Source organism: Coptis chinensis, chromosome 4 (genome assembly GCF_015680905.1).
Source record: "Coptis chinensis isolate HL-2020 chromosome 4, ASM1568090v1, whole genome shotgun sequence".
NCBI classification, from domain to species: Eukaryota; Viridiplantae; Streptophyta; class Magnoliopsida; order Ranunculales; family Ranunculaceae; genus Coptis; species Coptis chinensis.
The window spans coordinates 85,848,638-85,992,816 of record NC_141459.1 but is presented as its reverse complement, the minus strand read 5'-3'; the positions used below and the strand labels follow the sequence as shown (position 1 = coordinate 85,992,816).

At 36.3% G+C, this 144,179-nt stretch overlaps 4 protein-coding genes, 3 long non-coding RNA genes and 1 pseudogene across 16 annotated transcripts; 7 read left to right on the top strand and 1 right to left on the bottom strand.

The window, feature by feature from the left end:
- The first annotated feature begins 41,670 nt into the window (after positions 1-41,670).
- LOC147505318 (uncharacterized) lies at positions 41,671-50,954 on the top strand. The gene is made up of 17 exons (XM_086557897.1): positions 41,671-41,832; positions 41,927-42,016; positions 42,086-42,197; positions 42,852-42,879; positions 43,670-43,804; positions 43,927-43,993; positions 44,102-44,136; positions 44,266-44,340; positions 44,420-44,515; positions 46,475-46,538; positions 46,668-46,721; positions 48,483-48,568; positions 48,679-48,739; positions 48,835-48,899; positions 49,074-49,179; positions 50,034-50,122; positions 50,584-50,954. The coding sequence occupies exons 1-17, from the start codon at positions 41,767-41,769 to the stop codon at positions 50,765-50,767; spliced, it is 1,413 nt and encodes a 470-aa protein (XP_086414023.1). The 5' UTR covers positions 41,671-41,766; the 3' UTR covers positions 50,768-50,954.
- Positions 50,955-51,785: 831 nt separating this feature from the next.
- On the top strand, positions 51,786-72,551 carry LOC147505317 (uncharacterized). Of its 4 annotated transcripts, none has more exons than XR_015220577.1 (4): positions 51,786-52,038; positions 52,134-52,242; positions 52,323-52,541; positions 72,028-72,551. It is a non-coding gene; the product is annotated as an uncharacterized LOC147505317 (long non-coding RNA). The 4 variants fall into 4 exon arrangements; XR_015220576.1 differs by lacking the exon at positions 72,028-72,551 and adding an exon at positions 69,270-69,806; XR_015220575.1 differs by lacking the exon at positions 72,028-72,551 and adding an exon at positions 52,641-52,776.
- Positions 72,552-73,286: 735 nt separating this feature from the next.
- Positions 73,287-73,661, top strand: LOC147505316 (uncharacterized). The gene has a single exon (XM_086605513.1). It carries the CDS (start codon positions 73,287-73,289, stop codon positions 73,659-73,661), a length of 375 nt encoding a protein of 124 aa, XP_086461639.1.
- A 4,404-nt stretch (positions 73,662-78,065) lies between these two features.
- LOC147505315 (uncharacterized) lies at positions 78,066-85,078 on the bottom strand. The gene is made up of 7 exons (XM_086605512.1): positions 84,968-85,078; positions 84,774-84,887; positions 84,578-84,690; positions 83,327-83,373; positions 83,150-83,250; positions 81,346-81,445; positions 78,066-78,169 (listed from the first exon to the last, which is right to left on the bottom strand). The coding sequence occupies exons 1-7, from the start codon at positions 85,076-85,078 to the stop codon at positions 78,066-78,068; spliced, it is 690 nt and encodes a 229-aa protein (XP_086461638.1).
- Positions 85,079-88,695: 3,617 nt separating this feature from the next.
- LOC147505313 (protein NUCLEAR FUSION DEFECTIVE 6, mitochondrial-like) lies at positions 88,696-94,245 on the top strand. 6 transcript variants are annotated; one of them, XR_015193269.1, is made up of 4 exons: positions 88,696-88,934; positions 89,001-89,119; positions 93,112-93,220; positions 93,824-94,245. XR_015193269.1 is itself a non-coding variant. In XM_086557894.1 (3 exons), exons 1-3 carry the CDS (start codon positions 88,789-88,791, stop codon positions 93,838-93,840), a joined length of 282 nt encoding a protein of 93 aa, XP_086414020.1. In that variant the 5' UTR covers positions 88,696-88,788; the 3' UTR covers positions 93,841-94,245. The 6 variants fall into 6 exon arrangements, 3 of the variants coding, with proteins under 3 accessions (XP_086414020.1, XP_086414022.1, XP_086414021.1); XR_015193268.1 differs by having other exon boundaries at positions 93,112-93,233; XR_015193267.1 differs by having other exon boundaries at positions 93,112-93,237.
- Positions 89,316-91,132, top strand: LOC147505314 (uncharacterized). The gene is made up of 3 exons (XR_015193270.1): positions 89,316-89,374; positions 89,785-90,399; positions 90,808-91,132. It is a non-coding gene; the product is annotated as an uncharacterized LOC147505314 (long non-coding RNA).
- A 697-nt stretch (positions 94,246-94,942) lies between the features above and the next one.
- Positions 94,943-97,650, top strand: LOC147505312 (uncharacterized). The gene is made up of 3 exons (XR_015220573.1): positions 94,943-96,577; positions 96,716-96,850; positions 96,932-97,650. It is a non-coding gene; the product is annotated as an uncharacterized LOC147505312 (long non-coding RNA).
- A 22,969-nt stretch (positions 97,651-120,619) lies between these two features.
- On the top strand, positions 120,620-133,194 carry LOC147505311 (ABC transporter C family member 4-like; annotated as a pseudogene). Its single transcript, XR_015193266.1, has 13 exons — positions 120,620-122,270; positions 123,494-126,307; positions 127,671-127,766; positions 127,927-128,151; positions 128,260-128,346; positions 128,832-129,455; positions 129,613-129,776; positions 130,166-130,460; positions 130,634-130,848; positions 131,103-131,405; positions 131,613-131,676; positions 131,752-131,985; positions 132,803-133,194. The product of XR_015193266.1 is annotated as an ABC transporter C family member 4-like (transcript).
- Positions 133,195-144,179: the final 10,985 nt, after the last annotated feature.

Sequence of the window (144,179 nt, the reverse complement as noted above, 5' to 3'; positions counted from 1 at the left end):
GTGGGAAAGAGTTAAAAAATAAAAATGAAAATTCTAGCCGCCACGTACTCCCAATTTTGTTTTTCTTGCCCTCCCTGTTTTGCCCTTTCTCACATATGTACAAATATAAAAGAGTATGATAATAAGGTAATTTGACAAACTAAATTCTCAAAATCAATCTAGTCAACTTTTGGGTAGGGACACCTATTTTAGCCACAGTTGTGAGTGGTGTGTGGAAATGTTGAACCAAATTTTTGGCCGCCATTGTGTGAAACGTGCAGTAGATTTCTTCTACCCGCCATTCATGTTGGCGTGCACACTAGACACTATCTCGCTAAAACTAGTGGCATAGATAGGTAAAATAATAGCGATAGCGTTGGCGGAATATAATATTGTTTTAACGCACCAATGGATCTCAATTTTCCTCATATTTGGTAGGAAGGCGCACCATTGGACTTAGTCTTAAACCTTATTTAAAATAAGACACATAAATTCCAAAGTGCTCTGCCTTTCCCATGTTCGATTTCACCGTTAAACAACTTTGGTATGGTATATGGAGAACGTTGTCCCATGATTCTCCATGCATGCTTGTCATTGCTGTAATAAGTTGAAAGAAGCTCACTAGTTAGTGCAATGGGTGCAATAATACTATATTACTACTAGTCTTAGTCTTTGTGCATGTACTCCTTGCAAATTTTGCAGTCATTGTGCGTTGCTCGTATTTTTCTAGTCCCCCTATTGTGTGAGATGTGAGAAATAGTTAATTTCAACATCCTTCATTGATCCTTGATTTGTTGGTTACCAACTTACCATGCATGTTTTAAGCAAACTAGCATGATACACGTGCTACGCACCTGTGGGTTAAACACTCCCTTCTAAAATTTAATGATCTATAGAGGGGAAAAATAGTCATAAATTAAAATAAATAAAGGCAAAACCATCGCAAAAAATGGACCAAGAGTCGCACATAAAAAAATTATTTAAGTACTATTGCAGTAATCTATATGGAACTGGATTTTTTTGAAGTAGTTAAGATATGCAGGACATTACGTTGCACGTTGTACTAAAAGTCTAAAACACATTTAATAGGCTAGCGGTCTACCTGAGTAGTACGTGGTGCCGATTAAAAAAATATAAAACGTAGTGCACATAAATTGAGTTAGTTAGATTGGTGGGTCCCTTAGAAAACAAAAAACAAAAATAAAATGTTTCAGTTTCCAAAGATACCCTTACATATATGAAGAAATTATTTTTTGATTTAAAGACAAAAATGTCATACATTACATATGTCAAACATATTGACAACTAATATAAGCCTAAAAACGTGACGCACTCTTAGCCATTTCTAAGAGCATTCCCAATGCAAGCAACAACTTGTTACCTCCACATAGGTGCCACATAGGACTATTTCTCGGGCCCCTCATAGTTACATTCTTGGTGAGAAGCTACTAGGGGTTGCCCACTGCAAATGTGATTTTAAAATTCGTACGGAATGTTTTATTCCGTCTAAATGTATAAGGAAAAAAATACATAGAAGGGTAACGAACTATACACGAAATCAAACATTGGTGTATAAACTTTTTTTTGAGCAAATTTGGGTAACCAAGTGTACCCCATTTTGCAACGATTGCTTCTGTTTCACTTTTGTCCATTTATTTCATACGTGTAACATTTTTATTATTTTCCACTAATTACGTGTCCCTTATTTTCCAATGTGGCTCTTTCTTATGTGGCAAAGGGGTAGTATAGAATAGTTATGATGCAAGATTGATTAGGCACCCCCACATGCACGAATCACGTGCTATTTCAAATTGTAATATTTTCTGATTCTTTCTTCCCCAATTTCGTATATAAATCAAATAAACTACAACTAAGAACCCTAACTCCTTCTTAGTTCGTCTCCCACCCCCAATTACCTTTCACAATGTCATCTTCTTCGAAGAACTCAATCAATTCGCGCAAATCTTGCTACTGTGGTGTCCCTTCTCTAGTAAGAGTGTCTAGTCCAGATTCCCAACATCCAGGAAAGAAATTTGGGGTTGTGGAAACTATGATTGGGAGACCAAGACTAAAGCGTGTATGTTCTTCGACCGGGTTGATAAAGAACTAAGAAATCAAGAAGTATTGATCACTGAGAACAAACAATTAAAATTGAGAATTATAGATTTGGAGAAGATGAATGCACTTCTGTGTGCTATCTTTGTTTGTTTACTGATTGTATTTTGGTTATTTTTCCTTTGAATTTGTAATGAAATTATGGTAATGAGAAGTAATGAGAATGAATGTAGTAGTAGTTTGTTTACATGATGATTTAGTAGTAGATAATAATTAACTTTTATTCTCCATAACAATTGCATAATTGAAAATTACTACATAGCATTTGTTCTTGATAACAATCTTTAAATAGTAGTTGATGCAGAAGAGCTCCCATCATCATCCATTTCATGAATTAAAGTGATTGAATATGCTTGCCCAAACTCATCTTCACTCTCACTGTCAAAGCAGTAGCAATTAACTGTCATGAATCAGAGGAGGTTGATTATGATGAAACATAAACAAGAGAAACTTAAGCAATCACCTTAGTTCCTTCCAGTTGTTGTCACACTTTTTTTCCCTCCTTGTGAACTACCTTGGTCTTCACCACATTGCTGCTACCTTCAGCTTTAGGTTTTGGATTTGCAACTCTCTCTATTCTTGACCCAGTTCTAACCCATGATGCCATGCACCTTTTCCCCTTAGTAGTATTCTCCTTGTTCTTCCCCTTACCAGTATTCACCTTCTTGCAGCCCTTGCCAATATCCATTGTTTGTTTTTCTTGTTTTTTCTTTGTAATGTTCTTCTTAATGTGCTTGCAGTAGTGGTTGGTTTTATAGATAAAATAGCATTGAAGTAGTCCACTAGTTTAGTTTTGGGAAGGGAAAGATGTAGATGTATGCTCTTGAATGTTATAGGCTATATAGGGAGTAGTTGTTTAGGTAATTATGAGAATTTGAATGGGAATTTGAATGGGAATTGACCCTATACATGGTTATCTGATAAACTAGAAACCCCAAACCCCTAAACCCCAATCCCCTAACAAACATTTAAAAACAACATGCAATCAAAATAACTCAAAACAAACATCAACAAACTATTTAGAAAACTATTTAAATGTTTTCTTTCTATCCAAAAGAAACATCTAGAACAGACTCCAAAGACTCCAAAATAAACATGAATAAACATCAACAACAATGTAGCTTGCAAAAACTTTGACCAACATAACCAAGCTACAACATCAAAATTTCCAATGTTGTTTCATTGGGCTTGCAGCAGATCTTGTCTTCACACCTGGAGCTGTTGCTCTTGTCTCCACATTTCTTTTGAGACCCAATGTCTTAGGTTTTTTCTTGTTAGGGGTTTTTACAGGTACTACATTTGCAGTTGTGGAACCTTGTGTTCCAAGATGACCAGATGCTTGAGTTGATAATGTATCCTTGTGAAACTTTCCCAAGATGAGCTCCCCGATCCAATCCCCGAGTTTAGAAATTTGAACAGGTGCCCCTGCTTGTCTTGAAATCTGCATGACATAAGCATAAAACAATGAAATTCTACACGACATTGCTCTCTTCCCATCAAACAATATATATTACCTTCAACATTTGAGGCCCAGTGTATTCAGAATAATACATTACTGTATTAACATCATTGTGTGATGCTTTCTTTGTCCCAGTGTATGTTGTTGCCTTCCCCTTGTCCTTTTGAGTAGTGGTTGGTGCTGCATCTCTCTTGCCCTTCCCCTTACCAGTGGTTGGTGTTGCCTTCCCCTTACCAGTGGTTGGTGTTGCTTCCTTTTCTTTTCCCTTGGTAGTACTTGCTTCCTTTTCTTTCTCCATACAACAATTGCTTGGTGATGCCTTGTTCTTACCCTTAGCTCTATTTCTTCCCTTAGACTTAGTTTTTGGCCTTGAACTTAGATCTTCAGTTGGAGTAGTTGTTGGTTCTTCTCTTGGTTCTTTTTTTTTTCTTGCCTTCTTGGTTGGCCTTGAAATTTCACTTTCACGACTTACATCCTTCTTACATGTTGTCCTATTGTGGTCAGGTTCCTTGCACTTAGAACACCTAATCAATGTCCCCATTTTACTCAACTTAGTGCTACCACTGTTACCTAATAGTTCATGATACTCCCTCCTTCTTACTTTCTTAGGCCTACCTAACATTCTCCTTGAAATAGGAGGCAAGATAATTTCTCTATTCGTAACAGGCCATAACTTATCACCATTCAAGGGTTTCATGAAGTGACTATATGCCTTTTGGTAAACTTCAACTATGTAGCACCTGACTACATATATGTCAAGGTTCTCCTTCATTGCATAAACTACATCTACTGCATGACTGCAAGGTATGCCAACCAACTCCCACATCCTGCATGCACAACTCCTAGTTTATAAGTCCACCACATACTTGTCCTCTCCATGACTCACTTCAAATGCACGTTGACCACGATATTGAGGGACCCAATACCTAGAGTGCATTTTGTTTTCCTCTAATTTCACCCTTGCAGTGGGAGTAAGCTTGTCATGCCAACTTTCCATTATGTCCCTTTTCTTCTGCATCCTAACCATTGCACCCACCCTTATATCCTCTAACATTGCAATAATATCCTTTGACCTTGCCCCAACAATCACACCATTATAGAAATAAAAGAGAAATAAGCTCTACTCCACTATTGAGGATTTTGCTTCTTCACAAAGTACTTTTTTGCATTTGGATCATAAGCTGCAATTTCAGACATCACCTTCTGAAACTCTTCATGAGTTGTAGCCTTACTTGCTCGCCAAAACAAAAGTTTGAAGTGAGCACCTACAATAAAGCAAAAGTCATATTAATTTAATTTCTTAAATATATAAACCCAAAACCAACAAAACAATAAAGACTGAGAGTAAATGAAGAATGCCAAGTTACCTGAGAAAGTCTTCCTGAAATTTGCACATATATGCCTTGCACAACATCTATGTTATGCAAAAGGCAATCTCTCTTTTATAACTTTGTCCAACCCTTTTTGTTGGTATGTTATCAAAGTCAAACCAAGATCTTCAACTAAATGTAGATCAACTATCAACAAGTCAAGAAACCATCCCCAACTTGCAATGTTCTCTCCCTCCACAACAACCCAAGCAATTGGATACATCTGGTTATTATCATCCCTACCAACAGTTGTTAGTAGTTCTCCTTTACAATAACCCTTAAGAAAGCAACCATCTAATCCTATAACAAACCTACAACCTTCAATAAAACCTTTCCTGAGAGCATCAAAGCATATATACATTCTCTCAAATATTGTTGGCTTATGTCGCATAAGGTTCTCTTGGTTAGTGTTCTGTTGATCATGTCTCTTCACTAAAAGCTTAATAGTTGAACCAGGATTTTGCTTTGATATTTCAGCACCATGCATAGTCCCAAAGCTTAGCATACACCTTCTTTATAACCCCATCAATTTGTCTAAAAACATGTTGCTTAGCTCTATAACACTTGAATTTTGACACATTGAATGAGAATGTTTGTTTGACTTCTTATACCATATATATCCTTCACTTTCCAACTTGGGTTTAGCAAAATCCTATCATACAAAGCCATGCCCAACCACTTGGCATCAACAAGTTAGATAGTCAAATCCCTATAACAAGTGTGCACACTGTTATAACTATTTATCTGGAAGCAATCTTGTAATTGCATTTAACTTGCCCACAACCTCCACTTACAACCTTCAGCACATTTAGAAAGTATTTGCTTATTTTTATTGACATCCAACCAAACAGGGCAACCTTTTGCAACATCATAGTCTTTCAAAGCCTTATTAAGTTCTTCATTAGTCCCAAATACCTCATCCCTAACTGAAACTCAACAAGTTTGTAATCAATGCATGGATTAAATATGGGAAACCTAGACTTCTGTCTAAGCTTGAGTTCACCTTGATCATCTTCTTCAGGGCTGTCATAATCAGAACTATCTAGACATTCAATGTCTTCAATTATTGTATCACCCACACTAACACAACTTGGTCCACTACCACCTTCACTTCTATCTCCAATAATTGGGTTACATTCCACATCTCCATCAGTTGGTTCAGTACCTTCCTTGTCACCATTAGTACCCTCAGTCACTTGCTTTTTCTTCTTATTCTTCACTGCTAGTAGTTTTTTCTGTCTCACTTCAACAAGCTATTCATCTAAATCACTTAGATGATCCAAACTTGCAGCTTCACTCACATCATCATCACTCTCATCATCTACATAATATATCTCATCTTCATAGCTAGAGTCTTCAGATTCAGGGGCTTCTTCAGGTTCAATAAAGACTTCACCAAGTTCACTATGTCCACCATCTTCACCATGTTCAATATACAATTCAACCTTACCAGTTACCCTTGCAATTTTCATCATTTTATTTGTACTATTGTCATCAATGACTAATCTAATAGAAGATGCGAAAGTCTTTCCATGATGTGCATAATACATCTTAATCATGTTAGTAATCCCTGCAAACTTCACCATATCCACTAGCTCAAAGAAAGAGAACTTATCATAATCCACTCCGTAAAAGTATTCTATTTTATATCCCTTATAATAAGGTATTGGCTCAGACACAAACTTCCCCCCGTGGTAAAGTTCTATGCAAAAATTTGGTTCCTTTGGAAATAAACTTTCCAATATATGATCCACTGAAAAAAACAAACAAGACAAAAGAACATTTTAATATTATTTGACTGATCAAAAACCTACAAATATAATTGATTAACTATTCTATACCCCACATTAACAAAAAACAAACCAAAATGCACACTTTGATATTATTTTACTAATAACCTACATAACTAATTGATTAGAAAATTGATCTCAAAATTGATTAACTTGAATAATAAACTCCACGTTATTATTCAAAATAGCAATGAGAACAAAGAAGCAAATTTTCTATTAATTTAGAGTCGGAATCGAGAAACTTTACAATAAAAAACACAAAATTAACTAGACAATCAACTATTATTCTACTGAAACCCTACAAAATTGCACAAACCACGAAAAACAAAAGAAAAATACTCGATAGAAGTAACATACTTGATTCTCCAATGAAATCAAGCTCCAATTGAGTATTAATTGTCTTTCTCTTCGATTTCGTCCTCCAACGTGCACAATTTGATTTTTATTTGGAAATCTCTCAAACTAGGGTTTTTTTTCACGCTCAAACAAAAATTGGGGATTTTGACTTGGAGAGTTTTGTATTGGCGGGTTCTGTTTTGTTTCGTATTGGTGTACCACATGTCAAGTTTACATAGCCACATTTTAAAATAAGGGACACGTAATTAGAGAAAAATAATAAAAACGTTACACGTATGAAATAAATGGACGGAAGTGAAACAGAAGCAAACGTTGCAAAACGTGGTACACTTGGTTTACCCAAATTTGCTAAAAAAAGTTTATACACTAATGTTTGATTTCGTGCATAGTTCGTTACCCTTCTATTCATTTTTTTTCAATGTTAAAAAAAAAAAAAAAAAACAACAACAACAACAACCCCCACTCACGAGACGGAATGAAACATCCCACGAAAAAATAAAATAAAAATAAACATATGAGACAGAATAAAATGTTCCGTCTAAAGTTCACAACTCAACAGCTATCTCTGTACGTAGCAAGTGCTACCCTCATTGTTACTTAGTGAAAAACTACTCTTATTGTCACCTTTGCATTGGGCTATTATTTTTGGCTCATAAGAGTGACAAATTGTTATTTCCCCCTCAAAGTGATTTGCATTGGGAATACTCTACAAAGTAGCAATTTTGTGAGAGGAATAGGGCAACTAGCTAAGCCACTTGGCATTTGTGGGGGGGGGGGAGTAAGCCTCATTAATATGGTAGAGATAGAGATAATACATTTAAAAAAAATAAAACTTGGGGTTAAAACAAGGACTATCAATGGATTGGTTTGGGTAAGATTTTGAAAAATCTAAAACCGAACTGATAAAATAATTGGGTACCCAAAATCGAACCGAACCGATAATATTACATTTCATCTGAACTGAACTAATAAGATATATTGCAAATCGAAATTGAACCCGAACCGACCCGAACGGGTTTACCTTAAATTTAATCGAAGGATGTTTAGGGTGTGCAGGGTGTACTCGTGCGCAGGCATGAGGGCTCTTGGATAGTACTTTTTGTAGCAATACACCAGTACCTTTTGCTGTTATGAGTGGCCCAGATGCAATACACCTCTCTCTCCTGATACACACTATAGAGGTATAAGTTTCTGCCTATCACCTGATGATGGGATTGGTTGGAAATGGCTGCACTCTTACTTTGGATAAGAGTTGTCTACGTCTCAAGTTTCTCGGGTAAACTTGAATCAAGCCTTACGTAGTTCATCTCTATCTAATTATAGGTGTTTGACCTGACTTTCCTTATTTGCTTCAAGCCGTTGTCAAGTGTAGATCCATATTTTGTGCTCCCTTAATGATTCGCCATTACTTCTGCTGTTACAAAGTAAATGCCTCCTTCATTGGTGCGTTGACTGAGCTTCAGGATCGCGGTAGATCATTTGTTTCTATGTATGGCTGTATTTGATATTTGGGACGACCTGATCTTGGGTCGCGATTACATCCTGGTGGCGTAGTATGACCTTGTGATATACGAGTTGTGCAGATATGACCTGGTGGGTTGGACACGTGTGATGTAGTGAATGCTTGAGAACGGAGGGTACTTACACATCCCCCTTTATTCTTTAGAGACTATTTGTCTCGTGAGGATGATGCGGTTGAAAAAGAATAAAGTTGAAATAGTGAACACGTGTCGCACAGTTGGTAGCATGGGATTTTGAAAATCGAAAATTTTGGAGATTATGTGGGAAAAAAGATTGTGGATACTGATCTGTGGGCCCAAGTCACGCCATTTTTGTGGGCGGGGTAAGTATATGTAATGATTTTGGTTTTTTGGGTACTCAAACGTTTTCTTTTGGGTTTTGTGCAATTATAAGTCGGTTCGTTTGCCAAGACTGTTCATTTGCTATCAGTTGTGAAGAAAGAAACTTTAAACTAGCAATCTTCTTCTCCAAAACAGGTGCATGCTTTTGTCTTTCCTTTCTCATATGTGATTTTGCTTTTGTTAAAACCAAATTTGTGATGTCTATTAGCTCTAATAGTATGAGTGATGAGTTGGGGATGAGTGAATCGAAGGAAGGCAAAAAGAGTGGTGACAGTGGTGGTGTTAGGGCTCGTAGTGAATGATAAGCACCCAAAACTGTAATATTAAACCCCATTGAGACATATAAATTTGGTTAATTATGTGTTTAATAATTATGAAATAAGTATATTTTCGTACTTTTGCAGGTCTTCGCAGTAAACATGAAAATATTGGTTAAACCTGCGTTAAAGCACGGGGAACGATGTATATATGAATTCTTCCAAATCAGCCATGTGAAGCTAAACAAAGACGGATCAAAGATGGGGACTCAAACATGACAAAATCGAGTCAGAACGGAACTATGTAAAGAAAAGCGTAAACTTTCGAGCTCATATCTCGTTAACCTGGACTCCGATTTTAGCAAGTAAGCTGCCTAGATGATTAGCACGACTAGCTCTACCTTAGGCCAGAAATTGCAGAATCGACGTCTGGACCCACCAATAGACATAGCACATGGACCCACCTTTTGGGCCCACAAGAAGAGATGAGTCATCAATCATGGAGCATGTCAAGACAAAAGTGCTAAATGATTGGTGCAAAGTTGACACCTTGTATGTAAATGAATGATATTAGGTGTTAATAGTAAAAAAAAACAAGGTGTCACTTTGTTTTAATGTGGTGGATAAAAGTGAATTAAATGTGTGTGTGTTTTCACGTGGGATGAGGGGGAGAATTCTAAAAGGAAGGAAAAAAAACAAAACAAGGGGGATGCACTCCATTTACTCCCTTGACTTCTTTTCCTTTATCATGCATTATTTGTTTTAGTTCCTTAGTGAGGAGGAGTAGGAGTAGTAGAACTTCTTAGTTTAGTTTAGTTTTGGAGTTTTTTATGAAAAAGCTTGTAATAGTTTTAATGGTAGAACTTTTTGTGCTCTTGTTCTAAATAAAAATCTAAACTTCTTAATGCAAGTGAGTTACTTTATTATTCTTCTTCTTCTTCTTTCTCATTTTACATATCTATTTGCTTATTTCATTTATATCCCTAGGATCATGAGCTAAAACCTTCCCTTTGTGGGGGGTTAATGATGCTCATGTGAGGGATAACCTTTGTGATGTTATTTTAGTAAGTTGTTTAGGAAGAACAACTAGACCTACATTCTATCCCAAAATGGTAGTTGGTGTAGAGTCTAGTTAGGAATCAAGGTGATGATCTTAGAGATAAGTCATTGCTTTGGTTATACATGCTAGCAATATAAGCTTAGAGATGAGTCATAGTGTTAGGGATCAAGTTAATATTATTTAGGACTTGTCTATGAGTTATATGAAGGTTAAGATGCAAGAACCTAAAATCATATAATAGAGGTTATCTTCACATGAGGAGAACTAACTCTCCACACCTATCTAGAAGTCAATTTTTATCTTTGTTTAGTTGCATATTTACGTAACTTAAAGTTTTTAGTTTTTGCATTAAAAGAAACCAAGTAGTTAGTATCAATTAAACCATAGCTTAAAACTTACTCACTAGTTTCCTAAAAGAGCAAAAACAAGTTGTAAGTTGTCTTAGACTTAGGATGGTTTGAAATCTCTACTCAAAGATATACACACGAATATCGTGAGTAAGGAAAAATCTTTGTATTCGCACTTTGTCAAATTAGATAATCAAATCTCTAACATACGCAAAAAGTGAACATCAAAATGGCGTCGCTGCCATCCTAAGGACCAAAAGACATTCCATTACAAGCTGGAATTGTTCCAAGGGGAAACCCCAACTCTCATTCCTATCAATCGTTTTTTTAGTTTTCATCATTTTAAAAAAAAAAAAAAAAAAAAAATCCACGTTTCGCTACTGATCCGAGTTTGAATTTTTGGTTGCACTTACAGGAACAAAAAGTTAGGACCTGGAATAGAATCTATACACTAATATAAGATTGTTGTGAAAATTTGGGCTGACTGCGGAAGACTACTGTGTGTCTTGATAATGGACACGCCATTCCGGCTTGGTTGAACTTCAGCGTCTTGTGTGTTTACTCTCTCTGTTGGTACTCCTATTTCATCTCCAGCATCCACTGTGAAATCTTATTCCATTACCAGGCCTAACTCTCTGGAACTGTAACAAATACTTCAAATATCTTCTGGGATTAAGGACGTCGACGGGTTGAAACGTCTATTTCATTTCTTTGGCGGACTTGCAGGGCACTACAGGTTCCAAATTTTCTACTGTTTTGGCATGAATACTATGTATGTAGTTACTATGTACTAGTTTATGGATTATTATTTATGTATTAGGCTAGAAATATGCATGAATCATGTGTAAATATATATATGCGATTAAGTGGGTATGAATTGCATATTAATATATATATATATACATACAAATGGTATTGTTTTGCATGGTTATCTCTATCTATACATATAAGTGTCTATTGTTGTATGTTTAGTATTTATCTACGTATAAGTATACGGTCTTGTTTAATAAGTCGATTTTGTCAAGAAATAGGAGAATATTCCAACGAGGGTTAAAATCTGAGTTGGGTAAGTTGTTTCTAAACCCTATGGGGTGAAGCTGCTATCTATATGACACTCGCAATCTCAATGAGTATTGACAAAATCGAATTATTATGCAATATAATAGTCATATTTTAGTTTAGGTATAATACATTGCATGTTTAGTTTACATTTTTGTATCGTCGTATTTATCCGCGTCCGTATAGTTACTTCGCATGCTAATATATCTAGATACATATGAGTGATTACAATTTGCCTGTTAGTGTAGATATACGTATACGAAATATATATCTACCTATTTGCCGTTACGTATCGAAGTATTTTGCCTCAGATGATACAATTTTATTGATGATACAATTTTGCCTATTCGTATTGTTATACATATGAGTAGAGTATCTTCACATGCTACTGCATCTAGTATTGTATGAGTAGGTCGTATTTGCATGCTTCTACTTTCTCCCTTGCATAAATCCTTTAAAAAAATAATAAAAAAAAATTAATAAATAAAAAATTAATTAGGACCTTGCATAAACTTTAATTCCATAAATCTTAATCATATTCCAATAGTGTCTAGGAAACTTGAAAGATTGAGGTTACTTAATTAGAACCATGCTTGCACTGCAAGCCTCCCCCATATCTTTCTTGTGACCTGGCTGTTGGTTTATGCACACGTATTCCTAGCTTCACTGCTACGTTAGCAGCAGCTTAGGCCTACGTTGTTCAACTCTAATGCTTGAAGATAATCATAAAATTCAAGAAATAATAAGTTCCTTCTATCAATTAGATCTAATTTTATGCTTGCATGAGATTAAGGTCTGGTTCTACTAAACAATTTGAACATACGATAAGCATTTGCGTAAGTTTTCACCTCCACAAAGTTCTTCATCTATTAATCCAAATCAAAAAGATTCGTCACCATTCCCATCATTCATTATGGCTGACAAAAATCCATAAGCTGAGAAGCCCCTTTTGGACTTCTATACAACATTATAGGAAGGACCTTCTTCCTGCATCAAACTAGAGGACATTGTAGGTGATTTTCGAATTCCGCCAAACGTTTTTAGTTTGTTACCTGTGTATCATGGTTTGGATCATGAAAAACCGTACAACCATCTTCGTGAAGCTTTCCGACAAGTGGCCACAACATTTCACCATCCAGCTGTCTCTAAGGAACAACTCTTGCTGTGGTTGTTTCCGATTCACTTTAGCGGAAAAAGCGTCACTTTGGCTAGCAGGACAACAGCCACAATCCATAGATTGATACATGGAATAAACTTGTTCAAGCTTTTATGCTTCAATTTTATACTCAGAAAAAAACTACTGAAATGCTTCAGAAAATTCAATTCTTTCGTCAAAATCCTCATGAATCCTTTACGGAAGCATGAAGTCGCTTTTCTGACCTTCCTTTAGAATGTCCTCATCACCAACTAGACAAAGCTGTCCTTGTTCATTCATTCTTTAATGGACTTTCTGATCATCAAAAAGAAACTCTTGATATAATGAACGACGGTTGCTTCATGGACAAAGGAGCTACTGAAGCATATACTTTTCTAGAAAAACAAGCAAAAAAAGGTACACATTGGGGTAACACTGATTCTTCTAGGTCATCAAAGGATACTGTTACAAAAGCTATGTCTATTTTTGAGGTAAAACTCGATCCCAAATTAAAAAATTTGATGGAATCCCTCACTAAAAAAGTAGATGCCCTTGTAGTTCAAGTAAACGATCAACTCCCAAAACAGGTCATGAACGTTGACACATCCCCATGTGTGCTTTGTCTCAGTCCTGAACATCCTGATGCTTATTGTCCCTTGTTATATGCCTCCCTTTCTCAACCATCAAAGAGGCATGTGCATTAAACATTCTTAATGCACCTTGGTGACAACATCCGAATTTTGCTTGACGCCCACCTCTACCACAGATGGCTCCTCCAGGTTTCACTAATCCGCCTGTTCGACCACCCAACAACTTTATTCCATACTGCCAAGGAAATAATTAGCAATACCAACAAAGTCAAAATCAATTTCAAAATAATTCCAATGCTAACTATCAAACCAACCGTAGCTTTGTTCCAGCCAATCCAAATCCCAGCTATAATCAACAACTTCTCAGCAATAATCGTGAACTAGTACCTTTGCAATAACCCGCCCACTTTCGTTACGGATAGGACAAGCGAGACGTTCTTAGCTTACATGAACCAACAATCTCAAAGTTTAACGTCTATCCAACAATCACTTCAACAATTGGCGTAAGAAAAGAGTCAGAAAGGCGTATTTCCTGGACAAGCAGTTCCAAATCCCTAAGTCAGCAAACATTGCCTTTGAACTCACCAATGCACCTGGTACAAGTACTCCAAACCAAGGTGAGGTGCACGCAATCACTACTCTTCGATCTAGCAAAACTATTGACAATCAAATACGTATGCTAGATAATCAACCAAAGGTATCCGAAGGTTCCAATGAATCTATTTCCAATAATGAACCTACAGAGGATTCACCAAATCCAACAAAGTCAACATCTCAGAAATTAGGAAACGAGCAAGCAGACACCTATGCCAAATTTTGGCCTAAGGCACCGTTTCCTGCATGCTTGGCAAAGAATAAACCTGATGAGAATTTTGATGAAATTCGAGAAACTTTTCAGAATTTGACAATCAACTTACCTTTTCTCAATTCCTTAAAGCTATTGCCCAAACATGCAAAATTTCTAAAAGATATGTGCACCACAAAAAGGAGAACTAATATTCCTCAACAAGCATTCCTCACCGAACAGTTTCCATCCATCACCGAACACAATGGTATAGTCAAATACAAGGAACCTGGTCGACCAACAGTTCCATGCACTTTAGGTGGCAAATATACGGCTACTGCACTACTAGACCTAGGTGCTAGTATGAACTTACTTCCATATTACTTATTTAAACAGCTAGGTCTTCATGATCTTAAACCTACCACCATGACTCTACAGTTAGCTGATCGTTCCATTAAGTATCCAAAAGGAATTGTGGAAAACGTCCTTGTAAAAGTTCAAGACTTTTACTATCTTGTAGACTTTGTTATTTTAGATATAGAAGTTGTATGTGATTCCATTCCTATCATCTTAGGACGTCCGTTCCTAGCAAATACTAATGCTCTCATTAACTGTAGGGATGGTTCCATGACCATGTCCTTCGGAAATCTTTCAATCGAGGTGAATGTGTTCAAGTTGATGAAACAAATTCCAGAGCCTGACATTGATGGTGAAGTGAACAGGGTTGACAGCATTGCGCAAGGATATTTAACAAAATCTTTTCTTGAAGATGAAGTATACCAATTTCTTTCCTTTAGCGATTCTGAATTTGAGGATGATGATTATACACAAGAAGTAAACGAGTTATTAGAGTCAATACCACTATTTGACGCTACGACCGTGATGTCCAGTGACTTGGATGAACATCAATCTGTTTACTCCATGGAAGATGACTTTCCTTAAGAATCTTTAATACCCACTCCATCCGCCCCTGACTTAAAACCGCTTCCTTCGGAATTAAAATACATACATCTTGATTTAGATGGTAGTCATCCAATTATCATATCATCACAATTGACTGACGATCAAGAATCCCATTTAATAGATATCATTCAACAACACCGTTCTGCTATTGGATGGTCCCTCGATGACATTAAGGGCATTGACCCTAGTGTATGCACCTATCGCATACATCTTAAAGAAAATGCTAAGACGTCGCGTGAACCGTAACGTCGTCTAAACCCAACCATAAAAGCTGTGGTACGGGAGGAAGTTTTAAGATTACTCGATACGGGTATTATTTATCCCTATCTCCAATAGTGTTTGGGTGAGTCCAATACACGTTGTTCCAAAGAAATCTGGCATTATAGTTGTGCGTAATGATAAAGATGAATGCATCTCCGCTCGTATTCCAGTGAAATGGCGAATATGCATTGACTATCGCAAACTTAATGCAGTCACTCGTAAGGATCATTTTCCACTGCCCTTCATCGATCAAATGCTTGAACGGTTAGCCGGTCATACATATTACTGTTTTCTTGATGGTTATTCAGGATATTTTCAGATAGTCATAGATCCTACTAATCAAGAAAAGACTACGTTCACCTGTCCTTTTGGTATATTTGCTTATAAACGAATGTCTTTCGGCCTTTGCAATGCACCTGGTACTTTCCAACGCTGCATGCTTCACATTTTCAGTGATATGGTTGAACGTTTTATGGAAGTATTCATGGACGACTTCTCAATATATGGCATTCTTTAGATAGCTGTCTATCAAATCTGAAAAAGGTTTTCACACGTTGTGAGGAGAAAAACCTCGTTCTTAATTGGGAAAAATGTCATTTTATGGTTACAAAAGGAATAGTTCTAGGACATATTGTTTCAAAGGACGGAATCGAAGTCGATAAAGCTAAGATTGAAAAAATTGCTTCACTTTCTATACCAAAAATAGTTCGCGATATTCGCACGCATTTTTAGGACACGCAGGTTTCTATAGGAGATTTATTCAAGATTTCTCAAAGGTTGCTCGACCTTTAACCAATCTCCTGCTTAAAGATGCCGCTTTTGACTTCACTTTCAATTGCAAACAAGCTTTTGAGACCTTAAAATCCACCCTAACTACCACTCCCATAATACAACCACCTTATTGGTCTAGACCTTTTGAATTAATGTGTGACGCGAGCGACTATGCTATTGGAGCTGTACTAGGGCAACGCCGAGAAGATAAGCCAATTGTCATTTACTACGCACGAGTAAAACCCTTAATGAAGCTCAACATAACTATACCACCTCTGAGAAAGAGTTTCTCGCCGTTGTATATGCCTTGGATAAGTTTCGTCCGTTGTTACCTATTAGCGAAAAAAATGCAAAACAGATGTTGATCTGCTGATTCTCCTCTTGCAAGAGTTTACTCTAGAAATTAGAGATAAAAAAGGTTGCAAAAATGTGGTTGCAGACCATTTATCAAGACTTATCAGTGAGGTCGATAATGATACCGAACCCATCTGTGATTCCTTTCCTGATGAACACTTGTATTCTGTCTTTTCGTCTCCTTGGTACGCTGACATAGTAATTAAATTACTTAGTTACCGAGGAAGCTCCTTCATCTTGGTCTCGTAATGACCGAAAAAAGTTTTTCTCCACTGTGAAATTTTATTTCTGGGATGATCCTTACCTCTTCAAGTATTGTTCCGACCAATTAATCCGCTGTTGCATTCCCGACTTGGAACACAATGACGTTGTTATCCTTCTGCCATGAACAATCTTGTGGTGGTCATTTCAATGGAAAGAAAACAGCGGTCAAGGTTCTATAATGTGGATTTTATTGGCCAACACTGTTTCGAGATGCACATGAGCATTGCAAAGCATGTAACCGCTGCCCACAACTAAAACGCATTACTCAACGCAATATGATGCCCTTAAATCCCATTTTAATTGTGGAAATCTTTGATGTATGGGGCATCGACTTCATGGGTCCCTTTCCAAATTCTCATGGCTTCCTATACATACTAGTAGCCGTTGACTACGTGTCCAAATGGATTGAGGATTTGCCATGTCGTTCTAATGATCATAAAACGGTCGTTCTGTTCGTAAAGGAAAATATTTTCTCACGATTTGGTGTTCCCAAAGCTGTAATTAGTGATGGGGGAAAACATTTCTGTAATAAATTTTTTGAATCATTAGTAAAGAAATATGGAGTCACGCACAAAGTGGCGACTCCGTATCATCCTTAGACCAGTGGCCAAGTAGAAGTCTCTAATAAAGAGATCAAATCCATTTTGGAAAAAACTGTTAATCCATCTAGAAAAGACTGGTCTCTAAGATTATCTGATGCCTTGTGGGCATATAGAACATCTTTTAAGACACCTATAGGGATGTCTCCTTATCGCCTCGTTTTTGAAAAAACTTGTCATCTGCCAGTTGAACTTGAGCATCGTGCTCTATGGGCCATCAAAAGCCTCAATTATAATACCAATGCGGCAGGCAAGAAGCAAAAATTATAGTTAAATGAGCTTGAGGAAATTCAGAGCGATGCCTATGATCTCTCGAAGTCCTATAAAGCCAACATGAAAAGAGTGCATGACAAGCACATATTGAGAAAAAGATTTCAAAGTTGGTCAAAAAGTTTTGTTGTACAACTCGAGATTACACATTTTTCCAAAAAAATTAAAAACTCGATGGTCTGGTCCTTTCACTGTCTCTGTTGTCACCCCTTATGGGGCTATATCTTTGAAAAATTTAAACGATAACAACGAATTTCAAGTAAATGGCCAACGTCTAAAACATTATCATGAGTTGCATTCTCCAGATGTCGAAAAGACTCTTCTCCACGATCCAGTCTACACAGACTAATAGATTCGTTGGTGTACTTCCTTCCATGTGATTTAAACAGGGAAAGTACGCCATTAGGGTAGCCGGGCCCTCTTCTATTTTCTTTTTAAAAATCCCTAGAGTGTGTGGTTGCAAGCGCCGGAACCTTAGTCCATGAAAACTCTAATCAGAACTGAGTATAAATATCTTCTGTTAATCGAGCAAACGTGCCTTCTGGTAAACAATGGGTACCCAAAATTTCCCCTCCTTCTTTCTCTTCCCTTTTCTATTCTCTTCCTCGCGAACTTCAGCTAATCATTTGGTGTAAGTCTCACCCATCTCGAATAGGTAATGGTTGGAGTACTTTTGCTTTCGAAAAGTTTACGATGGATGGGGTGGTGGTGTATGAATTGTCCAAAGACCTTTCTACGTCCGTGTCTTGAATTACTATCCGATATGAGCCAGAGCCGGTATAAGGTATATTATTGTCTGACACCAGCTCAGCAGGACAAACTTCGTCGTTGTCCCGTTGCTCCCATAGGTTGGGATTCGTCTTGAGGATCTGACGTTAAAAGACTCACATTTGTTTGAGGATCGGCGTTAAAAGACTCTCATTTATTTGAGGATCTTTTATTTTACACCTTTTATTTTCACCTTTGCACTAAGTGTTGTGCACAAAGAGAGTTGTGATATGCAACATCGGATGGTCCCTCGTTCACACGGGCAATGGATTTCACCAGGCCAACCCCGAATAGTTTTCTATTTGATGACAGTTAAGGTTTTTGAGGCTATACCATATGTACTAAGGGTAATATTATTATTAGACCATTGCACATTGGTAAGGGATGGTACCGTCTTGAACCCTAGGCCCCCAAAATATAAAGGTTAAGCCACAGTCTGGCTGAATTGGGTTCGCCCCAGTCGACATGAAAGTTATCTGATTTTACAGTAATGGTTTTCTTTTTGAAGTCCGAGGTTGTTGACATGTTCATCTCCCTTTGTAAATTTCAAAAAAAAAAAGGGGGCATTATTCTGTTTTTACAAATTCAACCCCCCAACAATAAAAATAAATATAAAAAAGGATTGGATGTACCTTAGCCATATTCAATTGGATGGTATTTTTAATGCCAATCATTTTGACATCTCACTCGTTCAATTTGGAGTTAAAACGAATCGAAATTCCGCATTTGAAATTTCGGGACATTTGGGACATAAGGGGAATTTATGGAAATCATTTGGGCTTGGGCCAAAAATTAGAACCCGACCCAAACCACGTGTCCAATCACAAAACCCAGCACACGAGGCAATCCACGCGTCAGCCTCTCCCATTTCTTCCCCCCGAAATTTCGGATCTTGCTCCCACTCAAACCACCCTCGCGCACGCGGTATCCCAGGTCTAAAATTGACCAACGCACGTGGCTAATTCATTACCGATTCGACCAATTTTTTAACATCACCATCCCCTCACTTAGCGAAACCAATATAGGCCCTCAGAAATTCATTTTGATCACTCTATGGCTGGAAATCAGAGAATCACAGTTGAGCAAAATTTTACAAATCTCTATAATTCCGGAATGTTCCATCCATTTTTCGATGAGGAAATTGCTAGTAGAGAGTGGGAATACCTTTTGCATCAAATTCCAGCTCATTACTCCGAAGATTTAGTGTTGAAGTTCTATAACAATGGAGGTTTTCGGGGGAATGAGTATTGGATTACGGCAGATGGGTTGGAACATGAACTCATGTTAGAGTTGATATCGACTACGGTGAATATCCCAATCAACTCCGATAGTCCGACACTGCTAATATCGGAGTATCCGAATACAATGGAGTTGATGTTTGACACGCTTCTCGAGGGTGAATATAATGATGGCTCGAGATGTGTGTACCAACATTCCCTCCGACGGAACCAACTGGCAGTCACGCAATGGCTGACCTACACCGTCATCGGTACATCGAAGACTTCTGACGTTAACAAGACATTCTTGCATCTGCTCTGGATATTTCAGGAGAAGAAGGAAACTTTCTGCATGGTCCATTTCCTTGGCCATGTACTTATGACTGCTTCTGACAGGTCAGCTCCTCTTGTTGTACTTGTTACACAGATTATGATAAATTTAGGGTTTCTGTCACACCCCGAATTTCGACAGAATTCGGAAAAACATTATTTGTCCCCGACTCTTCGATCTCCGAGGTGTGACGCACTCTCCACTTCCAAAAACCCATAAAAAGCTTTAAAATATGGATAATTAAAACCAATAAAAATTTCTATTATACAAATGTCCTCTTCATTACAAAACTTCACAAATAAGATTAAGTTACAAATCTCTTTCCAATAACTCTTTATTTAAAATTACAAATGAAAATACAAATAACTTTGTCTCAACTAAAAATCTATATCACCTCAAGGGAAAACAAAACAAATCACGAGATGCAACGCTAACGCAAAACCACAAGCGAAGAACCACTCTTCTTCAACACTAAACCTGTCAAAACTTATCAACTATGTTCATTGAATGAACACACCCGATAAGCAAACATGCAAATCGGGTCAGCATTATAAACAATGCTGGTGTGAGTAGCCATAAAATACAACATATAATATACATATATATACACAATCCACAAGGCGTTAGTTCCTCCACCGGAGGCTTTAACTTTCAACGACTAATACAAAGATCCTTAAGCACAATAATAAAGGCGGTAGTTCCTCCAATCGAGGCCTTTAACTTCCCACTAACCACACAACAAACTATCGCGATAATAAATAAGGCATGTAGTTCCTCCATCGAGGCTTTAGGTTCAACTAAACAAATAATCAACCAAGCATATTACCATAATAAGATTATTTCGACTTTCTTTGCGTGTCCCTAAAATCACGTCAGATCTATGTCTTACCTAGTTTCCCTGGCTACCACAATCGCTACCCAACCGAACATGTACATCCACATGCCTCCCCTTACATAATGAGCCACTCCGTTGCGTAACTACCCCGAAATGATGCGCGACACTAGGTAAATCCTCACACGGAAGCCAAATCTATGTAAAATCGCCACTATTCGGCATAAAATATCGCGGCGTCATCGTTCTATTTTGCTTAACGGAATAATCAAGCCACTATTCGGCTACGCCAGGAGGGCCAATCACATTACTCACGCCCGAAGGCCATTCAGATTAACTGAAACGCCAGAAGGGCCAATCACATTACTTACGCCCGAAGGCCATTCGGATTAACTAAAACGCCGGAAGGGGCCAATCACATTACTTTACGAAGGCCATTCGGATTAACCAAAACGCCCGGAAGGGCCAATCACATGAGTTGTGGTAGTCAGGTTTTAGGATTTTCGTTACGTAATTTATTCAGGTGTCATACATTAATTACTCATAAACATTCCACTATATCACGTGCAGGTCAAATACCTTATTGCACTAAACCACAATATTTAGAAAATATCTCAATTATATCTCATAACCACTTTCATTCTTTCACGTGCCAATATATTATTGCACTACGCCACACTCCCGTGGGCAAATATTCACCAATACTACTACCTCATAGTAGCATCTCACATATATACTAATGGAGTGTTTATACATTTATTTCTCCCAAACATATTGCATTATATATATATCCCAATATATTATATAATATTACAATATCCACGTCAAATCTTAATTAGATAATGACCACCAAATTTATACAATTTACAACATAAAATGCAGCACAATTAAACAGTCCACAGTCCACAATCAAAGCCCAATATATATATGATTTACACACTACTCCCGTCAAATCTTAATTAGATAATGACAAACAATGTTATATAATGTTCGACAATATATTATTACTATATTTATCCATATAATCAAATATGTGAAAACGGGAAAAGTTAACATTCCACGATCAAAGTCAAAGTCAACACGCCATGGTCAAGGTCAAACTATCGTTTCCATCGCTCAACGAGTTCGTGGTCATAGCCCTGGTTCATGGCTAAGGTCAAAGGTGCATGGCTCATGGGCTCATGACCAAAGTCATGATTCGGACCCAACTAGCCAAGCCCAAACCTTATAACCCGAAAGTCCAAACATTTAAAGACCCAATTAGATCTATTTTAAGTCCTATGGACTGCCCCCAAGCAATATTAGAAACAGGCCCAAAAACTTATAATCGAATCGCCCCCAAACACAACCGAAGTTCGCCCGAAAACTTTAAATTAAACAGGTCCACAAAATAAGAGAAAACCGGCCCACAATTACAAAAATTAGAACTGGCCCATAACAAGTTAACAACTAATAGGAAAAGGGCCCAAACAAAATAGAAATGAACTGGCCTAACACTTTAGAACATAATCGGGCCCAACTAATTACCAAGGCCCCAAAAACTGAACTCGGCCCAAGCAAACAAAACAAGGTCGGCCCATATAGCAAGTGAATTCGGCCCAAGGCCCAACCACAGCTACAGTGCATCTTCTTCCCCAAATTTTCTCCTCCACCAGCCACCAAAACGCGCCGGCCACCCACTCCCATTCCATTAAGTCGGTTAGACTCCCCATCCAAACCCAACCAACTTTAATGAAAACAAAAACTCCAATCATTCAATCCCCATTTATACATCAACCTAGATCTAAAATTCGACCTCCATTAAAGCTTGTTTCAAGCTCCAATCGACAGCATTTTCAGCCCTCACACACACTCAAACACCACTAACCAACCTCACAACACATCACCGCAAAACACAACAACCAATTTAAACCAAAAACAGCCCAACCACCGGTTCGTCCACCGCCATTAACGCCTCCAGCCAAGCTTTGGCAGCATCGACCACCACTCCTAAACACTCAATCAAACAACCACCACCAACGATTCCTCAAACCAACAAAACCAAACAAACAAAATTTCAAAAGTTCCAACCACAAGATGACAAGATGTCGCGTTGCCATTATTGGCGCCTATTCAAGGCTCCCAAATGGCTCCCCCCACCATACTCCAACCCCCAACAACCAACTAAGTTCATTATTCCAACACTAACAGTCCACCCATAAAGGTTTATCTTGAAGTTCTCACCATTAAACCATTAAAACCTCTAGAGTTCGAACAGTTTACCCAAATCAACAAAGTTTCGACGGTTTAATACCAATCCTAATTTAACAAAGTTTAATAACTACAAATGGCACGAAGTCCAATACAACAGAAAAATGAGCGAAGATAAAAAAATAGAAACAAGATAATGATATATGTAAACTACAAATCCGTGAAATAGCAAAATAGCTACTCACCAGATGAACAGCTTCCTACTGAATTCTTCCGAGTCCAAGCCGTCGTCTCCATCGCCGAAAGCAAACGAGCTTCAAGCTCTGCCTCCATTTTTAATATTTTATTATTTTATTATTCTCTTAACCCTATTTTCCATAACAATGTGTTTATATACTTGGGTCCGAAACCCAAGCCCAACACAGACTCGGGCCCAAAACTAGGCCCACGTATCCCAAATCCAATCCGATGAATTTTGAAAAAAATTAATTTAATTAATTAATAAATAGATAAAAACGTATTTTAAAAATACGGGCGTTATAGTTTCAGTCCACTAGTCCTTTAATTCAGACAAGGTATTTCGAAAATTTTGCGATTTTCGAGACTTATGTCATGGACCATTGGGAACCTATAGCGAGAGATGATATTGAGCGCGATAACGTACCACCTCCTCCTCCTTCACCACTCAACTGTTTTAATGAGGATACCATGCGCCGTATTAGTACTCCCATGGAAGCTTTGAGACACATACACTCGGGAATGCGTAGCATGTTTGTCCGCCAGGATAAGTTTCAGCAGGAATTACGTGATCATCAGGGCCATTTCCAGCGCATGATGATGGCAAATTAGCAACAGTTTCAAGAACAGATGGTTAGGTCTTTGGCAACCATACAAGAACAATTATCTCAACCAGGAGTTCACAGTACTCGTCGTCGTCGGAACCCTAGTTCATCATCAGCTAACCCTGAGGATTCACAGTAGCAGCTTGTTCTTCTTAGTCTAAAAAATGACTCTGTCATTTAATTCCCTTATGCACTGTATTTTTATTTTTCTAGTGATGAAAAACGATATATCGTTTCATTTCTCATAATTTATTATCTCCATCCGGTTTGAATGAGAAATTATTTATGTTATGCGATTATTGTCTTTTCTAAAATGGTAGCTTGTTCCTTGATGCACTGGGCCTACTCTCTAAGCCCAACGGTCAATACCCAACGGAATGATCCAAACGGTCAGATACCCAACGGTCAAATTTTCCATTATAAATCCAACTTTCCTCTTCAACCTTCACTCATCCCCTTCTCTCACTCTCCTCAAATTTATCTTCACAAATTCTCATTTTCTTCAACATAATGAATCTAATCGAGCGATTGGAAATGGAGCAACACGAATGGGCTATCACATTATTCATAATAATAGTGTTTATCATTGTTCTACTGTCGCTCATGCATAACATGCTCCAAAATATCTAGATCTATATAACCGACATCTCTCTTTCCCTATGCCATTTTGTATATTAGTATGGTGTGTTAAATAATTCTCACACATTTGTATGGTTTATGTATTAAATGGAGAAGTTCCCTATTTTATATTTGTGTGTATTAGTTATATTTTTAAACTTCTAAAAAAACAAATAAGAAAAATTAATAACTCACCAAAATAATTCAATCTCAACTCATGGTGTTCATAGAAGATCGCACACGCTACACGATACTCCTAAAAACCATCGAGCACGCTGCTCGATTATTCTTTTCATCTTTCATTATTGAGGTATGATCAACAATTCAGAAATTACCTGTAGGTCTAACAGCACTGTGAAACCTTCATCCATATTTTCTAACAATGAAACATCTCATTAATTGTTTTTGGAAATTTGACATGAAAATAGTTACTATGGATACCCATATTGGCTGCTCATAAAGGTATGTGCCAAAACAACACATGAGTCACTTGTGTTTTCACATATTAATTCCAGATTTAACTATACTTGGAATCCGGATTGGTACAGACTCATAGATTGGCTATAAATCTCTTATTTTCAGCCATTCTCATTTCAAGCATTCTTAATTATCCTTCCCTCTGTAATACTTCCAAATGGATCACCTAAGAAAAATAATGCCTGAGAAAGACTACTTGAAAATGTTCGATGATGGCTGGTTTTCTCCTTATTTTGACACAGAAATTGTACGTCAAGGATGGATGCCTCTTCTATATCATTCAGCAGCTGGTTATTCACGAGAATTGGTTTTGATATTCTACCAATTTAGCGGTCCTGAAGATGGAAAATTCTACTTCAATGCCTATGGACAACGATTTGAATTGACTAGAGAAATTATCTCCGACATACTTCAAATTCCAATGAATACACAAGAGTTCCTTTTTTCAGAGTCAACATTTGATTCTCGTCAAAACTTTACTACGAGCTACCGTATCTCTTGGCGAAGTCGGAAATAGACTTCACGTTGTTCTTCAACGCTCTTTGAAACAAAATCAACGAGTTGTGTTCCACTGGTTGGAACACAATGTGGTAGGTACATCACACCAATCAGAAGTCACAAAGCCTCAACTTCACCTACTTTGGATTTTGCAGACTCAAAGGGATGATTTTTGTCTAATCCAACATCTCTGGAACGCGATCACTAGGAAAACGAGAAGGTTAGCACCTCTACCTACTTTAGTCATGAAAATTATGATGTGTTGGGGTTATCCAGTAATTTCTCCAGAGACACCCCTTCAAAGAGGAAATATTAGTGCACTCTACACAGACTACTCCGTTGGTTATTGGACTCCTAATACTCTGACAGATGAATAGAACGACCCAAGCTTAAACTCTGAACATTTCTTTGATGAACATGCTATGCTAAACATTTTTAATCCCATGGAAGGCATTCAATTTCTTCATCAAGGCATGAGGGAACTACATGCTTGTCTAGAAATAATCATTAAAACTCTTAAGGATTTCCAATAACGTCAAGCAATGCATGATGTTGAACAGGAGGAAATCTTGGAAAATCACTCTCAGTCTTGCAATATCACGCTCTCCTAATGGAGAATCAAACTACACTCTCTGCCAGCCAAGGGGACATTTAGATGCAGCTCAGCTAACAAATTGAAGAACTAAACAGTGTGGTGCATGATATGCGTCTCCAGAATCATCATAATAATCCATGATTTTCTTATTGAATAAAAATAGAATAATAATATTAAGTAAATAAATAAATAATCGAATATATCATTACATTTTTCCTCATATTATGAATTTTGTTGTTATCTTTGTGTCTTATTTTGTAAGAAATGCCTACTAGACTTGTCATAATTCACGTTGTGACAAGAACAATTTTAACATGTGATTTTCAATGTTATTACAGGAGGGTCTATTTTCTTCCATACTCATTTATCCATCCAGTTTGCCATTATCCTTACCTATTTCTTTACTTCATCCAACATGGCATCTTTATCAAACATGACACCTCCGAAACTTATTCCTGAGCAATCCTTTCAGTCTATGATGGATTCCAATACTTATAGGCATATCTTCCGTGACTACATCACTAACATTAGGTGGTCTTCCTTTGTTCTTCAACCTGACCAAACTTATTCACCAAGTTTTGCTGCATACTTTTATGCTAATATGGAAGACACACCAGCTTTCAACCATGTGCATGACATTTTTTTAGACGGGTTCACAATCATAGTTGGTGGCACACGTCATATTTTTTCTAAACAATAGCTTGCCCTAACTTTGGATCTTCCCTATCACGATCCAACAGAAGCATGGTATTACAACTTCCATAATTCTCACATGTCCTTTCATTGGCCAGCTTTTCGCGCAGCATACGGTGATGGTCTTGAAATTAAACAAGTAGGAACTGGACCGATACAATGGCGAGCCATCACCATTCCATTAGCAAGCATGACCATGAACATGGGGACTGTGATGTTGTTTATACTCCTGAACATCATGGGAGATTGACATTTTTCTACGGCCAATGAGGCTGCCTGCGTAGTATTCAATGCACTTGCTTAGCGTCATTCACTATTTGATATTTCAGGTTGTGTCATCTCCAATCTGAAGCAAGCACGCACTGTTCAGGATCAGTATATACTATTGCCAGTAATTGCTTGCCAAATTATGAGGACATATTTCCCGTAGTTTTCAACTACATTTCATGACTGGGTTAAGGTTGATTCTATGTGCCCAGCAAACAAATCATCCGGTCATTGAGGTTTCGGCAATGGAAACGTCCTGCTAGGTACCTAAGGCATGTTCGTTGTTACACAAACGACGAAAAATTATTGGCACATTTGAACAACGATAGGCAGAAATTATCTTTTGGCGTGATGCTAAGAAAATGCATTTCATTCAAGAAGATGCCAGACCAACATGTCCTACTGGATGGTGACTTTGTAGGACATTGTACATATATATAGCTATAAATAGTTATGTTTCGTGTGCTATTGTTTTTCGTTGTTTCTTTCTGAATAATATATTATGTTCTCTAACCTTTCTGTTTTAGCAATCCAACCCTAATTTTGCTCAAGGTTCTCAGGTACTTTCTTTTTTATCTATTGATACTTCGAGGACTAAGCATCATTCAATTTGGGGGTGCTTTAAACCTGTAGCAAAAATTAGGCAACTTGTAGGTTGTATATAGTTTTTATTTTCTTGTTAATAAATATACTTAGTGACAAAGTCTTGTTCCCTTTTCAATGATGAAAATTGTCTAGAAGTCTCACATTAGTATCCGAATTAGGATTGTTTTTTTTTAGAAACTTAAGATAATATGTATGCAATAGTTTATACACCTTTTCATGAACATTCATGCACTGAGTATCATCGATTGTACATAGCAGTAACTTTATGGAAACCGTGGTTAGTTACTTAAACGATCAATCCTGTAAGAATCTAACCAAAAAGTCTTGATATGTGTGATATGTGAGTAATGACATAGAGGAATAGTTTTTCCAAAAAGAGAAAATCACGTGTCTACTTACTTGATCACCATTCGAACCCTAGGCGAGAATTTAGGCTATCTTTGGATCGATATAGCCAAAAGTTTTACTGCTAGTCAATTTACTGAACCTTTCATCAAACCTTTCATTTTCACCAAAAATCTCTTACCCATCTAGTAACTTTAAATAAATTAAACCTACCCAAATGAGGGTATGAGAAATAGAATGAAATGTAGAAAAATAAAGAGAAAGACTTGTCCCAAATAAAAGTCAGTTACTTGCTTCAACAACAAAAAAAAAACAAAGGCTTAAGAGCAAAGTAGGAAACTCAGGTAGAAGCAGGAAAAGAAGACAAAGATTTCTCTAGTGTAAATATCTTGAAGACCTTATTCTCTCATACTTGTCATTTTTGATTATCCATTTCCATTTTCTTCTACACCATCACCTAAGCCCCATAATACCTAATAAAGACCTCTAGCTCAATTAGGAGTAGGAAGGTGTGATAATAAGTAGTAGACGTGATTGATCGACTTCGGCTCCTCAGACTGTCATTGAGTATGTGAGAAAATGTGTGCCCACTGCATACTGGAGTTAGCAAAACCTAAGTGGAAAAATTATGAGCGAATTTGTGTTTAGACGAACCCATTTTAGTACGCTCTCCAAAGGATCCAGAAACGGCCCTCCTTGTACATTTCAATGAAGAGTTCACTGTATGCATGATCATATGTAGATGCTTTAATTATTGAATGCATATTAACTTGAGTTTCAAAGAAATCAATCCTCGTTCCCTGCTAAGGAGATGTATGGATATTTGAGATTAATTTAGGAAACGAGTTTTTGTCACTGAATCGTTGTAGTATAAATGAAGTTTGTGAGTATCTTCTCTGGAAAACTCTCACGAGGTTATAACTTGTCCACTAGGGAATTCCTAGTGGTTTAAGGCCTTATTGTATATGGTCAATGCAACCGCACTCTACGAAATGAGAATTAGTTAGGACTACACATTTTTGGCCACTTATCTGTTTTAGTGTCTCTTCTTTGCTTGAGGACAAACAAAGTGCTGTTTGGGGGTAGTGTAATAAGCACCCAAAATTGTAATATTAAACCACATTGAGACATATAAATTTGGTTAATTATGTGTTTAATAATCATGAAATAAGTATATTTTCGTACTTTTACAAGTCTTCACAGTAAACATGAAAATATTGGTTAAACCTGCGTTAAAGCATGGGGAACGATGAATATATGAATTCTTCCAAATCAGCCATGTGAAGCTAAACAAAGACGGATAAAAAACGGGGACTCACACATGACAGAATTGAGTCAGAACGGGACTATGTAAAGAAAAGCATAAACTTTCGGAGCTCATATCTCGTTAACCTGGACTCCGATTTTGACAAGTAAGCTGCCCAGATGATCAGCACGACTAGCTCTACCTTAGGCTAGAAATTGCAGAAATCGATGTCTGGACCCACCAATAAACATAGCACATGGACCCACCTTTCGGGCCCACAAGAAGAGATGAGTCATCAATCATGGAGCATATCAAGACAAAAGTGCCAAATTATTGGTGCAAAGTTGACGCCTTGCATGTAAATTAATGATATTAGGTGTTAATAGTAAAAAAAAAACAAGGTGTCACTTTGTTTTAATGTGGTGGATAAAAGTGAATTAAATGTGTGTGTGTGTGTTTTCACGTGGGATGAGGGGGAGAATTCTAAAAGGAAAAAAACAAAATAAGAGGGGATGCACTCCATTTACTCCCTTGACTTCTTTTCCTTTATCATGCATTATTTGTTTTAGTTCTTTAGTGAGGAGGAAGAGTAGGAGTAGGAGTAGTAGAACTTCTTAGTTTAGTTTTGTTTAGTTTTGGAGTTTTTTTTATGAAAAAGCTTGTAATAGTTTTAATGGTAGAACTTTTTGTGCTCTTGTTCTAAATAAAAATCTAAACTTCTTAATACAAGTGAGTTACTTTATTCTTCTTCTTCTTCTTATTCTTCTTTCTCATTTTACATATCTATTTTCTTCTTTCATTTATATCCCTAGGATCATGAGCTAAAACCTTCCCTTTGTGGGGGGTTAATGATGCTCATGTGAGGGATAACCTTTGTGATATGATTTTAGTAAGTTGTTTAGGAAAAACAACTAGACCTACATCCTATCCCAAAATGGTAGTTGGTATAGAGTCTAGTTAGGAATGAATGAAGGTGATGATCTTAGAGATAAGTCATTGCTTTGGTTCTACATGCTAGCAATATGAGCTTAGAGATGAGTCATAGTGTTAGGGATCAAGTTAATCTTATTTAGGACTTGTCTATGAGTTCTATGAAGGTTAAGATGCAAAAACCTAAAATCATACAATAGAGGTTATCTTTACATGAGGAGAACTAACTCTCCACACCTATCTAGAAGTCAATTTTTATCTTTGTTTAGTTGCATGTTTATGTAACTTAAAGTTTTTAGTTTTTGCATTAAAAGAAATCAAGTAGTTAGTATCAATTAAACCATAGCTTAAAACTTACTCACTAGGTTTCCTAAAATAGCAAAAACAAGTTGTAAGTTGTCTTAGACTTAAGATGGTTCGAAATTCCTACTTAAAACTATACACACGAATATCGTGAGTAAGGAAAAATATTTGTATTCGCACTTTGTCAAATTAGAGAATCAAATCTCTAACATACACAAAAGGTGAACATCAGTGAAGATGAGGTGTCATCGTCTTCCTTAATAGAGACGATGACTGAGGATACGGTGCCCAAGTCGGTGCTTGACAATTTTGGTGAGTTGAGGAGGGAGTTTGGGTTGGAGGCACCTGACTTAATGATATACGACCTGAATGGTGAGAAGAATGTTTTTGGTTCAGATTATGTTCCTCGAAATGGTGGGGTTGTGGTTACGTATATCCAAATGAAGGATGGATTGAGGTTGCCGTTCTCACGTTTGACCTTGGATATTCTGAACTTTTGTGGGAAGGCGCCTTTGCAGTTTGTGGGCAATAGTTGGAGGGTGTTTCATGTTTTGGATTTGTTGAGATAGAGGGATTACAACATTTGTTTGTCTAATGTGCTAGAGCATTTCTCTGTGAAAATGTCTTCTACTATGAACTTTGGTTTCCAGGTGATGAGGGGTAAATCATCAGTGATTGTTGGTGTGAGTAAAGAGGAATGGTGGCGTAGGCCTTTGTTGATGGAGGGGAGTTATTGTCCTCCTGGATGTGTTTTGGAGAATCGTTGTGTGAGGACTGATGGTAAGTTGCTATTTGTGTGGGTCGTTTATATGTGTAGGTCGTTTATTTGTGTAGGCCGTTTATTTGTGTAGGTCGTTTGATGTGGTCACGAGTTGATATTATTACGTTCTGATGTTTGTCTGTTTTGCAAAAGTCGTCATTCGTAGTCGTACATGTACGAGAGCTATTGAAGAGTTTGTTAGGCTGAGTTGGGAAGGGAAAGCATCTTTGTTGGAGGAGGTTGCACACTACTTCAAAAGACGAGGTGGTGAGAAGATAAACTTGAAGAAGGCTGAGTAGAATAAGAGGGCACGTCAGTTGATTTGTGTGGATTCTGATTCGGATTCAGCTACTGAAATGGAGAGAGATGAAGGGTCGAATGCTAGGGGAGGAGCTCGACTTGTGGTTCAAAAGGTGGTGGTGATGCTGGCAGTCGTGATGTGTCCAAACAAGCTGGGGAGGGAGGTGACACTGGGAGGGGTGGACGTGTTGGTGAAAATATTGGTGTTGGTGGTGAGGGTATTTCTTCAGTTCGGAGGCCTGTGTTGAAGAGGCGAACTGAAGGTGGTGAACCAGAAGGGGCTAAGAGAATACGACCTGAGGTTAAGAGTGAAGAACGACCTGCTACTAGGGGTGGATGTTCTTCATCATGTCGGGCTCCTCTGAAAAGAATGGATTTGAAGGAGTTGGCGGCTGAGGTTGCTGTGGCGGATGGTAAGGGTAGAAAGAAGGCTAGTGATTATAACACCCCGTGTTTTTATTATTTGTTTTTTTCTATAATAATAATAAAGATAATAAAAATAGATAATAGATAAAATAATATAGGATAACTATCAACTTAGGGATAAAAGTCCCGTAAGTAATAGATAAGGGTGGTCCTTGTTTTTCGGTGAGTTTTCTCACGTAGAGTTTTTGGAGAAAAACACAGAAAAACTTTATACAGAAAAGAAGGGGTTTTACTGAGAGAAGAAAAGGAAGATTTTTTAGAGCTAGCTGATAGTCGGAGCGCGCTACAGGTGAGTAGATTAGTTTTTCTATTTCACGAAATATGTGAATTATTCTGTTATTAATATTCGGATCACATGCCGTTGATAAAAAGCGTCGTTATTTTAAAACTGATTAAAATCTGTTCGAACTCTAGAGGTTTTCTTGGGCGACCGGTGAACTTCGCCAAAAAACCTTTATGTATAGACTGTTATTGTTGTTGTTTTATGGTTTGAAGATTGGTGCTAGTGGAAGTTTGGTCGGTGCTGTCGGCAATAGAAGTTTGGTCGGTGCTGTCGGCACTAATGGTGTCGCCTGTCATTTTGGTTTTCAGATTTGTCCGCTTGAATGTGGTGGTGTTAGGTTAGGTTTGGTAGCTAGTGAGGGTGCGTGAGGGGGATCGAGTGGTTGGTTTACTGGGCTGTTAGGAGCTTGGGATAACCATTAATGGCGGCCAAAGAATCGCCAGAACAGATGAACGAAATCCGATTGAATTGGTTAAGGTATTGTTGTGATTTTGGGTTGTGGATTTGAATGGAGTGTTGATAATGGGTTGAAGTGGGGTAGTGAGGGCTGTCGATTAGAGCTTGAAACAAGCTTTAATGGAGGTCGAAACCTTAGATCTAGTTTGAAGAAGAGTATTGAATCACTGATATTAGAGTTATTGTTTTTATTAAAGTTGTATGGTTTGTGCATATGAGTCAAACCGATATGAGGGAGAAGGGATTAGTGGTGGCGTTTTGGTGGTGGTGGTGGAAGGAGAGTGGTGAGAAGATGATGATGAAAACAAGAAATTTGGGTTTGGGCTTTGGGCCGGTTTAGAGGGTTGGGGCCTAACTTGTTTAGTTGGTTGGGCCGAAATCCAATTTTTGTTTTGGGCCGATATTAATCTTTTAAGCTTTGGACCAGTTTAATTAAGTTTTGTTTGGGCTAGACTAATTTGGCTTAGTCTATGGGCCAGTTCAGTTGATGTTGGGCCCGGTTTTGTTTTAAATTTGTGGACCAGTTTAATTTAAAGTTTTGGGCCGGTTTCAGTTCAATTTTTGGACCGAACCACTTAACTGTTTTGGGCTAGTTTCTAATATTGCTTGGGGCAGTCCATAGGACTTAAAATAGATCTAATTGGGTCTTTAAATGTTTAGACTTTCGGGTTCTAAGGTTTGGGCTTGGCTAGTTGCGTCCGAACCATTATCTTAGTCATGAGCTGAGCCATGCACTTTTGACCTTAGCCATGAACTATGGCTATGACCTTTAGGCTACCCGCGTTGAATATGTAAAACGCAGCAAATTTTGACTTTGACAATGAGGTGTTGACTTTGACCAGAGTTGAATGTTGACTAGGGTTGACTTTGACCAGTTGACCCAATTTGACTTTTTAACTCGGATTATGATTTGGGCTATTAGGATAGGTCTAGGGCTTTTAGCATACTTGACTTTAGGCTAAGACCTATATATATCGTGTGTATGTGTATTAACTACTATGTGATTTTTCAAGATTTTATGATGTGCAACGTTATGACACTTTAAGACATCCATACCTCAATTAATAACGCGTAAATAAAAAATACGAGGAATCAAGATACTCATTAATATTCCTTTCTTCTAAAAAAGTGATATATAAAATAAAGTTCAATAATGCATAAATAAAGTTACCGCGACTCTTTTAGAACTTTAGTCCAGACTTGGCTCAAGTTTTGGAATTGAGTTTTATGATTGTTGATGTCATAGGTTAGGTGGACATTTATTGAATGTGCCATAAATGGCCCATGGTTAAGCGTTATATATGGGTATTCATTTTAATTGATGTTTAATGAATGACCCGGTGTATTCATTAAATGTGCCATGAATAACCTTGGTTAGATTGTTTGACTACCCTAAAGAGGAACTAAGGTATTTAAGCCTTTAAGGGTTAGTTGTATTCCTTGAGTGTTAGGGCCAAATTCGGGAATGTAGGGTTGGGTATTCCTTGAATGTGACGGGAATGACCTAAGTTACATAGGTTGTGAAATATGTGTATAAGAAAAGTAATTGATTAATTAATAAAAGAAATTTCTTTGATTGTGCGAGTGTGCTTGGATTTACTTTTGAATACCTATAGGATATCGACAAATGTTAGAAGTTCTAACTTTCTTTTGCAGGAGGGTAGGACTTAATAACATTTTGTGCAGGGACGCGGTTTTACCCTTATACAGCAGTGGATATTGGTAAGTTTTAAATTAAATGACTTAGTATTAAAACAAGTTATTGGAATGAGTTAATAAGATGGAAGTCTTGCTTGGGAAGAAGCTATGCCGGTTGAAATGACGGAACTACCTATCTTCCAAGTTGTGAATGATTAAGTTATGGAAAAATATAAAGTGATTGTTTGGATAATTAAAGTATGATAATGTTTATATGTGGTTAGTCTACTCATACCATCAAATTCCATTTTGCTGACCATGTTTGCTTTGTTTTAGCAACGTGGGTGTGTTCTTGGGAACATAGGTGGAAGGCAGTGGAACCACGGCGTGTGATTGGGATTCGTGCTTGGAGCAGTTCGTTAGTTTTCTTTTAGGCCTGATCTTATTGGAAAGATGTAATAACGTAGGTTACATTTTTATATGACATGAGAATACGATGTTGGAAATTGTTATTCTTAAAGTTTGTTTAGGTTTGTATTGGGATGGAAGAAAGTTTTTAATAAAGTGATAGTTGAGGATTTGGAGATTTTTGTTGTTAAGTTGATCCTGTTGTGATGTGGGTTTTAGGTTTTGACATGTGTTGTATCCCCGTCATAGCACAGGTTTTAGACAATTGAACCGAAAGTGATGTTTGAGATATTTATATTTCAAATATTCATTTTTTAATTGTTTAGAAATTAATTTTGTGACCCGATGATCTTGAGCCTACTACCGAAAATGTAAAGGGGATGGAAGTGCGTCCCAACGTGAAGAGATAGGTAGGTTTGACGTTCTGGATAGGACGGTTACCTACTACAACCCTGTGAGTGGGTTGTTGCGGTGAGAGACATAAAGACTGTAGTTTCAAGTCTTCTTTGGTTGCTAATGGGTTGTTAGAGAGTATTGCCCTAGATGGAGATAGGAATGCGCTGGATAATGGGAAGGATTTAGAGGCGAACCTGAAAGACATGGATCGCTCGATGTGTTTTGTAAGTATATCTCCGACCTACGATTTGTTTTGTGCTTTGTGATATTGACTTCTGACTTAGTTTGTTGTTTTGTTAGGTTTTGGCGATGTATAGGAAGTTGAGAGAGATGGCAACTGACCTGGTCGATCTGGTAGAGAGTGGTGATGTCTACGTTCTAGTGGATGATTATATGGATCTAGAACGTAAGTACAAAACCTTAAAAAGGTCTGTTGAAAGTGGGGATGCAGCAGTAACTGTAGAAATTACTGCGGCAGATACTAGTAGATGACCTGATCTACCCACCGATGTGAGTGCTGCTCCTGCTGCTAAACAAACTGAGGGTGCTGCTGCTGATGTGACCATTGTAGTTGGTGATCCGGCTGGTGGATCTATTGGTGAAGAGGGCTGCAATCTGGACCCTTTGAATGTGGAGAATTTATCTCGTGTGAATTAAAGGGTTTTTCTTGTCAAAAGCCGATGGTGGGTGAACTATTTAAACTATTTTTGTTGTTGATACTGATAACTTAATTATTTAATGGGGTTGTTGAGGCTGTTTTCCTAGGATGACCTGGGGGCCTCTAGTGTCTAACCGATTTTGTAGTAAGTAAAGTAGTTAATTTACTTACTTGTTTTGACTTTGAGAAAATCTGTGAATTTGGTATGAATGTGATTGCTTCCCTGGTTTCTTGTTTATCGTTTGACGACCTGTCTTGTTAGCGATGTGTAGTGGTGTGTCATATAGTGATAGGTCGCCCGATGCTTGTAGGTCGTAAGTATTTGAGGACGACCTGGTAAATGTGCCTAGTTGACGCTTAGATTACTTCGTCCCCATAGGTGTGTAAGTTGATTGAGTGGTTCCTTTTGGGGGAACCTTTGATTAAATTTGACTGATAATTAGCCCTTGAGTGGTAATTATAGTTGAGTCAAACTTAAACCTTACAGAGGCTTTAAGTTGACTTGTGGTCCTTTTGGAGGTACCTTGGATTGAATTTGACTGATAATTAGCTTTTGAGTGGCAATTACAGTTGAATCATGCTTAATCTTGGCGTTTGTGCTAAGTTGATTTGTGGTCCCTTTGGGGGATGTGGATTGGAGTTAATTAATAAAATAGCCTTTGAGTGGCAATTGTAGTTGATTTGGGATTAACCCTGGCGTTGGTGTTAAGTCGATCACTTTGTTATACCAGATCGAGCAACGAGTGCAAGAGGAATGTTATTCATGTAATGCAGAGGGAACACTTAAATGCGAAATGTTGATGAAATTTTATTCATATTGATTGATACATCTGGAGGAAAAATTATTGGTAAAAGTGCTTGAGTAGAGCTGTATTCCAATGTCGGGGAAGCACATCACCGAGCTGAGTTTTGATCTAGTAAGCTCCATTTCCAATGACTCTATGAACTATGTATGGGCCTTCCCAAGTTGGGTCAAGCTTGGCTGGTGCTAGGGTCCTTTTGAGAACTAGGTCGCCAACTTGGAAAGCTTTTGGGACGACCTTCTTGTTGTAAGCTCGTTGGATGGTTTGGTGACACTGAGCTAGGGATATTGCAGCAGTCTCCCTGCATTCTTCTAGGAGGTCGACTTCTTTGGATAAGATGTTGTTGTTTTCTCCTGATTCGACTATGTCAGAACGTGTGGTTGTGATTGTAAGTTCTGATGGTATTACTGCTTCCGTTCCAAAGCAAAGTGTGAAAGGAGATTTGTTGGTACTGGATCGGGTTGTTGTTCTGTATGCCCATAAAATGTTCTCGAGTTAATCTAGCCATTGGCTTTTCTTGCTCTCCAATTTCATTTGGAGATTTTCTTTGATGGATTTGTTTGTGGCCTTTGCTTGGCCATTGTTTTGTGCATATCTAAGTGTGGAAAATGCTTGAGTAATGCGCCACTTTTGTAGGAATGCCTTTACTTGTGTGTCGGCAAATTGAGTTCCACTGTCCATGATGAGGGTGTGGGGTAGACCAAATCTTGTGATGATATTGGTCCATATGAAGTTAATGATGTGGACTTCCTTGACTTAAACAAGTAGGATTGCCTTAACCCATTTGGTGAAGTAATCTGTTGCGGCAATGACATATTTGAGTCTTGTTTTCTTTTATGGGATAAATGGTCCCATGATGTCTAACCCCCACATATGAAAAGGCCATGGGCTGGTTATGTTGATAAATTCTCGTGCTTGACTTAGGTGGTTGTGACCAAATATTTGACATTGGTGGCATTTGATAACATACTTCTTTGCTTCGATGTGCATGCCTGGCCAATAGTACCCTTGAGCGATTTCTTTGTGAGCAAGAGATCTTGCTCCTGTATGGTTGCCACATTCGCCTTTGTGAATGTCGTCGAAGATGAGTTGGCCTTCGCGTAGAGTGATGCACCTTAGGTGAGGTCCTCTTGCGGATTTACGAAACAACCGTCCATTGATGACAGTGTATCTAGGAGCGCAAAATTGTATGACACAAACGTTCCTTGCCTCCACTGGGAGCACGCCATGTAAGATAAATTTCATAAATGGACCGATCCAAGATTGGGTGATATCTTCCTTGGATGAGGGCTGGAAGTCCATGAGGCTATTAATACTTTCGTGTTGGTAGGTGGGCCTCTCTAGGATGTCAATGTAAACTGTTATGGGATATGCATCTTGGGTCTTTGAGGCTAAGAAAGCCAGGCTGTCTACATATCTGTTATCTTCTCGGGGAATGTATTCCAAGGAGAATGTTGTGAACGAGCTGATTATATCACTGACGACCTAAACATACTTGGATAAGTTTGCTCTATTTGTTACATACTCTTTGGTGATCTGTTTGACGATTAATTACGAGTCACAGTAAGCTTTGAGCTTCCATACTTGTAAGTGATGTGCCATGCGGAGGCCTTTGATTAACACTTCATATTCCGCTTCGCTGTTAGATGTTGTGAAATCGATTTTTATAGACTTTTGTAGCTGTGTTTCTTCTGGTGAAGTTAACACAACCCCCAGTCCACTAACCGCTATTGTTGCAAGCTCCATCTACATTGAGGTGCCATGTGTCTGGGGTGGTTGGTTGATGGAGTGAGGTAATGGGCTCGGGTTCCTAGTTAATATGTTCGACTGGGAATTCATCAAGAAAATTAGCAACGACCCGACCTTTGCGCGACATTCTAGGAAAGAATTTGATGTGATGTTCTCCGAGTTCTTCAACCCATTTTGCCATGCAGGCTGTTTTGTTGGTGGAACTCAAGACTTGCTTGATGGGTACATCTGTTAAGACCTTGATGCCGTGAGCCTGGAAGTATGGTCGAAACTTGCAAGCAGAGTATAACAAAGCTAACATTGTTTTCTCAATTGGAAAGTAATGCTTTTCTGAATCTGCCAATATTTTGCTAGTGAAATAGACTGGTTTTTTTATTCCCTCGCTTTTGCGAAATAAGACCGAGCTGATGGCAAAATCGATAGTCGCAAGGTAAAGCCCCAGTGTTTCTCATTCATTTGGTTTAGACAGGACGGGTGAAGTTGACAGGTAAGCCTTTAGTTCGTTGAAAGCTTTGTGGCATTCGTCTATCCAAGTGAATGTTGCGCCTTTCTTCAGTATTTGAAGGAACGATCTGCATTTGTCACATGCACGTGAGATGAATATGTTGAAGGATGAAACCATGCCATATAGCTTGTGTATTTGTTGTTTAGAAGTTGGTTTTGGCATTTCAAGGAGAGTTCGTATTTGTTATGGATTTGCTTTAATGTGTCACTGTGAGATGAGGTATCCTAAGAATTTCCCTGAGGCTACTCCAAATATGCACTTTGCTGGCCGTGTATGATGACTTGACATCTACCACATTGAAACGTGTTAAGGTCTTAACCATGTCCTCTTTTTCTCCAATGGAGACTGGTAGGATGATGTCTCCAATTGCGTTTGTGTGGTCTCCATTGAATCCGTATAGTGGTGCATTTGAATCTAACATCACCGATCGAGTCTGATAGGTGCATATCCTTGTATGTTTGGTAGAAGAGGATGTCGCAAGAGCTACCTGGATCGATTAGGACCCGACTAACTGTCCATCCATTGATCTTGACGAGCACTACCATAGCATCATTATGGGGTAGGAACACCTTGACAAGATCTTCCTTAGTGAATGATATTTCGGTCATAGATTGAGAGATGGCAGGAGTGATCACTTCAATTTTATGGGATAGGTAGTAGATATCTTGCAGTGCTCCTACGCGCTTGCGCTTTTCATGACCGGAGGTCTTGTTGCTGGAGGTGTCTGTAATCATGTGGATTACCTTTTCCTCGTCATGATAGGAGGAGTGCTGTCGTCTGTTGTGCCTCGATCGACCTAGAGATTTAGATCGTCGGGATGCTCTGCTTCTGCTTTTTCTGCGTGCAGGTCGTTCATGACTACGACTCCTGCTTCTATTGCGGTTGGCATTCAACTTATGCCTGAGGTCGTTTTTTGGTAGGAACTCTTCCAGCTTTCCCTTTCGACTAAGTCTTGGAGGTAGTGCTTGAGGCTCCAACATTCATCTATATCATGGTGGTGGAGTTTGTGGAAGTGGTAGTATGGGCGTCCTGGTATTGCTATCACCTTGTTGATGTTTGGTTTGAAGTAAGGTGTTGTATATATTTTCTTCAGTATATGGCTTGGCGTCCTAGAGAAGTTCGAGAATTCTCTCTTGGTGTACGATGACTTTTGGGAGTTGGTGCCCTTGATATTGCCTGAACTTGCTTTCTTTGGGCTCCCTTTTGTCGCTTACTACTAGGACCTCCTTGCCCTTGCACTGGTTTATCCATTCTTCATACTTCATGTACTTGTCGACTCTGAGGTACAGGTCGTCTAGGCAATCAGCTAGTTTATTCCTCATGAGTGACCCTGCTAGTTCAGAATCGTCTAGAAGGGCGTTGGTGAATGCTGAGGTTGCAAAGCTATCCTTTAGGCCTGGCTCCATTGATAGCAATTCTTTTTTGAAGCGTCCTAAGAAAGCCTGAATAGTTTCGTCGTGTGCTTGCTTTAGCTAGAACAATGAGTCCATGTCGGCTTGCTTCTTCCTATTATGGGCGAACTCTGCTGCGAATGTTTCGGCGAGTTTGTCGAAGCTATGTATTGAATCAGGCGCTAGCGTATAGAACCAGTCTAATGCTCCGTCCTTTAGGATGGCTGGAAAAAGTCTGCATCTCAGGTAGTCAAAGTCTGGAGTGCTGTAGAGTGTCAAAATTTGGCTAAAACGAGCTACGTGTTGGCCCGGACATGAGCTTCCATCGTATATCGGGAACTTTGGCTGGATGAAATCAGTGGGAGGCTACTTGTCTCTGACTTCAACGGTGAATTGTGCCGCTCTGTATGATTTGAGCATCTTCTGGACCATTTGGGCTGCGCTAGCTTTTTCGCCTGATTTCTCCAGTCGTTGGGTGAGGTCATCGAGACGTTGATTAGTGGTTGTAGTGAGGGTTGTGACCACATTGTTGTCAATGGCGTCTGGAGTCATGTTGTTGGTGTTGGAAGTAGTTTGTTCACGAAGAGTTTGGTTCTCTTGCTGGAGCGTGGTAAATGATTCATGGAGAAACTTTACTTGATCTACTAGAGCTTTGAGCTGTTCTTCCATGGTGGTTTTACCAAGTTTTGTAGGCTTGAGAAAATAGTGTGTTGTGCTTTTCTCAAGAAAACGAACTGGCAGATGACGCCAATGTAGAGGTATAGGTTTCTGCCTATCACCTGATGATGGGATTGGTTAGAAATGGTTGCACTCTTACTTTGGATAAGAGTTGCCTACGTATAAAGTTTCTCGGGTAAACTTGAATCAAGCCTTACGTAGTTCATCTCTCTCTACTCATAGGTGTTTGACCTGACTTTCCTTATTTGCTTCGGCAGTCAAGTGTAGATCCATATTTTGTGCTCCCTTGATGATTCACTATTACTTCTGCTGTTACAAAGTAAATGCCTCATTCATTGGTGCGTTGATTAAGCTTTAGGATCGCGGTAGATCATTTGTTTTCATGTATTGTATTTGATATTTAGGATGACCTGATCTTGGTGGCGTAGTACGACCTTGTGATATACGAGCTTTGCAGATACAACCTGGTGGTTTGGATACGTGTGATGTAGTGAATGCTTGAGAACGGAGAGTACTTACACACTAACTTTACTAAATTTAATTTACTTAAAAATTGTATTTTTGGGTAGTGTAATTCAATAAAAAACAAAAGAACGACCAAAATTTGTCTTTAGTGGGAGGGGTATCTAAATTACTTTTTAACCCTTGCATGATATAAGTTATTACATATATTTTTTTGATTGAATATAACAAATCGTAATAACCAAAAAGCAGCAGTGGTAAAATGGGTAAACATTTAATAGACGGTACCAATATTCGCTGGGCTGGACGCCTAGACTATGGTGCAACCTGCTGGGCTCTTGGCCCATAATATAAAATAAAATTCTCTCTCTCTCTCTCTCAAAGTTGTTTACCGGTGCCTCCACAGACAAACACACCAAACTTAAATTTTGTCTTGAAGCTGGGAAAAAATGAGGGTGAAGACTATCTCTCGTTCAAATGACGATTTCACCCGAGAACGTAGTCAAGATCTTCTGGTAAGACAACTCTTGCTCTATATTAATAAAATAATTTAAAAAAAAAAAAAAAAAAAAAAAAGTAGAATCATCTTTTTGTTGTTGCATTGAATAGAAAGTGTTCCGGAACTACGATCCAAATTTGCGTACGCAAGAGAAAGCAGTTGAATATGTTCGCGCTCTTAAAGCTGCAAAACTAGAAAAGGTGAGATTTCTAAATCCTTTTTGGTAATGATATTATGATTTTCTGATTGCTTTTTGTTTTGATCACTAGATATTTGCAAGGCCTTTTGTTGGCGCAATGGAGGGCCACATTGATGGTATTACGTGTATGGCCAAGAACCCAAATCACTTGAAGGGAATATTTTCGGCTTCAATTGACGGAGGTAGCTACGGATGTATAATTACAAAACAGTTTAGCTATATAGAGCTCTGCCAACTGTGTGTTTACTTATATGTCAATGTGGAGACTTTGGTCGTTTCACTTTCCCAGTTTGCAAATGAGTGTGAATTGAACTAACCCAACAGATCGACAATACATATTTAGTCTTAGTCAATAGGTTGAATGAGAAGGCACATTTGTACTTGTTGTGGGAAGTTACATACATTGGTGTCCCATATAAAGCTAGATTGTATAAGCGTCACATTATCTAAATTATGTTGTAGTTATTTGAGTAAACTATTCTTTACAAGGAAGAAGCAACGAGTCTATACTTGTTCAGCACTGGTTACATCTTTTGTTTTCTTTAACCAATAGATTTTAGCGTGTATAAATCTGTATTCCAATTGATCTTCCTACTTAAATTCATAAGTGCATGGGGATTCCCTAGATTTTAAGTGGAAATATTTCCTATAAGCTTACATTGCTTTATGATAGAAAATGTTACTGAAGGATATTGTTTGATGACTAGTGGTACTTGCTTAAGCAATTCACTTGAATTTTCCTCTTATATGATATAAAAGTACGTACAATTGTTAACCATTTGCATTTAAATGTTGGAGATTTTCTTTTGATCCTGTCCTTGTTATCTTGCTGGCAGATATTCGTCTTTGGGATTTAGCTACCAGGTAAATGTTACAAACTTCATAATGGTCTGGTTGGGAACCAAGAGAAGGGTGATTCACTTCTTGACATTCTTTATATATATCCAATACTTTCCAATATATCAGACATCCCAAACACCGATGTATCGCCCATACTGGACAATGGGGATATATTAAGTGTCAAGGAAAATTTTGGAAAAAAAGAAGACATGGCCATACTGGATGGTATCCAGTTTTCCAAAATACTGTTGTATCGCCCATGCTGGACAATGGTATCCGGTTTTCCAAAATACGGATATTGATTTTCGATATTTTTTTTATGGCCCTGCTTCATATTAAAGATGGACATCCAACTTAAAACCAATTGGCGATAAGTGGAGAGGTCCCAAGACTTACATATTTTTATGCATGGCTTAACATATCCCATGTGAGACTAAACATCTCAGCACGCCCCATCACGTGTGGCATTACTTGAGCCTGAGCCTAACACGTGGACAAACATACTTGGGTTACACGGAGTGAACAACAGACCATTTGGGGAAAACACAATAGCCTTGTATACCATATTAAAGATGGACATCCTAATTAAAACCAATTGGTGGTATTTTTGCGTGGCTTATGATATCCCATGTGGGACTAAACATCTCAACACTTCAAATATGCATGTTGATGTCTTCTTTGTTAAGAAGAGCCTAGCCTCCAAGAAATCCGATTGTATAAATCTTGTTTCATAGGGCTTTAGCTTGGTTCTTGCCTGCAGATGAATTTATGTTTGTATCATGATGTTTTTTGTGAATAAAATATATGCAAACAGGCGAACTGTTTGCCAATTTCCTGGTCGTAAAGGGGAAGCGCAGGGTCGCGAGTTTGATGGTCATCAACGTGAAGTAATGGGGTTAACATGCTCTACTGATGGGCGTATTCTTGTTTCCTGTGGTGTTGATTGCACGTAAGCGTATTCCCCCCCCTTTTTTTTTAATTAGACATTTGAAATGGATGTTAACTCGTTAGAAATCTTTGGTGCAAAGGTTTCTATTCTTTGAAATGTGGTGTTCTATTTGTCGTTGTCAGTGTCAGGCTCTGGAGAGTTCCTGTTGCTGGTATTATGGAGTCGGATGACTCATTTGGTTCCTCTCAGGCAAGTACTTGAGCCACACAGCAACTGCATTTCATGTTACATGAAAATGATATGTTCCTTCTTGATGTCTTTGTATAACTGTTGGTCTTTTTGTATGCTTCCATCCAGCCACTGGCAGTTTATGTCTGGAAAAATTCTTTCTGGTAATAACTTCTGTGTACTTTTTGAAAGTATTATCTTCCATGCATTTTTGCTTCATTAACAGTGTAAGAGTTATTGGACAGTTTTTCTAACTTTAGGGCATCCTTTGCAACTTTTTTTGTTTTCTTCAGGGGTGTTGATCACCAATGGGATGGTGATCGTTTTGCCACAGCTGGTGCTCAAGTCGATATTTGGGATCATAATAGGTTTTCACATTAACTTAACAGATATACTGAGGTTACTCAACCTATCTCATTTTCATAACACAATTTATTCTTTTCAAAGGTCGGAGCCAGTCAGCACTTTCCAGTGGGGTAATGACACATTCACATCTGTTCGATTTAATCCTGGAGAGCCAAATTTGTTAGCAACATCAGATAGGTAGGTAAGGTTTTTTATGTGAAAAGAATAGACGTTATCTTTCGTTGCATTTGTGGTTTTACGTAGAATTCAGGCGTCCTTTGATAAGTTATGGTTGTCTACATTTGTTTGCTCCTGTTTGTGTATGGTGTTTATCTCGATGAGGCTTTGCATTGGAGTGACCCAAATACAGACTTATTTGATTTTCTTGTAGGATTTTTCTAACCATATCGCAGCACTCAAATTATTTTCCTTTTCTTTTCAAATAAGATGAGGAATCCGTGACCCAACAGTCCAACACTATTAGAAAATGCACTAAATCTGTAAAATTGTAATATGTTGAAATTTCACCGTCTTCCAATGAAGATCCAAGTTTTTTCGTTTTGAGGTAATTTCTTTTTTTAAGAGTCAATAATCAAAATGTAGAGCGCATCAGTCTTACATGTCTGTTGTGCACCTGGGATTCGGGGAATGTCTTGACATAGATGCAGACCAAAAGGGGGTCCTTGGCTAGGATTTTATCATGTTCACAACTAGCAGTATCTGCTTCAAATTGAGACAATAAACTTAATGATAAATAAATGTATCAAAAACTAGTATCATCGTGGAACATTTAAAAGTATTCTATCGACACTTTCTTGGTATATATCAATAATAGGATGCCTTGATACCAAAGTTGTTGAAAATCCTAATGTTCTAAGCCAAAATCTGAAATGTTGTCTGGAAATCAGAGCAGATAGGAAGAGGATAAAGACCCTTTTTTATTAGGCCGTTTTAAAAGAGTATTGGTAGTTTTGATTGACTTTTCTTATTTGGTTCAACCGTAGTTTTTGAAAAATCGAAGCCTATTCAATTATTTTTTTGATTTTTTACCAGTTAAGTATAATTTTATTAATATATCTAAACAAAAACATAATAGGATGAGATATCCTACATTACATAACATAAAAGGGAGGAAAAAAACATAGAGTATTTTGGCAAGTCCAAATGTCCAATCAGCTCAAAATGAACTCCCATCTAAACACAAACGCCTCAAAGGTATGTCTCCTGTCTCTTGATGCGCCTTCGACCAAAAAAAAAAGTGCTTGAGGGCTAGCACAACTATCTTCATAGGCACAACTCAAAAGTTCAATGTTTAGAGAGGAAAAGTTCTTGTAACAAAAAACCTCGTGCGGAGCTTATGTAACTTGACGACTTTGGAGCATGTTGCCTTTTGCGATTCTGTGGGGCATTTGGTTGGAGAGGAATCAGAAACACTTTGAGGGAACAATAACGCCTATGGAGAAGGTTGTGTTGGCAATCAAAGCTCTTTTATGTTTCTGGTCAAAGGTGCATATTGAGACACGAGACATACCTTTTGAGGCGTTTGTGTTTCGATGGGAGTCCATAATGAGATGATCGAGCTAAGAGACTTGTCACTTTATGGTTTTTCTTTTCTTTTCTTTTTTTTTTTCTATGTGCATGTAATGGAGGATATCTCATCCTTATGTACCTATCTTTAATTATATTAATAAAGTTATACTTTACCGATAAAAAAAAAAGCTTATGTAACTTGACTTACATTTAATATGAGATTACCCATATGCTGTGCTGTGGGGAGGTCATAAAATTTATAAAATGCTGAATCCCTATGTCAAATTTAGTTGAAGTCGCAGTGTCTGGCACCTCGTGCTTGTGCTAATGTTACTTGGACCTATAGTATACTAATATTTATATGATTGTAGATTTGTCAACATCGTCATGTCTCTGCATCATCAGCTTATTAACATCATCATCATGTCTTTGCCTTGTGATTTCCCTTTTCTTTACTTGCCTCATGTATATATCCATGTAATGTGGGTACCCTTTAGTTGCACATCATTCAGATAGATTGTATACGTTTTGTTTGACCTTCAATTTACAGTTTTACAATTCATAGCTGAATATATATTCTATTTGTCATCTTATTTTTTGATGTAAACTCTTTTTCTAATTGTACAGAGAACGCAATATAACACTATATGATCTGCGTCTGTCATCTCCAGTGGCGAGGCTCAAAATGAAGGTAAGTCTCAGTAATAAGTCGTTGTGGTTCTCAACCGTGTATCTCTCCATTAGTATATAATGTTACTGCATGATGGAATATTGTGAAACTGTGAAAGGTACTGATTGACTTATCTTTCTCTTATGACAGACGAAAACAAATTCAATTTCTTGGAACCCAATGGAGCCAATGAATTTCACTGCTGTGAGTAAAACTATCTTATTTTCGTGTCAGTACAGTTATTTTATGTATATAGAAAATTTTCATTGAGGGTCTGGATACTGCTTTGTCTTTAGGCGTTAAGGTGGTAATTGAATGTTTCTCGAAATGTGGGAGGACTGGAGGACTGATGATCACTGTCTGTCTGTCATCTATTCGTGTGTCAGTTTTTTCTTCCCGTTATGTTTGTTTAGTTTGTTGGTTTGTTTGCCGGGGAAAGGAAGTCATCAAACTGAGTGACATAAGCTTATCTTGGTGGAGAAGGAAATTATATAGACCAGTTTAGAATACGCAAAAACAAAGTCATTCATTCCTCTTCAACAAAATTGTTTTTATTTTGGTATAAAGAACACGTCTTTTAATTTTTGAAGAAACAAAACAATTGGAAATTGGGAAAATTAAATAATATTTAATTCAAAGTGCTGAAAATGGGTATGAATTTTCCTATGTTACATGGACACGCCATATTTCAAAAATTATCCGTGTCGGATACGTATACATGTGGACACGTATTTTATGTAATATACCTTGACTTTTTATATTTCTCTGTGTCAGACACTTCGTATAAGTGTGGGATACGGACACACGTATCCGTGTCAATGTGACTTGGGAATTTTCTATTTAATTCCCGTGACAAAGATGAAATCAATGCAGATGGATCAAGATATCTATGAAACTCAAATACAGCATATCTATACAAGAAATAGAAGAGGAGATGGTCACTCCTGTCGCTCACCAATTTTTGCCTTCTCCGAAGAGTCAATTGAAAGTCATCTCACTATCAACCGCTTGAGAAAAATAGAGGTGCTAATGGAGTCTTAGAGAAAAAGAGAAGGAAAGGTCTAAGTGTCTAACTGTCATTGGAGAAGGAGAGAGAGTTCACACATAAAAAGAGTGGGGATTCTTTTCCTTTCCTGGAAATGTCACTTTGGTATGGGACCCAGCTCTCTTTCTTTATTGTGGAAAGTGGAAACTAGAACTTGAGAAATTTTGACACGCGAGGGAGGGAAATCAGTAGACGGACAGTCCGTCTAAGAGAGGGACTATGCGCGTGTGAGTAAGAAAAATAATATGTATTCTAGTTCCAATCCTCCATATATGAGACTAGTGATGACCCATGCAGTTGGGTAGTGCGTACAATTACCTCGGGGGGGACCAATGAAGGCCATTCAGCTCACATCTGGCTCTCCCACAAAGGTTGTCTTCAGCACAATGCCTTAAGAAGCAATTCGGCTATATGCCTTCGACACTGTTTGACTTACATCGTAGGCATTGGAAAACATCTTAGTAAAACAATAGACTGGGTTATTTGGTCTCATTAAAACTCTCTGTCGAGACTCGAGTGTGTTCCATATATTTATATATTGTTGAAAACTAACTTACGGTCAAAACATGACATTCCAAGTTTTGAAAATGAAAAAGTTGGACAACGTCCTCTTCCCACCACATGTAGCACTTATTCCCTTCCACATTTTTTTTATCCCTTATTCTATTTGTACTTCTTTACCTTTCAAATCAATATATTGCAGTTTATTCCCCTCCGTGTGTAAAATTGACTGGGGATAGATTAAGGGTGGGGGTTGAGGGACGGGGCGAAAATCGATGTAGCCTGTTAGATAGTTGTTATGTGGGGATTCACACCAATGTCCCGTAGTAATGAGATAGATTATTACCATAACATGAAAATCTGAAGCATTTTTTATCTGTTCTTTTGGTTAATTTTATTCTGTATTGATAATGATGAAGGCAAACGAGGACTGCAACTGCTATAGCTATGACGCTAGAAAGCTAGATGAGGCCAAGTGTGTGCACAAAGGTCATGTTAATGCAGTGTAAGTGAATGCCTGCAGTTTGAAAATGTGTATTTTTTCACCAATTGTTTCCTTCCTCCTGCATCTTCAATTACAAAATTCTAAGAGCATCAGCACTTACTCTATTGCAGGATGGATATAGACTATTCGCCTACTGGACGAGAGTTTGTAACAGGCTCTTATGATAGGACTGTGAGTTCTTTCTTCTTAATGTTGCATTTTTATTCAATTTTGTATATGTTAAGAAGGCTTTGTATGTTCTGAGTTTTGTATTTTGATAATTCCAGGTAAGAATATTTCAATATAATGGTGGTCATAGCCGTGAAATCTACCACACTAAGAGGATGCAAAGGTTTGACTTGGTTTAAAGTTTTCTTACACTTTTAGCTAAATTCTGAATATATTTTTTCTTTTCTGGGTTGGGACATTTAGGGTCTCATCTATTTGACCGAAACGTCAAACTCGTGCCTTTAAGTCATTTTGTTTTGGACTCAAGTTTCTGAATTGATTTTTCTCATCCATGTAGGGTATTTTCGGTGAAGTTCAGCTGTGATGGCACTTATGTCCTTTCTGGAAGCGATGACACAAACCTGCGACTATGGAAAGCTCAAGCATCAGAACAATTGGGAGTTGTAAGAATATTCTCTTATTCACTACGGCTACCTTTAGATCATGGAATTCTGATTTTTTTATGGAAGAAGATTTATCTTGAAAGCATTTTTTACTAAATTCATTTACCACAATTATGCTTTTAACACACAAAATGTGGTAATGTTAGATAACAATATTTGCTTTAGATCCACTCTTTCATATTCGGTGTAACATAAACCTTTCTTCAAATTCGAAATGTAAATTATTGGCAAGCGAATTGTGCATTGATTGGCACATTTCATCAATAACCAGTACAAAATCGAGAGACTGGAAGTTTGAAAGTTGAGAGATTCGGGACAAAAGAATAGAAACTGATTTAAATTGTTAATCGGGATAGGCTGAACAATATGATTTTTAGCTTTAGGAGACTTCTCAGTTTTGTGATCTCTGTTGTTTTGAGAAGGGAGCAAAAATAGGCATTGACTTTCCTTCTAAAAGGAAGGTGTTTTCCTTTACTTCGACAACTTTATAGAATCTATTTTCCAATTTTCATTTTTCCAGTGTTAGCCAAACAGCTAAGAATCAAAAAGTGATTGCCTTTATAGTTGATTATATGTAACCTCTCGGAGACTTTACTGAAGAGGAAACAAGAAGAAGAAAATTGAATATCCAAAAGATTAAAGCCGTATAAATGTCAATTCTCCTAACTTTTATGACGTTTCATATCAGAATTAATTTCTTAGAGGAAATTACATCAGAATTACACTAGCATTTTGTCTGATTATCTTTTTGAAGGACCTAATAGACAACTGTTTCAATCTTTAGTTGTTCGAAGAAGAGCTGTTGAATTTTATTATTGTCCTAACTATTGATCTACTCATCTTTCATCGTGAAGGTTCTCCCTAGGGAGCGTAAAAAGCATGAATATGATGAGGCTATCAAGAATCGCTACAAGCACCTTCCTGAGGTTAAGCGTATTGTGAGGTATGTGAAGACTCTCAAGTAGGGCCCCATTTGGCATTGCCATAATCTGAAGTGCTTTTTTCTATGATGTCATAGCTCTTAAGCTAGTTGTTCACACCCCATAACTTGAAATATTCTAAAAAGGGAATTTGATATTTCGTTAGATCCAATTTTCTTACAACAGTTTAGACAGTGATGTAATTTAATAAAAAGAGAATCACCAAATAGTGTGAGCTGCAATTGAAGAAAAAGCACGTTAAGAGAATGGGGGTTGATGAGAAGATCTTAAAATGTATCCGAGCATTCTAGTGACACAGGAGTTTATCCTCATGTAGTCGAATGGGGATCTAACTCATGTATTCTTACTAAAAGTAAACTCAGTGAATAGAGCTTTAATTATGGAGGGTTCTTAGGAAATCTTGTAATTGTATATAGCTGTTGTACTTTTACTAATTTGCTTGACTTAATCATGATTTATGCAGGCACAAGCACTTACCTAAACCAATATACAATGCAAGCAAACTCAGTCGTCAGAAGATTGACAAAGAAAGGAGAAAGGATGCAAATAGGAGGGCTCACAGTGCTCCAGGAAGCATGCCTACAGAGACAGTACGCAAAAGGCGAATTATCAAGGAACGCGTGAGCAAAGGAGATGATGATATTTAAAAGGGAAATAACTTTTGATTTTTCCTTTATTTTTGATTTTTTTTTGTTCTTTATTTTTGGATCAATCCTATCAAATATGTATGCCTTTGGTGCTTCACTGAAGCAAAGGCTGAATGTGTTCGGATAGTAGATACTCCCAAGTCCTGATAGTCCGTTTTAGTGCATCTATTTACAAAAAGTTTAGTTATATCTTCAGTGTTATTGAGGTTTCACTCCTTTCAAATTTCGACGCATTGGAGAGTTTCAACTGTTGTGCTTTGTGTGCAGTTTGTTTACACTGGTGATCAACAAACAAAAGTTGTTATCAAGAACATATAACCCTTATATGACTACAGTGAGTTGTATGGCAGAGAGTCAGAGTTGGTTGTACAATGGTTGTTATAAGAAACCAAGATTTGCACGAAACTAAAAATTCTTATGATTTTGAAGGTTAGAGCCTTCCAAAATCTTTTTAAACCGAAAGACCTCGTTGCTTCAAAATTGCTTTCGTCTCTTGCAAATCACCAATGTTTTAAGGGCAAAATTGTTAGAAAGTGTAGATTTTTGGGCAGTTACATGTGCTGTGCTCACCTGAATAAGTGGCTTAAACCAAGGACCAAAATATCAATATTGGTTAATATATCGGTGCACCCAAAAACCAATATATATCGGATATATCTATTTTTTTTTGTGACTAGTCCAAACTATTTAAAATATCGGAAATATAATATCAGAAATATATTAGATATATCGGATTTATATTAAAAAATGGTCAAAAAATCATAATATATATCATATATATCGATTATCTCGGTGATATCAAGTTTTATATTAAAAATTCCGATATATATAAAAAAAAAAATTTATATTCGGTAGATATATATCGAAATATCAATATCAGTGTACCAAAATACCAATATATATCAGTGATATATCAAATATATCGGCGATATTTTGGTCCATAGCTTAAACCAGCGGACCTCAATTTATAAGTTTGTGCACGTGTGCAAACTATTTTAAAAAAGTTGTGTTACGTTAATCAATTTTTTTCCTTTGTTTAAAACCCTGTCAAAACCCTCACAAGTCACATCCAAAAGAAAATCTTGTGATCCAAAACATTGGACTTCCAATTTTGCGATGTGACTCTAATTTCTCTTCCCATCATTTCATTTGAGCTATTTGAGCAAGGAACAAAAGGAGCTCTGGTTTTGAGAAAAGAAGTCAGGAACAAGAGGAGCTCTGGAATTGTGGAAGGTGGAATCTTTGTTCCACTAGGAGCAGGCAGCATAGAGGTAATTCTTCATGTCCATTTTATGATTTTGTTAAGCATTTTTTTGTTTTTGTTATGTTTTTGTTATGATTTTGTTAAGCATTTTATGTTCTGTAGCTGAACAAACAAACCATGACATAGCTGATAAGACACTAGATGATCCTGAATGTTGGTCTTCTAGAGGGGAAAACTGCATGTATAACACTAGAGGTGTAGCACATTCAAGGTATCGATTTCGAATACTGTATCGTATTCATTTCAATTTCGAGTACTGTACCGTTTACGTATTTTCATTCTCAATTTTAGATGGTCTTATGGTCTGAGGATATGAAGAATAAACTCATACGCGTCATGAAAGAAGTAATTACAAAATCTGCAGACGTTAATGCTAACGTTGTGTTAAGCGAAGATGTTTTGTTGGAAATTACTGCGGTGTTCAACAAAAGAAGTGGACAGGTGCCGTTGACAATGAAACAAGTCAGAAATAAGTTATCGGCTATGGAGCGTGACTTCCGCAAGAAGAAGGTATACCATATACCACCACTTCTTGTTCAATATTATTTGCATAATTTTGTTTGTTCTTATTAATTTTAGAATATGTAATACGTGTTAAATTTTGGGTAGAAAAAACAAGTGAAGTTCTCGACGGAATATACCACGATGATGGGATACATTAAAAGACACAGTAGACGTCCAATGAGAAGGGAGTATGTCACACTTCAAATTTTCAGACAATATTTAAAATAATTATATTCAATTATTTGGAATCCGGAGTGAAACAAAACCCAAAATTTTATTATCAAACACAATATATACAAAACTGAAATCAAAATAAAACTAAAAGGAACAATCTTTAAATTACATTATTAAACTACAAAGAACTAACTAACTCTATTACATCTGTCTCAAAACAAAACCGTATTTTTCAGAAAATCTTAAACCAGAAGACTCCAAGAGCAACTCCAAATCACGTGTCCTTATCTACTGCACTCCGCCATCTATGTTTCTAAGAACACACCCACGTTGCAAAACAAAACTAACATGGGTTAGCAAAATTGAATTTGCTGGTATGAGTAGACTAACAACAAAATATATATAATAATCTTTCAAATTAATAACTATAACATTACCAACCATTTCAACTTTGAAGACAATATAGTTTTGTTTTCCAAAACGGTATATAGTTTCTTCCCAAGTAAGATTTCACCTTCAATATACAAATTCTAAGAATCTCATATAACAGTACTCATCATTCCCGCTTTTCCAAAATAACTCACAACATAAATATCACTTACATTCTATTTATTTAATGCATATAGGATAACCTAATTAAATATGAGTTTGATATACCTTACCTTTAAGCTAACACGTCGTCTTAGGGTAGGATATTTATGTTCCTGCATAAAATATTAATAGATCCTACCCTGCTGCAAAACAGAGTTAGACATCACAATAAAATGATTTATCTCAGTCAGTCAAATTTACATTCATAACCAAACCTCATTTATGACATTTAAGTCTAATTGATATAACCTAATTCGTCCCGCATATTCGGGGAATACCACTTATCATAATACCTATATTAAGGGTAGTCATTCATATGACATCATTACGTCATAAAGTTTCTGCGTGCATAATCATAGATCTCAAACTATCACAAGTCATTAATATTTTTGTAATAACATATCAAGTTATATTCATTTTGCAGTCACATAGAAATCATAATTATTTATTAATATTATTCACAATCACACTTCACATCCATAACATCACACAATTCATATACTTTTACTTAAAAACCGCTCGTCTACTTATGAGAACGGAAAATATCACACCCAAAGAGTATATTCATCCCTTGTGAGTATCAACTCATACAAACCATGTATATATTTCTCATAAGAAGTCATATACATCAATTGCAATAACTCTATCACACGTAAAATCAATATTTTAATTTTGCTTATTAATTATCATGTTGACTCATTTATTCAAAGACACAGCCCAACCTTTAGTTCCTACTCCACGATTTGCACTCCACACATTTGCCAAATCACATATATCTGTATGTCTCATTCACACTGAGTACCACTATAAGACATATGTCCCAAGCGGGATATCGCCTCCAGAAAACATACTTTCATCTTGTAAACTCGTAACTTGTGAGTCACAACCATCTCTGGGCTTTCCATACACATAATCACAAAGCCTCCTTTGGGCATAACAAAATATCAGGTCATTCATGGCACATTCAATAAATATCTTGGGTCATTCCCGCCACATTCCAGGAATACTCATCATAACACTAACGGGCCATTCATGGCACATTCAATGAATGCCCTGAGTCATTCCCGCCACATTCAAGGAATACTCAAACCTATATTCCCGTATATTCAAGGAATACGACTAACCCACAAGGCGAATACCTTAGTTCCTCTCTAGGGCAGTCCAAACTATTGGGTTATTCATGGCACATTCAATGAATACCCTTCTATCACATGACATCACAAGTCATAATATCTCATTACCAAATCCTGAGGCGTGGAGAGTTCTAAAGATGTGGGCGACACATTAAAACATTATTATCACTTATAATTATACTAGCATTACTCATGTCAAAACAGACTACACATGCAGAGAGTCATTTTCACGCGTCAAGACAAATCAAGCACTTAAATATCATTGAATGTAAACAGACTTATAATCAAATAAATACAATTTACATAACCACACTCATATACACAATATTGTAAACAAATAGTTCATTAGCCCAAATTCAAGTCCACACATACTAATGTCCAAAACAGATCCACATATACTAAAGTCTATATTCATATACAACTTCTATCTCACACATATATATTTATGTAGTCTCAAAACAACAGTAATTTCTAACACAATCGCATAGTTATCACACAAACTAATATATATATATATATATATATATATATATATATATATATATATATATATATATATATATCGGTTAGGCTAGGTGAATGACCAATTTTCGGACAAACCATCAAAATGACCAATTTTTTGACCGTTAGATCGTTAGATCATCTAAACTAATATCAGAAACCAACTTTAAGCTTTAAGTACGATATTCCGATATTTTGATATTTCAAAAAATCACTATATACGGTCTCCAAAAACAAAACTTACTATACTGATTCAAACAAAACCCCAAATTACACCATTTCAAAATCAAAATCAAACCCCAAATTATTTAAACAAATTGGATTCAAAATCAAAATCAAACCCCAAATTATTTAAACAAATCGGATTAATCAAAATCAAACTCCTAATTATTCAACCGAAAAATTCAAACAAATCAAACCCCCATTCAAATTTTGGACCAATTTCAAACCCTCATTTTCGATTTAAGGTATGTTTTCTTCGTTATTTAAAAATATATTGTGTTATTAACTACTTGTATGGTAATTTTATTAGGTTGTGTTTATTGGCCGGATGTTAATTTTTATATTTTAATTTCCTGCGCACCGATTCATTGCTAATACACAACCGTTAGATCACCCAAAATTGTGCATGTATGGAGTCAATCCGGCGAAAATATAACAATCGGTATCAACGAAGATGTAGTTGTTGGGTCTTCTTCTTGATAAATCCCCGATAGAGAAAAGCATAAACTAGTTGCTCCATTTGTAGGAATGATTTTTAATAGTGTTGACGACGAAAGACTTACTACAAAAAAAGATGGTCTACAAGAGGGATTTGAGACTTCGTGTTCGATTCGACGGATAGGAAAAAATGTGTGGATTTTGCTACGGGTTGTTTAATGGTTTTGCGCGTGAAGGGGTCTATAAAAGAGCAATTAGGAGAAGTGGGTGTTTCTAAGAATACGAAACAACCGCATCAAGTGTAGTTGCCCCGCTAAAATGCGATATGAAAAGAAAACGCGAAGAGATGTACTCTGTAAGCTGCGTTGAAAATGAACATAGCCACGGTTTGGTTAGTCCAAAGAAAGAGAAATTGTATGAGATCGAAGAAAAATATGCCCGCGGCAAAGAGGTTGGACCGAGATTTTTAGTGAAAATGGATTACCCGCTGGAAAGGTCGCAGCAGATTTAATTAATGGGAAGAACTTGGGTTTACAAAGAAGGATTGGCTGAACCATCATTATGGTTTGACTAGAAAGATGCCTAAAGAAGGTGATGCAACTGCCGTGCTTAGATATTTTATGCGAGGAAGAGTGCCGAGGATCCCCGGTTCTATTATGCTATTGATCTAGATGAAAATGGGACCGCGATAAACTTTTCCGGGTTGATGGGAGGTCTCGAAAGTGCAAGATGAGTATTTTGGGGATGTTGTCTCTTTTGATACCACATATCGCATGCGAATGCATACTCTATGCCTTTTGCCCTTTTATCGAGTCAACCATCATATCGCGATCGATTCGGTTTGGTTGTGCGTTGTTACTTGATGGGACGTAAGATACATTCATATGGTTGTTTAAGGCCCGGCTTGCGACCATGGTGGTCGTCGTCTAACCGCAATCATCAATCGACCAGATAGAGCGATGATGACGCAGCCATTGCCAAAGTGTTCCCTAATATTCGGCCATCGTTCGCCTTTGGCATATTATGCAAAAATTTCAAGAGAAGTTGTCATTTACTAAAATTGAAACACCGTAACCGATTTGAAGAACACTATTTCTTTCTCGTGATAGGATTAGTGATTTTGAAAGAAGATGGCATAATAATAGAGAATAATGAGTTGCCCGAAAATCCTTGGTTGATTGAAATGTATAATATACTGGGAGAGATGGGTTCCTTGTTATCTCAAGAACACATTTTTTTGGTATGCATACAACCGGGAGAAGTGAATCGATGAATTCTCATTATGACCAATTAAATAGAAATTCGACAACTAGGCTAATGGAGTTTGTACATGGTAATGAGAGGTCTTTGGCTTTGATTGCTAGGAATGAAAGAGATTATGATTACCGCGACCGAGCATAGTTCACTTAATTGTGGCTAAAGATGCTTTTCTCCTTATGCATCTTTGCGTCGGTCTATACAATTAATGCATTCAATAAATTTAAGGAGCAATTAGATAAGGCAAAGATGGAGTACAAAATTGATGGGGGCCGAGATTGTCGACAATGGAATCGGAAGCTACATGGTAAAATTCGAGACCCTTGAGGAAAGAAGTCCGTTTGGAAAGTGAGTTTCAATAGAAGAACCTTAGGGAGACCGTGAATGTAAGTATTTTCGGTTTATGGGGTTACTTTGTGGTCACATGTTAAAGATTTTTCAAATTATGAAATCGAAGAGATTCCAAGGCATTTTCTTTTAAATCGGTGGATGCAAAAGGCAAACACGATAGAGCGGAGTTTGATAATCGATTAGTGGTCGGCCATGAAAACCATGAACCTTTGAGAGTGGCGCATTGTATCAAAGTTGCTTCTCAAGTGGCTTACGATGCAGGGAATAGTGTTGAGGCTTATTCATATTTTATAGAAAAGATGGGTGAAATGTCTATTGGAGTTTCAAAGTTGAATGAAACTTCCAGCGAAGGAGTCGCAGATAATGAAGAGCCTTTAGTTGAAGAGCATTCGATTGATACCTCACAGGTTAATTGATTTTAATGTTTAATTTGATATAGGTTTAGTGTTTAATGTTTAATTTGATATAGGTTTAGTGTTTAATGTTTAATTTGATATAAAAATTTATTTGATTTTGACTTCGAAATCTTTATTTCAGATATTGATTTTGAATCCCAACATTTCTCAAACAAAAGGGAGGAAGAAGAATGTGGAGAGATGGAAATCCCCTAGGGAGATAGCCCTAAACAATCCAGGAAGAATGTGTAGAAACTGTGGAAAGATAGCTAACCATGACTCGAGAAATTGTCCCGAGAAAAATAAGACGTAATTTGTGAGATGTAAGTATTACTTGCATACCCCAGCTTTGATAAGGAGTCCGATTGAATCTTGCGGTGTTTTTATCACATATATAGCTTGCGGTGTGACCATTTCTTCATATATTTTATCACATATATAGCTTCTCAATCAACTATATAGTTGTTCTTCATCAACCTGCTTATTAAAACAGATATGAACAATAACCGCTCATACTCAATTATGAACATTAGCTATGAACAATAGGTATGAACAAAACATATATGAACAATAAATGTTCACACCCAAAATAGATATGAACATTGATTGTTCATACCTTCTTTAGGGTATGAACAATCCGTGTTCATACAAAAAAAAAAAAAAAAAACATGAACCCAAAACAAATATGAACATTGATTGTTCATACCCAAAACATATATGAACAATAAATGTTCATACCCAAAACGCATACATGAACATTGATTGTTCATACCCAAAACAGACATGAACATTGATTGTTCATACCCAAAACATATATGAACAATAAATGTTCATACCCAAAACATATATGAATAACACTTATAAATGTTCATACCCAATAACACTTGGGTTATATATTATTATTATTACTAAAACCGTTACTAAAATTACGTTTTAATTACGTAATGATATAAAAGTTAGTTTTAGTCACGACAATAACACTTATAATGGTCATAAATTCAATAATCTTTGAATTTTTAGAAAAACTTTAAGTACAACTCATAAATTGTGCGTACACATGTATTAATTTCCATTTTAAATCAAACAAGAGTACATTATACTATACATACATACATACGATCTATATAAATATATATTACACACTAAATTTTAACATATACGATTGTATTAATTAATTCGGTTCGGTTTTAATTCCGCTATTAACATTTTAAACCCATAACCGCTTATAAACGGTTCTAATTCGATTCGGTTTCGGGTAATTAGATACCCATACACACTCTAGCTCCCAAACATATATAAGATACTCACAAAGTAATATTTTCTTTGCTTGGGATTAAGAAGAGATAATCAAAAGCTCCCCGCACATAACCGCAAAAAGTTTAGTGGACGCGTTTCGTTTTGTAGCGGTGGACACATTTTAAAACAATGGAATTGAAAATTAAGAAATGAGATATGACAAAGTTCGATAAACACACCTGGGCAACCAATGGATAGACAAAGATTGATGTGTACCACATACTTAATGGTTATGAACAATAGGTATGAACAATAAATGTTCACACCCAAAACAGATATGAACATTGATTGTTTATAATTAAAAACATATATGAACAATAAATGTTCATACCCAAAAACGCATATGAACATTGATTGTTCATACCCAAAACATATATGAACAATAAATGTTCATACCCAAAACGAACATGAACATTGATTGTTCATACCTAAAACATATATGAACAATAAATGTTCATACCCAAAACATATATGAATATTAATTGTTCATTTTTTGGGATAAGCGCCCCAGAAGCGTCCAATGATTCTGCTCGACCAAATACCGATAAAGCATTTTGATGTGCGCCCACTTGCAATTTTGTTCCGTAAGTTAATATGATGCATTGATGCAGATACTATACCACCAGTATAATGCCAACATTTGTCAACAACAAATTTACCTCAACTCATATGATCATCAATCAACATCAACAAAATTTAGCTCAACTGATAAATTGCCAAAACACGAAACATCTGTTTTTTTGCCTCTTGACCGGTCTGGCCACACCGTTTGGGACTAACTCCAAACGGTGTGGCCATGTCGTCTGGATTTGAACTTGGATAAAAAAAATGAATTGTCTATTTTTTTGCCCCTTGACTGGTGGGGTGTGACCATTTCTTCATATATTTTATCACATATATAGCTTCTCAATCAACTATATAGTTGTTCTTCATCAACTGCTTATTAAAACAGATATGAACAATAACTGTTCATACTCCAAATTATGAACATTAGCTATGAACTATGTTGCACGAACACGGACGCGGACACTGACGCAGACGCAGACACTGACGCGGTGACTCGGTTATATCTCAAAAAAGTAGGACGCGGACGCGGCAAAGGACGCGGAAATTAATTGATATTTATAATTTTATTTTATATAAATTAAACATTAAAAACTTAATTAAATGTATCAACATTCATAAATTCAAAACTATTAAAGATAAATAGCCACAAAATTAAGTTTAATATTTCCTAATCAAACTTTAAAAACATGTTATAAGTCTTAACAAAACAAAACAAAATAAAAAAATTGAGTTTTTTAATATTATTTTGATTTATTTTTTTTTTTTAGGTCAAAATCCATCCTCGACCATGTTGACCACGCCCCGACCATGTTGACCACGCCCCGACCACGCTCGACGTCCATGTTATGTCCGTGTCCGGTCGTCAGCGTCAGGCCGTGACGGACACAACCTATTAGGAGGTGCGTCCCGTGCTTTAGAGGCTATGAACAATAGGTATGAACAATAAATGTTCACACCAAAAAAAAAACATGAACCCAAAACAGACATGAACATTGATTGTTCATACCCAAAACATATATGAACAATAAATGTTTATACCCAAAACATATATGAACATTGATTGTTCATTTTTCGCAGCGCCCTTGAGCGCGCCGAGGTCTCTCGTGGGCGTGGCGGGCATAACTTCAAAGATTGGTGGATATTTTTCTTTGATAACACGAGGTCACATTTTCAAATAAAAAATATAATAAAATGAGATAGGACAAATTTGCGGTAGACACACCTGGGCACCCTAAGGCTAAACAAAGATCAGTTGATCATGGTACCAAATAGGAGTGTTCATGGGTCGGTTTTGATACAGGGTACGGATATGGGTAACGGGTACATTATTTGGGGTGGGATGCCATACGTTGGAGTAGGCTTAAATGGTATACTATTTCGAGTAATAATTCACTTTGGTATGTTAATGCGAGACGTTAATATATATTAAACAAATTATCTATATCAATCTTTAATTTTTAAACTGAACATCAATTTGTTCATGCATTGCTAGTCTAACTAAAATAAAAGCCAATATGAGAGAGACATGAGAACGCGTGTAGCAGATAAAGTTAGTACTACATGACTATTTTCTTATATTCTATGATGCTGTAATTTTCTTTATCTTTACTCTTCTTCTATGACAATGGGGACGTTAGAAGTAGTGTTTTGATTCGCGAACGTTCCCTAAAAGGGTACACACGATCCGATCGAGAAACGTAGGGAGGGTGAGCAAATCTGGCATTATTGGTTTCATTCACGAAAAGTAAAACATGTGTAGCTAACTTGAGAACATGATCTATGAAGATAGGAAAATCTTTGGCTAATACTAGATCAAAGAGATCAATCTATAAATAAAATATAAAGTTCCACATTACCATCATAATCGTTTTTATCATTCTCAGAATTTAAGAAATCATCAGTAGGCGTCTTGCGGATGGGAGCAATGCCGTGTTCATACAAAAAAAAAACATGAACCCAAAACAAATATGAACATTGATTGTTCATACCCAAAACATATATGAACAATAAATGTTCATACCCAAAACAGACATGAACATTGATTGTTCGTACCCAAAACATATATGAACAATAAATGCTCATACCCAAAACATATATGAACATGATTGTTCATTTTTCGGGTAGTGCCGCAGGTGCGACGAGGTCTCGTGGGCCGTAGGCACGGGTATACCCTAGTATAGTAATAAATGAAGACCAACAGAAGCCAACTTTATTACATACGGAATATGTACATAGAAAGACCAATAGAAACCAACTTGAAAACACAAGGCAACCATGCCCAACTACCATAGCCCAAAAATGTAGTTTATCTGAAACCAACTACCAACTTGAAAACACAAGGCAACCATGCCCAACTACCAAAAGAGCCCCCGGCAATTGGTATGCCTAGAAGATTTGCGTCGTCAACACTATTAAAAATCATTCCTACAAACGGAGCAACTAGTTTATGCGTTTCTCTATCCGGGGATTTATTCGAAGAAGACCCAACAACTACATCTTCGTCGATACTGATTGTTACATTTTCTGCCGTTGACTCCATACATGCACAATTTTGGGTGATCTAACGGTTGTGTATTAGCAGTAAATCGGCTATAGGAAATTAAAATATAAAAATTAACATCCGGCCAATAAACACAACCTAATAAAATTACCATACAAGTAGTTAATAACACAATATATTTTTAAATAACGAAGAAAACATACCTTAAATCGAAAATGAGGGTTTGAAATTGGTCCAAAATTTGAATGGGGGTTGGATTTGTTTGAATTTTTCGGTTGAATAATTAGGGGTTTGATTTTGATTAATCCGATTTGTTTAAATAATTTGGGGTTTGATTTTGATTTTGAATCCAATTTGTTTAAATAATTTGGGGTTTTGTTTGAATCAGTATAGTAAGTTTTGTTTTTGGAGACCGTATATAGTGATTTTTTGAAATATCAAAATATTGGAATATCGTGCTTAAGGCTTAAAGTTGGTTTCTGATATTAGTTTAGATGATCTAACGATCTAACGGTCAAAAATTGGCTGTTCGATGGCTGTCCGAAAATTGGCTGTTCACCTAGCCTAACCGTATATATATATATATATATAGTGTAGTGGCTGCACTTTTGTTCAAAGCTGCCTACGTATCCAAATCTTTCAAGATTGGAATCAAGCCTTCGTAGTTCTTACTAACCACATAGTCAATGCTATAGTTTTTCTTACATTCATCCAAATGACATGTAACTTAATTATCTAGAAACTAGGGTAGGTAGACATACTTTTTCATGTAGAACTCGAAGTCCCAACCTCAGCCCATCGAGAAGAAAACTTAAGTCGAAAATGGTAAAAATCCTAATATTCAGCAAACTAGATTTCTGACAGACTATCTTCCGAATGACACAACTCTTTCCATAGGTATCCAAACGCATAGAGGCTTTTTGGGTTGAAAAGCTGACACACAGAACTTACTTTATTATGTTTTATAAAAATACCCAATCTCATTCTAAATGTGCCAAAACTAGGCTCGAACACAGTGCGAAGAAACTGATTTCTGACGCACTGTTTTCTGCCAGTCAAACTTCCAAACGCCATAATTAATTCCACGGATCTCGGAATGCGATGAGGCCAATTGGAATAGAAAGAAGACTTCCAAATTTTATTTTTTTATGTTTTATAAAAATTCTAACTCTCACCCTAACTATTTTAAAACTGGACTTGAACACAGTGCGAAGAAACTGATTTCTAACGCACTGTTTTCTGTCAACCAAACTTCCAGACCTTATATCTATCACCACAAACCTCGGAATGCAACGATACCAATTGGGTTGGAAAGAAGACTCAGAAAACTCACTTTTTAAGTTTTCATAAAACTCTAATTCAAACTCTAACTAAATCAAAATTTAGCTCGAAAACAGACCAGCGCTTAGACATCTAAGGCACGCCAAGACTATATCCGGGCAAGGAATAGGTGAAAGGAAATAAGTAGAAGGGATATTTCTAAGCTGAGATTCATGCCAAACATCTATGTCCAATCCCCAGAGGACGATAAACCCAAAATGGAACTAGGTGCTTCAGAAAAATGTTGGGAGAGGCATTAAAAGAGAAACTACTTATATCTTACTTGTCTACGCCTTGCACCCTTTCACTAACTTGTTTATTACAATCCAAGATGGAAACTCATGTAACAAGTTAATACTGTTATCTAACAACCAAGTTACTAAGCATAATATATAATCATATCATGAGGCTAATAAAGTTCACTATTAAGTCAATGACTTACTATCAGCTAATAAGTTGTCTCTGTTTAATATAAAAGTGTGGAGATAACTAGATACAAATATCTTTACACCGACCCACACACACAGAAACCCGGATATGACTAACTGCTTCGTAAGAACTCATTTCAAACCGACCAACTAAAATCAGCTCATAACCCATCTACAACTTAAAGCCCGGTCCATATAAACTAGGGGTGTCAAAATGGCCCTCAAACCCTTAGCTCGCCCGTCTCGACCCGGCCCATGGGCCGAAAAAACCCTCAAAATGAGGCCCTCATACATTCGTGGGCTGGGCCGACCCGGCCCTAAAGCCTTTGAGGGGAGGGTAAGGGCCTAGACTTCGAAACTTAAGCCTTCCCTTAAGCCCGTCCCTCATTAGGCCCTCAACATTTATTACATATATTTTAATAAAAAATTTTACAATATATTTCATTTTAACATTAATATGCTAAAAATCACTTAAAAAAACGTTTATCTATTAAGTTTGCCAACCTTATAATTTCATTATAATATTTTATGAAATGAATTTAATTGATCTTAATTGACTAATACAACTTTAACAAGTTTTTTTTAGTAGTTTGAAGATTTAATTGTGAAGTGCATTCGATTTTATCATTTTTAACTAATGTTTCTAAATTTATTTTGTAAATCAAATGTATAACATAGTATCCGGCCCTCAAGCTCGGCCCTTCAAGCCCTCTCGAGAGGGTTGAGGGGCGGGTAAAGGCTTCGAGATTTAAGCATTGGCCCGATCCGACCCGGCCCTCAAAGCATGAGAGCTTCATTGTTTGAGGGCCAGGCCAGCCCGGCCCAGCCCATTTGACACCACTAATGTAAACTGACCAGCCCAACTAAAAGATCCAGACACAAATTAACTAAACCACAAGCGGGAGTATTGGCTAACACTCCCGGTCATCTTCTCCATCATACCTTCTTTTCCACCAAACAACCAATACAAGCACCTATCCAACCACCACCATCAACCCATCGAAATTCACTAGCATGAAAAACCCTATAGCCTATTAGCAATCAAAATAACAAATCATCAATTTCTCCAAAAACCAAATCTAGATTTGAACCACCTACAACAAAAACGAATTGAAACCAGTAACCAATCCATATACAACAACAAACAAAAACAAAATTAATCAAATCATTAGTTCAAAGTTTTAAACGCCCAACTCAAATTTCTTAACAAAAGGAAACCGATGACCATTAGTTCAAATCCCAAATCAATCTCCAATCTCTCCCAAAAACTCAACCATTTACAATAACCACACAACTCATTATATATAGCAAAGGAAACAATAGTATAATTACAGAATCATAATCTATTAACGATCATCAAACAATTTGATCTACAATTGAGTTCTTGCCTGCCGAACCAAATCTATTTATTTTATAAATTTGTTGTTTTTGCAATTATTAACACTAAACTTGATTACTCAACATCACCGAAAATTTCAATCCAAGTATATAAAAATATATATACAATCGACAATTTACATATTATTTTTAAAACATGCGAAAATCATAAGGTGTATAAAAATATCTACTCATCCGTGATACGCTCCGGCAGCTATCTATCAGTAGATTTCCAACAAGAATCCTCTCTTCTCTTTTATGTGAAAAACTCCATTTTTATTTTATTCTCTGTGTGTCAAATCAACTCTATGTGTGAACTCCTTTTTGTTTTTTAAAACCACCCCGAAAAATAGAGAATGGGGTTTATCCACTTTACCCTATCTCTTTATAATTTTTTTTTTTTTTTTTTTAAGTGGAAATTTTATTAATAATGATAACGAGTTTTACAAATAATTAGGACAAGCGTACAACAAGCTGCGCCGCAAGTTCTTTTTGAATGACAAATCTTATCCTCCTAAAAACAAACTCGTTAGAACCAACTGTCATTACGTTGCAGTCCATAACTTTCTACAATCTCGTAAGGAGCTCAACAGACTGTTGTGTCAAGAAACCAAAAGTGTCAAAACTGAAAGGAATGAAACAATGTTGGTTAGCTCTACAAGCCTCCTCATGTTTCTCAATTTTCCCTGTCGCTGCTCTATTAGCTGTTTCTCCCACCTCAAAGACTCCATTCCCAAGCCCTACCAATGGAGAGGCTCCAGTTATATCAACACACGTATGCCTCCCTCAGACCAACTGTAGATCAATACATCCGTAGGCCGAAGTGTCGATCTCCCCTCATTCGGATCAGTGAGAAAATTCACAGGAGCCTCCTTCTTCACATGTACCCCAGCCCTCCAAAATGCATCACATAAAATATCTTTGACATGATCATGTCGATATTTGAAACCTGGGAAATATCTACAATGTGCTGCATGGTCCCCAAAAGCATCTAGTCTGCTCTTTTTGCAAACAGGGCATAAACCACCATCAGAGTACAAAAGAATCATGAGACGGTACCGGAGAATAGAACGATACTCTATTGGCGATATACGCTGTCCAAGTCCCTCCATCGGAATAGCAAGTAGGAATTCCTTTGCATGTTCTCGTAAAGATCCATGACGCTTCGACGAAAGCAGATAACACAAACTCCCTCTCAAGACCGGCAAACAATCTTACCATAGAATGCTTCCGCCAAAACTTTTGTGGTTTTGAGGGGACGGTAGCACTCACAACCATAGAACCGAGGTCAAAATCGGGTGAAGAGAGACTCAATGCAATCGCTAGCAACATCAAGAATCTCATCCAAAGGTACTGTGCCACAACTCCTAAGAATGTGGTTCTGAAGCTCAGAAGTCTGATAGCGGGAAGCCACAGAAGCAAATGTAGAGATATCAGTGGCACAATAAATACCTAAACCGCCTAGACGTAATGGGAGTGTTGATAAACGCCACTGTAAATCACTGGAGCCAGGACCATCAGAAACCACAATACCTTGGAGAACACTGCGGAGATGCCGATCAAAAGTCTAAGCTGCCTCTCTGAAAAAGGATGGTGGATAAGTACGAATCGCGAAGACCAACTTAGAGAGCCCAACACAAGCTCGTAAGAGCACTAACTCACATTGTGGATCTTCTAATACAGCCAAACGGTCTATCAGAGTCATAGCCTTGTCAACACGCCATGAAAACAAGACCCATGACAAAAGATGCATCGATCTAACGCACTCCAAGCAACCCCGACGACCCCTGGCGAGGATGGGACAAATCTGAAGGAAAGAGACTAGGAGTAGAGCGACGTGGATTTAGTGTTGGCCAAAATATCTCAGTTTTGGCCACATTAAGAACCAACCCATAAGAAGGTCCTTCTTCCTGAATCATACCCAAAGCCGCCGCCACATTACAGATCCCCACCGAGTCCCATCATCTAGGTACCATGCCTGTAGCAATAATTGACAACTGGACTGGATCCGTAGAATAAGAGGATGCAACACCAGTGCAAATAGAAGGGGACCTAGAGGGTCGCTTTGCTTTGGACCCCAAGATGCGACCATATGTAGCCATCCCCCACATATAACCTTGCAGGCTGACCATACAAGTACTTTCGACCCAAGGCGGGCAATAGGCGGGCATCGGATCGAACCTCTTTCAACATGATAGTCCGATCAACCATGTTAAAAGCATTCGAAAATCTACCAAAGAAAGATAGAAAGAGAGCTATTGTCATTGTTAGCATACACTATACGGTTGACAGCGTGCAAAATCGCCTCTGCTCCACCAGAAACACCCACCCCATACTGGAAATCCTGTAAGTATGCAACCACATCTCTAGAAACTCCTCTCATTGCAATCTTAGAGACCAGACGACGCCAAACCATGCCCACAGCTATAGGGGCGAATCATCGTTATCCGGCTTAAGAAGTGGAGTAAAGCGGAGCACTCGCTATGAATTCCGCTTTAACGGCTGTGGACATCGTCCCTCAGAACCAAAGATTCACCACCAGGGTCAATGCATCTAGCAAATCGGACGATATAGTTCTTTGCTGCGGCCACCATTCATGGCATCCAACAAATGCTGAGCTCGGAGACCATCACGGCCACAAGAAGTGCCTTTTGGAAATGACCTAATGCATGACAAAAGGTTATCTCTCTCTACAAATAAAGGAGGCTCAGCAAAAGGAACAGTTGGTCTCACAGGTGGTTGTCGCATTGGGTGTTTCTCCTCTAATACTTGGATAGTCTCCGCCGAGTTAGGGGCGACCCTGATGATGACAACACTTTTACCGCTGCCGTAAAATGTCCATCAGCAACCTTTTGTAAGCATCGACGCACATTCTGAGTAGAAACAGTCGGCTTGGGTGGATGGATTGAAGGAGGCTCTACTACGCGGACTCTAAAGAGGCTAAATAGTCCACCGGGCTCGTTCCATATCGTCCAACGATGGAGTATCTGTTTCTGGCGAAGGTTTTCCTAGTACCGGATCGGCGTTCCGATGGTTACGTGGTTGAAAAACACGTAAAGTCGCGGCAGACGGAGAAGGAGAAGACGAACCCATGACAAAAAACTGAACTAGGATCAGCCGTAATATCCCGAAAGCGGACTTCAATGCACCGCGCCAACCGACATGCACGTGGTATACTTTTCCGCAAAGTCGAAAAGGGGTATCTGGAATGCCCTATCAAGTAACGTCTCATCAAGAGAGGGAACAACACCCAGAGGCCTCAGGGTAGCACTAGCGTCTCCTTGTGATGAGAGTGCAGGTTGCACAGTTATAGGAATAGGCGGTGGTTCTGGTATACCGACAATAAGGCATTCCAACTCTCCATTATCAGTCATTTCCGGTGGTTTTGTGATGCCTCCTGAATGACGACATGGTATGGTTACTGCATGCATGCTGAGACAGTGGCCACTTATCCATTTGTTCACCGTTTTCAAAAAATTAAGAAGGGATAAATATAAACTTATGTCCTTCTTAATCTTATCCCGCAGGCTATCTATATCTCCCTGACCACCCAAGTCTTTGTTTCTTAATCGAAGTTTCGATATACAAAACCGCAAAAGCCACCACCACCATTGGCCCCATCTTTGCACTTGTCAAACTCACGAAAAGGACAATGCACATGCTTCTTCTGAGAGAGCATGATGATGACACCCTATGCTCGAACAAACCCAAAAACAGACGACACCAATACGAAACCACAACAAACAAGAGCACTCCCATAATCAAACCCAACCAACAAATATAGTATCAAAGCAAACCCAACTCCAACAAAACCAACCAACAAACCTAGTATCGAAGCAAACCCAACGCCATCAAAACCAACAACCAACCAAACCTAGCTAATCAATTAAACAAACAACAATTTATTTTTATTTTTATTTTTCTTTTTTCCTGCTATGTTGTTAAGGTGGGAGGAAATTGAAGACTGTTGTGGGGGTTCGGTTGTGGTGGAAGTGCTGGTGGGTGGTGGGAATGTGAACAATTCTGTTGGTGGTGGATGGGGGATGATAAGGGCTGAGGAGGTGTTGACGATGTTGCCGGATGGTGGTGAGGGCGATGCTGGTGGGTGGTGCGGGGGTGGAGAAGAAGTGCGCTGGAGAAGAAGAAGGGCGCTGGTTTTTTTTTTTTTTTAATTTTTTCCACAGGCATCACAGAAACCACTGTCAACCAAGATAGCGAACAAGCTCGTGTTATGGATATCTTATACCTAATACGGGATGGCGGAGTGCTCACTAAAATTTGGTTCCTACATACAGCGATTCAATTGGCGATCAAGCCAAGTTGGTGTGCGACTTTCCTGCGTGTTAGGCCGGAGGATCGTTTTGATTTAATTATTAGAAGTTGTTTGATTTGAAGCCCTTCAACCACCCCCAATGCATTTAGTGGAAAGTAACGCGCACACACTAACACACAAAAAGAAAAAAAAAATAGGGAAAAAGGAACATAATCAATGATCATTGATCAATCCTTAGAGGACCACAAACATAAGAACGGGAGACAAACTTAACAATCCCGTTATAATTGCACTGGTAACATTGTTGCTATATGTATGAAATGAAAGGCACCATTATCTTCAATTCCAGTTAAACCTCAGTAAATGTGTAGTGATAAAACTTTGAAATGATAATAATGATGAGTGATGGTATGGACATGCATCTAACATAAGGAGTTAAACATAAAAAACCCACATTTTACTTGATCCAATGAAAACCATATTTGAGAAGGAGTAAAATAGTGTACAGAGCCTAAGTTTCTACAACAATCCAATCTCTATTGCGTTAGAGACTGCATCCAACTCACGGACAAGCAGTAACAATCGATTAAGACGCGAGGATTCTTGTCATGCATCCAACTCACCTATGCTTTTGAATATTTTAGTGGAAATTACATCAATGCACTCTTACAGTCTTACGTGGAACATCCAAAAGCGATTTGTAGCGAAATAAAAAAGGATTCTAGCCACTGTTCTTCATTTTCGTCGTACATTCCAATCGTTTTCTCGACAATACATTTGAACAGGATACATGTAAAATATTATCGGTTCAAGTGCAAAGCACGCAAGGAAAAGAACACGGTTCAACATCACTTCTGCTACACTAATGTAGAGCGGATAGGAAGAATGTTGCTATAGGCAAAGCGAGGAGGCCTTAGGCAAAAACAAAATTTGTGGCCTTAAATGGAGAAATAAACCACTACTACCATATTAGAAAAGTACAAATAATTAAAATCAACTATGTAATCTTTATACATAATTGGAAAATAAAACACCAAATTTATTATGGTGTAGATCCAAACAGAAAAATTAGATAAAAATATACTTTTTTATTATTTGAAAATGATGTTGAACTCAAAAAATGAAGTATAAACAGTGGAAGTATTATAGAAAGAGAGGGGAGAAGTGAAGGGAAGGGAAGGTATGGGGAATATGGAGAAGAACAGAGAACTGAGCTCTTTGGTTATAAAATCTTTTTTTTCTTCTTTTTTTTTTTTTTTTTTTTGAGAAATTGATTAACTAAGGACGCATTCACAAAATACAAAGCTTATGACTTATTTCTGATCATTGGATCCTTGATAAACTTCGAGATTAGCATCTGATAGAAGAGCACTAGAATGTGTACCGTGGTTAATTAATTCTCTTCCGAAAATTAGTGCGTGGAGTGAAAGGATTTAGTTACCTCAAAATGACATTTACCATTTATATCTACCATTTATTACCATAATACCACATTGAAAATAGAAATAAGGGGATTGCTATAAGGCTAATTTAGAAATTTGGAGGCCTTCCCAAATATGTGGCCTTAGGTGACCGCCTAACTCGCCTAACGGACGAGCCGACACTGGGGGTGTGAACTACTACTCCCTGTGCAAGAGAGGACTTGAAATTCACAGAAAGGAAGAGACAAACAAGAGACTCTCTTGTTGAAACTCTCTTGTTGAATCTTCACTTGTTTAATATTTGCTCACAAAAATAAACAAAACACAAAACACTTACAAAAAAAGACACTCAATTTTCATTCAATCAAAAACCACCCTTCCTCTTTACATCACAACATTTTAAATAGTTTGTAGAAAACACAAACTCTAATGGACCACAATAATTCAAGGCACAATAAACTAGAACTGTAATTACTCCTAATAAAGACTCAAATGCATGAACCTAATAAAGACTCAAATACATTAATCTTATGGCTAAATCTACAATAAGCAAGATGTACCGATACGCTTGATTCTTGTCCACTCATTCTGCCGAACAAAACAAACTTATCGACTCTTATGAGAGCTTTTAATTTTTTTTGTTACATAACTCCGTGTAGCTTTCAGCCACACGATCTACATCACACACCCTTGTATTTCTATTGTCCATGGTGACTACACACTTATTCAAAAGCTAATGAATTGAAACATAAACTATAATTTGGCAAAGTTCCAAATTGATATAATTCTAAATTTGTGGCCTTTCATAAAAATCTGGATTGCTTAGCAGCTCTTCAAATTGCATCACATACCTCAATACTGATATTTGTTTTTTCTAAATATAATAAGTGAAATCCCTAATATTTAAAAAATAAACAAAACAAATGAAATGTGACTTACTGTATTAAGCCTGAATGCACAAACAATTTGCTATTGGAATGTTAAGAGCGTACAAAGAATATGTTGTAAGGAAATTATATTTTCTTTCCTTCCCCTAAATATGGTAATTATAGGAAATCCAATATTTTAGGATATATGCTAAATATCGGTTTCTATCTTGCACAATATTGTGCAATATCCTCTGCCTTGATGGACGGCTGAGATTAAGGAAACCCTAATTAGTAGAATCGGTCCTCTCTCCACCTATAAGTAAAAGCTTTTGTTCATCACAAAACTACTCTACAAAATTCAACACATTAAGATTTGTAGGCAAGGAGAGAGAAACAGATCTATTCTCTGGCTATTAAAGCATTCAATCCATAACAACATCAGACAGCAGGATCGGCAAACTCTCTGCATCAGGATGTCTGGAGGTAACATTTACATTGTTTTTTTTTTTATTAATTCTACATGTGATTATTATGTAGTTCACGACCTTAGGATTCATGTTAAGAAATATCTAACATATGGTATCGAGCTTTGTTTTAGAGCACATGATAGTCCATTAGTTAGGATTACTTTGGATCGCCATAATCGGCATATGTAGATCCGTTTCTAACTCTGTTTTGCAGCAATTTATCGATCCAACTATTATGGTCTGCATAAATAGTTTATGTTTAATTTATTCTGCAATTTTAATTAATGCACGATTGTTTGATCGTGAGAAATCAATGTAATAGTTAAATATATTTGTAACTGGCACATTGTGATTGGAGAGGAGGCTGTTTTGAGACTAAAGATGGCGCATTGAAGCAGTCGAAGATAAAGACAGGTGGTCGAAAAGAAGGACAGAAAAATAGGCCATAATAGTTGGACCATATTTTCATAATCCCTTATTATTTTGATCAACTATGGCCTGAATAGTTTAATGATAATATCGTGATAACAATAGTGTGAATACGATAAAATTTATCGTTTTTTTTTTTTGGAGTATGGTTAGGTTTCACCACAGTGACCCTAACTATTAAACACTGAATTTTGGCCCTAGTAGTACCATCATGATGTTTACACTATATATTGTTCAAACGCATGAAGCTTTTAATCGCCCACAGGCGGATTATATTCATACGTCCAAAAAATAATTAAGGAGTGTTTTGTTTGCACGTAGACCAAGGATATCCACATATCTTGATTAGGAGAAACATCACTCTTTTTTTTATCACCTTGAATATGACGACCTTAGATGGTATAATGTGTAGAAATTATGGTGACTACCCACATGAGCACCTAAATTTTATGTCGTATATATTCATACATGTGTTGTTTTAATTAAAAGTTTTATTGTATCTCTATTTGCAGTTATCATACCTACCAATCTAAATTCGCATGCTACCTCTGTCACTAAGCTCAATGAAACCAACTTCTTAGAATGGAAAGAGCAAGTTGAGTTCACATTGGGGGTACTTGAACTGGATATGGCTCTTCTTAATGATAAGCCACCTCCACTTACTGCCGAAAGTACCACTGAGGAAAAGAATATCCTTAATACTTGGGAAAGGTCTGACAGACTAAGCATTATGTTTTTGTGAATGACTATTGCTACCAACATCAAAACATCCCTTCCTAAATCTGAGAATGCTAAGGACTACATGCAGTCCATTCAAGATATGTTTAAGACTGCAGACAAATCCATTGATGGGAAACCAATGGCAGATCTTACAACCATGAAGTTTGATGACACTCCCTCAATGCATGAGCATGTCATTAAGATGACCAACCTTGTAGCAAAACTAAAGAATTTGGGACTATCAGTGGATGAGGCTTTTCTCGTCCAATTTATCCTGAATAGTTTACCTCCTCAGTACGGGCCTTTCCAAATTTATTACAACACTATTACGGACAAGTGGACAATGAATGAATTGGCTAACAAACTAATTCAAGAGGAGGCCAGGCTGAATCAATAAGGTATTAAAGTAGCTCATCTCGTTCAAGGAGCTGGACACAAAGCTGAGAGAAAACATAATTCAGGCCATAAAAGGGAACCACCCAGATCTAATGAGGCTAGTCAAAACCCCAAGAAGACAAAGAAGGAAGACGTATGCAAATTTTGCAAGAAACCTGGACACTTTCAGGCAGACTGCACTAAACGCAAAGAATGGTTCGAAAAGAAAGGTAACCCCATGGGTTTCATAAGTTATTTCGAATCAAATCTTACTTATGCTTCTTCTAATATTGACACCGGTGCTAATGTTCATGTTTCCAACTCAATACAAGGATTCCTTACGATCCAAACCACAAACCCAAGTGAGAACTTTCTCTTCATGGGAAACAAAGACAAAGCTCCATTTAAAGCTATTAGAACCTTTCATCTTGTTTTAGATAGCGGTTATCAGTTAAACTTATGTCAAACTCTTTATGTTCCGTCTATTTCCCGTAATTTGGTTTCAGTAAGTGCACTTGATAAAGTTGGTTATTCGTTTGAAGTAAGAAATGGTATTTTCAGCTTATTCAAAAATTCTAGTCGAATTGGTTCTGGAATTTTGATTGAAGGTCTATACAAGTTTCATCTTGATAATCAAATTGCTGAAACCTATCTTACCCTGCATTCTAAGGAAACAAAACGAGAGTCATCTTGAAATGACTCTTATTTCTTGTGGCATAAAAGATAGGGTCACATATCCAGTGAAAGAATCAAACGATTAGTAAAAGATGGTGTCCTTTCGGAGCTAAATTTTACTAATATTAAAGTATGTGTGGATTGTATTAAAGGAAAAACAACAACACACACAAAGAAAGGAGCCACAAGAAGTACCCAGCTTCTTGAAATAATTCATACAGATATTTGCGGACCTTTTGACGTTCCAACTTTTGGGAGAGAAAAGTATTTCATTGCCTTTATATTGATGATTACTCACGTTAATATTATCTATACTTGTTGCATGACAAATCTCAGTCTGTAGATGTTGTACAAGTGTTCATTACTGAAGTCGAATGACAACTAGACAGAAAAGTGAAAATCATAAGATCTGATAGAGGTGGTGAGTTTTATGGAAGGCATGACGAAACAGGACAACATCCTGGACCTTTTGCAAAACTACTCCAAAAGCTTGGAATTGTTGCCCAATACACAACGCCTAGTTCCCCATGGCAGAATGGTGTAGCTGAAAGGCAAAATCGTACATATATGGAAATGGTTAGATCCATGATGAGTCATGCTAGCTTATCTATATGACTATATCCTTGTGGATGGATGCCTTACGCACAGCTGTTTATATCTTGAATAGGGTTCCCAGTAAGGTAGTTCTAAAAACACTTTTTGAACTATGGAAAGGATGGAAACCTAGTTTAAGACATCTCCAAGTATGGGGTTGTCCAGCTGAGGCTAGAATCTACAATCCACATGAAAAGAAATTGGACTTTAAAATGATTAGTGGTTACTTTATAGGTTACCTAGAAAAGTTCAAAGGATTTAGGTTCTACTGTCCTAATCATAGTACGAGAATTGTTGAAACCAATAATGTCAAATTCTTTGAGAATGGCAAAATTAGTGGGAGTAATAAAACTCAAGATGTGATCATTCAGGAAATAAGGGTACCTATTATTTTTCCCTCTATTCCGAAAGATGTTGGAAACCCTCTCGTTGTTGAACCTTTTCACAATAAGGAAAACCCAATAAATGATCAACAACTCCATAATGATATTATCGCCAACCAACACATGGATGAAGCACCAGAGGAACCAGCATTAAGAAGGTCTCAAAGAGAAAAGAGATCCGCTATTTCCAATGATTACATGCTTTACCAAGTTGAATCTGAAGAATAGAGAGATCCGTTTTCTTATTCACAAACCATTAAGGATGTTAATTCTAGTAAATGGATTGATGCCATGAAGGATGAACTGAAATCTATGGATGAAAATAAAGTATGGAAAGTTGTTCAATTGCCTCCAGGACACAAACCAGTTGGTAGTAAATGGGTCTTCAAGACCAAACACAACTGTAAAGGCAATATTGAACGATATAAAGCTAGACTTGTTGCCAAAGGTTTCAATCAGAAAGAAGACATTGATTATACTAAGACATTTTCCCCTGTGTCCAGGAAGGATTCTCTTAGAATCATCATGGCATTAGTAGCTCACTATGACCTTGAGTTACATTAAATGGATGTGAAAACCACCTTTCTTAAGGGAAACTTAGACGAAGAAGTCTACATGAGTCAACCTGAAGGCTTCAAATTGAAGGTCAGGAAGACATGGTCTGCAAACTTAAGAAATCAATATATGGACTGAAACAAGCTTCGAGGCAGTGGTATCTAAAGTTTCATGAAATCATTACTCAATTCGATTCCAAAGAAAACATAGTTAACCTTGCATATATCTCAAGATCAGTGGGAGTAAGTTTATATTTTTGGGTGTTGATGACATATTACTGGCTAGTAGCAACCTTGGTTTATTACATGCTACAAAGGATTATCTCTTTGAGAATTTTGAAATGAAAGATATGGGTGAGGCTTCTTATGTGATAGGAATAGAAATATTATGTGACAGGTCACTTGGCATTTTGAGATTGTCTCAGAAAGCATATATTGACAAAGTTCTAGAGCGATTTGGCATGATGACTTGTTCCTCTAGCCCTGTTCCACTACATAAAGGAGACAAGCTTGATCTTGAGCAGTGTCCACAGAACCCTTTGGAACGTAAAGAAATGGGAAAATATCCGTATGCTTCTCTTGTAGGGAGTTTGATGTATGCACAGGTCTGTACTAGACCTGACATTAGTCATGTTGTTGGCATGCTGGGCAGATTTTAGAGTAACCTAGGAATTGCTCATTGGAAAGCTGCAAAGAAAGTGCTGAGATACCTCAAAGGAACAAGAAATTATATGCTCACATACAAAAAATCAAATCACTACAGGTGATTGGTTATTCAGATCAGATTTTGCTGGATGTCCTGACACTAGACTTTGCACTCTTGGCTATGTGTATCTCTTATGTGGAGGTGCAATATCATGGAAAAGCCAGAAATCTAAGTTGCTTTACACATCCACCATGATGGCTGAATACGTGGCATGTTATGAGGCTACAATTCAGGGAACATGGTTGCACAATTTTGTCTCTCAATTCGACGCTTTGAGTTTCATCTCTAAGCCATTAACACTCTATTGTGACAATGAAGCTGCAACCTTCTTCTCTAAGCATGACAGGATATCTAAGGGAGCCAAACACATGGACCTTAAATTTCTATCACTGAAGCAAGATGTTAAATTAAAGAAAATTGTCATTGAGTTTATACGTACAGATTACATGGTTGCAGACATATTCACGAAATGACTACCTCCAAAGACATTTCAGGGACATACTGAAAGCATGGGTCTTGAAGATAGTTCTTAATTATCATTTTCTGCTTTTATTTCTGTACTTGTATTTGACATTTATTGAGCTCTTAAAGCAATTCTACATCTGCTATTTATGTTTTCCATTGTGCACACATTTACGTTTGGATGAATGATAACATAAATAGTCTTTAAACAAAGACATTATGAGACCATTACGTAAATCTCCTATTACGGTCTAACTATGAAAGTTGTAAATGACGTAGTACATGGAAGTAAGCATGTTAAAAAATAATGTGTGAGCACCATGACTCCCATTGACAACCAAATTAGCCACGACACTTATGAAAACCGACTAAAGAAATGTTTAGCATATAATGTGCGCCTTATGATTCCTAAAATGAAATCACTGATGGATCTTCCTATTGACCAAGTGGGAGACTGTAAGGATTATATTTTCTTTCCTTCCCCTAAATATGGTAATTATAGGAAATCCAATATTTTAGGATATATGCTAAATATCGGTTTCTATCTTGCACAATATTGTGCAATATCCTCTGCCTTGATGGACGGTTGAGATTAAGGAAACCCTAATTGGTAGAATCGGTCCTCTCTCCACCTATAAGTAAAAGCTTTTGTTCATCACAAAACTACTTCACAAAATTCAACACATTAAGATTTGTAGGCAAGAGAGAGAGAAACAGATCTATTCTCTGGCGATTAAAGCATTCAATCAATAACAACATCAGACAGCAGGATTGGCAAGCTCTCTGCATCAGGATGTCTGGAGGTAACACTTACATTGTTTTTTTTATTAATCGTACATGTGATTATTATGTAGTTCACGATCTTAGGATTCATGTTAAGAAATATCTAACATATGCTACTCTTGAAGATATTGCTCTATTCCACCTGCTCATCAGTCATCACGAATCATGGCTTAACTTTGTTACTAAAGGAATGTGCAATGTTTTAGAGTTTGATGGCTCGATTAGCAAGTTATTTCAACCTTGACTCACAACGCAATTTGCTCCTTCGGCTATTCAATTCCCTGCAAAAAAGCTTGTTGTTGCCTAAAATCCTCTGCATAGAGCTCCCAACACTTGCCCAGTTGCCCTTGCTCATCTGATCCATATATGTACTCTATAACAAAATCAACTATAAGTGTTCAATTCAATAAAGTTCTTAGAATATATAGAGAGTGTTCACCATCATTATTGAACTTATACTGCCCTTAGATCTATAGTTCAACATAGTTGAGCCATAAAAGGATTTTCTACTTACATTTATTTGAGTTATTATAGCTCTTACTATATCGAAACAAATTATGTTTCTAGCCTTCCAAGTCTCGATTCAAGTTTCACGTACCCCTGAGGCATAAAGATCCAATGTGGAGGACCTGGACGCCTTACGACCCTTGCCAATTGTGTGCTTTACGTTATTAAATTCAAACTTGAAGTTGAATAGGTAACCTGCTGGCTATCTCCATAGTCCACACAAACCTTGAAACCCCAATGAGTGGTGGTAAGTAGTATCAATTGTCTCTGTGCACACGTGGTATCTTGATGCCAGTCCGACGCCCTTTTTTTGTATCACTAAGTCTATAAGGACTCTGACATGACAACTTTTCCATCCTAACCATGAAATTAAGCTTGGAATGAACTACTCTTGCAGTGTTAGTCCACATTAGATTATGAGTTCTCTTTCTTATCGACTCATGCGTGAAGACCTATAGGCCGTAGGCATAGATTGTTTCTGATTTAAGCTAAACCTGCCCATTATATGAACTTCAAAAAAACTCCACCATGAAAAACAATGAATTAGAAGCTGATTTTTGGTGGAGATGTTCTCCCCATAATATAGATCATCCTTAGAAAAAATCAATACATTTGAAGATATCTATACGTATCAAAATTAGCTTATAATGTTACAAAATTATCAAACGGTCTAGATTTTTCAAATTTCAAAACAACTTTTGATAAGGTTAAACATTTTCGTTTGGGTTGATTTTTTGTAGGGAGATTCTCTATTATGAGAAGACTATCTTCATAAAAAAAAAATCAGCCCTAAATTTATCTTATAAATCCACTTTTGGTGGTGGAGTTCATATAACGGGCTCGTTATATGGCCGAAATAAGTGACACACTAAACACATGTATAAATAATAGCCTAATACTACACTTAACGGTACAAAAATAATAATTTATTCAAGTGCATAGACGGAAAGAATTGCAAATATAGGACCATTCGAAACATAACAAAAAACCACTTATATCACCATACCAAAATAGGACATACCTAACGGTCAAAAACCGTTACTAAAAATATTTGTAACGGTTTTTTTGCGTCCCAATTTGGGCGTTGCTAATTCGTTATTAATATTCGTAATGGTTCAGAACCGTTACATAATTATTTATTGTAACGGTTTTTTCCATAACTAAAAATATTTGCTAACGGTTTTCTTTGCTCAATTGTGTTACTCTTTTGTAACGGTTTTATAAAGTTAGTAACGCTTTTTTGTGTTACTGATTTATAAAATTTGTAACGGTTAATTTTCTTTTGGTAACGGTTTTGCTACTTCGTAAGTGTTACTCATTGCAAAGATTCGTTACGGTTTTCTACCGTTACAAAACTATTCCATATGTAAAAAAAAAAAAAATTCCCCCAAAACCACCATTTTTGGGAGACTACTGAACCTGTATAAAGATGCCCCCACTTATTGGGTATTCTGCAATCGTCCATAACATAAACAAGAAATCTCACAAGTACATTCAATCACATAATCTTTTATTAAAATAACATCACCAAAACCTTTTTCATAAATAGGACTTGCCATGAATGAAATACACATTGTTTTCCAATAAATGGGACTTGTTTTAAACTCAAGCTCTCAAACGTCATTTGTACAGATGTCCCACCTTCAGTAGTTGCAAGCATCAGGGGATAACTTTGGGATGGTATCATAAAAAAGGTCCCTTTCATCATATACACCAATAAAAATAAATAAAAGATAGTCAGGCAATAGAAAACAAATATGTATAGATATATACTTATATCATATTCTTAAGTAGTAGCTCCTTATACTCAAACTACGGAATTCATAAAAGAGAGTATGGTAGCAGACTAGTAGCAATAGAAGCATAGTATATACATGAAAGTTTATGTAACGCCCCAAAACCCTATAACCTTGTCAGACACCTTGACGAAAGACATAAAAATTTCGGCAGAGTCTCCTTTGTATTTTCAACATTTCATAGATATAAATCCTGTCATAACCTGAAAATCAAATAATATACTTCCATAACATATATTAAAACCTCAGACCTCAGTTGTAAACCTAACTACTCAAATATATATTGATTCATAGAACCAGCTACTTAACCATCTCGACCAATGCCAGTTAAGTCAAATAACCAATCCTTGAATAAAAAAGACACCATAAATTATATACCAAAATTAAAATTAAAACAATATATACATCACTTCCACTTATATCAGTGTTATACACCTCTATTAGTTCCAATCAGAGATACCACACTTCGAATATATATACATCATACTTTCACACTACTCACATACCCATCTTCCAAAACAAAACTCGTGAATATTCCAACATCCGCATACAATTGTCACATATGAAACGAAAGAAAACCACACAAGGACCTTACCTTTCATTAACTGCTAGGTCTCCTATTGTTGCTCTACATCTACGTTCCGGAACGCTAAAGCTAGTTCCTCACTCAGAGGCATTTTAGTTCCTTATTCCTATAACAAAATAACTGAAGTAACATATACGCGATTATACACAATAACTACATTTAACATTATTTTTACCTTTAACCAAGTTAGTTTCATAGGGTAGACATAACACAAAAAACCAGTCCAATCAACACAAAAAGTCAGAACCAGCACATTCACTTGATCAAAGACAAAGTTCAAACCATGCTTGCTCAGTCAAAACCCACAAAATAATTACACCAAAAGAAATGACATTATCATGCTAGCCTATTCATGATTATGCAAGTACAAGGTCAATCTAAATCAAATTCTCTACACGAATAATATACTCACCATGCCATGCTTGGATTTCTTTTCCCGAAAACTTTCATCGCAAAATCACCGCCACCGATAATACATAATTTCTATGTATGCATCATTATTGGTTTTAAATAGTTCCCTTAAGAAAAGCTAAAATCAGCTCAATGATCCAAGAAAAAAACTACACCAACTATCACCATTAAAATTTTAAATCTACTATTAAGATTTTAAATCTACTATAAGAAATGTATAGTAACAATCTCCAAACATAACAACTGTACCTTGAAAGATCTTTCCATTTATTTCAACCTCATATGACTCCATGACCTCCTGGATTATTGCAGCGTCGACATCACACAAACCTACATCTATTCCAGCTTCCTTCAGGATATAAGAGAAACACCACATAACAGATATGATGTATGGACATTAATGTAGAGCAGAATAAATTACGACACATGAGCATATTGTTGTCATTAACCTTAATAATTACCATCCATAATACTAGAATATGCAATGCAGTTTACTTTCAGAGCTAGAAACTGGAAGAAGAAAAGGCACTACATACTAATTCCAAGTTCATATATGCATTCATTGTCGCGATGATACATCTAAAACATATAAAAAAGCAGAAATGGGTTGAGTGGCTAAGGTTTTATATCTTGAAATGTTAGTTGCTTTTTTTTAACATTAATTAAGTAAGTAAATATGCAAGGATGAGATGATTCTTTAAGTGTTCAAGAAGAATTCATTGCAAGATCAAACATTATCAACCAATGTAGAATTGTATGCAAAGACTGTAAAGAAATGGGATACCTTAATTCCAGTATTGGTTGCCTCTCGCGATGCCTTAAGTAACGGATCAAACATCGGATTAAAGGCTACTGTAAATGCCCAATCAACTATATGTCTTGGAAACATTAGGAATAGAAACAATGATATTTAATTTAAAAATAAAATATCTAATTTCCCAAAAAAAAGTAAAACCCCTAAATACATGTTTAGCCTTCCTTTGATTAGGTCCGATTAGCAACAGAAGAAAACTTTTGCCACATAATACTGGTAGACTGCTACAAGAATATAGCCTCACCTCAATTAGATGAACTATGATAATTAATAATGGATGTCGACACATAAAAAGTATAACATCTCATATAGAAAATAGAATGTCTCATGAGTTCTTTGTACTACGAAATTTTTTGTACTTTGAAATTTTTCTTTTTAATACAATTACCCTTAGCAAAAAAAAAAAATGTCTCATGAGTTGTTTCCTTGGATTAGTTTGGGATGGTGTCAAATGGATTTCAATATGATAAGTTAACGAGTAGTTAACAAAGAGAAACAACCAGCAACGTGTAATTTCAATATGATAAGTTAGCTTGGTACATGTCTGAGTCTCCACGACTCATCAGGCGCGACTTTTTAGTCACACGACTTTAGTTCCTTTTGGAGGAAACTTACTAATAAGCCTTTCAAATAAGGATCCAAGGGGGCTCCACGTCCTAGCCACCACTCCAAAGGAATGGCCCGCCGATGTTGCCAAACCGAAAAAATAGGAGTTAAGAAAGTAAAAGCCAAAGACAAGTCCGGATCTAGTGAGGAGCCGAGTTAAAGGCTGCAGAAGTTGAAGATCGATTCTTGCAAGGGGTTTAATAAAACTATATATGGTCACCACATAACGCGTATGGCCTTAAACTGCTTTTAAATCCACACGTTCTTAAAAGAAGGACAACTTACTTGGACTGAATATCAAAACAAGGATAGTTACCAATCAAAAGAATATAAATCTTGTATATATATATATATATATATATATATATATATATATATATATATATATGTGTGTGTGTGTGGGTATATGAAGAACGTGACACGTATTAGTCTCTAGTCTACAGTATATACACTTTACTGAATTAAAACCCAAGAAAGCAACAAACATTTACTTAATCAAAATCAAATCTATGAGTCTATAGTAAACAAAAGATCTATATGCAAATAATGAAGAATAGCTGGCAGGTGAAAAAAATAACAATAAAATTTTTAATGGCTCTCATGTTTGAACTACTAAACTAAGGAATCCCGTACCCAATGAAGTAACAACGCAATAGGTGAATGTAGTGGGAGAGACCTCCATTTATAGTAGTCCTTCCAACATCTCAACTGCATTGAGATTGGAATTACTGGTTCTGCATATTTATTTCAAAAATAAATTAACATGTTATTTGTGACAGAACCATAGAAAAAGTAAGAGATAAAATATACCACAGCAGGGGCATGAGTCACTGTGAAGGCTCCACTCATCATCAACCCTACCAATATAATAACACTTGTGAATACAAGGGAAGAAATAAAATTAGATGTATATGACAAATCTTCTAACACTCTAGATATAGTCCCCATGAGGAAATGTGTACACATTTGTATTTTCATATCCTCCAACAATGCGTACCCCATTTATTTGATCAATACATTTGCTTATGAAAGTTTCTTTAAAACTGCTTGGCGTGACTAACTTGAAAAAGAGACCATGAGTGCATCAAATATTAGTGGTACTGTGTTATAGACATCAAACATAAAAGTACGTGTGGGCATGTGGCCATGTGGGAGCACTAGACGAGGCAGTAGTCGAGCCATAGTTTCTCTCATGGGTGGGTATGATCAGAACCACGGTAAAAAGCTTTTCTTAATTTCTTAATCTAATACATGGTCAATAAAATATTGATTTTTTGAACTAAATGAAAACCTGATGTTCTTTTGATTTTACAAAATGCTACCAATCATTTCTCCTCTTGTTCTAAAGCAAAGACATTATGGATATTTGTCCAGATTGCCAGTCCCTAAGTCCCTTCATCACGGTCACCCACTGTAGTGATTTTGTCTCCCTCCATCTCACCAAAATGGTGGTCCAAATACAAAAGGAAAAATATTGTTCAAAACTGCGGTGCTTATAGCTTCAAAAAGGTGCTTTGAATCAATTCTCATAAAACAGTCCACCAAATCCTACTTTAAAAACTAAACAAAAAATACACAGTTGATCTCCTTGCCTAAAGCTAGTACAGTGGACATTCTTCACGGTGTGTATGGATTCCATGAAACTATATGAATAGTTGACATTTGGATTGGTGAAATTCTCAACTTCGATGATAAAAACCGAGAGCAAGTCTATTAAAATAACCTAGAGAAAATGCCTAAGTGATAAGATATGATTAACTCTTGTTGTTTCAAGCTATCATGAAGTCAACTTTCCTTGTTATTTATATGATTTGAGCTCCGTCTACATTTTCACTAGTGTTTACCTATACTAGAATATTGCTCCAACTTTGGCATTCGTTTAGACTACAGTTCCCACTTTCCCATTCCATCCTAAAGTAATCACCATACGGCAATGACAGATGGTACATGCAACTGCGCCATTAAGGATGCCCATTCATGTTCAATGTTCATAAACTTGTTGTAAACATTAAATGTACAAATCCATGTGAATAAACAGAACGATAAGAATTGTTAACCAACCTTGAATAACAAGATGAACTTGACCCCGAGCAATTACACTCGTATTTCCACATTCCTACTTTATGGAGACTCCTATCCATAAGAAACGAACGACTCCTCCTCTTTTCACATATCTACTACAGACATAACAAAAAATTAAAAAATTAATCCAATCCATAACAAGTGTGTGTGCTCAATCACATGATCATATAATTACCTGGACCGTTGCTTCCTTAGAGAATGTAAACAGGAAATCATGTAAGACATCGACACGTCTCATTTGTTGTTCTAATCTTTCACATTCTTCTTTATGTTCATTCCAATGTGACACCTGTACACCAAATGTTTAACAAACTCATTACAACATTCCAATAGTTCATTTGTGTTATTGAATTTATATGAATAAAAGACCTGATGAGAAGTGGAGCAATAAGCAACAACTCCACACTGACCGCAACGTCTCGTCGCTGCTCCGATGCAGTGTCCTGCAACGCTGCTGCTTCCTTTCGCTGCGCACTCCATTTTTTTTTTTTTTTTAGTGCGAAACTGCAAACCACTTCAACACTTCAGCTAAAAACTTTTGTTATATTGAAACAAAAAACAAAAATTTGAGTTCAGAAATTGAGGTAGTGAACTAAAAACGAAAATTGATAAAAGAGAGAGAGATACAAAAACTTGAGAGAGAGATGAGGGGGTTACCAAAACTTGAGAGAGATGCAACTCTTGCCGATTTTGAGAGAGATGCAGACTCTTCTTGTCAAATCATTCCCACCAAAGTCTCAATTTCCTTTTACACTAGGTTAGGGTTATGAAAAAAAAGAAATATTGGGCGGATAATGAAACCATCTTGGGGGATATATATTGATATATTGGGCGTGGGCAATCACCTTCTCTCTGAAAAATCATCTACGATGGTCACCGAAACCAGAAAAGACAACTTGTCTCGTCTCGTATTTGGGACGAAAACTAATGTCCTTGAGTCAACCTTAGTCAACTTGAAAAACAACTGCGACGGCTTAAGACAATTTAAGACGGCAATTATCGTTCTTAATTTAAGACGGGGTATATAGTCTTAAGAGTGTGTCCTATTTCTTGAATTCTGGTGTAGTAATTGTTCCACATTAAAGAAGTGTAAAACACACAAGCTTAAGAGAAGAAGCAATTTAGGCAAAGTGAACTCTATTTCCAGAATTTCAATGGAAAGGATTTTGGGGTGGGAACTGTTTTGGGGTATAACCCCAACTCTAGGAACAAAAATAAAGTTAGATCTAACTATGCTAGCCATGAATCAATACTTGACTAAGTGAAAGAAAACAAATATGAAAGCACTTACTTTGGCCACGACTTAATGCCTAAATTCAGCCAACATACAATACTACGGTTTCATTCAGATGGATCCCTTCCACCTACAAAGGCTGAAAAACACCATATAGGCAACCCCATCACCATCTTCTCCATCACTCCATTAATTAACTCTCTCCCTTCAAGTGTTAGCTTTCATAAGGAATTAACTAGACGAGTCAAAAGTAATTACAGCCTCACTTTTATGACCTAAACACATAGAATGTGAAGCACATTATCTGGCACAAGTTAAGCATCTAGAAAACACATTTGAGTCAAATCATTAAACATGTTGCAAATGTAAAGGGAGAACAATCCGCTCATAAATTTAAATAAGTATCCCCAATCAAAATTGCATTAAGCAAAATCTATCAAAATATATGATTAAGTAACCCCAATCAAATATGAATTTGTAACCAAATATTTCAATCAAAATATAAGCTTGAAAATAAAAATCTTATCATTAAATGATATGAAAAATCTTTAATAAAATAACCATCACTGAATCTAATAACATACATTCATAAACTCGGTCAACCACATACCTGTTAAGTTTAGAAGATACCCACCTGTGGAGGATGGGTAGAAAATTTTAAACTTTTCACCAAGGTTCCACTTCTCAGCAAAAGCCCTTCAATATTTAGCAATGATCAGTAGCTGACCTGCAATCATAAAAGATCAGCAACAACACCAAATCAAAATCAAAACGGACAGAGGAAAAAAAAATTGAAACCAAGTATATTAAAATTAAACAACTCTGGTAAGTGTTTTGTCTGACTAAGAGATCAAAACAAAACAAGATTTATGGCAGTTAAGAAGAAAACTTAGAGCTCTTCAACAACTAACACAAAACCTTAATACACAAAACCTTAATTCCAAAATTGAAAATTTGAGCGACAAAATCGATAGTTCTTATCATAAACACAGTAATTCGTTTTCCAACACATCCTCTAAAACCTTAAGTATGCAAAAACAAAAACGAGAATTTATACGAAAAGGAAGACGGAAAAAATCCAGATTTTCACAATGTCTAAACAAATAAAGAAGAAAAGAGAGATGATCAGAATAAAGAAAGAACCTTTATCTATAAGACATAGCGGTCATGATTTGAGCAGCCTTTTATCTGATAAACTGACGAGAGGGAGATGAGCATGGGCTTCAGACTCATTAGGATTTAGCTTTGGAATTATGTTTCTTTTTTATTTTATTTCTAATTTTTGACGTTTCCAACGGCAAGCATGTGTTAGTATACCGTAAGAAAATAATTAAACTAATTGTTCGATATTCACAAACGGAAAACTATGATTGCTTACGCTTACCTACCGTTAGCACACTACTAACGGTTAGAAACCGTTAGAATGTCAAAATTATGTGCGTTACAAAATCACCCAAATGGTGTAGTGTATGGTAAACTAGCTAGGGTTAAATGCATAGATGGGTAATGAATTATACATGAAATCAAACATTGGTGTATAAACTTTTTTTTGCAAATTTAGGTAACAAAGTGTACCACGTTTTGCAACATTGGGTTTTGTTTCACTTTTGTCCAATTTTTTCATATGTGTCATTTGCTTGTAAGAAATAATATTCACCGTCAATGTAGAAATATAATTGCATAACCAGCCTTCACAAAATACCAGCAACATCACCTATGAGTCATTGTAATAATTGATTCCGCATAAAGAGAACTATCCCAAATTTAATGGTATTTTAGGTTTTGGTCCTCCTAAATAATTGGTATTTGGGGTTTGGTCTGCACTAATTGGCTTATTAGGCTTTGGTCATTCTGATTAACAATCAACCAAATTGACACGTGCCTCTTTTGAGTGTGGGTTAATAAATTTGTGTGTTATTGTTTTCTTGAATCTAATCGTACTTCATGATTTTTTTACACAGTGGGACATGACTGCCAAATTGTATAGATTAACTTGATATAAACCATTGTTATGACAGATACGTGTATTATTACAATCTTAACAATACAGTAGGAAAGAACGGGAAACTAAACTAAACTCTTCCACTTTCTTTCGGGGTTTTTTAGGTTTTGGTCCTCCTAAATAATCAATATTTGGGGTTTGATCTTTCCAAACTAATCGATCCTAATACTTGTTTATTTATTTTTTGGGTCTTTTAGGTTTTGGTCCTCGTAAATAATTGGTATTTAGAGTTTGGTCTACACTAATCGTTTTATTAGGTTTTGGTCCTCCTGACTAACAATCAACAAATAGTCAACTTGGTTAACTGTTAGTCAGAAGACCAAAACCTAATAAGCCGATTAGTGCGGACCAAATCCCAATTATTTAGGAGGACCAAAACCTAAAAGACCCTTTTAATTGAAGCCCATAAAATTTGATTGAAAGTCCAAAGCCCAAGTCACAATTAAATGATCTCGACCGCTAATTCGGTTTTAGTTTGGTGTTTTTCAGGATCCTCTCACTAACGTTTTTTTCCATCATCTAAGAGGTGTCAAATTTGGTATTAATTCTAATTAATTATTTAATTAATGGTGGCGGTATTGACACCCTACTTTATGGGACTAGCACTCTTTTGAATGATATATGACATATATTATTCATTTTCTGAAGAGAAAAATGAGTGATATATGACATATATCATTAAAAAAGGAGTGCTAGTCCCTAAAGTGGGTGCCAATACCGCCGCCCCACCTTAATTAATTAAAAATGAATCTAGAGGGTGCATGTGTCCCCAATCAAACACAAATCCCAACCATTTGAGTCGCCGATCCACACTAACATCTCTCACCAAAACCGCTGCTATTTAAAGAGTTGTTTTGTATGACGTATTCATTTTTACCCTTTGTTATATTAAACCCTCTCAAAACCCTCAAAAGAAAATCTTCTGATCCAAAACATTCAGACTACTCCTTGCAAATGGCTGCTGCTGCTACTAGCATGAGATCCGCTTTCCGTACGTTCCGAACCACAGCCTCAAAGCTCAACACCACTACTGCATCCAAACCCAAACCCACTTTCAGCCTCCCCAAACAAAACCCGCTCTCATCAACCCGCATCCTCAGGTATGGGCTTAAACTTTTGACCCAACATCTTATTCATACGAAAAATGTTAATTTTCTTGTTTTCAGGTCTCCTGTGGAACTGAGTTGTTGTGTGGAATCATTAATGCCATTTCACACTGCCACTTCTTCTTCGTTATTAATTTCATTAATCTCCGTTTCTCGTCAGTCTTGCTGGCTTCCTGAAGGTATCCCCTCTTTTTACCCATCTTACTTACTTTTTTATTTGTATATTTATATTTCTTTATTTGTGTTATAGGATTTGGAAATGATTGTTTGTGTATGAAATGATATGATTGATTGTGGATCTCATGTGTTATTGAATGAAAAAGAAAATGTGTGATTTATATATTGAAGTTTTGTTTTTTTTTTTTAATTGAGTAGATTCCTGATGAATTTCACACCCCAAGTTGGATCACATCTTCCAGTTGTACAATCAAAAAGTAAGTCAGGCTTGATTTAGGACCTTAAATTTTTCTTCTTTTTTGAAACCTAATGACCTAATGCATTGCTTGGATCCCAACACTAGTCTAGCGTTGTGGGGTTGGGTTCGGAGGTTCAATTCCAATATTCGTCGAGAGCGTTGTGGGGTTGGGTTCGGAGGTTCAATTCCAATATTCGTCGAGGAACGAGCGAGTTAAGATAAGGGTTGGGGCTGTGGCATTCTTTAAAACTTGTATAGATTGCTACTAAGTTTTCACATATCAACTACGCAAACTGACTTTCCAGTTCAATTGTCATAACTTTCATTGTTTTGTTTTTCTCTCTCCTGGTCGGAGATTCTTTTGACTCTCATTTTCCAGTTCTTTTCCATTTTGATAGAAAATATATACTTCTATTTTTCCTCTTGTAGGACAAGACAAGACTAGATGATGAGAAAGCATAAAGTGGACTGACATGGATACTTTTTCTAAACCTAGCTTTGAAATTCTTAGGGAAAGGATCTGTAGGATTAGGTGAGAAGACTTCCGTTTTTTCTATGTACTTTAAATTTTAAAACATCTGGGGAAAACCAAAATTTTTGTTTGTTGTAAACTTAATAAATGAATGACCTTATGGATTCGTTGGCATTTTGTCTGAGGAAGTTTTTCATCCATCTTGTGGGTGTTCCTTCCATAGTTGTATTATAGTAAGGGGATTAATTCAAGTTTACCTTGATGATTGTATAATATTTCTTTAGATTTCTGTTATTGAACCCATGAATGGTAATGGTAGAAAAGAAAGGAGCAGCTAATGCTTTGCAGCGTAGTTTATCATATAAATATAATGCATGATCTTTGTTGTCAAATGCTTGGCAAGGTGGTGGAGGTTTTTGAACATGGGCAGAAGGCGACGCCTTTGACAACATATAGAATGTGTTTCTTTTAATTCAGAAGTTGAGTACTTGAGTGCCTGAACTTAGGTCATTGAATCACCTCAATACCACCTCTAACTCTTCTTCTCCAAGACGCAGACTAGCTATTTATAGGTTAGTGTTTCGGGATTTTTAGAATTTGTGTAGGTCTTTTAGCCCTTTCTAAGTTATTGTTCTTTTTTTTTTTTTTTTTTTTTTCCTGATCCGCCCAGTTAACTGAGATGGCATCCTAAATAAATGGAGTCGTAGGCTAGTCGCCAAGGCATCGCCTAGCACCTTGGATGGTTTTTGAAACACTGTCTTGGGAAAAGATGTGAGCTTCGACTGATATGAAATAAAAAACCTGTTTTGAGTTTTTGACCCAACTAGCTAACTTTTTCTGGACTTCCCTTGTGTTTTCTCTTTTGTTAAGTGAAACCCAGGATATACATACTCAACTATAGCTTCCCCCTTTCCCTCCTGTATATTTTTGTTTGCATGCTTTCTAAGATAGCATCATTCTGCTTCACTTTGTTCAATCAGATTGCAATGATGACGTGTGATAAAAGCCCGTGGATTCAAGCACACTTTTGTCTTCTAAACTGCTTTATTAGATGGGATGCCTGATAGATTAGAAGTATCAAATGAGGTGTGAGACATCTGAGTTAGTGTTGTGAGCTCTCAGACATAGATCTAGTAACTTCTATTGGGTCCAAGCGAATTTCTTTGACAATAAATGTCCTTTGTAGTTGAATTTGAAGTGAGCCTTGGAGAGTATACATTGTCACAGATATGTGAACTATAAGTTTCAATTGAAGATACTGATTTATTATGATGTTTTTGTTCATTTGATTACTTTAGTTGATTACTGATCTGGTGTTATTCAATCAGCATGCGGTGATGACTATTGACTACTTTCAGTTGAATCAGGTTGAGTTTTGTGTACAAAATTCCGTGCATTCTATGACAAGGAATTGTAATAAATCTAGGAGCATTTGAGCCGCTGGTTTGAAGTTTAACCTCAATAAAGTAGTTACCGTTTGAACGCTTTCTCTAGATATATGGAATTTTTTCATGAGTGTCTTGTCATTACTTTGAGCCTCTAAGAAATCCATAAGAAATAAAATTTAATGTTTTGATTATGATGGTTGAGTTTTGGAACAAATTGTGTAAACCTTTCTTTAATAGTAATCAAACTAATTCAATAGCATCGTCATAGCTATCATTTTTAAAAATGGCAATTCATTTTTCTTTATATCTTATGATATGTGTAACTACTTGGAAAAGTTCAAGAGAAGGGCACATGATGGACTTTTGCAGGTAAAGCTTTTTACTTTCTGTTGGAACTCACTTTTTCTCCTGTTTGCGAATAAATTTAAATGCATGCATTTCATGCTTTGGGAGCAGTTTAATAACTCAAAATATATGTTACAAGGATCGCAAGGTTATCGAATAGCACGGGAACTGGGTATGCCACCTATATTTTCCTTTTATTTTCTTAATTTTTGAGGCCTATGGCTATGGCTCAAGATTTGCCATAGGAGATTGTTGCTTTCATATTTCAAATTCTATTCAGAATGCATAATAAGCTCTTTAGGAGTTTGCTCTATAGATTGTGAGTTTGGAAGAAAAGTTCAGTGTGATTTCTGAACCTCATTGATCCTCGTGACCAAATTCACTTTTAACACCACACAAACTAGACCACGTGGGTCTCAATCCATGTGGTGCCTTATGTGTGATTCTGCCTAGCGTTTGTTTTGGTGACGAGGCACATGACACCTTATGATAGTGTGGCCTCAGGCGGCAGAGTAACTTGGCATTCTGTGCCCTTCCTCACCACTAATTGTTTGTTCACTACTTTTTGGTGTGCATAATCATTAGAGATGCCCTAGTGTTTTAGTGTGTTAGTGTGTTTTGTATTAGTGCCAAATTTTCTAATGGATAGATTATCCATATTCAACTAAGTATTAGGATCTTGAGGGCTTAGATGAGTCAGAGTTTGTTCTTGATCTTCTTGTTTATGGATCTGTCTTTGATTTTTCAACTTTGTGTTTGTTTTTTGTGCTTTTTATTTTCCTCAAGAGTTTGAACTTCCATGTGTAACATAAATGATTGTAGTGCTCTAATGTTAAACTTTTACCATCATTCAAACTAGCTGTAGCGTAATTACAAAACATATTCCATCAACACACACCACTCCAAACTTCTGTGCTTGATTGGCGGTCAGCAGACCTCCCCCCCCCCACCACCACCACCACCACCACACACACACCACCACCATCCCACACACACACCACTCAAAAGAAACCATTTTGTAGGTAACTGTGCTGTCTGAATGTAGAAAGATCTCATAAGAAATTCTTCTTCAACCTATTAAAAGGTAAAAATCAAGTATAGACACTAACTTGGATAGAAGATGCTGAAACACATTTGCACCTTTGAAAGAATGTTGTAGGGAAACTTTCAACTCAATATATCACATTAGTTCTTGACATGTCTTCTGTAATTATTATCCTCAGCTCCGTGATTCTTTGCTTTTTTTACTTGGATTTTGTTTGTAGGACCGTGATTCTTAGCTTTTTGACTTGGATTTTATTTGTAGGACTGTGATGAACCCTCTTCATTATCAAGATTGCTGATTGAAGACTACTTCACCTATTATTATGTTTATGTTTGAACTTTGAACTGAACCGTTGTTTTTAAAAGGAGGCTTAAAGTACCTGCCATGTAACCAACAACATTAATTTTAACATAGAATGAATTCAGTTTTTCTGAATATCATATTGGGTTATTCTATACGATATTACGATATTAATAGCATCTATATTTATGTTTCTTGTATTGTAGATGGATGATTATAATCTGTTGGTTGCTGGTTTACATATGAAAGGGAGCATTCCAAGGATTTTACTTGGGTGTGAAAAATTGGGGATGTGCCTGTATGTTCGGAAAAAGGGTAGAGTACGGCAGTAGGTTCATATCTGATTTAAGTCTTCAAACAATGAGAATATTAGTCGTTTCTCTGAACGCTTTAATGCTTCAAATTTTTTTAGTTTGTTCCTTATACTTCTTTTAATATTAGAATTTGACATTGCAAGTGACTTTGCTGTACAATCTAGAAGAAAGTATGATATTTTCTTTCCTCTGAAACTTGCTTTTGTTTCCATAATAAAAACATTGGTCTTGTACAATTCAGACCATTGAGAAAATTGGGAACTCTTTGGCCTCGCACTTTTGATTGAGGGCTTATGTAAAGTATGCGTAGGAGTTGATGAAAGCTGAGTCTTGGTGACAGAACCATAGAAGGGATGAGGAGCATTTAGGACCTTGAGTGTCTTTAACTTGATTTTTATGAAGAGTCATGGATGTTATTTTGTATATATATGGCTCCAAATATCCTCGTAATAAATGAGGATGGAATTTCTTTTTACCATTTTTTTTTCTTATTTTTTTCATTCTTTTTGCTTCCCTATTCTTTATTGCCAACAAATAAGTGCTGGATTCTCTTTGCTCTGCTCATGTTTTCTTCTTTTTCATTTTCTTTTTTATATGTTTGCAGTTAGCATGGAAAGGTGAAAAAATAGAGTCCTGTGACCTATTGTGAAACCTTAGACAGGTTTTGATTGGTTAAAATTTGCTCTGAACATATCATTACTGCAAACGGTTTTCATGTGGAAGTACGAATAACATCTTTTGAACAATAAGTGTTCACAGTATCGGATTTATTTTTTCACCTGATAATTTGAGTCGTAAGTTATTCAACCGAATAAGCTGGCCTGCTTTGATATTCTGTAACTTAATTGTAGTTGAAGCTGAAGAATTTTTCAAGCCTTTTGAATAATAATTGTACACAGTATCGGATTTGTATTTTCAGCAGACAATTTGTATCGTAAGTTATTCAACCTAATACGCTGGCTGCTTTGTGACTCTGTAACTTAATTGTAGCTGTAGCTGAAGAATTTTTCAAGCTGTTTGTATAGATTGCGTAGTGTCTGGTTACTAAGTTCCCTAGTCCAGTTTGGATTTGTAAGCATTGCGTAGATAATCATTGTATGTATCTTACAAAGCTTCCATCATGATTGCCTAAGTAGTTGTTGACTTGTTGCATTTGAAACGGTGAAAACAGGCTGTGGCATTGATGGATGGTGATACAAACAAAAGACTGCAAATATTAGAACGGTTATTGCGCAAGTTCTTCCTTTTGCCTTAGATTTAGAAGTTGCTAATGAGTAGTGAAATTTTGAATAAACCAGCATTCTTCTAAAATGACCAAAGAACACGCCACTCTTCACTACCAATAAGTAGTAGGAACGATAAGATTTTTCCTTTTCTTAAATCATGTTCTAAAAACAGTCTCTGTTTTTATATTTTTTTAATTATTTTATTTTAGTGGGGTCTACATAAGAGATAAAAAAACCAAAAATAACAAAAAAATAAAATAAAAAATAATGTGTGGACAATATTATATTTGGCCTACCGTTTTTATCTTTAAAATTTAAACATTCAAATATTTACCATTATGCCATTAGTTTTGGTTTTTTTAAGTATTTAAAAATCAGATAATTACCATTTTGCCTCTCTGTGACACTAAAATACTATTCCTCCTACCCTATATTTTTCTAATATAGTAAGATATTATATCGGTTGTGTGGCTTTATAGAGAGATGCTTCTGTTGACAATGGAGGGACATGGACAAACCCAAGGCTTACTGTGAATTGCTTTTTGGTTTTCTGACTTGGCATATCATTCCCTGCCCTCGCAAAACCATGTTCACTATCGCACATCAATTAGAAGTGCTCAAGGCATGAAAATTTTCCAATCCTCTGGATTAGATTCCATTGTCACTTTTTTTTGAAAAATCCAAAGATGTGTTTTCAAATTCCAATTTGATTTCCGATTATTTTTAAACTTTTAAACATATCTTAGCTGTCCATTTCATATATATTAACTCTACTAAAGCGCTGTCCTTTCCTGTTTTCTCAGCACTCCACGTCAGAAAAATCAAATTTTTACTTTAATCCCAAACCCTTCGCTCCGAAAATAGTCTTAAAACAAATGCATCTCTTCGGTAAACGGGGTACAAAATGTAAGAGACAGTTGTTGTTTCTTTTCAAGACTTAAACTATGGATGTGTTTGGTTCAATTGTAAGTTCGATCCTTGGGCCCAACTCGTGGTGGGTTTGTGGGCGAGGTAAGTTGGTTATGATTGTGTTTTGTGGGAAGGCAAAACGTTTTGGTTCTCTTCGAGATTTGTGCAGCTAAAGGGTTTTTGTGTCTGAAGGTCTTTCTATCTCCTCATTTTATCAAAACAAAGGAAGAAGCAGAAAAACAAAAACAAAAAACTTTCCAACCTTTTGTCTCCAGGTGCATTTCTCTTTGATATACAAAGTTAGATCTTTTTGTTTCCTTTTTGCTTTTGTGTTTGTTATGTCGATTACTAGTGGTAGTGTGAGTGGGGAAGTTGCATTGAATCAGTCGAGGGAAATAACTGTGAGTGATGGAGATGGTGGTGTTAGGGCACGTAGTGGAGATAAGGTGTTATCGTCTTTCTCATTGGAGACGATGGCTGAGGAGGCGGGACCCAGGCTAAGGAGGCAGGACCTGGGTCGGTAGGAAATATTGTTGATATGAGGGAGGAGTTTGGTTGGGTGAACTCCGATCTGACGATATACGACTTGAGTGGAGAGAGAAATGTATTTGGCATGGATTACGTTCCTCGAGATAGGAGTGTTGTGGTTTGTTATGGTCAATTGAAGGTTGGGATGAGATTGCCGTTCTCACGTCTTAATATGGAGATTTTGAACTTTTGTGGGAAAGCCCCTTATCAGTTTGTGGGGAATAGTTGGAGAGTTTACTCTACTAAAGCGCTGTCCTTTCCTGTTTTCTCAGCACTCCACGTCAGAAAAATCAAATTTTTACTCTCATCCCAAACCCTTCGCTCCGAAAATAGTCCTAAAACAAACGCATCTCTTTGGTAAACGGTGGTACAAAATGGAAGAGGCAGTTGTTGTTTCTTTTCAAGACTTAAACTATGGTTGTGTTTGGTTCAAGGAAAGTGATGGAAAAGAAAGTGTTTTCAAGGAAATTGAAAACTTTTGAATGTTTAGTTCAGAATGGAAAATGAAAAACTAGAAAACAGACTCTTCAAATGTGTTAAAAAGGAGAAAAACAACCTCAAAGTAGAAGTTCTTTTCTATTTTTGGTGGCGCAAATAAAAAATTTGTTTTCTTTTAGAATCAGATTTCAGTAAACCAAACATAGCCTACATCTCAAAATGGAAGAGCACCAATCCGTGGGAGAAGATGAAAGAAGGTATGTCCACACTCTCTCTCTCTCATGTCAATTTCTTGCAATCAGTTATTTTTATCTCAATTGTGGTTGTATTGTCACTACAACTATTTGTCTATCTATTCCTTCGTCATTTTTAAAACAGTTTCTTCCAAACAACAGAGAAAACGCTCTCAGGGGGGCATCTCTTCTCTCCATCATGTTCTCTTCTCCTTATTCAATAGTTTTTCTTTTGAATAAACTGTAACATGCGGTGTTCGAGAAAGTGCTTACCAAGATTTTACTGCAACCTTTTCAGTACGTACATGATGATTGCTTTTTCAGTTATGCATTAGAGTTCTAAGACTTCTAAGTAATTGAAATTTTACTATTGGGCAGTGAAAGTTTTAACAGAGGCTTTTCGAATGGCGAGAGACAGGTTTCGTGAGGATGAATTACTAAATGTTAGATGATGCCATTATGGTTGGAGACGGCTCAGAGAGCAATGAAGGTCGTGATATTATTGTCGATAGAAAAGACTCTGGATTTCAAAGAATAAGACAAGTGTATAGAAACTTTATGGCTATACAGTACCCAATTTTGTTTCCTTATGGAGAAGATGGATTTACTGTTGGTATATTATATAGTAGTGTTCAAAATAATGTACATCGTAAACGAAAAACAGTTAGCATGCGAGAGCATTTATAGACTCCAGGAAAGAGTGAATGAAGGTTAGACTTTGATTCTTGGAGGACGTCTTCGCCAACAATTTGTGGTCGCCGCTTATGCATGTATTGAAGAAGCTAGGTTATGGTGGTACATAAATAATTAACCAAGCAACGGTTAGAGCAGAGCTGTTAGTGGATGCGGTTGTTGCAGGTGATACCACACCTGCCTCTCGCAGAAGACTCATATTGCCTTCCTCATTTACAGGGGGTCCTCGATATATGCACGAAAATTATCAAGATGCCATTGCTATTTGTAGGTGGGCAGGCCCTCCGAGCATATTCATTACTTTCATTTGCAACTCAAATTGGCTTTCATCAAACTCCCATTGAAACTACTTTTCCCCCTTTATCTTCATCAGACTCCCATTCATTCATTACGAACCTAAACAGTTAAAATCGGTTTTCAAAACTAATTAGTTGAGGAACGATATGCGATTAATCGGTTATATCGGTTATATGTATATATTTGACGTTTTCAAAATATATAATAATATAATCATACCAAATATTTCTAAACACTGATCCGAGATACAACAAAAAAGATCAAATTCTCATAATCACATCTAACTAGCTCAATTTTGAAGTACTACAGATATGTCAAACACAAAAATTACTTTAAATATTTAAAGGAATAAGGGGATTGAGAAGCGATAATATTTATTAGAGAGATAATACAATAATTTGTATATTTAACTTTCGTTAAGGAGGAAAAAATAAGTAAACTCTTAACTTTGTGTATTGATTGGGTTATATTATTATTAATACAGTTTAAGAATCCAATTCGTTAATTTTACGTGTTTTTTTATGGAGAACCAATATTTTCAATAATTTTTTTTTCTCGGTTTAACGAGAAATCGGTCATCTCGGCCGATTAATCGGTCAATTCGGTGATTAAATCGGTTTGGTGAGAAAAGTTAAAAAATAGGTAAAAACTAATCAGTTTACAAGCGATACGCGATTAATCGGCCAAAATATCCGATATTGATAGCATAGTTATGAACATTCCATGGTGAACCTCACACTTACCATGTTCTACATCAACAATAGCCACCACAAAACAAGTAAGTTGCCACAGGATGGTTGTGTTCACAAAAATGGAGTCTTTGCTTATATTAATTACCAAAACTCTTTTTCATCAACTTGATCACAAGTTTTTCTTAGAACGTATGAAAAAATTTGTCATGAGATAGCAAGACTATGCCTCAATTGTACATTTTTTTTTTCCATGGGTTTGGTGTTGTTCTTGGAGCGTATGAATAAACTCTAAAGAATAAGATAATGTATCCATATGTCGTGTGTTTTCAAAACTTGAAGTGAAAAAAAAAATGACAAAAAAAATCCCCTACGACAACTCATTGCCGTAGAATATGGGATCTCATTGCAACCTGATGTCGTGGATCGTGGGACCTTATGGTAACTTGATGCCGTGTAATGTGAGATCTCCCGACAACTCACTGCCATGGAACTATTGAGCATATTGAGCATAAAAAGACATATCGGAAATAATCATTATTCATGTACTTTTTTTGCTAAAGGGGTGCCAATCCCATAAAGAGGGTTGTAAATACCGCGACCCTACATTTATTAGTTTCCAACTCATCAATGTTGCCAAATTAGAGTGCCATTTTTTGTCCGAAAACCCAATTTTTATGAATTTGACAATGATATTTGTGTTCTGAAATCCAAAATTTTGATATCCGGTTTTTTCGAAAAATAATTGGATCGGAATTAGATGTGTTTTCAAAATCCGATCCAATCCGATTTCTATTTAATTTTCAAAATTTTAACATTTAACCGTCTATTTCATATAGTTACTAAATTAAAATTACTAAACCAAATAAAAACCCTCTAGAAGTAGAATATTGTCTCTATCACAACTTCAATAAAATCAATATTGTAATTCAAGTATACGTCTCTCTTTCTCCCATTTTCCTATTTACTGAATTAATTCATTAATACGAAGAAAAAACTTAGTGAATGAATGCGTTAAAAGGTCTAAGTTGTTTACGTACTGAATTAATACATTTCAAAATGATTGCTAATAAATGAATGTATTAACTGGATACAAAATAGTTATCTTTAAAAGAGAATCATGTTAGAAATTATACCGACTTAGAAAGAATACCACACTAACTTAACATGTATTGAATCATAGAGAAAGAGATAGAGAGAATTATTATTCATTGAGGTAAGTCTAAATAGGAGGAGGTTACCTTTATATACAACTAGGTAACCTATTTTCCAAGTTCCAAGTGCCTCTATATATTGTAAACTTCCATCACTCATTATTGGACCTTCCCACCTCTTCACTAGAATTATACAAAACACAGACACACAATTTATTCTTTCATTTCAACAATATTTCTCTTTAGCAGGATTTGAGGTCTATTTCCTAGTCTTGTTTTATGGAGCCACAGGACATTAAAGAAAACGAAACTGAAGGACGGGTTACATGTAAACTAGAAGCAGTTAAATATATGAACCAACCTTAAATTGCTTCCTTGAAAAGTTCTGGTTCTAATATTAAGTTTTAAGATTACTATGCGTCTACACTAGACAAAATCAATTAAATCATTTTGAGCACAGGAGTCCAAAATAGACAATCTAAATTCATAAATTGGTCATGAGTAGAAAAGTTTTTTGTATATATATATATATATATATATATCAGATAATTACATCTAAATTACATTTCTATTTAAATCTAATAAATCAATTTGTATCTCCTCTGATCGGATAAGAACACAAATTTAGAAAATAGAAATAGATGTAAGAGGATAGGTTTTTCATACAGTAAAGAATGTAGCAAAGCATTTCATGATTTCAGTGATCAATTGAACATTAAAACGAGTATTGAAAAATGCACTATTAAGCAATATTAAACGAGTTACATCTGAAGGTCCTACACTCCTACCCAAATTATGTTCAATATCTATAGAATAGATAAATCTACAAAGTTTATCAACATACCATTAATCGTAAGTAAAACACATACCTTTAATCCAAAGCTAGAGACTATCGTGCTGATAACTATGTAGACCCTAAAGTTCTACGATATATTTGGAACCCGAAGTTCCAAGATCTATTTTTTTAGGAACCTGAAATTCCAATAATTAAATTGTTAGGAACCCGAAGTTCCAATTTTTTTTTTTTTTTTAGGAACTTGAAGTTCTAAGATCTATTATTTTTAGGAACCTGACGTTCAAATATCTAATTTTTAGGAACCAGAAGTTCTAAGGTCGAATTTTTAGGAATCTAAAGTTCCAAGATCTTTTTTTTAAGAACCTGAAGTTCCAAAGATTCAATTTTTAGGAACCTGAAGTTCCAAGATCGTCTGGTTAACTATATCGACTTGGTCATGTCCAACCCATAAGGACTGGTCCGATTTTGGCCAATTACAGTGGTCATTTATGTAGGCCCAATTCATTTTTATAGCTATTTTGTTTTCAAGAACTTGAAGTTCTAACATGAATAAGGACTAGTTGAAGTTCTAAAATCATGTATGTTTAACTCCATGTATATTTAATCTGTTGCAGTTACTTGAAATATGTCAAACCTTACTAAACTCGATTTTCAAGCTATTTCAATTAGAGGCAACAATTATTTATCATGGTAGTTGGATGCCAAGATCCATTTACAATCTAAAAAATTTGGTGATGCTATTAAAGAAGGAAACAAAATGAGCCCAAAGGAAAAGGCCACAACTCTCATATTCCTACATCATCATATTCATGATGACTTAAAGAATGGGTACCTAACAGGGGAAGACCCAGCAGGTCTTTAGAAATCCCTGAAGGATAGGTATGATCACCAGAATATGATCATACTACTAAATGCAATGGGAAAGTTTGATGAGCAAACTTTCATCCTTGGAATGATTTATTTAGTTAATTACATTTTTATTACCAATTCATGGAATGTTTACCGTTAATATTGTGTTTTCTTCATGGACAATCTAGGCCAGGATTGTTGTTAATATTTTGAATTTCCTTATTATGAATCTCAAGTTTTATTTTTCTTAATATACTTGTGCTAGTATCAATCTTTACAAATTTATTTTGTTTTATGTTAACATGTATGGATATATAAATGGAGAAAAGTATTATGGATATATGTCCGGTAGACTATACCCATAAATGAGAAAGACATTGTGTATCATATCTAATGTTGGGAGCAATTCCAACACGCTCACTTAGACAGTCTGTATTACATAATTGTCAATTTAATTAGACAGTATTCCCGTCGTTAGGGGGAGAAAAGCAATGGTTTCTCTAAGGAACGACGTGAAGCAACTTGGATCACGTCCTCTGTCTCATTAAGGATCCAAACAATTAATGTGACTATATGAGATAAGGAAAATGATATACTTGCAACCGGTTGCAAAGAAAATGCCTAAGCATTAAATGATATGGTAAAAGTAACCATGAATGTGCCAGCCAGAATTGATGTTCTATTTGGACGGGGTCCAAACATGGCGGCAAATGAATCTACTATCCGCTAAAAGTATGGTAGACCTATAGGATCCAAAGAGCGTGCTCCTAGGAGAGGAGAACTGAGGAACCATCTTGTCCAAATAATAGCCAGGTAATGGCTGGAGCTCCATAAACAAATAATGAAAATGTGCAGATATCCAAAATTCACTGAAATGCCAATGGTTAGCCCATGGAGAGGCACAAGTACCTGAAAATGAAGAGATCGATCTCAATATTCCATACATGTTTAGGCGAATTGTGGGATAGGAAAGCACTTGTCATAGATGACATATTTAGCTATGGTATAGCTATTGGAACATCAAAGGACAATGATGAAAAATAAATGAACCACGTGTTTTGTTGACAAAGGAAAGATTGACCAATCTAGAATTTGCTATTCAAGCATAATTAAACTCTTTGAAAAATGTGGTGTGGACCTATAGTAAAATTCGAGGTTGGATTCAATATAGTGGCAGCAAGTTTGGTTGGTATAAACTTGATTGGGACTCCTAAGGAATTGGAGAAAACTGCTGACTATAGATTTTTGAAATGAAATGGACAAAGCACATGGTTGTGCGGAACTTGGATTTGGATAAGGATCCATTTCGACTAAAGGAAGAACATGAGGAAGTTCTTGGTCTTAAAAATACTCTACTTGAGTGATATTGAAGCATTTATGTATTTAGCACAATACGTGCACAAGATCATACATTGCATTTTCTATTAGTTTCTTATCAAGATATAATTGTGCACATACACTTAGACACATGAATGATGTCAAACACATATTAAGATATTTTTATGGAATAACTTGTATGAAACTATTTTATTCTTATGGTTCCACTAATGACTATGATCTAGTTGGCTATGTAGTCTTTGGTTATCTATCTGACCCTCAGAAGGGTCACTCCCAAACAGGTATGTATTTCTTAGTGGTAATAATGTCATTTGTTGGCATTGCACTAAACAAACTTTAGTGGCAACTTCCTCTAACCACTCAAAAATTTTAGCTCTTCATGAAGCTAGTCGTGAATGTATATGGCTAAGGTTATTAATTGGGCATATTCGTAGTTCTTGTCAATTACTTTCTATAACAGGTGTTCCCAACATTATTTATGGGGATAATTAGGGAATGTCCATTCTGCCTGAAACCCGAAAAAAAAACCTCGTACCGAACCCTGCCCGAGCCTGACAAAACCCGAACCCGAACCCAGACCGAAATACATAGGGTCGGGTTTGGTCACACTATTTAAACCTGAACCGACCCGATAATTTGGCCATAAACCCCTTAAAATGGTTAAAAAGCCCGAAACCATATCCGGACCGAACCCGAACCCAAAACCCGGTTATAGAGGGTAAAAATCCCCGACCAAAACCCGAACCCGAACCAGACCAAAATTCCGAACATCTCTAAATTTCATTTATTATCTATTTATCTTCAACAAACTTTGGTCTTTTGCTCATTACTATTTACTTTTGGTCTTCAGGACAAATTACTTTTGACCGTACCTTTACTACTCTTCTCCCTCTTCCCTCCAACAACTCCCCAAGAACAAGACAACTCAATCGCACGTTCTTGATGAAGAGATTGGTGGGTTTGATGGTACCGCTAAGTTTGCATTCACTCAGAAAATTTGCAGCACCTCCTCAAATATCTCTTTCTAAATGTGGTCACCAAGGCTGAGCAAATCAACAGGTCGGATTCACACCACCACAAGAAGCCGAAACTCCCAAAAAGCCATCAATCTTATTGTCAAATCAACAGGTTGGATTCACACAACCACAAGAAGCCGAAACTCCCAAAAAGCCATCAATCTTATTGAGTTACTGTCTTGGAATTGCTTGCCTTGTTTGGTATACTTTTGTCTTTTTCTGCTTTTCAAAAAATGCAATCATGTGTGCTTTGAATCTTTGATGACTGTTGGGTGGTTTTACGATGTTAAAGTTAAACAGATCAAATCCAATAAAAGAAGATGACTTTTGATTAATTGAATGAAAAAGAGGTTTTTCTTGAGATCTAATAGCTGAAAATGACGTTCCTGATTAAGAGATCTAATATTCTTTTATTTCATATATTTCGGGTTTTATCATACCCGAAACCCGAACCCGAGCCCGACGGGTACCTGAAATATAAGGGTTAGGGTAGGGTTTGGTCACATGTATCCAACAAATATCCGAACCCGAACCCAACCCGCAAAGAATAGGGCGGTTCGGGTAACTCGATACCCGTTCAAAACCTGAAAAATGGGGTTCGGGCCGGGTCGGGTACCCGTTTGGACATCCCTAAGGATAATGCAGCTTGTATATCCCAGATTCAAGAAGGATTTATAAAAGGAGACAAGACAAAACACATTGTGCCAAAATTCTTTTACACTCATCAGCTTCAGAAGAAGAAGCATATTAAGGTCGAGCAAGTTTGTTCCAGTGACAACCTTGATGATCTCTTCACTAAATCACTACCAAAGTATACATTTCAAAAGCTTGTATATGGGATCAGCATGCGCAGAGTTCACCACCAAGCCATATAAAGACTTGTCTTTATCAATGGGAGTAATAGAACAGGGGGAGCATCCTGAAGAATGTGTCCCAGGGCATATGCACTGTACTATTTTCCCTTATCTAGGTTGTATCCCACTGGGTTTTCCTAGTAAAGGTTTTAATGAGGCTATATAAAGCAAGTCACAATGATTCTGAGTAATGTTGTACTCTTTTTCCTTTCGCTTTGGTTTTTCCCACTAGGTTTTCCTTAACAAGGTTTTAATGAGGCAACTGTCATTGGATGGTTATATAGCATCCAAAAGAATGCTACAGAAGAATGTATCCACCATAATTTCCACAGAATGGTGGACATCCAAGGGGGAGTGTTATGAAATCCGTGGGCTTATATGGATGTCCACCATTGATCTGTGTTTATCCTGATAGTCCTATATCTGGTGTTTATCCTGATAACCCTCTATTTGGTATTTATCCTGATAATCCTTTATCTTGGAAATGAGGTTACCTAGTTGTATATAAAGGTAACCTCCTCCTATTTAGACTTACCTCAATGAATAAGAATTCTCTCTATCTCATTCTCTCAATGATTCAATACATGTTAAGTTAGTGTGGTGTTCTCTCCAAATCAGTTTAATTAATTCTAACAAGTTAGTGTGGTGTTCTCTTCAAATCAATTTAATTCTAACACGTGTTATAATTAAACTGATTTGGAGAGAACACCACACTAACTTAACACTAACTTAACATGTATTGAATCATTGAGAGAATGAGATAGAGAGAATTCTTATCCAATGAGGTAAATTTGAATGGGAAGAGGTTACCTTTATATACAACTAGGTAACCTCCTTTCTAAGATAAAGGATTAACAGGATAAACAGTAAGATAGAGGATGATCAGGATAAACACCAAGATAGAAGATTATCAGAATAAATACCAAGATAGAGGATTATCAGGATAACACATATCAATGGTGGGAATCCATATAAGCCCACGGATTTCATAACACTCCCCTTGGATGTCCACCATTCTTGTGGAAATTATGGTGGATGCATATTTTGTAGCATTCTTCTGGATGCTCTATAACAATCCAATAGCAGTTGCCTCATTAAAACCTTGCTAAGGAAAACCCAGTGGAGAAAAAACAAAGCGAAGGAAAAAGAGTACAACATTACTCAGAATCATTGTGACTTGTTTAATACTACCTAATTAAAACCTTTACTAGGAAAACCCAATGGGATAAAACCTAGATAAGGGAAAATAGTACAGTGCATATGTCCTGGGACACATTATTCAGGATGCTCCCCCTTTTATATTACTCCCATTGATAAACACAAGTCTTTATATGGCTTGGTGGTGAACTCTGCGCATGCCGATCCCATATACAAGCTTTTGAAATGTATGCTTTGGTAGTGATGTAGTGAAGAGATCAGAAAGGTTGTCGCTGGAACGAACTTGCTCAACCTTAATTTGCTTCTTCTTCTGAAGTTGATGAGTATAAAAGAATTTTGGCATAATGTGTTTTATAAATCCTTATTTAATCTGGGCTATACAAGCTACATTATCCTCATAAATAATGCTGGGAACACCTGTTATAGAAGGTAATTGACAAGAACTACGAATATGCCCAATTAATAACCTTAGCCATACACATTCGCGACTAGCTTCATGAAGACTAAAATTTCAGAGTGGTTAGAGGAAGTTGCCACTAAAGTTTGTTTAGTGCAATGCCTACAAATGGTAGCATTACCACTAAGAAATACATACTTGTTTGGGAGTGACCCTTCTGAGGGTCAGATAGATAACCAAAGACTGCATAGCCAACTGGATCATAGTCATTAGTGGAACCATAAGAATAAAATAGTTTCATATAAGTTATTCCATAAAAATATCTTAATATGTGTTTGACATCATTCCAGTGTCTAAGTGTATGTGCACAATTATATCTTAATAAGAAACTAATAGAAAATGCAATGTATGATCTTGTGCACGTATTGTGCTAGATACATAAATGCTTCAATATCACTCAAGTAGAGTATTTTTAAGACCAATAACTTCTTCATGTTCTTCCTTTAGTCGAAATGGATCCTTATCCAAATCCAAGTTTCGCACAACCATGTGCTCTGTCCATTTCATTTCAAAAAATCTATAGTCAGCAGTTTTCTCTAATTCCTTAAGAGTCCCAATCAAGTTTATACCAACCAAACTTGCTGCTACTATATTGAATCCAACCTCGAATTTTACTATATGTCCACACTACATTTTTCAAAGAGTTTAATTATGCTTGAATAGCAAATTCTAGATTGGCCAATCTTTCTTTTGTCGACAAAACACGTGGTTCATTTAGTTTTCATCATTGTCTTTTGATGTTCCAATAGCTATACCATAGCTAAATATGTCATCCATGACAAGTGCTTTCCTATCCCACAATTCACCTAAACATGCATGGAATATTGAGATCGAACTCTTCATTTTCAGGTACCTATGCCTCTCCATGTGAAACCATATATAGGCATTTTAGTGAATTTGGATATTTGCACATTTTCATTATTTGTTTATGGAGCTCCAGCCATTACCTAGCTATTATTTGGACAAGATGATTCCTCGGTTCTCCTCTCCTAGGAGCACTCGATCTCTTTGGATCCTATAGGTCTACCACGCTTTTAGCGTATAGTAGATTCATTTGCCGCCATGTTTGGACCCCGTCCAAATGGAACATCATATTCTGGCTGGCACATTCATGGTTACTTTTACCATATCATTAAATGCTTCGGCATTTTCTCTGTAACCGCTTGCAAGTGTATCATTCTCCTTATCTCATATAGTCACATTCATTGTTTGGATCCTTAATGAGACAGAGGACGTGATCCAAGTTGCTTCACGTCCTTCCTTAGAGCAACCATTGCTTTTCTCCCCCTAACGACGGGAAGACTGTTTCATTAAATTGACAATTATATAATACAGACTGTCTAAGTGAGCGTCTTGCTCCCAACGTTAGATATAATACACAATGTCTTTCTCATTTATGGTTATAGTCTACTAGACATATATCCATAATACTTTTCTCCATTTATATATCCATACAATGAACGTCTTAGTTTAATTGAGTACGTACTCCTTGATTTTGCTTCAGACAAACCAAATCATTTAGATATTTTCATGTAAATATCTTTGTCTATGTCCCCATACAAGTAGGCAGTCACTACATTCATGAGTCTTATATCTAAGCTTTCGGAAACTAATAAACTTATTAGATATATGAAAGTTTTAGTGTCCATAGCAGGAGAGTATGTTTCTTCATAATCAATCCCAGGTTTATGCAGAAAACCTTGTGCTACAAGCCGTGACTTATATCGAGAAACACCCATTTGTAATCTACAGGGTTAACACCTTCTGGGGGTTTGTACTATAGGTCCAAATACACCACGTTTATTGAGAGTAAAGGTATGTGTGTTTAACTTGTGATTAAATCGTATTCGATACTATTGATACCATATTAAATTCGTTACTGTCGAATTTAACTTTACTGTAGAATAATGTATATATATATAATTTTCACTGTTAAATTATTATTATTGTGTGATAGTTTTGTTTTGTTAGGTCGAATCGTATTGTTCTTAATTAATTGGTAAAATTTTGATAGGGTTTCTAGGACACATGTGCCATAGTCTAGTTTAAACAGAAATTTAAATTTTGATCGTATTGTTCCAGAAAAGTGTTAATCACCATTCATGATTTATAGAGAAAAAAATAGCTTTCCTATACTGTTGTTGGTTTTATTAGTAGTTGTTGAAAGGGCAAATAACTTTCTGTATTGAAATGGGAGAAAGGCTAAAGATAATAATTATCACCATCTACAATAATTGTGTGTTGTTGTCATCATCGCGTCGACTGAATGTTTTGAGAACTTACTTTTATGCCATCTTTATTCGATCACAGTCAAGGATTCAACTCTTTATTTAAGTATTAACCATCTTATTGCAACTCTTGTGACTCTTTACTTCAGGATATTCCTCGACATTTCTAATCAGGATATCCCTTGGCATTCGTGTTGATATTTTATTATACTTTGCATGGGTGGTGGAGGTCTAATGTATCTTCAAAGGTTTTTTTTTTTTTTTTTTTTTGTTTTTACCTGTCCAAATAGTGCTTAGAGATTTTTTTTGCAGACACTACAGTGTTGCCTACATTTTTTGCACTTAATCGACCTTGAATGGAGGTTTTAGTGGGCTAGATCTTAAGCACTACATTCATTCACTGAGTTATCCACATCACTAAAATCCTCATCTGAGCATTCCCTACTTTAAACCATGATGAAGAACTGACCTGTCTTGTAGGCAATTAGAAATTATACGTTATTTGTGGCTCTTTTAGCTTAATTTATGTGCCTATTTTTTTTAGGAACCTGAAGTTCCAAGAATTAAATTGTTAGGAACCCGAAGTTCTAAGATCTATTATTTTTAGGAACCTGACGTTCCAAGATCTAATTTTTAGGAACTAGAAGTTCTAAGGTCGAATTTTTAGGAACTTGAAGTTCCAAGATCTATATTTTTTTTTAAGAACCTGAAGTTCCAAAAATTCAATTGTTAGGAACCTGAAGTTCCAAGATCGTCTGGTTGACTATATCGACTTGGTCAGGTCCAACCCATAAGGACTGGTCCGATTTTGGCCCATTACAGTGGTCATTTATGTAGGCCCAATTCGTTTTTATAGCTATTTTGTTTTCAAGAACTTGAAGTTCTAACATAAATAAGGACTTGAAGTTCTAAAATCATGTATGTTTAACTCCATGTATGTTTAATCTGTTACAGTTACTTGAAAGATGTCAAACCTTACTAAACTCGAATTTCAAGCTCTTTCAATTAGAGGCAACAATTATTTATCATGGCAGTTGGATGCTAAGATCCATTTAAAATCTAAAAAACTTGGTGATGCTATTAAAGAAGGAAACAAAATGAGCCCAGAGGAAAAGGCCACAACTCTCATATTCTTACGTCATCATATTTATGACGACTTAAAGAATGAGTACCTAACAGAGAAAGACCCAGCAGGTCTTTAGAAATCCCTGAAGGATAGGTATGATCACCAGAAGATGGTCATACTACCAAATACAATGGGAAAGTTTGATGGGCAAACTTTCATCCTTGGAATGATTTATTTATTTAATTATATTTTTTATTACCAATTCATAGAACGTTTACCGTTAATATTATGTTTTCTTCATGGACAGTCTAGGCCAGGATTGTCATTAATATTTTGAATTTCCTTATTATGAATCTCAAGTTTTATTTTTCTTAATATACTTGTGCTAGTATCAATCTTTACAAATTTATTTTGCTTTATGTTAAAATGTATGCATATATAAATGGAGAAAAGTATATATTATGGATATATGTCCGATAGACTATACCCATAAATGAGAAAGACATTGTGTATCATATCTAATGTTGGGAGCAAGAAGCTCACTTAGACAGTCTATATTACATAATTGTCAATTTAATGAGACAATATTCCCGTCGTTAGGGGGAGAAAAGCAATGGTTGCTCTAAGGAACGACGTAAAGCAACTTGGATCACGTCCTCTGTCTCATTAAGGATAATGAATGTGACTATATGAGATAAGGAAAATGATACACTTGCAAGCGGTTGCAGAGAAAATGCATAAGCATTTAATGATATGGTAAAAGTAACCATGAATGTGCCAGCCAGAATCGATATTCCATTTAGACGGGGTCCAAACATGGCGGCAAATAAATCTACTATACGCTAAAAGCGTGGTAGACCTATAGGATTCAAAGAGAGTGCTCCTAGGAGAGGAGAACTGAGGAACCATCTTGTCCAAATAATAGCCAGGTAATGGCTGGAGCTCCATAAACAAATAATGAAAATGTGCAAATATCCAAATTCACTGAAATGCCTATATATGGTTGCCCATGGAGAGGCACAGGTACCTGAAAATGAAGAGATCGATCTCAATATTCCATGCATGTTCAAGTGAATTGTGGGATAGGAAAGCACTTGTCATAGATGACATATTTAGCTATGGTATAGCTATTGGAACATCAAAGGACAATGATGAAAAATAAATGAACCACGTGTTTTGTCGACAAAGGAAAGATTGGCCAATCTGGAATTTGCTATTCAAGCATAATTAAACTCTTTGAAAAACGTGGTGTGGACCTATAGTAAAATCCGAGGTTGGATTCAATATAGTAGCAACAAGTTTGGTTGGTATAAACTTAATTGGAACTCTTAAGAAATTAAAGAAAACTGCTGACTATAGATTTTTTGAAATGAAATGGACAAAGCATATGGTTGTGCGAAACTTGGATTTGGATAAGGATCCATGTTCTTGGTCTTAAAAATACTCTACTTGAGTGATATTGAAGCATTTATGTATCTAGCACAATACATGCACAAGATCATACATTGCATTTTCTATTAGTTTCTTATTAAGATATAATTGTGCACATACACTTAGACACTGGAATTATGTCAAACACATATTGAGATATTTTTATGGAATAACTTGTATGAAACTATTTTATTCTTATGGTACCACTAATGACTATGATCTAGTTGGCTATGCAGTCTTTGGTTATCTATCTGACCCTCAGAAGGGTCACTCCCAAACAGGTATGTATTTCTTAGTGGTAATGCTACCATTTGTAGGCATTGCACTAAACAAACTTTAGTGGCAATTTCCTCTAACCACTCTGAAATTTTAGCTCTTCATGAAGCTAATCGTGAAAGTGTATGGCTAAGGTTATTAATTGGGCATATTCGTAGTTCTTGTCAATTACCTTATATAACAGGTGTTCCCAGCATTATTTATGAGGATAATGCAGCTTGTATAGCCCAAATTCAAGAAGGATTTATAAAAGGAGACAGGACAAAACACATTGCGCCAAAATTCTTTTACACTAATCAGCTTCAGAAGAAGAAGCAGATTAAGGTCGAGCAAGTTCGTTCCAGTGACAACCTTGCCGATATCTTCATTAAATCACTACCGAAGCATACATTTCAAAAGCTTGTATATGGGATCGGCATGCGTAGAGGTCACCACCAAACCATATAAAGACTTGTCTTTATCAGGGGGAGTAAGAGAATAGGGGGAGCATCATGAAGAATGTGTCCCAGGACATATGCACTGTACTATTTTCCCTTATCTAGGTTTTATCCCACTGGGTTTTCCTAGTAAAGGTTTTAATGAGGTAGTATAAAGCATGTCACAATGATTCTGAGTAATGTTGTACTCTTTTTCTCGATTATCAGGATAAATACCAGATAGAGGGTTATCAGGATAAACACCAGATAGAGGGTTATCAGGATAAACACCAGATAGATGACTATCAGGATAAACACAGATCAATGGTGGACATCCATATAATCCCACGGATTTCATAACACTCCCCCTTGGATGTCCACCATTCTTGTGGAAATTATGGTGGATGCATCTTTTGTAGCATTCTTCTGGATGCTCTATAACTATCCAATGACAGTTGCCTCATTAAAACCTTGCTAAGGAAAACCCAGTGGAAAAAACCAAAGCGAAAGGAAAATGAGTACAACATTACTCAGAATCATTATGACTTGCTTAATACTTCCTTATTAAAACCTTTACTAGGAAAACCCAGTGGGATAAAACCTAGATAAGGGAAAATAGTACATTGCATATGTTCTAGGACACATTCTTCAGGATGCTCCCCCTATTTGATTACTCCCCCTGATAAAGACAAGTCTTTATATGGCTTGGTGGTGAACTCTGCGCATGCCGATCCTATATACAAACTTTTAAAATATATGCTTTGGTAGTGATTTAGTGAAGAGATCAGCAAGGTTGTCACTGGAACGTACTTGCTCGACCTTAATCTGCTTCTTCTTCTGAAGCTGATGTGTGTAAAAGAATTTTGGCACAATGTGTTTTGTTCTGTCTCCTTTTATAAATCCTTCTTGAATCTGGGCTATACAAGCTGCATTATCCTCATAAATAATGTTAGGAACACCTGTTATAGAAGGTAATTGACAAGAACTATGAATATGCCCAATTAATAACCTTAGCCATACACATTCACGACTAGCTTTATGAAGAGCTAAAATTTTAGAGTGGTTATAGGAAGTTGCCACTAAAGTTTGTTTAGTGGAATGCCAGGAAATGGCAGCATTATCACTAAGAAATACATAACCTATTTGGGAGCAACACTTGTGAGGATCTGACAGAAATCTTGAATCTACATATCCCACAAACTTGGAACCTCCAGAATCCTTTGAGTAAAACAAACCTAAATCTGTGGCTCCACGTAGATATCTTAAGACATGTTTTACGCTGTTCCATTGTCTTTTAGTAGGCGCTGAGCTGTACATGGCTAACAAATTTACAGAAAAAGAAATGTCCGGTCTAGTGCATTGTGCTAGATACATTAATGCACCAATTGCACTCAAGTATGGTACTTGAGGACCCAATACTTCTTCATTTTTGTCTTTGGGGCGATATGGGTCTTTCTCTGTATCCATTGACCAGACGACCATTGGGGTACTTAATGGATGTGCCTTGTCCATATGAAAAAATTTCAAAACATTCTCGGTGTAATTAGTCTGGTGGACTAATACACCACTAGAACTTCTCTCGATCTGCAAGCCAAGACAAAGTTTTGTTTCCCCAAGGTCTTTCATCTCAAATTCCTTCTTTAGGTATTGAGCAGTTATCTCGAGCTCTTCCGGAGTTCCAATCAAATTTATGTCATCCATATAAATGGCTAGTATTGCAAATCCATTTAAGGATTTCTTTATGAAGACACATGGGCAAATTTCATTGTTTGCATACCCTTCCTTAGACAAATATTCATTAAGACGATTATACCACAATCTTCTGGATTGTTTCAAACCATACAATGAACGTCTTAGTTTAATTGAGTACGTACTCCTTGATTTTGCTTCAGGCAAACCAAATCCTTTAGGGATTTTCATGTTAATATCTTTGTTTATGTCCCCATACAAGTAGGCAATCACTACATCCATGAGTCTCATATCTAAGCTTTCGGAAACTGCTAAACTTATTAGATATCTGAAAGTTGTAGCGTCCATTGACACGCTCCTTTTGTGTTTATGAGATGGTATATGGATGATGTAGATAGATGATGGTCGTTGAACAAATAGAAACGTATCAAAACCTAATTATCCCTCAATAAGTAAAGGATGAGTAGGGTATCGTTCCACTTTTAAATATATGGTATGTGAAGGACAAGACTGAAAAGGGGTTTGAGGGATTAAAAACTATGATTGTAGAGATTTTAGATTTTAATGCTAAACTAAACTAAATTAACTAAACTATTGAGAATTTATAAGATAGAGAATTCAAGAGATTAGAATCTATCAATACTTTTGATCTATGACCTTCTGTTTCATGGTTGTTCTTACAAGTAGACTACAATTGGGCAATCGAGTGAGTGTCGATGCCCTATTGTACGAAACATCGTTAACAATTAACTCTACTTAAGGTTGTTCCTATGTTTATGCTATTAATATCTTCTTTCCTTCTATGTAAGCTCGAGCAGCCATTCAATGTATTACCGAGAGCAACATCAAGGAGTACTTCCTAATAGGGCGGCCATTCAATGAATCACCACTTAAGGCAAACACAAAGAATACTTCTCCTAGACAACCACTCCCTGAACTACCCCTTCTAAGGCAACATAAAGAATACTTCTCTAACTCTAAAGAACTATACTACTAGAAGAAAAGTAAATAACACTAGCATGATATTAATATTGCAAAGCATAAACCCTATTCTATACTTCCATCCCCTAGTGTGGGCAATTGAACTAATAACTAAAAACATAAAGAACTAACCTGATTAAAGAACACCATGAACCAGAAGAATCATTAAACCTTAAGCATTGGCTTCTTTTCCTCCCTTGAAGGAGAAGATTAGCCTTCCATAAAGAAGAAAGAACACGAAGAACGAGAAGAAGAAGAGTTGAAGAACATAAGACTAGAAAGACTAATTTATTAAGACTCGACTAGTTAAAACCGAATATTTTATTATTAATCTCTCTCTGCCTCAAGTTCTGAAAACAAGAGTATAAGTGAATTGACAAATTACATGAGACATTTAGGTCCTCTATTTATAGGGGTTACAATGAGTTCTAGAAGCATTCCAAACCGCCATTTGTTTTCTAATACAAATAAACTTCTTTTAGAGTCTAACTTCGTCTCTAAAACTGAGAAGGAATTGGCTACAAGAATGGTTTCATGCATCCGGGCGACGATACATCGCCTCGAGACGAAAGCAATGCATCTGGGCATGATCCACATCCATCGTCCCACGCGAAAAGTCTATTTTCCCTTTTTTGCTCTATCCTTCTATCCTCTTTTACGGGCTTTGGTCCAAGCAATGAATACTTTTGCCTTGGGCTTCCAAATAGGCTTTAAAATTGGTCCAAGTCGCATCTTTAATAGCTTCAATTCCTTGGCCTTCTCCATGATTGTCTATGGGCTTCCCATGTGATCTTTAATGCTCCGAATTGCTCTGTTTTACCCATTTTTCTCTAGTATTCCACAAAACTCTCTTTTTCACCTATAGAATCATAAAACATAACTTACAAACACTATTAGTCCACTAAAATGGCTAAACAAGAGGCATAATCGAGGGTTAAATTGCACTTTTTGAGCACTTATCACAACTCCCAACTAGCCTTTTGCTAGTCTCTTAGAAAATAAGATAAAAAAATAGATAAGTGATCAAAATCACATCCTAATAACTAAAATAAAATCCTAACTCACTTTCGCAGGCATCGCGATTGCATTTACCATATGCAACAAGGCTTTAAACCTTTAAGTTCCCCAAAAAGGATAAGTTATAGTCTCGTGAGGGTTTTTAGGTGATATACCCACAAAATCATTCAATAATATGTTCAAGAATGATAGTATTTTTCAGAGAGAGAGAAATTCCTTACCCACTTAGTGCTTACTCCAACAGATGGTCTCCATTGCTAACTACATTGCTGCAAAGACTCATAGATTATGATGGGAGATAGTAAAAATTGACAAAATTCTCAATCAAGGCTTATGTGTGTACTTAGTCAATCTCCTATCCAAGAAACGAAATCCCTAGTTTACCTTTAGACAGATAATCTCTACTTTCAATCCTCACCAGTCATACTCTCATAAAAGAATCTCTCAGAAGATGGTATACTATTTTACCTCATGTATATGGGGAAAAGAATAATGAATACGAACATCCCACATACTACCTTGAAAAATAGACTTCTAGATGACAGTAGTCTCATGGAAAGAATGTCAATCACATATAAAGTGTCAGGTCCTTCACTTTAGCATCCTCTCACCTATTCTAGACTTCGTACCATACTGTAGTAATAAGTCATGGGTTGTAACTTGGCTTGGGTATTGGTTTATGAAGGAAAGGTAAAAAGGATTCAAATATTGTTTCTGAAAAACACAAAGGGTTTTGCTTTATTCTTTGGAAGATTTCTTCAAATTCTGTATTGCAGAGAAAATTCTTCATTTGTCTTAGCTTTTCCATCCATTCTGTTCAACTTTTTTTTTTTTTTTTTTTTTTAACTCAGTGGTATATCTTTGATTAGTACTGGATATGTTTGTTTTCCACTGGCTTTTTTCACTTAGAACAGAATGATGGTCTTCATTGTATCTCTCTGATATTTCCTTGTAATCTTCCTTTTGTGCTATTTCTTCCTCCTTGTTCCCCTCGGATTCTCAGAAACATATGGGTATGGCTGATAAAGGTTTTTGGCTATACTCCTTGTCTGGAGTTGGGTAAAGGGTAAAGGGTAAAGGGTTTTATGAAAGAAAATGGCTTATTGTAAGGCTCAAAAGGGTTTAACATGATGGTCCTACTAGGTGGGATAAAGGCTGAATGGGTTTACTACTTGACTTATCAGTATGATACTCTGTTTCGAATAGACTACAAGACTTAATGGCTATCTCCCTAGTTGATGTCACTTCATAATTAACAAAATCAACAAATAATGAGACTATATTACAACGACATAAAGAACTGAAAGATGTTGAGTCACTAAAACTCGGATTTTTCGTAAGAACTCTCCAAAGAATGGGTATAAAGCTCAAGTCTCACGGGCTAAGTCTAAAAATTCTACTTCCAATTTACTAGGGGTTTAAATCTCTCTTCTAGCAAAAATACACAAAACTGACCAAGTACTATGGTAGTGCCTTGATAAAGAATTCTATCAACAAGAACTATGTCCAAGCATAATAAATAGTCTAAGCGGTAATGGAATCAATAATATCAACTATCTATCAAACTCAACACTAAGCAGTATATAATATATATCCCAGACTCATCATTAAAATTCATTTTTCTCATGCTACTGATATAGAAATAAAAATATTTTTGTTTTGTTTTGTTTTTTTTTTTTTTGGAAAACTAATTTTCGAAATTCATTTCTCAAGTACACCCTCCCCTACTTATGCATGCATTGACCTCAATGTATAAAGAAGTAAATGAAATGGATGAGAAAAATGTAGGATATTACCATTGATACCGAATATCAGTAGAATTAGTTCAAGAAACAAATCAAATATTTTTAGGTCTTTTTACGTCAGATCTCCAAGATGTAATGTGAGTCTTTTAAAGTCAGATTCTCAAGACTTTTGAGTCATTTATAGTCAGATCCTCAATACTAGTATTCCCACCCACTAGGTTTCACTTTGTAGGAATTCTTCTAATCTTTCTCAGCAGGTGATTGACAAAAGTATACTTTGTACCAACAATTTTCTCTTAATGGCTGTAACCCAGGACAAGTTTCAGAATGGCAATTCTTACAGCAACCTAGCTTACGCACTCTCCTCTTATGCGCAAATGGACTTTTATCGAACCTTACACGAGCCATAGAAATAATCTTCCTTTGAAGGTCAATAGGGAGTAAATCCCATAAACTAACATGGGGAATACTTAGGTTTCCATCTCAAAACTAATCTTTCGACAACATGCTTACTTCCTGTAGACATTTCCGCTCGATCTACTAGAATTTCTTCCTTTGAAACTTGGTGACCCAGCACTATCCCTTCTTTTACCATGAAGTGACACTTTTCCCAGTTCAAAACTAAGTTGGTATCGCAACAACATTTAAGGACTAAGGAGAGATGGTGCAGGCAATCCTCAAACGGAAATGTGAATGTGGTTTTCTCTTGGTCCTCTAGGTGAATATGGATATGAAAATATCCTGAGTAACCATCAATAAAGCAGTAGTAAGCTTGTCCAGCTAATCTTTCTAACATCTGATCGATGAATGGCAATGGAAGATGATCTTTCCTTGATGTGTTATTCATCTTCCTGTAATTGATGCAAACTCTCCATCCAATATGAATCCTGGTTAGAATCAACTCATTGTTCTCGTTCTCAATCACTGTGGTTTTGAACTTCTTCGGCACAACTTGAACTGGACTAACCCATTGACTATCAGAAATAAGGTAGGTAATGCCAGTGTCAAGGAGTTTGATGACCTCTTCTCTAACTAGTTCCTTCATCTTCGGATTAAGCCTCCTCTGTGGTTGCTTAGAAGTCTTGGAATCCTCTTCCAAATGAATCCTATGTTGAAATATCATAAGGCTTATCCCCTTGATATCATCAATTGTCCAACCTATAGCTGACTTGTGTTCCTTTAAAAGTGCTACTAACCTGGATTCTTGCTCCTCAGTCAAATCTGATGCAATGATTACTGGGTAGGTTCCCAAATCTCCCAAGAAAACATACTTGAGTGTAGATGGCAAAGGCTTCAATTCTAGCCTAGGTGGCTCCTTCTTAAGCTCTTTAGATGGTTCATCAGGCATAGACGATTCAAACTTTTCTTTGAACTTGCTGTCATCCATGATAGGTGATGAATCCAAAATTGCATTGATTGCCTCGACATTAAGTTCCTCACAATTTGAGTCTGTCAGAGCTTTCAATAACTCATCAGCAGGATATGAATTAGTAAGATAATCCTGTGCTAACGCTTCAATCATGCATACCTCGTTCACATCATACACCTCCTGTGGTTGCTGTAACATATGGAAAATATTGGTCTCGACTCTCATATTACCAAAGGATAACGTCATATTACCATTTCGATAGTTGATGAGTGCATTTGCAGTGGCCAAGAATGGTCTACCTAGAATGATTGGTATCTGCCTACCAGATGTAGGTTCTGTGTCGAGTACTATGAAATCAACCGGATAATAGAAATCTTCAATCTTGACTATGACGCCTTTAATGATTCCTCTAGGTATCTTCACTGATCTATCTGCCAACTGTAAAGTAACATTAGTCGCTTTTAGATCCTTCAAGCCTAACTTCTCGTAGACGAAATATGGTAGAAGATTCACATTGGCACCCAAATCTAATAAAGCTTGCTCTTCCAAAGAATCTCTAATTCTGCATGTAACAGTTGGACTTCCAGGATCTTTTAGTTTCACAACCGCTAGATTCTGTAGGTACGATGAACATCTTTGAGCGATAAAAGTTTCTTTCGAAATGTTGGTCTTCTTCTTCACTAGATCTTTCACGAACTTGGCATACGAGGGAACTTGCTTGATGGCGGTCAGAAATGGGATATTAATATGCAAATTCTGAAATACATCGCAAATCTCCTTGTACTGGTCATCCTTTCTGGTATTCACTAGTTTTGAAGGAAACGATGTTGGTGGATTCTTCAATATCGGTTCTCTTCGTTCGGCTTCGGTTGGCTTGGTAACAGATAGTGGAGTGACAGGTGGAGTTACTCGTGATGGTTTCTTCTTACTTACTTCCACAGTAGTTCCTTCAACTTCTTTTGCAATAGTTTTTTCAGTAGGTGGCACAACACTAGATATATCTGGAATATTAGAACTGGGTGGGATGGTGGGGATATAAGTTTCCGGAGGTTCCGCAAAATCTTTTCCTGGTTCATAGACAATCTTGTTATCAACTTTCTTGCCTGACCTTAGAGTGGTGACAGAATTCACTTGGTCATGAGTAATCTCTAGGTTATCCACATGCAAGACACCTCTTTCTTTCGGATTTGGCTCCGGCTAGCTTGGTAATGCTCATTTTGATCTTTCCGTCAAGGCGGCAGCGATTTGCCTTATCTGGCCTTGAATGACACTAAAGTTATTCTCCAACTTCTGGGTTCTTTGATTTGTCTGTTTCAGCTCATTGATAATGGTGGTGATAGCTTCTTCTAGATGTGGGATAATTACTTTGCTCGACTGAGGCGTAGGGGCAATATATCCACTCATAAGATCTAGTACTAACTCTCTGTTTGTGTTGGCTTGGTATTGCTGGTTCTGGTATGACTGTTGATTTGGGCCAATAGACGAGCAAAAACCATATTTCTAGAAGAAAGAAGGCTAACATATGTCCAATGTGTGGAAGCATCAATGAGGACCATGAAATACCAAAAAGGTCCATTGTGAGGATTTATAGGCTACAAATGTCACCTTGTATCCTTTGAAGGAAAGTTGGTGATTCTAAAGTTATCTTAGTGAAAGAAGGTCTCGTGATGAGTTTACCTTGTGAACACGGTGTACAGAAAAATCCATTTGGAAAAATTAATTGATGGTTTGCTAAAAAAATGCCCGTTAGAGTTATTTATTATTTTCTTTAACATATTCATCCTAGGGTGCCCTAATCTATCATGCCAAAGAGTCAACGCTTTAGTATCACTAAGTTTCTGACTTAGCTTGAGTTTCTGACCAGATTTGAGATTCTGGTTCATGACGGAGTGTGATTAGTATAATCCCAAGGAGAAAACACGTAGTTTTTTAAGTCTAAGTTTCTGGCTTTCCACACTAGTGATGATGCATAAATATTCATTGTTTTCTTCACTTATGGTTTCCATATGGTACCCATTCATTCTGATGTCATTAAAGCTAAGTAAGTTTCTTCTGGAACTACTTGAAAACAATGTTTCTTTGATGAATATATGAGTACCATTTGGTAACATAATATGGGCTCTGCCGAAACCTTTAATGATTTGTACCAGTCCCGCTATGGTGGATACATTTTGTGGATTAAAAACCAACTCTGAGAAAAACTTATGGTTTTTCAGTATTGTGTGTGTTGTGGCACTGTCGACTAGACATAAGTTATTATCACAATCATACATTCCACGATCCATACCTAGGAAGATAAACTAAAGTAGATTTTGAAGCCAAGATCTATCCGAGAGCTTATCAGTTGTGCTCTTCTTTAATCCAAAGCTAGAGACTATCGTGCTGATAACGCGTTAGAAATTATACCGACTTAGAAAGAACACCACACTAACTTAACATGTATTGAATCATAGAGAAAGAGATAGAGAGAATTATTATTCATTGAGGTAAGTCTAAATAGGAGGAGGTTACCTTTATATACAACTAGGTAACCTCTTTTCCAAGATAAAGGGTTATCAGGATAAACACCAGATAGAAGAGTACCAAGATAAATACATATCAATGGTGGGCATCCCCACGGATTTCATAACAAACCCGAATATATAATTAAATTTCCGATTTACTTTCAAATTTTGCCGATTCTGAAATTTCCGAAATTTTACCAAACTTGTCCTCTACAAACATCGGCAGTCACACCATTACTACTAATAAATAAAACAACTGATTTGGTGCTGCTAGAAATGGCGTTGTGGAGAAGACCAGCATCTGTTGTTCGATTATCGAGGGTAACAATTTTTCCTTCTGTTTTTCGTTACAACACTGCTACTTCCACTTTTTCGTATTTTGTACGAGACAGATGTAAATCAGGAACACTTGGAATTGATGAGGCTTTGGGTCTGTTTAATAAGTTGATTCAGATGAAACACTCGCCTTCCATTTTCTTTTTTAACCAATTACTACGAGCACTTGTCAAGATGGACCACTTTTCTGTCCAAAAGGATGGATGCCGCTGATATTTTTACACTTTCTACACTAATCAATTGTTACTCCAATATGGGTCGGGTTGATTTCGGTTTTGCTATTCTCGCTAGTATTCTGAAACGCGGGTTTGAGCCTAATGTTGTGACGCTATGGATCTTTTTACCCGAATGCTGGAAAACGGATATCCATGCAATGAAGTCAGTTATGGGACTGTAATGAACGGGATTTGCAAGTCTGTGAATTCTACTGCTGCTCTTCAATTCACGAGGGCAATGGAAAAGAAACAGTTTCCTCCAAATGCTCATATATACAGTATGCTTATCGACACCCTTTGTAAGGAGAATTTGGTGAACGAGGCATTGAATCTATTTCAGGAAATGACCTCCAGAAACCTTACACCTAATGTTATCACCTACAGCTCTTTGATTTGCGGGCTATGCGGATCTGGTCGATGGATAGATTCCATGCATTTGTTTGACAAAATGCGGGCACAGAATGTCACACCGAATGTTGTAACTTTTAACATTTTGCTGGATGCTCTTTGTAAAGAAGGCAAGACAAACGAAGCTTATGATTTGTTACTAGTAATGTCTCAAAGAGGTTTAAAACCTAATGTAGTTAGCTATAGCATTTTGATCAATGGCTATTGCAAGGCTAAGAGGATGGACAAGGCAGTTCAAGTTTTCAAGGAGATGCAACTTAAGGGATTCAAACCCAACACTATAACCTATAATACCCTGATAGCTGGATTTTGCAAGAGTGGAGAAGTTTCGGTTGCAAAAGAGCTTCTGAAAGACATGATAGCTTGTGGGGAAAAACCAGACCAGTTCACATATAGTTCATTAATAGATGGCCTCTTCAGAAATGGTGGTTTGCTGAAGCAATGGAACTGTTCCGTGTGATGGAACATAATGGAACGAAAGTTGATCTTCTGATTTACAACATCATCATTGATGGCATGTGCAAAGATTGTAAAATAAGTGAGGACAAGGAAATCTTTCGTACCCTCTCAGCCAGGGATTTGCAGCTTATTAACACTAGGACATATAACGTAATGATTAGTTGATGTTTTAGAGAAGGGAATTCGAAAGAAGCTCAAGATTTGTTTTATGAGACGCAAGAGAAGGGTTTTGCTGCAGATGATTTCACATTCAATATCATGGTCCAAGGATGCCTAGTAAGTTCTTCATATACTGTGATTATGTTAACTAGTATTATCTGTTCTTTATTGTCATTTTTCATCATATCATCTCTTCTTTATGGTTAGTTATGTGAATTGCTGGTTTCCTGTTTCTGTTTGACTACCTTTCTAAAATGAGTACATTCTTCTTGTATATCCTGGTTGGATTTGTTGGACTTTAGAAATTATTTTACAGCCCACTTATTTCATACTGTGCATTGGTTGGAACAGGTTGAATGTGATGTTTTGTAATACTGGTGACCTTGTTTATGATATTATATTAATTGTACTAAAGAAAGAATTTTGAGTTGTTCATTGTTACTTATATGTATAGAAGGTCATTTTGCATTGCATATCATGAGAAACAATGCTTGGTTCCATATTCATTTTCCTTTTATAATGCTTCTTAAAATGTGCATTTGGGATTTACTCTATTCTTGTTGAAGAGTGAACTAGGTTATCGGTCTAAACAATTTTTTACTTGTAAGCTGCTATCTTTTTTACGTTCTTCTCTTCATCTGTACCCACAATAGCAATAATTATTACTTATTTTTATTTTTTGATTTATGTATTTATTTGTATTTTCCTATGTGAAAGTATTCACCGATTTTTTTCTTTTCATATTTTGAAGACGCATATTCACCTTAAGTAAAGGTACTTTAAGTTATTGGTGTCTCCGAACTCCTTGTCAATTATGGCAATTGCTAACCTCAATTGGTGTCTCCAAAGAAAAAGATCAAAACCAGTATGACTAGGGAACATTTGCATGTATAGTTTATTTGAACGTGCATCATGCATTTATGGGACTGTTTCATTGTATATGTTGAGTTGTTTAGACGTCTAACATTGGATGTTTATTAGTTTATCATATCTGCTTATTTCCTGATTGACTTCCATTCTAAAAGATGGACATGTGCTTTGGTATGGAACATGTTCTGGTGTGATTTGTTGGACTTTGAGAAAGTTTTCTATTGCTTACGTACTTTATCCTGTGCTTTGGTATGGAACAAGTTCTCTGTAATGCTATGTTGTTTTGTAATACTAGCTAGTCTTGTTTATAGGATGATACTAAAAAATTTAGTTAACGTAGCATTTGGTTACAAATATGTTTGAAAGTTCATTTGGTTGAGCACATCATGCGAAATGATTTTTTTTTCAAATGTTCGTCCCTATTGACATGTGACTATGTGAGGTTAGATGCTTATACCGGACAATTTCAGGTTCACAAGAGGAAGTTGTTGAATCTCGTGAAGTTTAGTGCAGCTAAGTTTCATGATCAAAAGTCTTCAGCAACTTTAGCATAAGAGGATATGATAAACAACCATTTTTTGGGATCAGTTTTTCTAACTCCTGATCAGGTGAGTTCCTTAAACCGAGCAGATATTGCATCCAGCATTGTTGACAATGATTGGCATGCAGTTTGGAATATCAGGAACTGGTATCCAAAGAAACTTTTTTTTTTGTTAGATCTAAACATCGGTCGTATCTTACTCCTTTGTACCGAAATTTTGCAATTTAACCTATTGATAAAGAAGCAGTATGTGGTAGTCATTGATAGAGTACTAGAGTTTTAATAGGACATCTCCGGAGGGGATATAAGGACTGGGCCGCAGGTCTCCTCCACATCCCATATTCTGAGCTCTTCTCCATCTTTATATTATAAAGTTTGTTCTTAGAGTTTTAGAGAATACAACAATGATTCGGTAAATTTTTCACTGAAGTCCCTCATCAAAAAGATAAGGAAAAAGTAATTTCAATTACAAAAGAAATCGTTAAAAACATATTAGTTACTGGAAATGACAATATCTACTAAATTAGGACTCTGTAGAACATGTCAATTCAGGGAAAATTAATACCAATCGAATGAGGCTTCTATAAAAATGACTCTGAGCATGGAAACAAATCTAAAAAATTTAAGAAACAAAAAGAATATACTATAAAGAAAAATGTAGATTGGTAAGTAATAAAGATTAACAAATACAAAAGTTGCAAATTAATATTCGTGCAAGTAAACACATGAAATCAGTACACCATTACCATTATAGAAGGGAAAAAGGAGGGCGGGGGTGGGTGGGGAGGGATATACATTTTATACAAGGAATCAAAGTAAATTTTACTAATAAATTTTTTGAAACAAAAATACGTTTTATATCAAGCATTTTATTCAATATATATTCTGTTACTTTTAGCTAAAAATTTAAACCCAACCTTATCAGGAACTCAGGAAGCAATCAATTTGAATTCTTATATGCATATGTGAATGGTTCATACTATTATTGTGCTAACTAAAGGATCGTTTAAGCACTCGTTTTATTTTCGTTGTTAATTGTTTAAGCACTTGCAATACTCATGAATTCTCACATTTTGTATCCGTTAGTCTGGTTTTCAGTACCATAGGCGTTGGGCCGCATGCTGCTCTTTGTTAATTTCGTGGAATGTTTAGTACGAAAATAATAAATGGCAAACTATCATGATTTTTGTTTGTGGGTGGTTGGTGCCTTAAACAAAGAAAGGGACATTTTTGTCATAAAGACTAAACATGCTTTAAGTGTTTCTAATACTTTACTATGGCTGGTGCATATATTACTTTCCCCCTACCTACACTTCCACAGTCCAGACTTGAAAAGACAGAGAAATATGGGAGGATCAAGAAGGAGGTTAAAGGAATCAAAAACAAAATTACAAGTAGGACTCCCCAAAAAAAACCCAAAACTAAATGATGAACCTTTACTGAGCAAATCAAATGTCGCAGGGTTCGTTTGAGCTACTTTATTCTCAAGAGCTATGTTTTGGTTGAATCCGTTGTTGGAAAAAGGCTACAAATCCCCTCTCAGGATTTAAATCCGATATTGCTCCCAATCATGGAGCAGAGTTTATCTCAAAGTCTTTGAATCCAACTGGCCTAAACCATCTGAAAGCTCAAAGCATCCAGTTCATTGTGTTTCTGGAAAGACTTTGTTTCCACTGCTTTCTTAGCAGTTATTCGGTTTGTTTCATGTACATTGGTCCTGTCCTGCTCCAACAATTATTTGCTTTCTCATCCGACAAAGGTAACTCACCTTTTTTCTATCTTGTTGCGCTCTCTTGGTAGCAAAAATTATTGAAGTCCTTAGCTCTCATCAGTTTAATTTTCAGTCTCACAATGTTGGTATGCTTATTCGATCAGCTTTAATTACTGCACTGTACAAAAAAGGCCTTAGACTATCTAGTTCTCCTCGACAAGCTCATGGGCTAGGAGAGATCGTAAACTACATATCGGTTGGCGTTCAACAACTCGGACATGGTACTCCAGCTTCACAATTTGTGGCTAATGCCGTGCCAAATCATAGTTGCTTTAGGACTACTCTGCATGTACATTGGTGTCTCAGCGATTTCAGCATTACTTGCAATCATTGTGATAATGGCGTTTGTTATGCTAAACACTCGTCGAAATAATCGTTATCAATACAATCTAATGAAAATGACAGATTCTCGCATGAAGGCGACTAGCGAAATGCTTAACAACATGAGGATGATCAAATTGCAAGCTTGGGAGGAACATTTTTATAAGAGAGTACAAGAATTTAGAGATGCTGAGTACAATTGGCTATCCAAATTCATGTTCACAAACTCTGCTAGTGTTGTATTACTGTGGAGCACCCCTGTGATTGTGACCACACTGTCTTTTGGTACAACGATATGGTTTTTCCATTGGATTCGGGACAATATTTTCAGCTCGACTAATTAAGATCTTGCAAGAGCCTATATTTCCCCAAGCTCTTACATCAATTTCACAATCGATGATTTAAGGTTGGATGGCACTGTTGTTGGTTGAAGGAGGCAGGAAAAGAGAGGAAGGATGTGATGAGAGCTTTGCTGTTGAGGTGAAGGATGGAATGTTTGCTTGGGATAATGATGGTGGAGAAATTGTTTTGAAAATTTTGAATTTGAGGATCAAGAAAGGAGAGCTTGCTGCAATTGTTGGCACTGTTGGATCAAGAAAATCATCATTACTTGCATCTATTCTTGGTGAGATGCACAAGATCTCGGGAAAGGTACAATTTATAATTAATGGGTGATTTGATTGATGAATTTACTAACTTTGTGTAAAGGTTCATGGAGTTAAAGCTGAAAAATAAATCTGGAAATTGGGCTAGGGCGCCTGTTTTGAGAAAAAAACACCTTTAAAGCCTACTAATAATGAGTACTCCTAATAATTTCTTTGGGTTTTAATACCTTTTTCAGAGTGTAATAGGCAAAAGATGTTATATTAAGAAAAGTGTTAATATGTTTTGCTATCCGTGTTTTGATTTCTTGAAATGTTTCCCTTCCTATTTTACCCATTCAAGTTTAACCACCCCAATACTTTTACATTTAAACATAACTTGACACACAACAGTCTATTTTGTATCCACAGAAATAAGAAGGTTCTTTCTCCAACTAGTCAACGTAACTCAAACAATCACGCGTTGTGGTACTTTGTACGGTTATCAATTTTTTGATAATCTTTTGTTAGCTTCAAATATTTTCAATGGCGATACTTGTTTTCTATGAGTTAGATTTACTTCACTCTCCTTTGAGGTCCAAACTCCAAAACAACCAAGTACATCGGACCACAGTGAATTTTATATGTGGGAACGTATTCAATGTGGGCTTGTGAGACAAATAGGAAGTTGACACTTGTCAAAAGTTCCTACTCGTTCCTAACCATGGTTAACAAAGGAAATCGGATTTAATTGGAAACTAATTAATGTAGAATATACTAAGATTATCAAATGCTACAATTTAGGAAACAAAAGAAAGAGAAAGTCATCCGATTCCTGAACTGTTGGGCGTGATTCTCTTTCCATTCCCTCCTTTTTCTTCTTCTACGTACTTGTCTTAAGACCTGAACTTGAATCACATTTAGCTTTCAAGATCTCCTTAAATGAAAAGTTGATTTGCCAGATTATACCCTAAACTCCCAAGTTCGAAATAGGGTTTGTTGAACAAATTCACTGAGGGCTTATTGGATGTTGTTGTTCATGGTTGTTTTGGCAGAGTTTTGGCTTGAATTTCGGCAACAATCTCTTAATGAGAGTAGCAAGCCAATCGCATTGAAACCAAATTCTCATTGAGGTGGTGATCTCATGGTGTTTTTCAATTAACCACCATGAGATTAGGGGGGGGTATTGGAATATAACTGAGGTGCATAGGATCACTATGTCCATAATGTCCTCATGATCAGTATATATGTATAGGAAAGATATATTTATAATTTCATTTGATTTGGTTAGCACCAATCAAGGATTTAGTTTCTATACATTAGTATTTGTAATATCTATATAAACTAGTGAGTTCAATGTATCAATTGTCCTATTATCAATGAATATTTCCTTTATTTGAATTTCAAGTGACAGTATTGTGCTTCATTTACAGGTACGAGTTTATGGTACCACAGCCTATGTGGCACAGACATCATGGATCCAAAGTGGGACCATTCAAGAGAACATTCTTTTTGAATTGGCAATGGACATGGAAAAATATAGAGAAGTGATCAGAGTATGTTTTTTTTTTTGATTGGCAAGCCTATTTTAAATGAGATCAGTAACTCTTTGATGCTGGCGGGGTTCGATCCCCAGACCTCTGGTATCATCACCCAAAGGTTTTACCAACTAAGTTAGAAGCCACTTACATGGAAAAATATAGAGAAGTGATTAGAGTATGTTTACTTGACTTGGACTTAGAAATGATGGAATTTGGAGATCAAACGGAGATTGGTGAACGTGGTATTAACCTAAGTGGTGGTCAGAAACAGAGGATACAACTCGCGAGAGCTGTTTATCAGGATTGTGATATATACCTTCTTGATGATGTGTTTAGTGCTGTCGATGCTCACACTGGATCAGAATTATTCAAGGTGAATTAAGTATATGCTCTGCCTGTAATTAACTTAGTATCATTACAATGTTTAAAAGTATTCAGTGTCATAGCCAACATACTGTAGTACTAAAAAGCCATTATGCAGGAATGTGTAAGAGGAGCTCTGAAGAACAAAACCATTTTACTTGTAACACACCAAGTGGAATTCTTGCATAACACGAATCTCATATTGGTGAGCCATAACATTTTGACTTTATTCATTCATTATATATTTTTAAAATATAAAATATGAAAGATGCTTGTGACATAATATCATTAAGTAGTGAATCCCCACACAAATGTACATAATTTCTCCAAATGCTTCTCATGGAAACATATTCTACTCGTTACATGCTTCTGGCATCTCCCCAAGGCCCCAAGTAAGTTGCAATCTGTACCAATGACACAACCAATGAAGTACTAATAGGCTATTTTTACACTTTTGTCCCTTCACCAGTTTCAAATATGCTTCCAGCACACTTCACCTGTTGTTAGGTCACATATTGGTACGTTGCACATAAAACTTTGGTGACCCTTAATGCCTCTGCCAAGTTCGAGACGTGGCACACTGATTGAGCATACCTTTCGACTTTGTGACTTCAGTAGTATTTGTTGTTGTTGTGCTATTTTTGATTTGATTTTTTCTAAATTGGTTCGTTTCTGAAAAATCAAGTACAGGTCATGAGAGATGGAATGATTGTACAGTCTGGAAAATACAACGATCTTCATGAACCTGGTTCAGATTTTGGATCTCTTGCTGCGACACATAAAACGTCCATGGAACTAGTAGAAATGAACAATTCTAAGCATTTTCCTAAACCACCAATAAGACAGAAACCAGCTTGTCCATACCCACAAGTAGCCAATGGTCGAAATAAGTCACTAGGCCATTCCGAGTCCGAAAAGGGAACTTCCAAATTCATTGAAGATGAGGAGAGAGAGACCGGTCATGTTAGCTTCCGAGTGTATAAGACATATAGTACTTAAGCATATGGATGGTGGGGAATTGTGGCAGTGTTGCTTATGTCATTGTTGTGGCAAATCTCCCTCATGGCAGGTGACTATTGGTTGGCATTTGAGACCGGTGAAGATCGAGGAGCTTCATTTGATCCTTCATTTTTCTTTCGTGTTTACGCCGTTCTAGCAGCTGTTTCTTGTGTATTTGTTTTGATTAGAAACGTAGTTCTTACTTACGTCGGCCTGAAGACTGCTCAAATTCTTTGCAAGCAAATCCTTAATAGCATCTTACGTGCCCCAATGTCATTTTTCGATACAACACCTTCAGGGAGAATTCTTAGTCGGGTATGCTTGATTACCCTCGTATGGAACTTTTATAGCTAATCTGCACATTCCACTTTTGAGTATACTTGTTCTCCAATTGACAATTGTTGTTACCTATCAAATTAGTTGGTTTGGTGACAAATTTTACTAATTGAAAAACTCTTAAAATATTGTGCAGGTTTCAAATGATCAAACCAACATTGACTTACTACTTCCCCTGTTTATTAATATGACCATTGCGATGTACATCAGTGCTGCGGCATCATAATCGTCACATGTCAAGTTACTTGGCCTACGATTTTCCTCATAATTCCACTTGTTTGGTTCAACATCTGGTACAGGGTACGTGCTGTCCTGTTGCTTGATTGAACTCTAGATTTGTTGCTTTATCATGGCTAGAGAATAAGTCTTGGAAGGACATTTAAGATAATATTCTAGTAACTTTTGCGCCAATGGATATTCCAAGAAGTAGTGACACAAAATTTAATTTTGACTAGTGGATTCCAGGTCAAGCCATATCAAGCACTTGGCATGTGTAGCGTCCACTTTATATTCAATGTTCTTCGTTCTGATCGTCCAGAGCAATTCTGGTTTTGATCAAAGACTCACCCTTATTGTTTACTGAATGCATAAAAGATTTCTGTTCATTTTGAAACATGAATATAGAATGATCAATGTAAAATGTTTATTATATATATATATATATATATATATATTTACTTGGTGAACAGGGTTACTACCTAGCAACATCCCGTGAATTGACTCGTCTAGACTCAATAACGAAGGCTCCTGTTATACATCACTTCTCGGAAAGTGTTGCTGGAGTGATGACGATTCGGAGCTTCAAGAAGCAGACAAAGTTTTGGCAAGAAACTATAAAAAGATTGGATGCAAATTTACGTATGACTTTTCACAACAATGGAGCCAATGAATGGTTTGGATTCCGCGAGGAGTTGATTGGAAGTTTTGTTCTCTGCTTTTCTGCTTTGTTCATGGTTTTGTTGCCTAGCTATGCCACCAAGCCAGGTTTTATCTCCTAACACAGTCCTAGCTAGTAGCTCTTTCATACATATACACCTATCGTAATGTTCTAATGTATATAGAAAAGAAAGGATAATCTATTTGTCACAGATTTTTTACACCTAAAACTTCTTTCTTTATGTAAAGTTTAAAATGACCTCTACTTTTATTTGGCGTAGGGTTTTTGGGATTATCTCTATCATATGGTCTGTCTCTTAACGGGGTGTTATTCTTTGCCGTATATATGAGTTGCTTTGTGGAAAACAGAATGATTTCGGTTGAAAGAATAAAACAATTTATAAACATCCCATCTGAAGCACCATGGAACATTAAGGATTGCCTGCCTTCTCCAAACTGGCCAACTCACGGCGATGTTGATATCAAGAACTTGCAGGTAACAAGCTTGTCATAAGGCATTGATAATTACAGATTATTTAGTATAGAGCATACATTAAAGAATTACTCAAGGAGGACTAGATAAGATCATCATGAAAACCACCTCGCCCTAATATCATTTGATATGATAAATATATAACACTTTAGCATGAACTCATCTAATAGCTTCTTGTTGCTCAGGCCACTGTTCGTTTCTTGGTGACATACATTATTTAAACACTGACAGACCATTGAATGGTTAATGTTGAACAGGTTAGATATAGATCCAACAGTCCTCTAATTTTGGAAGGTATCACTCTTAGCATTCAAGGAGAGAAGATTGGTATCGTGGGTCGAACAGGGAGTGGAAAATCAACTTTATTACAATCTTTTTTCAGAGTTATAGAAGTTTCAGGAGGGAAAATTTGTATCGATGTGGTCGACATTTCAACTTTAGGTGTTCATGACCTTAGGTCCCGCTTTGGTATCATTCCGCAAGAACCTGTCCTTTTCCAAGGAACAATTCGAAGCAACATCGATCCAATTGGAATATATTCAGACAAAGAGATATGGTGGGTAAGTTCACCATTCATGCTTCACAACAGGTGAATAGGTAGAGGTGCATCAGTATGCTGCCATCATTTATCATTTTTACTGATTATGTCTCAAGCGCAAAGCATCTATGCATCAAGTGCAAAATATGTAATGTTGAGGTTACATGCATGCAAGAAATAAAGTTAGTTTAGTAGGCTGGTTGTAGTTTGATGTTTTCTCCTCTTGAAGAGCCTTGAACGCTGCCAACTTAAAGATGTTGTGTCTGCGAAACCTGATAAACTTGATGCTTCAGGTATTCGTACTCTAGACATATAGTTTTTTTAAATCAACGACTGGTTACCAAATGATTGACTGTTTCCTTTGGTAGTGATTGATAGCGGAGACAATTGCAGTGTGGGGCAGAGACAACTTCTCTGTTTAGGCAGAGCGATGCTAAAGCGCAGCCGTATTCTGTTCATGGATGAAGCAACAGCTAATTCTCAGACCAATGGCGTAATTCAGGGAATCATCCGGGAGGAATTTACTGACTCTACAGTCATAAGCATAGCACACAGAATACCAACAGTCATGGATTGTGATAGAGTACTAGTTATAGATTCAGGTATTTATTTTTCTAAATTTTGTTGTTACAGTATGATATCACAATATAGTTAGATCTCTTTGCATTAATGATGCTTCCATTGCAGTTGGGACTGTTTACAGAATATTTAGTGTAGCATAGGAAGCACTTAATCTCAAGATTTAACAACCTGAGCATTTACTTTCTAAACTCAATTGTTGGATTATCATATGCCTGACTCCTTTTTTCGTAAGTTGATTATTTTGAATTGGATTTTCAGACATGAAAAATAGAAACTTCTTCCCTTGCTGATTATAGTTGAAATTTAAATGGAGATACTTGTACATGTTAAAGTTTAAGTTGGCAATAGACATGGATCGAGAATGATGCTATTGTTGTTACCGTTGGAGGGTACTTGAGGATATTCAACCCTATTTTTATAGGCATGTCCAACTTATGTTCTATTCCCAAGCCTCCTCTTGATATTCACAGAGTTTGCCCTTTCTGCAAGTTCGGGCTTGTGGTGCAACTAGCAGTTTGACAGTGCTCGAGTTTGTTTCACTTCAAATGAAGCGAAAGTCTAGCTAATTCTTAGATCTATATAGAGTTAGCCACTGCAGTTATAACCATCTTCTAAAATTTTGACAATGGACTGAACATGATGAAGATCTTAGCAAAAAAATAACAGAAGAAAGGAAAATGGAGATGATTAAGAGTATGGAAGATATGATTATTTAAGAAATGGAGCTAACTACTACTTGTATACGCAACCAGTCATAGGTCTCTGGTGTTGTGTATTTCCGATAATATGTTGTACTTTTGTAACTGTGAAATTCTAATCAGATTTTTGTTTGAGCAGGAAGAGCTATCGAATTTGATAAACCATCAGGATTGCTTGAGCAGCACTCGCTCTTTGCAGCATTAGTCCGGGAGTTTGGAAACAACTCTTTAGGTTTATAGACTATATGAATCTCATGGTCAGTGCTTTTGCTGCTCTTCAACTAATATCGGCAGAAATATGGCTAATATCGGCTGAACTATGGAAATCCAGCCGTTTGACAAGAGATTTTTATGCAGTTTCATTTCTGGAAGATTGGAATCATATCGCGGAGTACATTAGACAATAACCGTACAAGTGGTCTTGCAAGCTTATTAGTAGGGGAGTTCCCTTCGTTATTAGGCTTATTACAAAATTGATGCTTGTAAAAATCGCTGGGACAGTGAAAATGCTTATAAAGATCTTGCTTTTCATTTTCTGGTTTTACTTTGAACTTATTGTGAAGATCAAAATGTTCAAATGAGAGATAACTACAAACACCTAGACAGAATAGTAATGGTTTTGTTAGAAACAAAACAAGAAATAGTCAGAAGGACATCAGTAGAACCAAACACAGAAAATGATAAGTAACATAACAAACACAGACAAAAAGAAGAAATGAGAGAATAAGAAGATGGACGGTGGTGCTGCCAACTGTTTTGGTTGATTTAGGGTGTGACACATAATACATATATTGTAACACCCCTATTTTTTTTTTCCCTTTTAAATTAAATATATGAAGTTAAGTAATAATAATAATAAGAAAAGAAGCTAAAGATAAAGAAAGATAAAAACGTGGGAGAGTTAGAGAGGTTTGGTTACAATTGAACTCTCTCTCTTTGTTAGTTTTTATTTATGGTTTTTGAAATACAAAATAAAAACAGAGAGAGACGTACAAGAGAAAAAACAGAGAGAGAGATGGCTATTGCTTGAGAGTGCTTGAAAGAGAAAGGGGCGGAGGAAGACAATACCTTACCGTTGGTTTTCGAGTTCGCCGGTTATTTTGCTTTAACTTTTTTCGATTAATTCCTGTAAGTAGTCTAAACTTGCTTATTTCTTTTGAAATTTTATTATTTGATTATCACATAATTTGTAGTAGTTATGCATTTTATTTAATGGATTTGGAGATTTAAAAAGGTATTAATTAATTTTATCGAATTTATATATTGTATATTATATGTTACTTAGCAAGGTTGACAATTTGACATATTGTCCTTTTGTCGCAAGGTTCACAGTTGCTTGATAAAGATTTTTCATGGATTGTTAAGTGGTCTTTGGTAGTCTGCAAGATGTTGATTGCTTTGAATGGTTTACTAGAGCCTTTAGATTGTTTAAAAGGTTGTCAAAAGCTACGTTTAAAATCTTATAGATTACTATTTTAACTAAAGGGTATTGTTTGATTTTGATGCATGAGATAAGTACAGACACCAAGATTCCCTTGTTGATATACGTGTTTTGATGGATATTTTCTATGTTAGTTTCCTGTTAGCAAATTTCACATGCTAGTTTATGGTGGTGGGTTCTCTAACTTCCTTTTTATATATATATATATTGTCTAATTTGTGGCTAATAATTGTTAATTTTAATTAAATAGAAATGTGTGGATTTGGTTATTTTATTAAAATAAGTCATGATATATTATTTCCATGCATGGGAGAAATTAGACAATACCAGGAGGTACAACACCCTTTGTATTTCTCCCCACCTAATAATTTTGCAAGGTTATAAGTCTGACTTTAATGTGCCGCGTGAGCATAGCCTATCTATTAGTTTTGAACCATTTTCTTGGTGTATAAGGATACTACATGAACACGAACCCTTCTATTAAATTTGATAAGTACTCAAATGGGCATACATTTTGTTCCAATATTGGTGCGTGTTATTTGGTCATGTTCAAGTTAGGAATTTTGTCTGATTTGGAGATGAATTTCAGTGTGTTTAGAGATTGATTTTGGTTTTCATTAAAACACGTTAAGTGTTATCCGCCTTCTTTCAAACTCAAAAAGCCCCATAGCATTTCGGTTTATGTAGAAGGAGTAACACCCTTCGGAAGTTGGCATGTCAGAATTTTCTGACTGCAAAAATCCATTCTGTGCCTGGTTTGGAATCAAGTTTTCACATAGTTAGGGTCAGATTCAAACTCTCGCCTTGTATTATATGTTGTGGGAATGTCTCGGATAAGTATAATTTTGTATTTAAAACGGTGTTTATCTTATCTCTTTTCGTATGATTGGGAACACCTTGCTATTCAAGTAGCTTCAATATGAACTTCGTCTTATTAGACAATCTCACAAAACTTCAATCAAACTTCTATTATTAAACAATAAAATGAAATTGAAGGGTTTTATCAATGGCAAGTTATTTTTTTTTAATAGAGAGTACATGAGGTTTTCATATTATAAAAAATTTAAATGATCGAGTGACCAATATAATATTTATATATAATAGTTCTGCATATATAGTTGCATATATTTTTGAGAATAATTAATATAACAGGACCCGTTCACAGATAATCTTTGAATATCCCATATAGTGAGTCAGGTATAATTTAAATAATAATTAATGAGAAATTGGGAACTGAATAATCTTTGATGATCCCATATAGTAAATCAAACATAATTTATTTTTATGTCATGTTTGCAAGGACACTACAGATGGATCAGTAGAAAATTGATATTACACACCACATTGGATAACTAAAAAGAAATCGGAAACTGGATTCAAATACATAACTGAGCTCAAAGAGTAATTAACGGGAAGTTGGAAATTTTATGCAAATACAATAAACTAAACTCAAAAAGTAATTAACTAGAAATCGGAAACTGGATGCAACTGCATTAAACTAATGTCAAAGAATAACTAACGGAAAATTAAAAATTGGATGCAAATCTTTGAAAAATATTTAACATGAAATTGGAAACTGTATGCATAAATGCATCAAACAAACCTCAAATAATAATTAATGAGGAATTGGAAACTGGATGCAAATGCATTGAACTAACCTTAAAAAATAATTAACAGGAAATCAAAAATCGAATGCAACTGCATTAAACTAACCTCAAAAAATAATTGGCGGGAAATCAGAAACTACATGCAAATACATTGAAATAATCTCAAAGAATAGTAGTTAAGGGAAATCAGAAATCAGAAACCAGATGAAATTGCATCGAACTAACCTCAAAACATAAATAGTCATAAATCATAAACTAGATGCAGATGTATTGAACTAACCTCAAAGAGTTATTAATGCGAAATCGGAAACTGGATGCAAATGTAATGAACTAATCTAAAAACCAATTAACGAAACTTCAAAAAATGGATGCAACCGCACTGAACTAACATCAATGAATAATTAACGGGAAATCATAAATTTGATGCAATTGAGGCATACTGTCAAAGGACTACCCTCAAAGCATAAATAACCGGAAATTGGAAACTATATGCGAACTAACCTCGAAAAATAATTAACGGGAAATCAGAAACTTGATGCAGATGTATTGAACTAACCTCAAAGAGTAATTAACGGAAAATTGGAACTTGGATAATGCAAATGCAATGAACTAATATCAAAGAGTAATTAACGAAACATTGAAAACTAGATGCAACTGTACTGAATTAACCTTAATGAATAACTAACGGGAAATTATAAACTTGGTGCAACTGCACTGAACTAGCTAACCTCAAAAAATAATTAACAGGAAATCAGAAACTTGATACAACTACATTGAATTAACCTCAAAGAATAATTAATTAGAAATCGAAAACTATATGCAACTATATTGAACTAGCCTCAAAGAATAATTAGCGTAAAATCGGAAACTTGATGCAAATACATTAAACTAACCCTAAAACATAGTTGTATTATATGTAGGGAGAATATAATGTCTCGACAAATATAGTTTTGTATTTTAAGTATAGTGTTTATTATAATCCTTTTATTATGATTGGGAATGCCTTGTTATTCAAATAGCTTCAATATCATCTTCGCCACATTGGGCATTCTAACAAAATTTTAATCAAACTTCTATTATTAAACCTAACAACAAAAATAAGTCGATGGGTTTTATCAAGGTTTGGTATTTTTTTTTATAGAGAGTGGTGCAAGAAATTTAAATGAGTGACTAATATAATTTTCATATCTCATAGTTCTGTTATACTTCTTCTTCTGCATAGTTGATAATATTTTTTAGAATCTATCATAATAAAACAAAATGGGTAGACAAAGGGTGGTGGGGATTTCATGGGGATCTGAGTTTGATTGGGGCAGGATTGCGGTTGGGATAATTTACAATGAATTAGATATTGAATTAAATTTTGTAAAGTAAATGGTTCTTTTATTAAAACACTTAATGATTTGAGGGGTTTCACTTGAAATTAAGGGTATGATAAATGTCACAGTAAATACTCGAAACTCTTGGGTTTTAGAAAAAATGCCATATAGAAACGGTCGAGATTGAGTCTTCACACATTATTTGTTTTGATACAGGTTATTAAACTCATACTTAAATGTTAGAGAGGGTAAACGCCTAATGAGGTCAATCAGTGGGCAGATGAGAAGGTGCACGTTGTGTATTTATTAAAACTCTTAGGCTTAAAAATAGTTAATGACTAGATTTTGGACCCGGGCATACGCCCGGGATCTATTAAATATTTTGTGTGCTGAAAAGGCTTTACAAAATATCTCACACAAATTTTCGAATCATAATATATTTTTATTGAAAATAAATCGAAATATGTTAATGAGCATCGATTATGGTGCATAAGTAGTCGGAAACTAAGGGATCAAATTGAGATAGCCTATTCATTTTGTGGTTTATGATATTAATCCGTAATTTTCAAATGGAATTATCTTAAACTCGATCTAGCTTGTATAATAGTTTTCTTAGATTTATGGTGATTTAGCGGTAAATCATCACCGCTCGGCTTACGTACTAATGTGTACAAATGACTAAAATATCTATCAAATCATTAAAACAAATTGATTGTTTTCATATCCTCAAAGAATACACTACTCCCACTTGAAAAGATTTATCACATGAACGTGTTCTACGATGAATACAAAAAAAAATTCTCTTTCAAGAAAATGCGTTCACCTACTTAGAATACTCCCCCAAGTATTTTCTCTTTTTCTAGGTGATTGTTTGTATACATACAAAATATACTTATTCAATTCCAACATGAATAACAGAGAAGATCATGTCGTTTTATGCATTTCGTCAATGTGAACATGTCAAAATGTTAACGTAAGATTGGGTGGGTAAAATGAGTAATGGCCATTAATTTTCAGATTTGAACAATCTAATAATCAAATGGATTGAAGAAGAGTGTGCATTTCAAATAACATTCTCTTTCCAAACTTGAAGATTCTAACACACACCTTGAACTTACAATAAAATGCTTAAATATTCCATCTTATTCCACCTTTTTCCTTATTTCTTATAGTAGATTTATCTATTATATTCTCAATGTTTCTACAAGCATATTGCAAAACAAAGTTCGGATGAAGAAATAGTACAACACAGTTCTTCTAATATTGCACTAATGTTGAAAGGGTTAAGCTTAATAGTATCAATAAAGTGCCACAAAAATAAGTATAACAATAATTCACACAAACACTCTTCACTATTTTGGACCAAAGAATTATTATCCAACAATTATCAGTAGAATACTTGTAAGAATTTTTAAGCATCGATATATTTTACTCCAAAATTATTAAAATTCCTACAACCAAAAAATGTTTAGGTGCAGTGGCACTCTTTGCAACCAAAGTTCGTTGCATACCGAATAAAGGTTGTTGAGCTATTGCAAGTTCAACTGTAGTTCCATCGCTTTGAAATGCTCATCACAATGCAAATTTAATAATAGCTTTCTTATGCAATACCAAGAGTAGCTCATATAGGACATCATATTATTATACAACTTGGTAAGATCCTACTCCATGATGATATGGACATTCTATAGAGGTGAAATATACTTGGAAGGATCCTACTCCATGATATGGACATTCTATAAGTATCCTGACCTATATATTTTAGCACTATCACATCTTTCTGCACTCAGAATGAGCACAAATTTTGAAATTTTATTTTTAGCACGATCCCATCTTCCTGTACTCGGGAAAAAAAAGAACAAAACTTAGGAAACCAAAGATAGCCACCTCGATCAGTTAATTTAATCATCACTCCTGAATGAACTGATTTCACTCACCGTATCTTGTATTTGTTATAAGAGTCAGTTCCAATTTCTATTCCAGGAGCTGAAATGAAATGTAAGAAGGTTATATATATTCAGTTCAAAGAAAGCCAATGTATTGTTTATAAATAAAATTAGTTAAGTACATATACTTAAGGTTTTGCTTACCATTTAGGCCCTAAAGAAAATCGTCCTAAGTGCCAAATACAATTTTACTTTTGAGTTCATTTATGTTTCCCGATGATATCCGAATACAAAATCTAGATTATTAGTCATATCTTATTGTGATGGAAAAAGCTCTATGGATTCACATATAAACGTACTCTATTGCTCTATATACATGGAATAGAAAAACAACATCACATGCATAACTATGCATTACATCTACCTGTCTTCCAAATATGACTATCGGTGATTGTTTGATCCTTAATTTCATAGTGTTCTTAAACCGATAGAAGCACAATTCTCTACATTAATGAGAAAGAACTTGGGAGAGTTTGCACCTTAGCATTTGATCTCGTGTTAACTTTGGCATTTTCTGAATCGAGTGTTCGAGTGTATATATGTATGTGAAAGGTTGTGTTTGGATGATTATTAAATATATCATTAGATTATCTAAGAAACAATGTCATAAAGCATAAATCAAATGTGCAAATAAAAACACCCCTTCATAATAATTAAGTCGGTGTTCTTTTTACAAGTTTAAACTTTCAATATGTATTATCATATTGTAGCCTACATGTGTTTGAAAATCAGAATGAGATTCAAGAAAGAAAAACGAACAAGAAGAAAAGTGCATATGTTAAAAATGTGAGAGTGTGTGATGGGTATTCGGGCAGTTACTTAGGAAGTATATTGGTCTACTTCTTAAGAAGTTAATAACAAACAACAAATGCAAATTCCAGGTATATGAAAGGGTTATGCTAGTAACATTTTGAGTGTTCTAATTCGGTATATCTCACACAATCCTTAGAGACTGTGGGGAACCGCCGAAAGCTGATTTTACACCCTATAATAAGTTATTAACTGAAGAATATGTAGTGTTGTTGAGACCGCGTTAAGGATATATTCGAAATAAGTTGGCGCTTTATCATAGACACTAAAAGTGTATGATTTGTAATAGGAAATTATCTTATACAAATCACATATTATTTAGCATTTTTTTTATTTGATAAAAAATATAAGAATTGGAACACTAAAAGTGTTTGATTCGTAATAGGAACCTTATACAAATCACCTATTTTTTAGTAATTTTTTTTATTTGATCAAATATATAAGAATTGGAAATACATTCAAACTCTCAAAATATAAGAATTAGAAATACACTCAAACTCTCAATATAAGAATTAAAAATACACTCAAACTCTCCAAAGAGGTTCCATGTACGTGTGATTGTAGGCTATTAAAAAAGACTATCTTTCATATTAGAGTGCCACATAGGAGAGATTAAAGACTAACTCTCATATTAGAGTGCCACATAGAAGAGAGAAAATCCTCCATTGGAGGTCTCTACTTTAGTATATAGACAAGATTTTAGACCTGGCCATATGGCCGGAATCATTTCTAAAATTCACATCCCTTAAATTTTTGTGAGGAATTCAATGAGTGATAATTATGAACATAAGTTTTTGGAGTTGATTTAGCAATGTTTTCTTATTGGAGTCGTATAAAATTTCCTTGTCAGATGTTAATTGACTTATTAGAGTTAGGGGTGCCAAAGGGTCGGTTTTGGGTCAGGTTTTAACGATTTCATTTTGGGTTTTACTATTTGTGGTTCTATCGATTTCGGTTCTCAATGGTTTTAGTATAAGAATTATAGAACCCAACCCAAAACCATCAAAACCCACGGGGGGGTTTTTTTTTTATCGATTTCGGTTCTAATTCGGGTCTTTATTATTTATTATGATTATTAAACAATCTCAATAATTTAAACACTAAAACTTGTTTTTATTTTTATTTTATTTTTTTTTTCTTTTCCTACATGATAATATTTTATGTATAATTAGTAATGTATTAACAATCATATTTACATCAATCTATGAACATATATCAATCATACACGTTAAAACATTTACCATTCATGCATGTGATAATTTCAAGCTTTGATATAGAAATTAAAATAATCAAATATCTAACCCCAAAAATTTGATTTTTTTTTAACTTGACCGTGTACACGTGCAATCACATATATTTGTTGCATTGATATATTTTATGTGCATACACATATATTTGTACACGTGTATTAACTCGCATTATATTTTAAATCGAACATGCGAGTTCATGCGTCTTACAATTACATCTCATCACTAATTTTTAACATGAACACTACAATATAATTAGTGCGTGTACTACAATATATCAAGCATGTGTATCATATTTATACACGTGCATAAGTTAATAAATATAAAATATATTAGTTAGTTCAGAATATACACGTTGACATTATTATTAACATCTATGATACACTTGTTTAACGTATTGTTATAAAATATACATTTAACAACACACATTCTCTATTATGCTATATATATTTAATAAACTTTTACAAGTAAAAAAACATATTTTATATTATAATGTATTAGTTTGATTATCTTAAATGTAATATAATACTAAATTTTATATATCGAAATCATACTAATCGGTTCCGGTACCCACAAATTTTTTACTATTCAGTTCTTTATCGGTTTGGTTCTTAATGACCCGTTTTAAATGAGTCTAACTTTGTCAATAATAGTTTACCTGTGGGTACCTGCATTGATCAAGAACTCCAGTATAAGTGGGTACCTGCATTGACCAAACAATTCAACATAGTTTACCTCCTTCACGTTCTACAGAGAGGGCATTTCCAACAATGCCCTTATCTGATCTGGGTTTGCTTCTATTTCGCGGTACGTGACTATGTACCCCAGGAACTTCCCGGATGTCACCCCAAATGTACACTTTTCCGGGTTCAACATCAGTTTGTGCCTTCGAAGTATAGAGAATGTCTCCTTTAGCCCCGCCAAATGCTCGTCTTCAGTCATACTCTTTTCCACCATGTCATCTATATAAATCTCCATCCGCTTTCTGACCTTTCACCCCGGCTCCCTGATGAAGTTCCTCGCTTTGCACTTCCACTTCACTACCCACCGGTACTGTAGTTTCCGCTCCTCCCTGAGTATCTTCTCTTTCCCTCCTCAACTCCTCATTTTCTTCTCTAAGTCTACCTACTTCCTCCTAAAGCAACCTAGTCGCCTCAGCCACCAAATCAGCTTCGACTTCCTCTTCTCCCACCTCTATGTTTTCCACGCTCACCGTTTAGGCTCCATCCTCCCTCGTCGGCCTCGTCCTCTACCTCTTCCTCTATCTCTTCCTCTCTTACCTGGAGCCATGTTTCGCAACTTCCCTTTCTTCCCAAATCGTGGACCTACCTCGTCCCCACAGACGGTGCCAAATGTATGAACACAAGTTACGACCTCTAAGATCCAATGTCCTAGTTTTTTCTCTCTTCAACCTCACCTCTCTTTTTCTCCCTCTTTTTCTTTTTCTCTTCTCTTCTTTGCTCCACTGTTCCTTTTTATATCACCCTCCTTCCTTCTTATCCGTTGATCTCCCTCCCATCCTTTGGTCCACCTTAGCACACCTGTTTTCTTAGGGTTCAGCGGCCTTGTTGTTGTACCCCCCGTTCCTTCTCCATTAAGTTGCCTCCTCTTTGACTCTGACCGCACTTTTCCCACATGCCCCCGTACGGCATGTCCCCTTTTAGGGTGCCGCGGTCACGATCTGGTGCTTCGCACTTCTACTCTCTTACCCAACTTCGGGCCAGCGGACATGCCAACTTGGTTGTCGTAAAATAGGCTACCACAATAAAGAAACTACAATTCAGCCACACCATTGAATCGAGCTAGCCAAATCTTTGGGACTTTTCTGGACTTAAAATGCAAATGCAAAAGAAAGAAAGAAAAAAAAATTAGGATAATACAGAGAAGAGGGAGAGATTCACCTTAGAATTTTCAGGATAGTATAAATGTGTTTCTTAGTCACATTGCGTGGATTGTAATCCCCCTAACCATTGTTGCTTCACATATGGGCTATTTTGTTGAAATAAATCAGTTGCATACACCATTGAATCTTCTGTTGCTAAGAAAAGATGGTGCTCTTTCAGTGTCCTAGCTAAATTTCAAGGGAAAAATTAAAAACTTCATGAAATAGAAAAGCATTCAATCCATTTATATATATATATATATTTCCCTAAAGTATATGTATATAATTGTATATGTGTAGTATTCTTTCTATTCCATCAATAAATTTCTAGTAATATGTAAGTGCAAATGGGAAAGGAATAAGGATGATATGTACTTATCAACTTCTTAACAATACTCTGTTCACAATCTCCAACTCAAATACTAATGTTTAAATAATCAATGCAACTATCTCTCTCCCTGGGGTTGAACAATAGGCAGGAACATAATACCAACCTTTAATCTTTCTCATGATTGGAAACCAGTACAATGTAATATACCATAATAGAATTCGAAATACCTCAATGATAGCTTGAAAAAAAAAAAAAAAAAAATGAGAGAGACAGAGAGTAATACCTAGACTGTTTTAAGATATGGAATAGAGAGAGTTCCCTTTCCATCTCCATCTTTATATTTTCATATCACAGAAGAAGAGCTTGGCATGCAACGTTTGATAATGAGGTGAAGAAGAAAGAGTCTGATTGAATGTTAAGCTTATCAGTTTAGAAAATGATATTACGGCATATGGAAACGTAAAGTGAGCGAGAAATTTGGGAGATTAATTTGACTGTCTGACCGTTTCATGGAGAGCAATATGCCCGCCCGAGAGTCTTTAGTAATCTTAACTCTTAAGACTTTAAATCCATAAAATAAATAAAGTCCAATAATCTACTATCACCTCTCTCTATATTAAAGCAGAGTACATCTTATTTGGACAATCTCTTTCCTAGGTGGCGCATTCTTGAGACATAGGTATGCCACATGGATACTCTTAATTAATCATAAGAAGTTTCCTAATACAAAATGAGCTCTTAATCTTAAGAAGTTTCCTAATACAACACAACTCTAATTAGGGGTGCCAATGGGTACCCGATTACCCGGAACCGAAACCGAATATTCGGGTTTTGGGTCTTAAAAAGTTAGACTCATTTAAAACGGGTCACTAAGAACCAAACCGATAAAGAACTGAATAGTAAAAAATTTGTGGGTACCGGAACCGATTAGTA

What these genes read in the sequence shown, in the direction of transcription:
- LOC147505313 (XM_086557894.1), top strand. Translation starts at nt 88,789, where the DNA reads ATGGCTGCTGCTGCTACTAGCATGAGATCCGCTTTCCGTACGTTCCGA. An exon ending in TCATCAACCCGCATCCTCAG is followed by an intron (nt 88,935 to 89,000) that starts GTATGGGCTTAA and finishes TCTTGTTTTCAG; the next exon opens with GTCTCCTGTGGAACTGAGTT.
- LOC147505318 (XM_086557897.1), top strand. Translation starts at nt 41,767, where the DNA reads ATGAGGGTGAAGACTATCTCTCGTTCAAATGACGATTTCACCCGAGAA. An exon ending in ACTCATTTGGTTCCTCTCAG is followed by an intron (nt 43,994 to 44,101) that starts GCAAGTACTTGA and finishes GCTTCCATCCAG; the next exon opens with CCACTGGCAGTTTATGTCTG. An exon ending in GTCTGGAAAAATTCTTTCTG is followed by an intron (nt 44,137 to 44,265) that starts GTAATAACTTCT and finishes TGTTTTCTTCAG; the next exon opens with GGGTGTTGATCACCAATGGG.
- LOC147505316 (XM_086605513.1), top strand. Translation starts at nt 73,287, where the DNA reads ATGACTATTGCTACCAACATCAAAACATCCCTTCCTAAATCTGAGAAT.
- LOC147505315 (XM_086605512.1), bottom strand. Translation starts at nt 85,078, where the DNA reads ATGGAGTGCGCAGCGAAAGGAAGCAGCAGCGTTGCAGGACACTGCATC. An exon ending in TTGCGTTGTTACTTCATTGG is followed by an intron (nt 81,446 to 83,149) that starts GTACGGGATTCC and finishes TATATCCTGAAG; the next exon opens with GAAGCTGGAATAGATGTAGG. An exon ending in AAATGGAAAGATCTTTCAAG is followed by an intron (nt 78,170 to 81,345) that starts GTACAGTTGTTA and finishes ATTTTGTTATAG; the next exon opens with AGTACATATATGGATCAGAT.